General features: G+C 47.6%; 1 long non-coding RNA gene across 1 annotated transcript; it reads left to right on the top strand.

Annotated features, from left to right (window-relative positions):
* Positions 1-36454: 36454 nt before the first annotated feature.
* LOC144134830 (uncharacterized) lies at positions 36455-114266 on the top strand. Its single transcript, XR_013315271.1, has 3 exons — positions 36455-36484; positions 37680-37967; positions 114183-114266. It is a non-coding gene; the product is annotated as an uncharacterized LOC144134830 (long non-coding RNA).
* Positions 114267-144179: the final 29913 nt, after the last annotated feature.

Below are 144179 nucleotides of genomic sequence, written 5' to 3'. Positions count from 1 at the left end.
GACATCAAAGGAGCCTTTGACAACGTTAGCCACACGGCTGTAATGGAAGGACTCGACAACCTCCACTGCGGCGAGAAAATTCACAGCTACGTGAAGGCCTTTCTCTCCAACCGCACTGCAACGGTTGGGCTCGGAGACCTTCGTAGCGCTAAATTTTCGACCCCAAACAAAGGCACACCTCAAGGGTCCGTCATCTCGCCACTACTTTTCAACGTGGCCATGATCGGCCTCGCAAGACAACTCGAGAAGATCGAAGGCATACAGCACGCAATATACGCTGACGACGTCACGGTCTGGGTTACCACTGGGTCGCTCGGCCAGAAAGAAGAACGACTGCAAGCAGCGGCTACCTGCGTGGAAGAATATGCCAGTGCACGAGGCCTCGCCTGCTCCACCGAAAAATCAGAACTCCTGCGAGTCCACAAAGGGAAACACAAGGAAGGGTCCCTCAATGTCTCCCTCGAAGGACAGCTAATTCCCGAACGAGACAAGATACGCGTCTTGGGAATGTGGCTGCAGAGCAACCAGCGATGCGGCCATACGCTCGGCCTTCTCAAGCAATCGACCACTCAGGTCGCCAGAATGATCACGCGCGTGTCGCAGAAGCGGAGCGGCATGCGAGAGGGGGATACCCTGCGCCTGGTGGTTAGTCGCGTGGGTTACGCCCTCCCGTACTTCAACCTCAACAAAGGAGAAGTGGATACTGCAGACACCATACTCCGCAAAGCTTACAAGACAGCCCTGCATCTACCAATGAACACCTCCAACGAAAAACTATTGGCTCTTGGAATTCACAACACCTTCGAAGAGATCAAAGAAGCCCAACTGGTCACGCAGTTAGCTAGGCTCCAGCAGACTCCTACGGGGCGCTCGCTCCTTAGCCGACTGGGGCTAGGCGGAACTGCGGAATTCGAGAATCGTACTGCGAGCATACCGGACGCAATCCGCCAGACGCTAAAGGTTCGCTCCCTTCCCCGGAACATGGACCCCAACTTGCATGCGGCCCGTAGGGCAACCCGGGCGAGGTATGTACAACAAAATCTAGCTACAAAATCCACAACGGTATACACGGACGCGGCTCCGTATACAAGAAGCTCACATAACAGCACAGTGGCGGTAGTTATAGATTCGAACCTAAAGGAATTAGCTAGCGCCTCAGTGAGGGATTGCACGGTAACCGAAGGGGAGGAGCTGGCCGTAGCTCTAGCGGCGGTAGCCGGTTATCGAAGCAACATGTCCCTTACCATCCTTACAGATTCGAGAGAAGCGTGCCGTAACTACATGAACGGCCGCATAGGTCGCGCCGCGCTCCGGCTCCTCCAGAGCGCGACCCCACCAAAAGTCATACATGTCATTTACTGGGTGCCAGGACACAGCGACATAGCGGGGAACGAACGCGCCGACGAGGTAGCTCGAGGGTATACGAGCCGAGCTTCCTCCCAATCGGACGATCTACCCGATCGAGTCAGTCCTACGTACTCAGACATTCTCAACTACTATAAGGGGGTACGGATCCGCTATCCGCCGCCTCATCCTGATCTAAATCAACTAGAGGCAGTGTATTGGCGAAGATTGCAGACAGGAACATTCCCAAACCTGCATATCCTTAGCAAGATTTACCCGACGCAATATCGGGACACTTGCCCGTGGTGTGGCAGCAAACCATCGTTGTACCACATCACGTGGGAATGCAGTAAAAACGACAGCTTTCGCAAAGACCCGAGTGCGGAACAGTGGGAGAGCCGGCTCTCCAGCGGCGATCTGGGTTGCCAACAAGGTCTGATCCAGCACGCCCAACGAGCAGCGAAGCTCAGCGGAGCCCTGGAATAGGGGCACCGACCCTGTGAGAAGAAGGAAGATGGACCTCTTCTTTCTCGTCTGCCACTAGCACCTTTCTAGAGCAATAAAAGTCTTTCCTACCTACCTTGAAGGCTTCTGCTTGCGACGCTTCCCATTTAAATGGCACGTCTGCCTTCGTCAGTTGGGTCAGGGGCTCGGCGATGCGCGACAAGTTTTTCACAAATCGTCGGTAGTATGCGCACAGTCCGAGAAATCTGCGCACTGCTTTCTTATCGGCCGGCGGTGGAAACTGTTGAATAGCAGCTGTTTTCTGCGGGTCTGGGCTAACTCCTTCCTTGCTAACAATGTGGCCTAGAAACAGCAGCTCTTCGTAAGCAAAGTGGCATTTCTCTGCTTCCAAGGTTAGGCCAGACGACTTGATTACGTCTAGTACTGTTCGAAGTCTTTTGAGGTGCTCTTCAAAGTTCGGGGCGAAGACAACGACGTCATCTAAATATACCAGACAAAGTTGCCACTTCAGGCCTGCCAGCACTGTATCCATTACTCGCTGAAACGTCGCTGGTGCGGAACAGAGACCAAATGGCATCACCTTGAACTCAAACAGCCCATCCGGAGTTATGAATGCTGTCTTCTCGCGATCTCTTTCGTCGACCTAAATTTGCCAATAGCCGCTTTTGAGGTCCATCGACGAGAAATATTTGGCGTTGCAGAGGCGGTCCAGTGCGTCGTCGATGCGGGGGAGGGGGTAGACGTCCTTCTTTGTTATGTTGTTCAAGCGGCGGTAATCCACGCAGAATCGATGTGAGCCGTCTTTCTTTCTCACTAGAACAACCGGTGCCGCCCATGGGCTGTTTGAAGGCTGGATGACGTCGTCGCGAAGCATTTCTTCGACTTGGTCCCGGATGGCTTGTCATTCTCGCGGTGACGCACGGTAGGGGCTTTGACGGAGAGGTCGGACGTGTTGATCCGTTATAATGCGATGCTTGGCAATTGGCGTCTGTCGCACCTTCGGCGATGTCAAAAAACACTCACTGTAGCTTTGAAGCAGATTGCGGATCTGGTCTTCTCTGTTCCGGTGCAGGGCTGGGTTGATGTCGAAAGTGGGCGAGTTCTCTTAGTCAGGCGAACCTTCTGCGGAGGGGTCGGAGAGGGCGAAGAAGTCTCGTACGTCAGGTATTTCGTCGAAGAAAGCAATCGTCGTTCCTCTGTTAATGTGCCGGTATTCTTCGCTGAAGTTAGTCAGCAGTACTTCGGCCTGGCCATTGCGCAAATGTGCGATGCCTCTTGCAATGCTGATTCCTCGGTCTAGGAGCAACTGCATGTTGCCCTCGATGATGGCTTCATCGCTAATGAATTTCGTGACGCCTACGGTCAGGATAACGCTTGATCGGGGTGGGACGCTCACTTTTTTTTCCAGGACACTCAGGGCAACGCGATTTTCCCGAATTTTCATCGAAACGATGGCTTCGTCCGTCGAAAGCGTGATCAGCTTGGATCGCAGGTCGATGATCGCCTGATGCTCATTAAGGAAATCCATACCCACGATCACTTCGCGGGAGCATTGCGGTAGCACCACAAAGGTCGCAGGATAGCCACGTCCTTTGACAGTCACTCGCGCTGTGCATCGTCCTGATGGCATAATGAGGTGCCCCCTGCGGTGCGAATTTGTGGGCCGTCCGGAGCCGTTGTGACTTTTCTCAGCTGCGCAGCGAATGTTCCATTCATCATCGAGTAATCGGCTCCTGTGTCAACTAGAGCGGTAAGTTTCCGGCCGTCGACAGTCACCTTTAAGTCAGAGGTCCTGGCCCTTGAATTGCACGTCGCTCTTGGCGTCGGGTCACGGCTTCGTCGCGTATGCGAGTCGCGGATGGGGCGTGTGGTCGAAGCTCTTCTGGGTGGCGGCGTCGTTTTCAAGGCAGACTGCGTCGTGGTCGGGGTTCTCATTGTGTGCGTCGTCGGTGCAGCGAGTGCCGGTTCTTCATGCGGCGTCGCGGGTGCAGCGTCTTCATGGGGCGTGGTCGGTGGAGGATCTTCGGCGTTTCGCTCTTGAGCAAGCTCACCTCCAGAGGTTGCTGCCTTCAGTTTCCCCTACGGGGGATGGGAGACCTTCCTCGTACCGCGGCTGCCTAGCTGCGGCGTGGCGACGCAAAGCGCGAAGTTGACGGCGATAGTGAGCGCGAAAAGCTGTTCGGCGTGTACTCTTGTCGATGCAGGTACTCGTCGATTTCCTGCGGACGTTGCCCGAAGCGTGGTCGTGGGGCGTCAATGGCAAATCTTCGAAGACCGATACGTCGATATGGGCAGTGACGAAGAATATGGCCGGTCTCACCGCAATCGAAGCACAACGGCCGGTTGTCGGAAGTCCTCCAGGCGTCGCATTTCCTGGGGCTTGAGCGTCGGTCATAGGCTGGGTGGGCGGGGGCTGGGAGGCGGCGTTGTGGAACAAGTGGCTCATCTCGGGGAGGACGTGTGGGTTGTCGTTGGGGCTGAGCAGTCCTTACTGCAGCGGCGTAGGTCATGGCCTGGGGTTCTGTGGCCGTCGGGGTGCCAAGTGCCTGTTGCACTTCTTCCCGTACCACGTCCATCATATTCGCTGCTTGTGGCTGTGGGGAGGATGGCAGTAATCGGCGTAGCTCCTCTCGGACGATTTCGCGGATAACTTCCCGCAAGCTGTCGCTGGTGGTGGCGGGCGTGTCCGAACGGATTGCACAGGCAAAGGAAGGACGATTGTACTGCCGAGCTCGGACGTCGAGGGTCTTCTCAATCGTGCAGGCTTCTTGCATGAATTCCTCGGCTGTTTTTGGCGGCTGGCGGACGAGGCTTGCAAATAGTTGTTCTTTTACGCCGCGCATTAAAAACTGAACTTTCTTTTCCTCGGTCATCCCGGAGTCGGCGCAGCGAAATAGGCGCTTCGTCTCCTCGACGTAACCGCGGACGGGCTCATTCGGAATCTGGATCCTGGACTCGAGTAGTCGTGCGGCTCTTTCTTTCCTCACGACACTGGTGAATACCTTCAATAGTTCTCTCTTGAATAGCTCCATGTCGTAAGGGACGACTCGTAGTTTTCGTACCACGTGCGTGCGGAGCTATCCAATGAGAAGAACACGTGTCCAATTTTTGCCGCATCATCCCACTTGTTGAGTGACGCCACGCGCTCAAATTGATCCAACCATTCTTCAGGGTCTTCGCCTAGGGATCCATTGAAAGTTGGCGGCACCCGTGGCTGCTGCAGTATGATCGGTGCCGACATCTTCGGCGAGGTTGCGGTGCTCGTAGCAGCTTCTTTTCGCTATCTTGTGCGGTTCGGCAGTTTCCCGAACTCAGGCTCCTCTCCCTGGAGACGTCGGCTGGCTCGCTGAGCTGCTGGCTCGTCCTCGGGTGCGAAGCGCTCAGGGCTGGCTTCACGACTTGAAGGGGGCGTCCGGAACATGGAAGGCTACCCCGCAACTCCACCAGATGTCACGTAGTGGTGACGGCAGTCGAAGCAGCGATGAAGACGAACGAAAGGGTCTTCTAAAAGAACTGTTTATTGGGCTGACTTGCACCCAAAATGGACTGAATCACTCGGCGGCGGCGAAGCGACAAGCGTGCTCGGCGGTCGTCGAACAGAATGCCGGCCGCTGTCGGCCGTGCTCAATTTAAAGCTGATAGCGAACTTTCGAGATAAAGAGCGCAAAGTTACTAGAACATTCCGGAACAACGTAGAGTAAGCTCGGCCCGGCTGCGATCAATCGAGATAAATCTAGTCTCGTCTTGCGCAGCAAACAAAGCGATAAAGGAATGTGGCGGCAGATTTGAAAAACGAACACACTGCAAATATTCGCGGCAATATTTGTCACGGATCTCCCCGGAGAACACTAGGACCGAAAGAACGGACTACGCGACGGGTGTACCACCACAAACGCACAGTTAATACAGCCTACGTTACACACACACTTGAACACAATACTAACAAAACTAACACAAAACACAAATACTATAAATACACACGACCCTAGCACACTGCTATCAGCGTCTACTACTAGCGTTCGGCGTTCGTGCTCACGTTTGGTTCGGTGTGGCTGCGGCGTTGCATGGATCCAGTATCCGGCGTCGAGGCTGCGTTCGACGTGCTTGGGCTGGCGTCGTTGGCGGCGTTCGACGCGCTTGGGCTGGCGTTGCTGGCGGCGTCGTACAAGTTCCAGGTCCAAGCGCCCGTGGAGGTGATGCCGCTGTTGTTGACTTTGGGGGCACCACCCGGATGGGTGGCAACAGCGCTGGAGATACCCCTGGCCGTAGCAGGTGGTAGCGCCCTCCGTCGACTCCCCGGAACGGGCTCAGGCACGGCACGAAGTCCACGATCGGATGTCGTAGAACGCGAGCTCAGCGGAGCAGTAGCCGGCGCCGCTCCCTTCCAGCCGATGTGGCCCTGACCCGCCGTAGCCTCCGCTTCTCTGCTGTTCCCCCTCGGGCCTCGCTCTCACTAGCCCTTTTATAGCCTCGGTGTTAGTCCACGTATGCCTAGTCGTCGTCTTCTTCTCTTCTCCACCAATCATCTCTCTCCACCTCACCGAATGCTTCTCCACCAATCACCTCTCTCCACCTCAACGAATGCTTCTTCTTCCTCTTCTTTATTCTTCGGTTAATTCACGTCGTCTTGTTCACACCTTTTTTCTTTAAAATTTAATTTAGGCTCCTTAATATATGTGACATACGGTCGACAAGTGTTACGCCACACACTGCCATCTTTGTTAAACTCATTAGAAACTCAATAGACCCCTATCTTTCTTTTTAATGGGCTCATTGTGGATTCCTTTTTTGGTTTTGCTGTGGTATACACTGACGCCATGAATGCTTAATCAATTTTCTTTGCTTGTAAATAACTATTTATTTATAGTTACGAATTGCAAGGCTGCCAACTTTGTATGATATCATACTAAACGCTTTCTGCAATTTAATTCCTTGCAGTTGATTTTTTTACCCGTATGTATTTCTGTTATAGAATGTTCACTAATGATTTTTTTCGTTTATCCATTAATGTATGTTTGTGTTCTGTGTATTGTGTATAGTGTCATTTCTGTAGGGTGTACAGACCCCGTCAAGCCGAATTCATTTGGCTTTTTGTCTGTACTCCCGTCATCTGTACAGGCATAGATACAAATAAACTTGAATTGAACTGGAGGAAATGGATCGTCCTTTTGTTTCATGTAATTTATTACAGCACTAGTTTTCGCGCCAAGACTCAAGGTGCACGCTTAGAACGGACGACGAGCTCCAAATTCATCACTGCTATCTGAGCATGGAGTTTGTTAGCACACCTTAATTGAAACTGTAACTCTTGATGTAAAACAGTGCTTAATAGAACGACTTTAAGTAGACAAAGCATAATGTCGTCGATAGTAGCCATGGACACAGCTGTCAAAAGAAAGGAAACAATCAAATTTGTATTTGTAGATTCTGAGGGCTTCAGTGACAAGATTAATTATGCATTGCCAAACTTCCAGATCTCTTAATGATCGTCTAGCAGGCCATAATCATGCGTGCAAAAACTGTGCGGTTCTCACATTCTACATCGGTGTAAAGCCTGCGGTGAAGAAGAAAAATAAAAGAAAATGTGAAGTGAGGCTGCAAGAAACGGATTGAAACAGGAGCAAAGAAACGACACCGCTTCAGCTGGTCGAGGCATTCAACTTTAAAAGAAGCGCGAGTGAATGCATAAGCATCGCCGGTATTGTCCTGTGTAAAAATTAGTACGCTTATTTAGATACAGTGCGGTGATACACCTGCTTGCCTGCCCTTTTTTTGCATTCTTCTCGCGCGCATGTATGGAGTCGTTTCTCTGCCCTCGCCCCCCTTTTGCTATATATAATCACTGACATCCTCTGTAAATAAGTAAGAGCAAGTTGCGCAAGTCTCGTATCCCTACCTAGTGTGCTATTTGTTCTGCGTTTCGTCCATTTTTGGTCGCTATTTTGTTGCGCTGCCTTGGCTTTGAGCATTTCGAGTTTTTTTACACGCTCTAGTGCACCTTGTGTGTTTTCCTTCCCCTTCCCCACTGTCCTTTGTTCGTCTTGCTGATAGTGTTTCGTTGCGTGCGAAATAAACGTCAGTCTTCAGTGTCACAAAAATTGGCGCGTATTTAAGCAGTCAGCACAACGCTAGAGAAAACTTGCCTGCTCACAGCGTAGAATGTACGAGAACATCGGAGAAAATCCACCGACGACAGCCGAAGAAGGCGCTCCCTTGTCTATGTGTAGGTTTTGTCCTCTCCTGTTCGCCTAAGTGCGGTGGCTGGCAACTCCTCGTGTTCGCTGGAGAATTTCTCGCCGCCTGGTCGACGGCGAAGCGTGCGAGAACGAGCAAGGCGACTAAGAGGAGAAGGATGCGACAGTGTAAGGAAGCAGGCGCGGTTAGACTAGTCGGAGAGGATGCGGAAATGAAGGCGGAGCTCTCCTGCTAGTGGCGTTGCAGTGTGAGGGAACGAGGGATTAGGAAAATTGAAAGTAGACAGGAAAAAGAAAGAGGCATTTTAAATATCCACTACACTGCCTTAAGACAGAAGAGATACGAATGGTTCTTCCGTGCTTGCCATTGCTTCATTCCTTCTCTCGAGGCGCGGTTCATTCATTCGTAAGTCTTTATTGAAGAGGGTGACCTGAGGCCTAAGAAGGAAGTGGGAGGTTTAAGTGTGGGTTCATTTATTTATTTACTTATTTACCCTCAGGACTTACAAAAGTATTGTATAGGAGAGGGGCAGAAATACAAATGACACACTGAAATTTCATTAAGGACAGAAAAATATAATAAAGACAAGAGAATAAAGAGAAAATAAAGACAACAACAACAACGAAAAAAAGCAACCAAAAACGGCATGAATCCAAAGCACACGGGTAGGCTTCAAATATGCAATACATTGGCTGAACAGAATGCAGCATATAAAGTTAGATGCTTTCGCATCAACGTGTTGAAAAAAAATGAAGAAACAGTCATACAGAACATGATAAACGCTAAGAACGAGTAATGAAAAATGACTTCAAAATGTGTTAGTAAGTGAAGTACGAAAGCGGTGGTTGTCGGTGATAGCGACCAGGGCAGCAGGTAGTTGGCTCCAGTCACAGGATGTTTTTTGGTAGAAATGAATGTGCATACGCCATGGTGTTTTGGCGGGGTATGGCAACTATATAGCGATGATCGACACGTGCAGAAACATGAGCGGCATCTGTGATCAGGCGCGATCTGAGTTGGTCGGTATGATGGTAAATCTTATGGAAGAAGCAAATACGAGAAACCTTACGATGGACAGCGAGAGCGGCCAAATTTAGAATTTGTTTCATGTTAGTGACGCTTGCCGTGCGGTGGCAATTGTTGAGGATAAAACGAGGAGAGCGATTTTGTACTCTCCAAGGCTTTATTCAGTGATACAGGGTCCGGGTCCCATTTGGATAAAGCGTACTCAAGATTGGGTCGGACATAGGTAGTAAATAGCTGCTTTTTCAGTGAAGATGGATCGCATGCTTGGATGCATACCCAAGCATGCGATTGGCTTTGGATGTTATGTAGTTAATATGAATCTTCCAGGAAAGGTTAATCGTAATTTGTACTCCGAAATATTTATAATTTGAAACAGAGTCAAGTGGGGAATGATTAATAGAGTAGCTGGGGAGGAGGAGGAGGACGAGGAGGAGGAGGAGGAGGAGGAAAACTTTTATTTCTATTTACAGTGAGAGGTCGATGGGGCGAGCCGGAAGGGCCCGTCCCTTACAAACACTAGGAGGGAGCCCTAGTCCGGGATCCCTGTAGCTTCCGCAGCGGCTCGGGCTCTAGCTACCAATGCCTGTTGGGCATGGAGTTCGGAGCAGCCGCGCAGGGCAGCTTCCCAGGCCTCTCGAGTGGGGTGGAGGTGGGGTGGGTAGGCAGGATTGGAAGGGCATGCCCACACCATGTGGTAGGTGTCCGAAAACTCCTCCTCACCGTGTGGGCACGCGCCCTAGAAAGAAGAATTGAAGTGCTTAAGTACTGCCGGGCACAGTACAGTATTGGTATAGAGGCGGAGAAGCCAGCGCTCCTCCACCCTGGTGAGGCCTTTACAGGGAGGGGGATAGAGACCATGAAAATTTTGATAAAGAGAGGTGATCTCTTTAAAGGTGATGGCCGGATTGAAATTGAATTCCGGATCAGGCTGCGGATGAGGCGACGCCCGGTGAGTAAGCGCGCGGGCGGCAGCGTCGGCTGCCTCGTTCCCCTCAAGACCCGCATGAGCCGGAGCCCACACGATGGTACGATGGGTCGGAAACCCTGTGTAATCGCATGCGTGGAGAATTTTGAAAGCACGGTCTGGAATGTACCCTTGCTCAATATTGCGGCAGGCGCCCCTGGAGTCCGTAATAATGACTCGGGACTCTGGATCTGCGGCGGCCAGTGCAATGGCGATCTCTTCCGCAAATGTAATGTTTGGGGCACGGAAAGTAAGGCCCTGAACTGTAGTGTTTTGGTGGATGACGGCCGCCGTGTACCAACCCCCATGGTGGGGGCCGGCCGCATCCACATAGAAGACACCTGGCTTGTGGCCATATTGTTGAGAAATAGCCTCCGCCCGCGCGAGACGGCGAACATCATGGGTGTCTGCAGTCATGTTCTTCGGAAGGGGTCGCACCTGGAGTGCAAAGCGCCAGGCTTCAGGGATGCGGACCCGTTCTTCTGTATGTGTTGCGTAGGAAATGTGTAAGCGGGTTAGAAGGCGGCTCCCCGCAGGTGTTTTGCTTAGGCGCAAGTATTGATTGTTAAGATGAGCTTCTCGTAACTCCCCAAAGGTGTTGGTCATCCCCAGACCGAGGAGACGCTTGTTGGACGTCGTTATGGGGAGGTCGAGCGCTCTCTTATAAATCTTGCGGAGAACTACCTCTAAGGCATTCTCATCGCATTTGCGTAGGTGGAGGTAGGGAGCCGAATATAAAATCCGGCTGGTCACAAATGCATTGGCCAGCCGCAGGGCATCTTTGCATCGTAGGCCCCCCTTTTCATTGGACACCCGGCGGAGCATCCGACCCACCTGGTCCCCCACCTTACGTAACTTGTTTAGGGTAGTGTCTATCTTGCGCCTATGATGAATGAAAAGCCCCAGTACCCGGATCTCCGCGTGTTCAGGTATCGGTCCGCTAAGTAGGGAAAGGGCAATTTTGGTTGTGCACTTTGAGTTGGGGCGTATGTGCACAAATTCAGATTTGCTCGGGGAGCATTCAAGACCACAGCGACGAGCGTATTCGTCCACTATAGCTGCCGCTTGTTGCAGGTTGGTCTCGATGTCTCCAACCGATTGTTGTGTTGCCCAGAGGGTGATGTCGTCCGCATACAGAGCGTGCTGCACACCGGCGACCTCCGCCAGCTGGGTAGGGAGCTTCATCATGGCCAGATTAAATAGTAATGGCGAGAGGACAGCTCCCTGTGGGGTCCCTCGTGTACCAAGTTGATATGGGCCATATTCTGTGTCTTGTAGCCGGATATAGGATTGCCGATCTGTAAGGAATTGTTTGATATAATTGAAAGTATTGCGCTCACAATGTGTTTGCGACAAGTGGGATAGGATGATCTCGTGGGTCACATTGTCGAAAGCCCCCCGCAGGTCAAGTGCGACGACTACTTTATCATTGCTGGTGTGCTCGACGGGGTCGAGAATCTCCTTGTGAAGTTGCAACAGGACATCTTGTGCGGACCGGTGTGGGCGGAAACCGTACATGGTGTCTGCGAAAATGATTTGTTGTTCCAGGAAAGCCGACAATCTGTCGCGGACCATAGTCTCCATCAGCTTCCCCACACACGAAGTGAGGGAGATGGGCCGGAGGTTGTCGGTGTTAATGGCTTTACCTGGCTTGGGAATGAAAGTTACTAGTGCCGTTTTCCAATCTATGGGGAGTGGTGTGCCTCCAATCCAGATAGTGTTGAAGTAATCGAGGAGAGTTTCGTAGGCGGGATCTGGGAGGTTGGCAATAAGCTGTACCGTCACCTTGTCCCGGCCTGGTGCTGTACCTCGCTTCATTTTAGCCAGGGCCGCCTTTAGATCATGGAGCTGGAACGGTTGATCCAAATCCGCGTTCTCGGAACCTGCATACGAGTACGCCTGACCACGGGGATCCTGGTGTATACTGAAATATTGGTCGCGGAGCGCGTCGGCCAGTTTGGCCGTGTCTCCAGTGAAGTTATGTATAGCCCTTTGAAGCTGTTTTTGTGTCTCAGTACGGGTTTGTGCCGGATCAATAAGAGCGCGGAAGAGGCGCCACGTACTCCGACTCGACATTTGCCGAGCTGCAGTGTTGCATCGGTGCACCCAATTGGAGTCGGCGAGTTGGGCCGCGTATTGTGCCGCCTGTTGGGTGATATCCGCAATTCGAATTTTGAGTTTCCGATTGTGTTTTTGACGACGCCAGCGGCGGACTAGGCTGTGTCGTGCCTCCCAGAGGTGGAGGAGGTGGTTATCCACCGCCGGGCTCGCCTCTGAGAGTTGAACATTTTGCTCGACTGATTTCAAGTGGGATACTAGGTGTCGGGACCACGTTGAGTATCCTTGGTCCATTATCGATTGAGGATTGGTGTAACTGTTCCTAAATTTGGTCCAGTCGGGTAGTTTTGCATTGGCCTGTGGTCTTGTGAGTGGCTTGGTATGGATTGTAGTGGTAATTATGCATTGGTCACTACCGAGGGATTCCTCGGTGTTCCTCCAATCTGCATAGCGAATATTTTTCGTAAAGGTGAGGTCCGGACACGTATCGCGTGTAACGGAGTTACCTATACGAGTGGGTTGCGCGGGATCCGTGTGAAGAGTAAGGCCCAGTGTGGAAACAAGCTCCGCCAACTTGCGTCCGCGTTTCTCTTCACGTGTGTACCCCCATAAGGTGCTGGGAGCATTAAACTCCCCAACGATTATGAGGGGATCCCGATTCGCGACCTTCAAAGCCCGGCTGAAGATATCTGCGAATGTAACATTTGGTAGCTTTGGGGGACAGTAAATGTTGAGTATGTGCAATGGGGGGTCCTGTTTGCGTAGCGGAAGGATCGTCACCATTACATAGGAGAAAGTAGCGCTAAGATCCAGGTCAACCTGGGAGGCCGTGTAATTTTTATGTACGCAGAGGCAGCTATGCGCATCCTGCTGGTACACCGTGTAACTGGCAAGGGAGGCGCCATTTCCTGGCTCCTGAAGGGCCACCACAGCAGGTAATTCTGGGAACGTTGTAAGGAAAAGGCGTAGATCGGCTCGCTTTGTGCGTGCCTTGAATCCGCGACAGTTCCACTGTACAATTTGAATAGGGATCGAATTGCTTCGCGGATGCTTCCTATTTCTAGGGGCGCCCGCCATGATCAAGGGTAGAGTTGTGAGTTTGGAGAGAGGAGGCTTGAGAGCCAGTGGCTCCAAAGAGAGGAGCGTTCTCTATACTGAGGATGGCACAGGGGACCTCTTCTTCTTCTCCGGCGATTCGACGCCTAGACGCTTTGAGCTGCCGGCCTGCGGAGGTTTTGAGCGGGCCAGCGCGCTTGGGAGCGCGGGTGAGTTGAGCGAACTGAGCGGTTATGAGGTTCGGGATAGATGCCGCAAGGTGGCTAATTTTGTTGAGTGCCGCCGTAAGTGTGGCATTGATTTGCGTTTCCAATGCGGATATTCTGTTGTTAACTTGAGTTTCGAGCGCGCTCACTCTCGCCTCGAGTGCCGTGAGGGCATGCGCAGCCTGTCCTGAAGGGGTTGCGTCGCTTTCCATTGCCTCTGCTGCTGGTGAGGCAGAGGTGTGGTTGGGGGAATATTGGCGGGCCTCCGCTATTGCGAGGCGCTTTTGAAAATTTGCAACCTGCTCGCGGAGAGCAGATATTTCTTTTTGTTCGGCAGAGATTGGCCGTTGTTGGGATTGGGAAGGGGGAGCGAAGGGAGAAGCTGCCCTGCCGGCGCCGCTCACCTGGGAGTGTTGCTTGACACCGGTTGCCCACGTCTTGGAGCCGCCGTTTTGTGGAGGTCCGAGGGGCTTCGCTGCACCGGCTTGAGGCGGCGGTGGCGCAGCTGGAGGTTTCCCTTGGCTCCCAGTAGAGGAATTCACAGGCTGGTCCATGGCTTGGTCGGCAGCCTTGGCCTTCAGCTTGTCCGGGCGACGCTTGCCACGCTTGCGTCGGTTTCGCTTCGATTTACGCCCGCGCTCGGCCTGCGTGGGCTGGATAGCGCGATATTTAGCAGTACACGCTGGGCCCCCCGTGGCATGGGCCGCGCCGCACACTGAACACTTTGGGTTGCACTGGTGAGGGGCCCGCTCCCCCTCAACGAGTAGAGCCTGCTGTCCGCACAGGCCGCACCGGTCCAGCCTCTGGCCGGGGCAGGCGTCCACGCGGTGGCCGACCACACCGCAATGTCGGCAGGCTGGAATGGTTCGCTGGTAAGGCCTAACTTGTACAAGCTCCGAGTCGTAGTGCACGAAACGTGGCTTCTCTGTTCCGGCGAAAGTCAGTCTCGCTTTGTTGGAAGTCCCAAATTTTCGCACTTCCACGATGGTGCCGAAGCGCCATTGGAGCCTAGTACGGAGCGAGTCCGTAGTTCCAGAGTTACGTACGGTAATGACGCCGTAGCAGACGTCCTTGTCGTCTTGGCGCAGGTGCCCCACAAGGGAGACCTTCCCGTCGGGTCCATTAAGTTCAAATTCGCCGATGATACGGTCGGCTAGCTCAGGTTTCGCAGTGTGAACAATAATGAGGTTTTGTTCTCTTACCGGTATTATGGTAAGATCTGTTGCGGGTTGCGCGCCCAGGAGAGCCGTGAACGCCCGGCCGTAGCCGGTCTCCTGGAAAGTCTCGTACAACGAGACGCGGGCCCGGGGCTTGATGACGACGACGTAGTCGTCTGGAGCAGGCTTGGGAATAACAGGCGGTTTCCACTTCGTGAGCAGTCGCCGACTGCTGCCCGCCGCGCGCGGGGCGGGGTACTGCTGGTTTCCGGCGTGAACGCCGGCCGCGTCTACGGACGCCGGCTTTAAGGCTTGGTCTTGCGCTCGGCGCAGCACTGCGGCGTTCAACGCGGCGCTGCGAAATCTTGCCGAATCTGGGCCTCCGGTTGCCGCGTGGGTAACCGTTGCCGAAACTGGGCCTGCGGTTTCCGCTGGGGGAACCGTTGTCCAGTGCATGTTCTCGGGGTCGTAGCCTCGGCAGGAGATTTGCGTAGCAGCCATACTGGCGTCAGTGGCCAGAGGCCCCGATGTGCCGGGTACCGGGTCGGCCGTTAGGCCTAGCCGCGCCACCGGCCCGATCGGGCCATGTGTTGCCCGAAAAGGGGGTTTAACCGGGCCCACCTTGGAAAAAACTGGTGTCCAGATGTTCCCGACAGCTTTCGGTGCACGTTGGGGATGATCTTGCTAGGGTCAGGCAGAAACTTCCGCTGCTCCGGCTGAAAATCGCCGAAGCCGACGACCAGCACGTCTGACTCCCCGTGCGAACGCCGAGCTGGGGAGGATGATTGACTGCGGGAGATTCGCATTGTTTTTGCATTTCGCAGCGTTCAGTTCCATCTGCCAGACAGAGCACCAAGAAGCGGTAATATTTAAGTCAATCTGGTGTAATGTCGCATCAGAAGCTTTAGTTATTTTACGGCAGATTACACAGCCATTGGCGAAACGAAACAGAGCTAGAAACACAGTTGAGTAAGTCTTTAATATAAATAAGAAAAAGTAATGGCGCCAAGACGGATCCCTGAGGCACTCCTGATTGAACGGGTGCCTCAAGGGAGTCCGTCTCGTTAGCTCTGATATGCTGGGCGCGGTTAGAAAAAAAAAGCGAATATCCCGTTAAGTACTACAGAATCGATGTTAAGGCGGTTGAGTTTTAGTATAACAAGTTGATGATTATTGTTATCAAAAGCCTAAGAAAAAACTAGAAACGCACAATCAGTAATGAACCCTGAGTCTAAAAATGAATGAACATTATTGGTGAACATAAGTAGCTGTATGAATGAGTATAATTTGCGAAATTCATGCTGGGAGGGATAGAAAAAACTGGCTTGATTCGAGAAAGTTGAGGAGGTTGTTAAAAATTGTCTGCTAAAGTAATTTGCAGGGTATTGATGTCGAGGAAATGGGGCGATAGATGGTTAGTGTGAGTGGCCAGATTTGTAAATAGGAACAACTGTCCCTGTTTTGCAGTCTTTGTGTAGACAGCTTACGTTATGTGACTTGGTAAAAAAGGAGCTGAATAAAATAGAGCAGTATTCAGTAGTGTTCTGAAGAAGTTTTGATGTGATTTCATCGACACAACAAGACGATGATCGTTTCAGCTGACTAATGATCGTTCTGATTCCGGCGGGATCAAAAGCAAGGGGTCCATCGGGGAAAAATGAGCATGAGGGAAAACCGGGTGTCTTGCTGTTTTCAGAGCGTTTAGCAGCTTTTGGCTCTCTGATTGTATGTGGACTATCGGTTAGGGCTACATCTGATTTTAGCTTGGCGAAAGAGCCTTTTTTCTTGATGGATAGGCGTATTAGATAGGTGTTGTAACAGGGGGCGTTGGATGAGTGATGGATCGTTTTTAGTGGAATATTGAACGTCGGACTCCGTTACCAAGTCAAGCATGGCACTGAGTTTCGGTTTGCCGTCCCCACAGGGGTTCGTCCAGTCTTTGCATGCCTGAACGCGGACGGCAGGTGTGTAACAAGAGCGGAGTCTCGCCGTGCAATTGCAGGACCAAATGAGGTGACGTAAATCAACGTTGCAGTCATCAGGGCCAGTAGGGCAGCCAATCCTCTTTCGGTGCCATCGACTCAAGATGTCTGGTGAACACGAACTGCTGGTTCGCGCTTTGTGAGCAAGAGCGTGGCCCGGGCAAGGGAGGCCAGAAGGGATAGGAGGGGCAATGCCATGGACAAGGTATCGCCCCTCCGCTAATGTTTTATGCGCAGTCTCTTTACTTATTTATTTATTTATTACAAATACCTGCAGCGCCCGGAGGCATTATTGCAGGTGAGGGGACACAATGACTTCTGCTCGTTTCGCCGAAAGTACAAAGGATAACAAAAATAAAACTACAAATACAACTACAAAAATAAAACTACAAATACAACTACAAAAATACAAATACAACTACAAACCTTTTGCACATTCTCTAATGATATGAGCTGGCGCTATATGTTTAACAGTAGCAAACGCGTCTGACAGCGTCCCACATACACTAAATGCTGCGTGTAACATCGGCAATTTATACATAACGGCTGCGCTTCAAAACCTGCGCCCACTCGCTGCAAAGGAGATAGCCCGATAAGCATAATCATTCATCATCATCATAGGTTAAATCACCAGTAAGGGGTATTTCATCTCAGCAGAATTGGTCGACATTTGCGATGTTACTTATTTGTAAAATTAGATAGCTTATTGCAATAATTAGCAAAAAGAGCTAAAGGGAAAAAAGGAATAAACTAGCAACTCATGGCTCAAATTTGTAGTAGCTAGCTGCTCACAAATTAGTATAAATCTAGCTAAAATAGCTGAATTCTCAACCCCATCGAAGCAACGTTGCGATGAGTTGCGTTGCGAACGTACTAGTCTTAGCCCGCATTGTGGACAAGGGCCACCACCACGTATTGAACAGTGACGTTTATAGTGTGCAAAACTGCTCCTTCAACCAGACTCTACAACGAGCGGTGTCCCCAACAATGTTAGCTTTGAATCTTCGCACTTTAGAGAAGCGCTCATCTCGTTCTCTTTGAGAAGCGGCGAAGCTTATGTGTCAACATGCTATAAGGAACACACTCTCACCCCTAAAATTCAATGATTTATATGAGGTAAGGTGAATTATTATGAACACACATTCGGAAATTACATGAGATGCCTTTACACTTCTATTAAATAGCAGCAATAAGGTATCCTTTTTGTCTGGACCTTTGGCGGCTCGTTTTCGCATGTGTTATTGTATGTCTGCTACGCACCTCAATACACAGAAGGAATGTAACCAAAAAATATATCGCCATGAGCGGTACCTATTGCGAGCTACCCAAAATGGCCCACGGCAGGTGGTGAATGTCTGTAAAAAATCTATTAGTGGGTTTTGAGGAAAGGACATGGCGCAGTAACTGTCTCACTTCTCGGTGGACACCTCAGCCGCGCCGTGAGAAAGAGGAGGAAGGTGGGAGTGAAAGAAAGCGATAAAGAGGTAGGGGTGGTGCTGAAATACTTTTATTGCCTCGAAATAAGTCGCAGGGAGGTATGATTGGACCGACTCTCAAGGGGCCGGCCCTCACGAACACTAGGTGGAGGTTTCTAGTACGGGACCCCAGTGGCGTCGGCCGCCGCCCGGGCACGCTCAACCAGGGCCTCTTCGGTCTGTAGGCCATAGCAGCCGAGCAGGGTCGCCTTCCAGTCCTACCGGGTGGGGTTGAGGTAAGGTGACGTAGTGGAGAGCTCCGGAATCATTTCGAAAACCTGGGGATCTTCAACGTACTGCTGTGCACTGACATCGCACAGCACACGGGCGCCTTTTGCGTTTCGCCTCCATCGATACCAGGCCGCCGTGGTCTGATTCTGATACTTGTACTCCGGCTTAGTAGCCGAGCGCTCTAAACACAAAGCCACCGCGGCAAGTGATGATACTTTTAGCACAAGCATGTAGTGTCACAGCACTGAAACAACAGTAGACAGTTACTGCACTTTTCTGTTCCTCATAAAATTCGCAAAGGAATAAACAAATAACAGATTGCTCGTGAAACACAGGATCATTTCGGTATACTGCAGGATTAGGGCCTTTTAAGAGTCGTCCGCTGCGGCTTTCAGTGCGAAATTATGATTTCCTCTTTTCAGAGAGCAAACGAGTTGGATCCAACGCCCGATTTCCACGCCACTCGGACGGCAGCTCATTCATCATTTCCACAAACGTGGGCATATTTACCTGCTGGAACTAGACAGTCACGCATGCTGCTCATCGCTCAGCAGAAGCCCCTAGACTATCGCTACGACGGACGCGATCACCATGGCATGAAACTCGGCCAAGAAGACGACGGCGTAATTAAAAGCCTACACTCATCCCAAGGCCTTTACTCCGGGAGCAAGTACGTCAATAAAACAGTTCACAAAGGAGATAAAAGCGATAGCGAGATGCTAGGGGAGAAGGAGTACGATGAAGATATCGAGCGGTGGCGTCAAGACTACTGGAGGCGACGCCGTTATGACCGCGGTGAGTACGACGACAACGACAGGGAGGCCACCACGCAGGAGCACAAAAGGAGGCGCCAGCGTCAAACCCGTCGTAAGAGTAAAACAGTTGAAGACCACGGCAACGTTAGTGGAGGCGGTAAACGTCGACGAATTCAGCCGTACCGTCGGCGTGGCCAATATGTAACGGCCCCTGCACCCGAACGCGACAACAGGAGAGCTGGGCGTCGGGGGCGCAACGAGGATGAACGGCGAGTAGATAGGGACAAGTTCGCTGGCGAATACGCGAAAAGGTTGCCACGCGTTCGTAGTAATGGCCGGGAGCGCATATATAGCACGCGCAACATTGACAGCAGGGAGGAATACTACCCGTCAATCAGGCAAGGTTTGTCCATGACGACCATTCTAGGAAGCAGTGACAGCTACAGAAAAACGTACACGTCAGGTATGATCCATGACAATTTGCCTACAACAAATCGGGCTCTGGAAAAGAAGTCTCAACAAGGGCACAACAACCACTGGAAAGAAAGCGACGTGATTACTGAAGCGTTTGCCGATGAATTCCCTCGGAAGGAGCGCATCTCGAGGAGGCGTCGCACGGATGAAGACCAGGAAGAGAACCGAGACGCTGTACTTGACACTATTCGCGTGAGACACGAAACGGGGTCACGGAAGGCACCGTGGAATACAGAGGACGCCAGCACGGAGCATGACGAGACTCTGGAAACGAGCACCGAAGAAGACCCCGGAGGCAAGAGGGAAAGGACGAGAGAGGAGACGTCAGATGATTGGTACGGTGACGTTGGGGATGAATTTAATAGACTTGCACCCTTTGGCCGACTTACCAAGTGCTAGTGGGGTGATTTTTTTTTCAGGACTTAATATCCTCCAGTGACGGCAGTCATGTTTCAGTGACACCATTTTAAAAATAAATCAATAAGCTTTACTTTTTAATGGCAATGTGTCTGGTTCAGTGGTAAAAAAAACGCCAGCAGAGCAGCAGCCGATTCAGAGAGAACACACAACTAAGAAAACCGCTGTGGGCTAACTGCGAACTGTCTTTAGTTAAAAAATGCATGGAAATTTTTCGCATAGGCAGTCTTTCGCTACAGAGCACGAACTGAAACGGTACAATCTTGGTACTGAATATTCAAGATGGCAAGTTATTATTACAGCCATTAAAGCGATCTTGCTATTTCGAAGCCGCGATAATTTTGTGTGTGCCCACATTTTTACGGTTAGTCCCTAACACCAAACTTTAGAAAACCGCCTGCCCCAGATTTTAGCGCAACCATATCCTCGCGTCTATTTCTGACGTTTAATTTATGCCTTTGAAGGCGATTATTGTTGCACGAAAGACTCTGGCATGCATATTGACACGTAGTAGTGACGGCAGTCCGGCGTGCAAGAAGACAGCGAAGAGGGCTTCCAAACGAAACTCTTTATTAGGTTCAGTTGCGCCCACAAAGAACTGAATGACTCGGCGGCGGCGTAGCAACGAGCATGATCAGCGGTCGTCTAACAGAATGCCCGCCGCTATCGGTCGGGGTCAATTTAATGCTAATAGGAAACTTTCGAGATAAAGCGTGCAAAGTTACAAGAACATTCTGGACCAAAGTAGAATCACCTCCGCCTGGTTGCGATCAATCGAGACAAATATGGTCGCGTCTTGCATCCACAAATAAAGTAATAAAGCGGCGTGGCGGCAGCCTTGAAGAATAAATAACCAAGCAGTACACAGATTCGCGGCATTACTTCCCTCTCAGAAAAGCATCCACTCGATGCTTTAAAAAAAATGTGACTGAAAACAAATAAAGTGGGCAGTGTGCAATAAACACCTAGAATGGAAAGAGCGTCCTTTATCGCGCATAAGAGGGCTTTAGTCGGATGACATGAACAACTTCTGGTCGTACACGGCATCGCTGGGATGCAGTCACTTCCTCAGGCACGATTTCATAGTCCAGTTCAACTAGCCGACTAAGAACCTTACACGGGCGGAAATACCGGCAGAAATGATTTTAAGGCGAAAGCCATTAATGGCTCATGCTCCCGGCCGAGATCCTGTCCGTCTGTTACATCGCCAACCAGAAGTCACGACAACGTAAGTGACGTCCTACCGCCCGTCCGCTCAGTTCCGCAGCAGAGCGTGCTAACGACTACGCTACTTCCTGCCAACGCATATGCAGTTCTTGTCTAGGATGCTGAAGAGTGTTTGCGGAAAGGCGTCGAATCAGACAGATGCCTCCCAAACGCCCTAAAGTTCCTCCAGCATTTAAGATTCACAAGTAATTGTCTACCTAATTAACATCTTAACCACACATCAGAGACACAACCATCAGAACCGCGCTAAATGCTTTCGCCTCGCTGCACTTTTGGTCATGCAGTGGGCTTGGCAGCATCGCCCGGAGCACGATGCTAAACTTCGTGCTTTGCTTCGTACAGGTTTTGCTGGGACTGCTCGGAAACACCGGCGGCAATCCTTCACCCATCGACGGTTATGCCTGCAGGGTGACATCAGCAATACTGCTGCAGCACCTGCCTGATTGCTCGACAGACGGGCTGCATCTGACAAGACTACCGCACGTGGAGAACTGCGCTGTGACGTGCACGTTGGAGCGTCCGTACGGCACTACAGCGACCCCGGTGACATCATCTGAGCCCTATAAAATCCCGGTCCGTCCCTCGGCGCCTTCCAGTGGGCTTGGCAGCATCGCCCGCGAGCACGATGCTAAACTTCGTGCTTTGCTTCGTACAGGTTTTGCTGGGACTGCTCGGAAACACCGGCGGCAATCCTTCACCCAGCGACGGTTATGCCTGCAGGGTGACATCAGAAATACTGCTGCAGCACCTGCCTGATTGCTCGACAGACGCGCTGCATCTGACAAGACTACCGCACGTGGAGAACTGCGCTGTGACCAAGGTAGATGTACACTGGTAGCGAAGGCTCCATAGACGCCCATTGGTCCAAAAAATGGCGGCTCGTGGGCACTTCAGCGCCCCCTGGATTTTGGGGGGCAAACTACGCAAACGTGACGTAGAATGACGTCACGCATACGTATGCTTTTGGCGCGAATTATAAAGCGGTCTTTCTGTAGAATCCGCGTTTTCGAGCCCGTACCTCTCGAAGGTTGCTTCCTTTCAGCGCGCCCCAACCTTTGCCAGTCAAACGTGCTCGAGTTCCTGCTAGTTATGGCCTTGTTAATGTGCAATTGGGAACGCAATGAAAGTGACTGGTAAAGGAGGGGCAGCATACAAAGGCAGCAACACTTCCAGACACTGGCGAAGCACTGGCGGGTTAGCCGGGTATCGAAACAAGGCCTGCAAAGACGCGCTGTGATGCACCGCACACTCATGAATAGGGGGCAGGTCAAGAGTGTTGCAAAAATACAAAATTTGCCAGGTTTTAATAAAATGACTTACCTCTTTCATAAAACAAGGTGCTAATATATTTTTTCTTTTCTATTGGCAGATTACATTCCAATTTTGTAGCTTTATCATTTCTTTATGAGTGTTTTGCCCCCCATCCTCTGGTTGTGCTGCAGTCGCGCTAAACCACTTTTCAGCCCAGCCTTCGCCACCACTTTAAATCCGCCTTGCTGTGACGTGCACGTTGGAGCGTCCGTTCGGCACTGCAGCGACCCCAGTGACATCATCTGAGCCCTATAAAATCCCGGTCCGTCCCTCGGCGCCTTCCAGTGGGCTTGGCAGCATCGCCCGGAGCACGATGCTAAACTTCGTGCTTTGCTTCGTACAGGTTGGTGAAAAACGACCTTCTCATGATTCTCTCAGAAACAATTGTTTTTCTGGTGGTGCTGCCGAGCCCTGGCCTTGTTAGTCAATGCGTGACAGAATCGTTGCGCGTTATTTGTTTGCTGTTAAAACTCAGCGGCGACGTTGAGGAAAACCCTGGTCCAAATGCCGATAAAATAGAACAAATTCTTCTAACTGTCACATCCATAAAGGCTTCCCAGAATCTCTTAGAAACAGGTCTGCAAAGGATGCAAAGCCGGCTTTCCGAAAAAGAAACTAGTCTTGCCTCCCTTCAGCTGTACAATGAAAAGGTACAAAAATGCGAGGAAGCCTTGAGTGCAATGGGCAAACAGTTAGAACAAATGAACAGCAAACTTGATGATTTTGAAAACAGAAGTCGCAGGAACAATATAATCATTTTTGGCATAGAAGAACACGAAGGCGAAAATACTGAGGAACTTGGAAAACGGGTCAAGAATGACATATTCAAAGGCACTCTAGGCATTGATGTTAGATCTATCGAGCGTATCCACCGGCTAGGAAAAAGTAACGCAGTTTGGGCACGGGCTGTCATACTCAGATTATACGACTTCTCCGAAAAGCTAAAAATCCTTCAAAACTGCTTCAAACTGAAAGGTAGCGACTGGTCAATCACCGAGGACTATTCCGTACCGGTTCGTGAAGTACGCAAGAGGCTATGGCAATCATCCAAGATAAATCGAGACAACGGTGATAAGGTGGCTCTGATATTTAATAAACTAAAGATAAACGACGACCTGTACATGTGGGACAAAAGCGAAAATAAGTGAGTGCCGCTAAAGCATTCCGAGCGTGCACCAGCCAAAAGTGCCGCAGGTAGCAGCGACTGACGACAGGCTTCAGCACCATTTACACTACTATGTTTCAATGCCAGAAGTATAGTTAACAAAACCGATAAACTTGAAGAACTGTTGTTGCTGTACTCACCGGATGTAGTTGTAATAATAGAAACATGGCTACATTCTGATATACACGACTCAGAAATAGTTCCCAGCTCCTACGCCTTGATCCGCTCAGACCGCGATGGGCGAGGAGGCGGCGTAGCCATTGCAATAAAAGAGAACCTCGTTTTCCAGAAAGAATGTGGCATACCAAAGCATGAAAGTGTCTGGTGCACTGTTAACATTAAGGGTAACTTGGTACTAGTGGGCGGTATATACAGACGACCGAATGCACCAATTGATTACCTTCTTCAAATGCACGACTTCCTTCATAGCAAATTTAACGCTCGCGCAAAATTCATCGTCACAGGCGATTTCAGTTTGCCAGGTATCGACTGGACGAACTTAGCAGTAGGAAAAAACGAAATAAATAACTGCGAAAGGTTTTGGGTATAATGTTTAGTTTTTCGCTATCTCAAGTGGTAAATGAGCCAACGCGTGTCCAAGGAACCGCAATTTCCGTACTAGATCTAGCCTTTGTGTCTAGTTTTCTCTGTCCTGAAATTAGTGTGGAAAACGGGATTTCGGACCATAAATTGCTCTTTCTCACTTTTCCTCACCTGCGCCACCACGCTGATCGTAATCACTAACTTTTTCGTCACTATTAAAGACTACAGCAGGGCAGATGATGTAGGCATTATAGATCATCTAGAATCAATCCTCGACAGTTTTTCTTGTACAGATTCCCGCTGTGTAAATAACCTATGGCTACAAGTAAAAGCAGCGATAACAGAGTGTGAGGCAAAATTTGTACCTACAAGGATGAATCGAACAAAAAGGAAAACCCCGTGGATTACACGTAACATCATTCATCTGAAACGAAGACTACAGCGTATGCGCAGAAAAAAAGGAAATAGTTTTCAGATAAGTGAACTTGCGAGCAAACTAGGACTGGAAATTAAGAACGCGCGGGAAATGTTCTTCTCAACAACTTTATCTAATTTTATTACTCGAGATCCAGGAAAGTTCTGGCGGTATTTATCGAGCCCTGAGCCCCGTGTATCACAAATAGAAATAGACGGTAGAGTGGTTACAGACCCTCATATTATCGCAACTTCTTTCAATCAACATTTCCAGTCTTTTTTGCTCGTGAGTTTGCTACAAGCGCTATCATAAGTGAGCCACAATCACTGATGCCGGATATCGTGATTACCGAGACAGGTATAGTGAACTTGCTTTTGCAGATTGATGTCAAAAAGTGTCCTGGTCCAGACAACATATCAAATTTATTTCTGAAGCGATACGCGGAACAACTGGCCCCGTTTCTGCACAAAATTTTCACACTATCCCTAGAAACGGGCGCCATTCCGTCCGACTGGCTATGTGCAAAGGTTATTCCAATTCACAAAAACGGCAGCAGACTATCTGTAGATATGTATAGACCAATTTCATTAACTAGCTGCAGCTGCAAGCTATTAGAGCATATAATCAACAAATCCATAACAACGTTTTTGGAAGAAAATAACTTAATTTACAGCAGACAACACGGCTTCAGAAAAGGACTGTCAACAATCACTCAGCTATTAGAAATAACAAATGATTTTGCACAAGTGATCGATTCCCAGCTTCAAGCAGATGCCATTCTAATCGACTTTAGGAAGGCATTTGATCGTGTTCTACATTCTAAATTAATCGACAAGCTCTGTACTATTGGCATTAACTCAAAAGTAATAACCTGGATAAACTCTTACCTCACAGGTCGCACGCAATATGTTGAAATGAATAATGCACAATCCGAACGACTGAACGTTTTCTCCGGGGTCCCACAGGGATCCGTCTTGGGACCGATCCTTTTCCTAATATATATCAACGATATCCATGCCTGCGCTGAACCTGGAGTAACAATAAGGTTTTTCGCTGACGACTGCGTTCTGTACACTACGGTACGTAGACCGGACGACCAGTTAAAATTAAATTCTTCTGTAAATAACATTGCCAGGTGGTGCGAAACATGGGGAATGGAAATTAATATCAACAAAACGTCTTGCATCTCATTTACCCGTAAAAAAGTGCCTCTTGTATATTCCTACAATTTATCAGGATCTAACATAATGAGGGTGGATACGGTGAAATATTTAGGCGTTACATTTACCGATAAGCTAAGCTGGAACACGCATATATCCAACACGTGTGCAAAAGCATTCAAACAGCTGGGGTTCCTCCGTAGAAAACTGTCAGCAGCTCCTCCTCATGTAAAGTTAACAGCCTATAATACCCTCATAAGGCCCATCCTTGAATACGGCACCATCATTTGGAGCCCCCATCAGTCTTACCTCAGCGATCAACTCGAAAAAATTCAAAATAAGGCCCTCCGGTTTATTTATTCCTGCTACTCACGTCATTACAGCGTATCTTCCCTGCGAGCTAAAGCGCGTATCTCAACTCTTGCTTGTCGGCGACGCGTTGCTTCGATGAAGTTTCTTTTTATTCTTTACAATGATCGCATAAGACTTGATAAAAATCAGTACATCAAGGCACCTTATCATCGTTCGAAGCGATTAAACCATGAGAAGTGCATCAGACCCATCCCAACGCGATGTAACGCATATAAATTCTCATTTTTTCCGTTAGCCATTGAAGAATGAAATAATCTGCCTCACGCATTCATGAACGACGTCTCTCTTGACATCTTTTTGAAAAACGTAGTCTTTTTTTGAAAAACAGAATTTACAATAAAAAGAGCATCGTGTTGACCTGATTGTATCGCTTCGTGGTTTCGTCGTTCTCCTTTCCAGTGTTTTAAATGCATCGAAATGAACGTGTATAGCAATGCGCATGTCCTTTGACCGTTGATGGTCTCAGCCTACTTGCTATGGTCTTTTCTACTGCAGGCGCATGTTTTGTATCTCGTGTATGTTATACTGGATATGCTATTGTTTGTATAATTGTTCCATTATTTTGCCCACTCCTGTAAGAGCCTAACTAGGCTTACAGTATGCTTAAATAAATAAATAAGTAAAAAAATTGCCCCCGTGAATTTTTACTCAATCCGCGGCGGCGAATGGGCGTCCAAACCCAGACTCGGTCTCCTAGATTGTATTCGGCGTTGCATCTCCATTGGTTGTAGCGTCTGGCGTCGGTCCGCTGCTGGACTTTGATCCGAAATCGGGCAAGTCTTCTGGTTTCTTCTATGCGTTGAAGGTTGTTGTTGTTAGCCTCACACAGACGTTATCTTCTCGGTGACGTCAGGCGGCATGGGTTTTAGCGTGGTCATGGCCTCCCTGTCATGAACCAGCCTAAATGACGTCATTTGGGTGGTCTCCCCCCACCCCCTCTTCCAGGCCAGCGTTCCAGGGGGCAGGGAGTTCGAAGGGGTCTCCATTTACGGTGCAAATAAAAGTTGTCGTCCGTCCGTCCATTCATCCATCCAATCATCCGGTAGCTTGTCTGGCTTTAGCGCAGGATGGCTTGCTCAGTTCCGCCCTGAACGCTGTTCTCTGTCTGTGATCAGCACATCGGGGGCGCCGTGTCACAGAAGAATGCACTCCACAAAAAATTTGTCGACTTCTGCTGCTGTTTATTATAGGTTTTTATGGCGGACGGGCGTCTAGCCATGGCCAAAAACCGTCATAGCGAGATGTGTTTTTCGACGGCCTAAGGTGGGGTCAAAGACCCATTTTTCATGCATTTTCACACCATGTAAGACGAGCACCATGCCAGGGAAAAGCTTGTATCTATTGTATCACCGGTGGGTACCCGGCGGCACTGGGGATCGAACCTTACGCATGCAAGGCGGATGCTCAGCCACTTCGCCACCGCTGCGGTTCTGCTGCTGTTCCTTTCGCTAGGAATTTTTCCAAGGCGTAGTGCGTCAGGGAGTCGCTATTGTGATCCACTTATTTCTAGACGTTGACATTGGGAAAGGGCCAAGCAGGTCCATGCCGATCTGCTGGAAGGGCCTTGAGAGGGGTTCAATAGGGTTCACAAATCCTGCTGGCCGGGTGGCACCGGTCGTTGGTCGCTGATAATGTCTGCAGGTTTTCACATACTGCCGACATCGGCGGAAAGTCGGAACCAGTACTACTTGTATTGAATCAGCGGAGGGTGAGAGAAAACCCGAGATGTCCTGCTGTCGGCTCGTCGTGTGAAACCCGTAAAACTTCTTCGCGGTGAAAATCAGGTACAACAAGGAGGTAGGCTGTTTTGATCGCTGCGAACTTCTTCAGGAGGACATCATTCTGTACACAGAACGAAGACAATCCTCTCTTGAACGAGGCGGACGGTGAAGAAATCTTGCCTTCCAAGTACTCGATGAGGCGTTTTCAGTCTGGGTCCGAGCGTTGCTGCTGTGCAGAAGAGCTGGAGCTGATGGGACCCAGGAAGGCGTCCTCACCCTCGGCCGGCAGCATTACATCTACAGGGGCTCGTGACAGGCAGTCGGCTTCAGAGTGTTTGCGTCCGGACTTGTAAACAACGGCAACTTCAAACTCCTGAAGATGCACGAGAGGCGGGCGGCGGGGTCCTTCAACCTGGCAAGCCAGCACAGTGCGTGGTGATCGCTGACCGACCCGCCGCGATGGCTCAGTGGTTAGGGCGCTCGACTACTGAGCCGGAGTTCCCGGGCTCGAACCCGACCGCGGCGGCTGCGTTTTTATGGGGCAAAAACGCTAAGGCGCCCGTGTGCTGTGCGATGTCAGTGCACGTTAAAGATCCCCAGGTGGTCGAAATTATTCCGGAGCCCTCCACTACGGCAGCTATTTCTTCCTTTCTTCTTTCACTCCCTCCCTTATCCCTGCCCATACGGCGCGGTTCAGGTGTCCAACGATATATGAGACAGATACTGCGCCATTTCCTTTCGCCCCTCCCCCCCCCCCCAAAAAAAAAACAATTATATATATCGCTGACCACCATGAACGGTTGGCTGTACAGGTAAGGGAGGAATTCCGACGTAACCCAGATGATGCCAAGGCTCTTCTCAGTTGTCGAATTGTAAGGCTCGGCATTGGAAAGGGAGCGGCTAGCGTATGCCATGGCGTTCTCCAGCCCGTCGGTTTTCTGAACGAGGACGGCGCCTAATTGCACGCTTCTTGCGTCGGTATAAATTTCAGTCTCGCTGTTTTCATCAAAATGAGCGAGGATCTGAGGGGACTGTAAAAGGCGCCTAAGGTTCCTTGAAGGCTGCTACTTGCGGCGTTTCCCTTTTAAATGACACGTCTGCCTTTGTCAGTTTGGTCAGAGGTTCGGCGATGCACGAAAAGTTTTTCGCAAATCGTCGGTAAGACGCGCACAGTCCGAGCAATCTGCGCACTGCCTTATTATTGGCCGGCGGCGGAAACAGAGCAGTAGCAGTTGTTGTCTGCGGGTCTGGGACTACTCCTTCCTTGCTAGCGATGTGTCCCAGAAACAACAGCTCTTCAAAGGCAAATTGGCACTTTGCTTTCAAATTCAGACAAGATGACTTGATTGCCTCTAGTACTGTTCGAAGCCTCTTTAGGTGCTCTTCAATGTTCAACGCAAAGAAAACAACGTCATCTAAATATACCAGACAGTTATTAAGGCGGAAACTTGGGCTAGTTGGAAAGCATTTTAAATCTTTTTTGCTAGCGCTTAGTGAACACACGAGACAAAGAACACAACTACACAGGACAAACGCGCCTTCAACTGCGGCTTATTTGAGGAACATTCAATATAAGACTTCTCAAAATGCTGATACTCACGCGCAGTAGCAGCGCCATGCTTCAGGAACATTTATTTTTTTTTTGCATTTCGCATTTCGAACCTTCTTTATCATTGCACATAGGCTCGAAAATTTCACGTTCCGATTGCATTTTTATTGTACCTGGAATGCTTGTTTCATGAAGGATTGGTGTGCAAGGTACAGGGTCAGGGTCGAGGCTAGGGTATGGGGCCAGGATTTAAGGTTCTTAGTTCTGTTTTTTTAGCATACATTGACCAAAGCATTGCCGCGCGGATTAACACTGACAAAGTTGAACGCAATTTTAGATATGTTGACGACTACCTTGCAGTAATGAAACTAACACAGTCTGACAAACCGGAAGATGTGGTGAAAAATGTGCTCGATGTTTTTAATTCATGTAGCCTGGGTCTAACCTTTACAACATAAATCCCAAACGAAGATAGGCTACAGTTCCTTGATATATGCATTAGGTTTGAAAAGGCGCGTGTTTGCTAAATGTATACCAGCCGAGGGCAAACAAGAAATTCTCAGTTATCGATCGGCGCACTCTAAACTTGTGAAAAGCGGTATTGCCATGAATGCCTTCCGCGTTGCTCTCCATAAGTCGTGCGAGCATTGCATCACCGAAAGTGTGACACTGCAAATGTTTCGTTCAGAGAACGTAGGGTTTCTAGAGGAAACTGACATCTGTTGCGGAAAAGCTCCTAAAAGAAGTGAGAACTCGGAGGCAACAAAACTGTGAAAATCCGCAACGACGGACTCAACTTGTGGCTATGCCGTATGTGCACAACGTGTCGCACCGTCTAAAAAAAACTGGCGAAAAAGTGTGGCGTCGACCTTGTGTTGACTGCCCCGAAGAAACTTGTGTTCTTGTGCCCACTCGTGAACGGCGAGGCAAGGAAGCCAATCTGCACTACGAACCACCAAAAGAAGTTCGTACCGTGCAAAATCGGAGTTGTCTATAAAATGCCGATCACTTGTGGCAAAGCTTACATTGGGCAATCAGGACGATGCATAAATGAGCGACTGAAAGAGCACCGCTTGGCAACGGAATCCATGTAGTTCCCAGCAACGTTAGATCTTAACTAAGAAGTATAAAATATGGTGTACCCCAAGGGTCCTACTGGGTCCTATGTTATTCCTTCTCTATATTAACGACATTGTATTCATACCAAGCACGCCAGAAATCATTCTGTATGCGGACGACACTAGTGTTTTTTTTTCTAGACCTAATTTATAAACTGCAGTTACCTATAAACCTATGGCTGACGAATTTGTCACAGTGACTTGCAGCCAACCAACTAGCACTCAATGTTAATAAAACCAAAAATTTTGTATTCCTTTCTAGCTACAGACAAATTCACCTCGCTAATCCAAAAAGTTTTCAGTCTCGACCTTTATAGCGTGTTATGGATGTAAAATTCCTAGGCGTACAATTCCACGAAAATCTCCGCTGGACACTACCTATTCAACGCATTAAGCGTACTATAGCACAATGCATTGGAATGCGGAACAGGCTTCGCCCATTTCTAGCACTCCGGCTAAAGCGCCAGCTTTATTTAAGTGAAGTTCATTTCAGGTTGCATTATTGTTTGCTTATCTGGGGAGCCACAGGGAAAGTAAATCTTGAAAGCCTTTTTTTATTACAGAAGAAATCTATTCGCTTTATTGAAAATTTATAAAGATCTGACTCCACATCTTCCTACTTCAGCAAGGACCGAATACTACTTAAGCATAATATTATGAGCAACTGTATCAGGTGGCTTTCTTGGAACTCAGAGCCAATCAGCAACAACTTTTTTTATTAACGACTGGTCCAACACGATATGAGTTTAAACGCACAAATATACAGAAACCAAGAAACAGAACAAACTATCGTATGCAGTCTTTGAACTGGCGAATCCCAAACCTTTTGACCTCCCATCCCGAGTTAATATTATGGAGAAATCTTCCTCCCTCTTTGCCTTTCGCAAGTTGGCGAAAAGTTACTTTCTGGAAAATGCACTATAGTTTTTTTTTTCCGTTTCCATCTTTCTACTGATCGCACTTTTGTTTTATTTTCTATGTACACAAATAGTTTTTATACATATGTTGGATCTGTGTCTGCTCTTGCACTGCTGTGTTCTGTGATTTTTTTCTTTTGTTTTTCTAGGTATACAATTGGTTTCTATAGATACATTTATCTGCCTTCTCTTCCATTGTCCTTTTCTGTGACATTTTAGACGTGTTTTCTGATTAACAAGAATATAATTAATGTTTATATTAGAAAGTTGTGTTGTACAAATATTTACATTGTGATCATAAAATTGCTATGTAAGTGCATACAAGTGCTCCTTGCTTTTCTGTTCGAGTGCTGCTTAGGACCCAGTGAGGCGGATTGATTGTCGCCTTTTGCCCTCGGCACCAAGACACTGTGTTGTCTCAATTTCTTGAATAAATAAACAAATAACGGCGGGGGGGGGGGAATCTCGCTGCGTACTGCAAACGCTGTTTTATCGAACGATACCCTCTAGACCCTCACCCTGCACCTTGCTCACCAATATTTCAATAAATAAGCATTCTAGGTACAATAAAAACGCAATAGGAACGAGGAATTTTTCGAAGCTATGTGCAGTGATATAGATGGTTCGATATGCGTCAGCACCCCGCCTGTCAGTCTATAAAAAATAATGTTCCTGAAGCCTGGCGTTGCTACTGCACATGTGTGAGTATCAGCAATTCGAGATGTCTTATATTGAATGTTTTTTTAATAAACGGCAGTTGAAGACTAGCGTTTGTCCTGTGTAGTTGTGTTCTTTGTTTCGTGTGTTCACTAAGCGCTGGCAAAAAATGATTTTATACCAGACAGATACGCCACTTTAGGCCTGCCAGCACTGCGTCCATTACTCGCTGAAACGTTGCTTGTGTAGAACAGAGGCCAAATGGCATCACCTTGAGCTCAAAGACCTATCCGGAGTGATGAATGCGGTCTTCTCGCGATCTTTTTCATGGACATCAATTTGCCGGCAGCTGCTTTTCAGATCTATCGGTGAGAAATACGGGCGATACAGAGCTGGTCTGTGTCGTCTATGCGGGGAAGGAGGTAGACGTCCTTCTTCGTTATGTTGTTCAAGCGGCGTTAACCGACTGAGAATCTAAGTGCGCCGTTTTTTCACTGTAACAACCGGTGCCGCCCAGGGGCTCTTCAATGGCTGGATGACATCGTCGCGAAGCATTTCTTCCACTTGGTGCCGGATGGCTTGTCTTCCTCGCGGTTACACACGGTAGGAGCTCTGGCTTGCTAGTCGTTACAATACAATGCTTGGCAATCCGCATTTGTCGGACCTTCGGCGATTGGGAGAAGCACTAGCTGTAGCTTCGAAGCAGATTGCGTATTTGGTCTTGTCTGTTCCGGGGCAGGTCTTGGTTTATGTCGAAAAAGTTCTTGTGGTCTCCCTTAGGTGAATCTTCTGGGACTCGATCGGAGAGCGCGAAGGCGTCACGAACGTCGGGTAGTTGGCCGAAGAAAGCAATCGTCGTTCCTTTGTTAACGTGCCGGTATTATTCGTTGAAGTTCGTGACCAGTACTTTAGCTTCACCATAGCGGAAATTGTTTTTCAGCAGCACAGAGGACAAAGGACGAGCGAAGTGCACAGACACGGCGCTGTGCAGCGTCTGTGCATTTGTCTCGTCCTTTGTCCCCTGAGCTGCTGAAAAATAATGTCACATCAACTTGCCCAAGCTTCTGCAGCATTGCGTAAATGTGCAGTGTTTCTTTCAATGTCGATTCCTCGCTCCAGAAGCAACTCGGTGTTCCCCTCGATGGCAGTTTCTATGCTCTTGGCATCCGAGGCACCTACGGTGACCATGACGCTTTATCGGGGTGGGACGCTCACTTGTTCATCGACGATACTCAGGTCAACATGGTGCTCGATAGTTGTCGTCCGTCGAAAGCGTGATGAGCTTAGATCGATGTTCGCTGATAGCCTAATGTTCGTTTATAAAATCTATGTCCAATATTACGTCGCAAGAACAAGGCTGTAACACTACGAAATTCGAAGGATAGTTGTCTTTTGACAGTCATTCGCGCTGTGCTTCTTCCTGGTGGCGTATTGAGGCGTACTCCTGCGGTGTGAATTTGTGGATCATCCCAAGCTGTCGTGACTTTCCTGCGCAGCAAATGTTCCAATCATCTCTTGCTATTCTGCAAGATGGCAAGGGCTCTTCGCGGGCTTGTTGGTGTGATACTTGAAACATCATGAAAGGTTTTTTGTACAAAAAAGACGACACATAGAAAAACGACGACAGGACGAGCGCCTCACGATGGTCTCATGCAAAGCGTCAAGGCCTGTGTTCTTTATTTCATAGAAGAAATGTGATTTATGCTTTATGAGGGTTTAACGTCTGATTCAATAGTGCTGGTTACCAACAGGCCGACAGAACGTTCCCGCAGTGGGGTGAAAAATTTCAGGGTATTAAGGTGCCTCTTTTCCTATGTTTGTACGCAAGCAAATTGTATACGCCTTAGCGTACAGTGTGTTACGTTATGGTATTTGCTGCTTTAATTTCTGTTCCGCCTTTTGGCGAAAGAAGGTCAACATCATTCTGAAATCCATCCTTAAATCAGTTTTATATGGTAAGGCGCGAAATGAAGGTAGTAGCGTTTTTGAACTATTACACTTGCCTGACTTCTCTCACCTTTTTTCTGAATCAGTAGTTTTTAAGCATATTTGGATAAGCGATTTTTGTACACCATATATTCCGGTCAAAGATCTGCGAACTCGTGATCGTTTTCTCGTGCCTAGATTGCGAACCCGGTACGGCCAGCGTCTACGAAAACATTATGTTCCTTCTGTTCTCAACCGGTTACCTAAAGAAATGTTTCTTGCTAACTCCAAAAAAATAGTGAAAGCTTGCCTTTACAAATTACGTTCTTAGCTCCAGCACTCGGTTTTACTATGATTTTACATTTCTCTTCATTTTCTTTGTTTTCTCTCCGCTTGTGTGCATTTTTGCGTCCGCGCTTTTCGAATTCATTTTAGTTTTCTCACCCCCCTTTTTGTTTTTTGTTTGTGTGCTCGGTGCATGTGTTTTGTGCAGTCTGCTGCCGGGCGCTGCCTCTCAAGCCTTCTAAGGCTTTGGCAGGCCCGCATTTGTATTGGAATGAGGAAATAAAAAAATGTATTATTATTATTAACCCTAGCTCAAGATGGCACCCGATTTTTTTCACGGTATAACCGATGAAAGATTCTAGTGTGATATTTCGGAGGTTTCGAATGATGTCACGGGTTTTCCTTGAGTACGGGTACGATTGTCCGGCTCAAAGTTAGAGCGCCTGTTGCTAATGCCACACTTACACGTATACGTGAGAAGGACAGTATTGCGTGCTTCAGTGAGGATAATGAGCATGCTTAAACGCTTCCGTGAACGCCTGAGGCTGCGGTATGGCGCTGTGAAACGAAACCAGTGCCAAGTTTTTGGAAGCTAAAAGGGAATGAACTTCGCCTTCGGTGATGGAGGATGGGCACGGGGGCGCTGTGGGAGGAGAGTAACAATTTTGGTAAGTTGATGCCTGCTGATATTTTTCGGCTGACCAATTGCAAGCAGAAGCTTATGCATCGCGGGACAAACAAGGGATCGGGCATGCAGAAAAATGAGAATTAGAACACCCCACTTCATTGGTGCCATAGATGGAATCCAAACAGTTTTCGGTATGTACCCTAGACAACACTTGACACACACGGAAAACATGCTTCTCTAGTGCCAAAGCACTACTCCGCACTGTCCAAACCCACCACCAATCTTGTTCGAAGCTTCGCCTCGGTGGTGACCTTGATCAATCTGCAAAAATAAAATAAAATTGCCGCGACTGTGCTTAGAACCCGCGGCGGCGCGAACAAATCAGCTTCGCTGGCCAGTACACAAGAGCACTATGGTGTCGCCGCAGCCGGCCACACCTCGTGTTAAACTGCACATACTCTCGATAGTGATGATGATGATGATGATGATGATGATGAGGATCATACTCGGGTGCTGTGCATTGCATATCATCGTCTGCATTACCTTCCAACTGCGGCGCGAACAGAGCGTAACCTGTGTACGGTGTCGTCGCGAGATGAGCCGACAACCCACCGAAGCGAAACCATGAGCCAACCATGCTAAATACACGCTTTCGCATGTCTGCTCGGTTTAGCTACCGAAAAAAGGAAAACCATGAGCAAACCAGGCTACACATATGCTCTCGCGCGTCTACTCGGTTTAACTATGTTAAAATCCTACCAGATTTTTTAATTAGTGTCGCGCCATAGGAGGCTGCAATAAATTTTTGGGAGAGATTTCTTTAGATTGTCTTTATCAAAGATTCTAAGTAAAAGAAATCCCCTGGAAGAAGAATTGGAGCGTGTGCAGGGCTGTCAAGAAGAAGAAAGAAGAAATTTAAGACGCCCCGCTTTTTAACATGGAAGGTCGTCCGCTGTTTTCTAATGATGACACCTCGGCACCGCTGTCCCTGCAGGAGGTCGAGAGCGCGGAGAAGGCGCACGAGCATTCAGGCATCCACTCCAGGCCGCAGACCGTAAAGCATGCCTCCCCATGTTCGCCCCTTGAAAAGCAGCCGGCGACTAAACGTCGCAGTGCCATGAGACGTCGCAAACCTGTGCACCGCGAAGAACGAAGCCATTCGAAAAAGATCAACGCCGGAAAGCGCTCAAAACCTCCAAATGATCTCAAGGACTGCAAAAGGCATAAGAAATCTCGAGAAAACAAATCTGCTGCCTCTCTGCCGCCGGGGACAGGTCCAGCTGCAACGTCCCATGCAGCTGCTGATGACCATACCTCGCTACGTGATGGGGCTCTGGCACCTGGCTCTCAAGAGTATGCAGTAAAGCTGTCCGCACAGGCGCGCAACGACCGGCCACTCTTTGATGCACCAGAAGCTAGTAAGGACCAATATGTAGCGCGGGACACCTCAAAACACCATGCGGGCTTTCGAAATGACGGCACACACGTCTCGTTCTCGCAGAAGACCAAGAAGCGTAAGGCAGACACCGAATGTGACCTCGGGCCAGCGTCGCCGACTCAAGCAGTCCAACGTTCAAGTGCTGTCGGAACCGCGGTGTCCTCAAGCCAACTACCACCTGTAGAGGGGGATCCACAACTTATGTTTCATCTTCCAAGACGTCCAGGAATTGCCGAAGCAAATACAGGTACAATCTCGTCCTTCCTTTTCACAGTGTCATGAAGTAGCGCTGATGATCGAAGTTTGAGTACTTCGTAAGCACATCAGCCTTTTAAATACTTATTATTTTTATTAAGATGATCTGGTCATATGAAGAAGTCAGGATAAGCTGCTGCAAAAAGAACATTTTTTTAAACAAGGCCCTTAATAATCTCGCAGCGCTCTGAGGGTCCGCCGGTTGCCTTACGGAATAATATGTTCGAATAACTTGATGTTTAATTCATGCCCGCTGTGCCACATTTAAATTTAGCTGCACGAAATACGTGTTCACTTGTGACAACATTGAAATACAGAGCAATGTCGTCCAACTGGATATAGAACACTTGCATCCATAATTTCTTGGCGCTTGAATCGAGCATCCAGAGTCGTCCCCCTTCTCGCTTGGAGGATTGGTTTTGTTGGTCCAGAGTATTTAGGGTGCCAAATGGAGTCAGGCTGTGTGGGACGCCGTAATGCAGGGCTCCGGAGAATTTTCGACCCCCTGGGGCTTTTTAAGGTGCACTGACTCGCGCAGTTCACGGGGTTCTAGCATTTTACCCCCATGGAAACGCGACCACCGTGCCGGGAACCGCGATGTTTGCATTTCGACTCGCACATTATCAACAGCGCCAACTCTTTGGCCAATGCGTTTTTTGGCAGCGCTCCACCTAGTAAATTGGCGTTTTTGTAACACGTGATGGCTAAAGATACCAGTGAAGACACAACTACGACACTTACTGCGACATCTTTTATCGCGGAGAAACTCCTCCATGCACCAGCTGTAACAGTTGTCCTCTATAGTATACGAACCATGGTCTTAAAACTACGTCTCTTGTTTCATTGCTCCGTACCTGTCTCACCGTACTGAATTTTGAGAAACCCCTACTCAGTCCTGCCGCTCCTCGATAGCCGTGCTCTCCTACACCCGCCTCATGGTCATATGCGCCTCCGAACAGCTTAAGCTGCTTGAGAAGGCTATGCTTCAAAGAGCGGCCAGATCGGTCCAAGTCTGAGGACTGCTCCTGGGAGGCTATAAAAAAAACTATATTTTCAAGAAACTTCTCTTGTTCTCACGAATGTTTTATGTCGTTCATACACAATATCAAGCCTTGAAGTTTCCAAGAATGCTATTATCTATGTTTGCAACACCCTCGTTCCATCCTGCTGAATCTGTTGCGTCGCAGGCGCCCGGCCGTGTCCTACGGATAGCCTCGAGTCAGAGGAACCTTCGACGAAGCAGGCGACGAGAGCACGTCGCCTCGCCTCCGCCTTCTCCCCCGTACTGTCTCCGGTGCTGTCGAGTACGGCTCGAGAACTTGGAGCATCACTCCTGCGGAGCAATCCTTTGGTGTCTCTCATGAGGCGGGCATCCCGCGTTACGTGGACCGCGTCCACAGGCGAGTCCAGGTTGAGCCACTCTTCGAGAGAGCCTGACGACAACGAACACGGACGGGCTACCAGACATAGGAAAAGTGAGACGCATGTGATGTGTATTGCTCAAGTGGCTATCCAGAAAAGTTCCACTCTGACCGTGAATACATCGTGCTTAAATCAAGATTGTGGTATTGACATTAAAAACTTAACACAACAGAAGGAGATTACGTGGCTAAGCGTTATGTTTCTTACTGTGCACCCTTGTTGGGTTATGTGCAGTTAATATACGAAACTCTTCCCACTAATGTGTGCTGATTGCTGCTGTTTATGGTCAGATAAATAGCTGCCAGTTATGTCGCGCATAAACTTAAGGATACATTCCTAGCAGCGTTGTCACCCATCGTTCGCAGAAGTTTCTACCGAGCAATTATAATGTGAAACTGAGGGCCGATTCAAGTTAGCCTGTATCGATAGGCTGCCGTAACACTGCTTACGGCGCTTTTTTGAAGCTAGCCAAGGCGAGCGACAAAAATACAGGGGTCACTATGCCCAGCCGATTTCGCTACTAAATTTGAATGCGTATTAGAATTTTTTTTCGGCTAAACCACCATTCACTTCTGAACTGTCATGAAGCTTGCAGCGCACAACGAGACGAGGACGGTGAAAAAAAGAGAAACACGCGAGCGCTAACTTGCAACACTTTGTCGCGAGTACGACGACCCGCGAAATGGTTAAGAGAAAGCAGACGAACTCTCTGTTCGAATGTCGGATACGAGGCTAAACCCGACAGAGGGGAAACTACCTGGCGTCTACGGCTGCGGCCAGATAACGAATCCTCGGACAGAGGGGGTTGGAGAAGCTATCGCTGGTGTCTGCATCGACCGCACTTACGAGGGCTTCCGCGGGAAGGTCAGGGTCGAACCAAGCCACTCTCCCGTTTCCGCTTCCAGACGGGGCTGCCAGGGCATTTTCGCTCTCAGCGCAACACGAACGGGACAAAAGACGAAGGACTAGAAGTGCTAGTCCTTCGTCTTGTGTCCCGTTCGTGTTGCGCTGAGAGCGAAAATGAACACTTACCAACTCGCCCAAATTTCCGCCTTGCTGCCAGGGCAGGGTTTTCCTGGTCTTATATTAACCATTTACAAAAGGAAGGAAGGAAAGCTATTTGTCGCGATCGTGTCCACGTCCCCCCGCACTGGCCTCGCCCCCTCTGTCGGGCTGAAAAGCAAGTGCGATTTTTTTAACGATAGCTACATTACGGTAGCATTTCGAGCCTTCAGCGTGGCGACGCCGCCACCTGTGGCTGCGCTGCTACCCTGTGGCTGCACCGCCACCCTATGGCTGCGCCACCACGCTGTCACGTGGTTGGTCACGTGGTGCGGAGCAGCTGCCGGCGTATGGACGCCCACGCTGCCATGGACGCCCACGTGGTTCGTCACCTGATTGATCACGTGACCAGCCATGTGGAGCGGAGTAGCAGCTGCTGCCGGCGGCGCGGCGCGCCGGCGAAACCAAGCTGCAACTTCTGTGCGCGTGCGCCGTGTCAATTGGGACGAAGATGGAAAAGGGACGCCTCGCGAAACGGAGCGGCGAAAGACCGACTTTGCAATTCAACTGAACAAGTTCCACTCGGTAAGCTGTAGCTATCGCGTCACTCCAGTTTTAACTAGAGCTAAACCACCGCCATTTTTTATTTTTTGCCAAAACTCATTGGTGGCGAGCACCATATTACAATCCTTCTGCGTGAAAAAAAAATATGGGTGAGTATCCCCACTCTTTGCGGTATCTTAACCGTTCTCATGCGTCACACATGAGATGACCAAATGTATAGCCAAAAGGAAGCAAGTAACCACAAGAGAATTACATACTAAAATAGATCATGCAGGTGAAAATTTATGCACACAAGCACATACGTGGCAGTTTGGAGTTCTTACAAATGTTCACATATCCGTCTACTTATGAAAGAATCTTTTGAACATTCAGAAAGTTCTACAGTGTGCGGGTGCACTGTTCTAGGCAGTGACTGTTCCAGTTGACCACTCCCGCGGCCACAATACGCATTGGCCGCAATTAATTTGTACTAATTAAAGTCCCTTCTTGTCGATTGAATGTACTAGGGCCTCACTGTACCGCATAAATCACTTATCCGCATTTCGCAGACACCTCTATGGTGGGAGAGTCTCGCTCTCAGCGCATCGGGTCGTCATATAAAGGTTGCACCACTGAATGTTCGCATTCATGATACAAACACAGCACTGCCGGAAGCCTTCCTGAACGGCCAGTAGTAGGTGAAACCACCTCATCGGGGCGGCACTGCACTGCGACACGGTCTCGAGCGAGGCGTTGGCTGCGGCGACGTGTCTTTTCTCACACGACACTTTGTATCAAAGGATTCGTCGTTGGTATCCGAGTCTGTTCTAACAAGGTTGTCTCCGGCCGGGCATTGCGCTTCGGGAAAAGAGAGCTTGTCGGATCACCTCAATCTCAGAAGCTGCAGTTTTGTCACCGCGGTCATTGTCAGGTTTCAGCCGGCAAAGATTCACTACATCACGGCGTCGCCGACAGTTGTCAACTTCTCAGTAATTCTCCGCGGTTTGTCTCTCCAACAGGTATAGCCTATGGTACAGATGAATGAACTTCAATGTTCGTTCTCGCTTTGCAACCGGTTTCGGCACATAAACGAGGTGCCCTGGTTTGAGTTGCTGTCTCTGACGCGTGTTGTCACAACGCTGTTTGTTTATTGTGCCTTTTCTGCATTCAAGTACCAGCTTTCTTTCTGTGTCCCATCGACGCAGAAATTCTTCAAGGCCCCATGTTCTCTTGGTCTATCTGGAGGGCGAGCGTCGATTGGCAGCGCTAGCTCGCGCCGGTACAGCAGAAAGGAAGGGGGGTATCCAGTTGTGTCATGCACCGAGGAATTATACGTAAACGTCTCGAACGGGAGGAAGTGGTCCCACTCACTGTGTTCGGGGAAGGCGCACTGGCTTGATTTATGCTATGGTTCGGTTTAAGACGCTCGCAGAATCCATTCGTTTGCGGGTGGTAGGCAGTCGTCCAGGTGCGGTTCGTCTCAGTCAGACAGGTAGGCTACGAAGTGGTTCCTCCATTCGTGATAACAGACACCTTTAACATACCGCGTTACCTCACCGTTGCCGGAATACCGGGAGCCCGCGCGCAGCAAATGTGCATGCTGAAATCGTCTTGACGGCGCCTGAGGTGTCTAATGTGTTCCGTATCCCGTGCCGGAGAACTACTGCTACCAGGAAAGCCTTTGCTGCACTGGTGTCTGGCGTGGCGACGGCTTCCACCCACTTAATGTGGTAGTCGATCATGACGATCACCTGGTAATTTCCGTATGAATACGGTGTTAGCGGGCCCAGGAAATGCATTCCGGTGTGCTGGAACGGCTGCGAGTGGTAAACATGGGCTGTAGCAAACCAGATGCTCTGGTGGGCGGGGTTTTCCGCGTCGAACAGTCCGGACACGAAGAAAAGCACATTGTAATTTCAGAGAATATTTTTGTCCAAAGGTAGTGCTGCCAAATCTTGTCGAGGCTCATGTTCATAGCCAAGTGGACCTCCCGTTATGTCATCGCGACAGGACACTAGCATTTCGTGCCGAAGTGGCTGAGGCACAGCCAGAGCCAACCTTTTCTCTTGAAAGCACTTTGCTCTCCTGAACATCACCCAGTTTTCCGAACAAAAAGCTCTTGCGGCGCGACAGATTTTACTTGACCTTATACATGTGCAGGGGCAGCGACGGGCAAATTGAGCATAGGCTTCAACGGCTATAGGAGTCGTGCAGGTATATAAAGAGCCCATCGGGCTCCGGTGTTCTGCCGAAAAGTCGGAAACACTCTTCCTGTCGTCGATATTGGGGCGCAAGATTAGGCATCCGGGTCATGGGATCGTCCTGAGGATAAACGGCGACGTCCCATGGCGGATAGCGTCCGAGTCCAGGGATTGAAAGTTCAGACGAATGACAAGAATTCTGAACTGATTCAGAAACTCAAAGGCAGCACGAGCCAAACGCGCAGGCTTCTAAAAAGAATAACCAACAAGCAAGCTGGCATGAGGGAGGCCAATCGTTTTAGATTGGTGCTCTCTTTAGTGATTAGCAGAATCGTATACGTTACCCTATGCCTAAAGCTTCACAAGGCAGAGATTACAGGACTTTATATGTAACCGCATACCTAAAGCTTCACAAGGCAGAGAAGAAGCTGGGCATTTTCAGGGAGTTTTAGAATAGAGGACCCCAAGGCTTGGGGACCCCAAGGAAATAGCGGGCCCCAGCGCTACGAACAACTTCGCCGGTGAGTTTTAGAATAGGAATCTTCCCTACGCAGCGGCGCCAGGCTTGCATGGATGAATGCATGGATAAGGCCGAACACTTTAAATCGGGCGATGGTTCAAGCCACCTAGCCATGACTTGTGAAATTTTACTCTCTTCTTGATTTTAGCCACCAATCTAATAACTTTCGTTTGGTATACTTCTACCCGCTTAAAATATTCTTCACTGTCCTTAAACCCCAATGCCTTGGATAAATCAGCCCTGCTGCTTTCTACTGTGGGGCAGAACCTTTTGAAGAAAAGTATCAAGTGTTCAGCTGTTTCCTCAAACCTCCTTAAACTACAAAGAGCTTCCCCTACAATTATAGATATTTTCTTGGCAATTTCCTGCTTAAAGTTCTTGTATGTTCAAAGTGCCCATTTCGTCAGCATCCCTGTTATCCACATAGCCCACTCTGTTTTTTTAACTTTTTTTTCGTAACCGATTGCTGATTTGCCCTCTACTGCAGTCCAGGTGTTTGCTTTTCAAATTTCTAGTTCGGTTTCTCTATTTCGTATCAACATCCCTTATGTGCAGGTATCTGAAAACTCCTAGCCCACTGCTTTTCCCACATTTTTCTCAATCGCTTCTCAAATGCTATCTTACTACCTTCTGTGCTCTCGAACGACACCCATCCCATATAACCCTGTACCCCCTGATTTGGTGTATTGCCATGTGCTCCCAAAGCTAGCCTCCCTACGCCGCATTGTTTGATTTCTAACCTTGCTTGAACATCTGGTCTCATGCACAGGACCGTATTACCGAAAGTGAGGCTAGGAACCATCACCCCTTTCCAGATCCCTCTTACCACTTCATACCTATTGTATTTCCACAGTGCCCTATTTTTCATGACAGCTGCATTCCTACTAGCTTTATTCATTACATATTTTTCATGCTCTGTCAGATACTCAGCACCGTTATTCATCCAAACCCCAAGATACTTGTACTCATCCACTACTTCTAGCGTGAACTCCTGTATTCTATGCTCGCCGCCGTCATCATTAAATATCATGACTGCAGATTTTTCTTATTTAACTTAAAACCTAATCTATCTCCCTCTGTACCACATATGTCTCTCAACTTCTGCACGTCATTTCTGTTGTCAGCCATTAGCACTATACCATCCGCATATATTAGTCCCGGTAATGACTATAATCCATTCCCCTTGCTTGGAAAAAGAAAGGTTGCAGCCTAGTTCGCTCCTCTCTAGTTTGGTCTCCATCTCTTGCAGGTACAACATCAACAACAAAGGAGACAGAAGACATCCTTGCCTAAGCACCCGCTGTATCTCTATAGGCCCTGTTACGATTGTCCCATTTTATAAGCACTCTGTTACCTTTATATATATGTTTTCAAAGATTAATTACTCCATCTTTCGCATCCAATGTGCCTAGTATGTCCGACAAATACTCTTGAATAACAATGTCGTTGGCTCCCCTAATATCCAGAAATGCTAGCCATAGGGGGTCTGTGTTCCTTTTCAGCAATTTCTATACACTGCATCTATGAAAACAGATTGTCCTCCAACCTCCTTTGTTTCCGGAACCCATTTTGTAGCTTCCCTAGCCCCCACCCCTCGTTTTTCACCCAAACTGCAGTCTGTCCTTTATATTCTGCATCACCACCCTGTAAACCACATATGTCTCTGTTATGGGACGGTAGTTACTTATGTCAGCTTTGTCCCCCTTTCCCTCATATATCATGTTCATTCTACGCAATCGCCATTCATCGGGGACTTTGCCATCCACTATCATTTTATTCACTACCTGTATTAATGTTTGCTTGGATTTTGGTCCCAGCTTCTTTATTAACATAATCAGAATACCATCTGGTTCTATTGGTGTGCCACAAGGAACCTTCTTCTCTGCCCTTTCTCACTCTCCTTGCTCAAGTGAAGCAATTTCAGTAACCGGTTTATCCTTTGATAAATTATGTGCAACACTTATTTAAATTTTTCTGTCATCCTTGTTCATATGTGTTTCATTGCTTCATCCCCTTCTAGTCGAATACCCTGATCTGCAACAATAAACCTTTGCTCTATTCTTGTCGTATTACTCATTGTATTTAGATGTTTCCAGATTTTCTGAGTTGCTTTTCTATTCTTTTTATTTACTTTTTACATCAATTGGGCACTCTTTCTTCTAATTTTCTCATTATTCAAATAGGATGCTTCCTTTTGCATGATTTATGAATGTATCCCATTTTCCGGTGGCGCCGTTTATCTATTGCAGCGCCACTACGGCAAACCAAAGAGATACTCGTAAAAAAGATTTTAATAGATGCGTTTATTTCTTCATCACAAACAGTTACTATTGTAGACATACACTTTAACAGTAAAACTTATTACCAGTGAGTGCTTTTAAAACATCCTTTTTTAAGTCGATGCAAAATCGGTTAGCCAAGTCATCTCTATGGCGACCAAACGAAATGGGTACTCGTTAAGGCTTGCTGCTCTATAAATACGGAAGCAGTCTGAAAATCTGGCGCATTTCATCGCTAAAATTTTGTGGTGCGGGCTTCTGCAGAAAAAGGGAAAGATTCTGGGGCTTTTCTTTTTGCCGTGAACTTAATACACTGAGTAGCGGCGACAACGAATCGGTGGTGACGCGAGAGGCCCTGCTTCGACGGGCGCTGCCATGTTGCTTGAACGTAGAGCTACGTTGGGGCGCACGCCTCTTTGAATCTCCCGCGCTTTTTGACGTCAAACGACGCGTACTGGCGAAGCCTTGCAGCCCTGTAAACACGGACGCAATCTGAAAATATGGCGTGTTCTATCGCTGAAATTTTGTGGTTCAGGTAAGTTCAGACAAAGCGAAAGCTTTGTGCGCCTTTACTGGACCGTGAACGTGGGACTCAGTGTAGCGGCAACGACGGATCGGTAGTGAAGCGAGCGGTCCCCATTTTGATGCACACCGCCGTGTTTCCTACGATATCCGGTTTTAGGGGGCCACGCTATTTCGCAACTTTAGCGCTGACGTCTCCCGCTCACCCAAACACACAAGGGCCGGTAGCGTTCTGCGCATGCGCAGTAGCGCCTCGCTATTCTCCTATGCCGCAAAGCGATAGGGTGACCTTCAATACCATTTGTTGGGCGAGTTGGTGCTCACAATAATCCATCACAGCGCGACAGATGGGATAGAGAAGAGAGGATACAACACAGAGCGCTGACTCACAACTAAAACGTTTATTGGCCGCCAGCCGGTATAAACACTGCCCTGGTGGCCGGGAAGGATACAAGCACACTTGACTTGCGTGACATTCAAAATTGCCAGTACATCAGGCATGTGTCAACAGGTAAGAGTCATATGTCGGAAATATCACCGCTACAGCAGGCACAAAATCTGCATTCACAAGTTAGCTTTCACAATCAAGGTAACGGTTTTCCTTATCTGACAGTGCTACAGAGGGAGTACTAATACATTGGTCTGAGGTCCTAGCTATCAGGTGGGCTTCTATTATTTCTCTAGCTAGCGAGTCGCGGTTCTTTGCTATCACAGAGCATTTATTGTAGAGTGGAATACAGGCTTTTGAGTAGTCATCGTCCTCGTCATCTTTGAAGTGTCTGCAATGTTTTGCTACGTGGCCTGTGGGGCGTCATGAGAGACATTGTATTCGTACTCCTTCAATCTTTCGTTAACACATCGGCCAGTTTGGCCGATGTAACACTTGCCACATGACAAAGGCAGAGAATAAACAACTCCTTCCTGGCAAGGCACGAATTGTTTCACGTTCCTTATCAATCAGCTGCCTGGTTTTCTTTCCGCAGCATTTACTTTTCTGACCAGGCTAGACAGTCGCTTAGGCGGCGAGAAGACCACTTCAACGCCAGCATGTTTCCCAATTCTTTTCAAGTTGTGCGAGACTTGGTGCAGATATGGTACCACGGCGATCCTTTTCTTTTCCTCTTGTCTCGCGTCACCTATCCTTTAAAATTTGAGCTTTTTCTTCAGTTTTCCTGCTACGGAACCTAAAACATCTGCATGGTACCCAGCCTTTGTCAGGCGGAAAAGTTGGTTACAGAAGCTGTGCTCCAACTTGTGCACACAAGATTTCGTAACAGCGTTATAAAGCACAGAATAAGCGATGGCTCTCTTCACCAGCTTTGAATGAGCTGATGAAAAAGGCAAGATTGGCTTTGCAGCACGCGGCTCAAAAGCACAGCAAACATGAGATGAAGTGAAATGAAGCGAGAGATCTAAAACCCTAATAAAATTATTCACTGGTACTTCGTGTGTTAAAATCAATGGATTAAGGCGCTCTGAGAATACAGAAAAAACGTCATGCAATTGCTGCTCGAAATCGAGGTTGTCACAGTCTAAAAACACAAAGTAGTCGTCCACAAACCTAAAAACGCCACAAACACTGGACCTATCAAAACGCTCTATCAACATTCTGTCGCGTGCAGCTAGGAACACATCGCTAAGAAAAGGTGCTAAACACGAACCAATACAAATTCCCTCTTTTTGAATAAACACTTCGCCTTCCCATTCGGCAAACGTCGAGACAAGATAGACTGAAAGCAATTCAATTCGAGGAAGCCGCCAGTGAAAATTCCGCACTTATTTTTAAACGCTATGGCACCATGGTGGTCAATGAGGTCATTTACAGATGACAATTTCTGCTTGAGGCAAGGTGTAGTGCAGATCCTTTACACCAACTGAAAAACCACAGAGCTTCTTATTGTAGTTGACTTTCAAGAAATCGGTCATGTCGTCCGAGCGATTTATTTTGAAAGGATCATCAATTAACAAAACATCCAGTTTCTCCTGCAGAAATTTCGCTACATGCTGCTGCCATGTTCCAATTTCGGAGACTATTACGCGGAACGGCCACTCTGGTTTATGAGTTTTCGCTGTGAAAATCAATTCTAACAAGGATTTAGAGCTGCTGTTTATCTTACTTGACAGCGTATTAAATTTCAGCTTATTGACAAGTGGTTTGCCTTGCTCCTGACCTTGGCAATTGAGACATCATTGCGTTTGTCAAACACAGCAAGAACAGCTTCCGATGCTTTTGATATATACACATGCCTGTCCAGAACAACGAAACTTCCGTCCTTGTCAGCAAGAAGGAGCGAGAATGACTTATCGTTTAACTAGCTAATTGTCTTCTGCAGATGTAGCTTCTTCCCCGACGACCTATACCTTGTTAACACGTCTAAACCTTCAGAAATACATCGATCCACCTCAGTTTTGCCGGCCTGCTTAGCAACTTGCCTCACCATGGCCAGAAGTTCAGGTCTCGATCTCATTGGCTCCACTGCAAACTTGGGCCCCAAGCTCAGGAATTCCCTGACGTACCCAGGAAACGGGACGCTCTCAGTGGTGTAGACCTGTTGTGCGGTAGGTGCATCCTTCTTCGGCAACAGCGCACGAGGCCCAAAGAACTATGAACTTGCTTCACATTCTTAGGTGCCGCAATGTTGGTGACTGCACGTATGTTGTCTAGGCCTGGCATCACCGTCGTTCTGTGAATGATATATCCCAAATGCTTGCAGCTAAGAGGAATTTCTATGGTCGCAAGCGCAAGAAAGCTCAACTAAGTGTAGTGAAAACGCACTCTAGATCTCACAAATGATCGTCAGCGTTTTGGGCTGAGTGTGATGTCATCAAGATACGCACGGCATACTCCCCACAGTTGACTTGTCAAAACGTTCTTGATCATGCGTTGGAAAGTGGCTAGAGCATTGCAGAGGCCAAAAGGCAACACGTTGAACTCAGAGAGCCCTGATCCTGTCGAGAAGGCTGTTTTCTCCTTATCTCCTTCGCGTATGTGCACTTGCCAATGTGTCATTCAAGATAGCATGCGACGCAGACAACCTCTGAGCTCGAGGTGCAGAGTAACAGTGGCGTTTATTGGGCGCTTGCGCTTTTATATCAGCAACTCATCTGGCCGGCTTGCACGCCATGGTTGCCAATCTTGAGGACCCTGGTTGCCAGATCCCACACATCTTTCTCCCTCTAAAAACAGAAAAAAATACGAGCAGAATACAACAGCAGATCAATTCAAGCAATTTGATGAAAGACCTTTTGATATGCCAGGCGGGTGGGCCGTTTCCTTACCCGGGTGCTCCGGCGAAGCCCAGCGCCGTCCGGCTCGGAATTCGTGGTCTCCGGAGGACTATGTTTCCCTGGCGCAGGGTACCCTTGAGGTATGTGGGCAGCCGGGACTTGATCGCCACACGTGGGGCTCCGGTTGCCCTGAGACTCCTGTGGTGCCGCGCGGCCTGGAAGAGAAGCACAGTCGTTAGCACTGTCTTCCGTATAATCAGGAATGGTTTGCAGTGACGGGTCGAACTCTTCGTTCGTTCGGAGCAGATGTTGACGGTTGCTACGAAGCTGATTCCCGTCTTCCGTACGAACCATGTATGAGCGAGGGGCGACAGCTTTTTCTCCGAGGGCCTTTGTGGTCCACCCTCTCTTGTCGAGCAGCCTAGCGGTGTCATGCTCTCCGAGTGCTTCTAGTGGACGCCTCTAAGCGTGGGCTTGGGTGTGCTTTTTGACCTCTGGTGGCTGTTGTGTCGCTGACGAGAGTGGAGAGGACGGCCGTTGCATGGGTGGCCACATCTTCTAGTTCGCTTTTTGGTGGCTCATCGTTGTCGCATCGGATTTTTGAGAGAGCATCGGCCAGAGCAAGGTCTCTCCCTGGGACGTACTGCAGGGAAGTGTTGAATGGCATGAAACGCAGAAGTCAAGGAGCCTACCTCTTAACCTCCTGCCCATGAAAAGCTCGCACGGGGCTTTTCCGGCGTCGAGTGGTGCTGTCCTATAATTTAGAAGCCCGATCCAAAAGTCTTCATTCGCATATAGTGCCTTCTTGAGCAGAAGTTTCACAGCGTTCACCCCTTTCTCTGCCAAACCGCTTGAGCATGGAAAACCGTGACCAGAAACAACATGGGCAAATTCCCGCTGCCTTGCAAAAGCACGAAATGCCTGCGATGAAAACTGTGGTCCGCCGTCCGTGCAAACTTCAAGTGGGTTGCCGCGACGTGCAAATATCATTGCCAGCTTTTCTATTACACAGTGGCTAGTAGTTTGAGGAAGCGGCTCTCCTTCAGGGTAATTCGAATAGGCATCGTAGTCTGCAAGGTAGTTCTTTCCGGCATGCTCGAATAAGTCCACGCCTGCTCTAGCCCACAATAATGCTGGGCAATGCTTTGCATTAGTGGTTCACTTGGCTGCTTGTAAGCGAAACGGAGGCAGGTTGGGCAACTGGAAGCTTTCTCAGTTATTTCGGCTGCCATCCCAGGCCAATACATCCATACTCTAGGCCGTTGCTTTACATTTCCCGACGCCCGAGTGACCCTCGTGTAGGCGCTGCAACATTTCTTTTCGCAGGGACTTTGGAACGACAGCCCTAGACCCAAGCAACAGTATGCCTTCCACACATGATAGCTGAGCTTCGAAGGGAGCTAGCTGACCTATTACGCTGTGTCCATCTTGCAGGGCTTCAATGACTCGCCTTAGCTCGTCGTCTTCACTCGTTTCTTTTGCTATCCGCTTGGCTGTTGTGTCGCTGACGAGAGTGGAGAGGACGGCCGTTGCATGGGTGGCCACATCTTCTAGTTCGCTTTTTGGTGGCTCATCGCTGTCGCATCGGATTTTTGAGAGAGCATCGGCCAGAGCAAGGTCTCTCCCTGGGACGTACTGCAGGGAAATGTTGAACGGCATGAAACGCAGAAAGAACCGCTGCAGGCGACGAGGCATGTGTGACAGGTTCTTCTGGGCAATAGCTATCAGTGGTCGATGGTCAGTTTGCACAATTACGTCGACGCCAGTGATAAAATCGCGAAACCGTTCGCATGCGAACGTGACCGCCAGGGCCTATTTCTCAATCTGCGCGTTGCGTAGTGCCGAAGGTTTTGTGAAGAAATTTAGGCGGGCTTTTGCATTGCGTAGTGTCGAAGGTTTTTCTTTAGGAATTTTGGCGGGCTTTTACGTTGCGCAGTGCCGAAGGTTTTTGTGTAGGAATATTGGCGGGCTTTTACTTTGCGTAGTTGGTCGAACGATGGGCCGGCAAGCTATGGAAATAAAGGTCGACGGGGAGTTAGTGCCGTTGGTGCTATTTAGACGAAACCGAGTTCGGGAGCTTAGCCGAGGCAGATGTGGCTAGCTTGGCGTGCAAGCTATGTAAGCGTTTTGGAGGCCGTTCGGACGCTGAAAGGGGAATAGGCAGCTAGGATTAAGTAATTCAAAGGGGACCTGAAGGTGGAACGAGAGGAACGGATTAAGCTAGAAACTCAGGTCGCCGAGTTGCTTAAGAGGGAGCGGGCTAATGCCGACCTGTTTGAGCGAATTGTGGGCGATCTGAAAGAGGAGCGGGAAAAGCGAGCCCAGTTTGAAGAGCAGGTAGAAGCGCTCAGGTCACGGCCGGCAGGGTACCCCGGTTCGGAGCAGTGTCAGGTGGGGGACGAGGCTCGTCGATACTACAGTACTGTAGCGCAGCAGGCTTTGAGTGGGGAAGACAGAGAGGTAAAAACGGGCACGGTGACGCGCGACAGTAGCTTACGGCGGCGGGAGAGACCGGCAGTGAGATCCGGCGGGCAATCGTCGCAGTCAGGAAGCGAACGGTAAGAGCTTAGGAGGGTCCTGGTAGTCTGTGACTCGAACGTAGCGAGGGTTGAGGGAGGCGTTTTGACGACAGTGAAGGCGGAGAGGCAGATGGAGGCCCAGTCAGGGAAGTGCATAGTAGATGCAATGGGCAAAGCCCAGGAGGTTGTAGGGGACAACATGGATAGCGAACACCTTGTCGTTATCCATGCTCGTCTCAACATGTGCTGAAAGGAAGGAGCCAGAATCTCGAGAAGCGGTTAGAAGTGGGGATGCGCAGGCTTAGACAGTCCTCTGGGAGTGTGCCTGTGACCATATGCAGAATCCCAGAGGTCCAGAGGCAGTCTAGCGAAATGAAAAGGAGGGTAGTTGAGGCTAACTGTTTAATTAGGTTAATGAGTCGAGGACTAGGATACGGGGTAATGGAAGCTAACAGGTCCGCTCCTACCCTTGTGCACAGGATGGCATTCACTACAGTGGTGCCACTGGCAAGAGGGTGGGTAGTAGGATAGGTCGCCAGGCAACAGCTTTTTTGCGGGGGACATAGAGCTCTGAGGGAACCAGTGTAGAGAAGGAAGAACCAAGGACAAAGAGACGATGGAACCATAGGAGAAGAAATAGACACAAGCGCCATGGCCAAGTTAATTCACATAAAGGTTTCAATAACATGCAACGTGGCAGGAATAGACTGAAATGGGAGGAATTAGAAGAACAGTTAAGGCAGGAGGAATCAATGGTATATTGTTTAGTGTAAAGGCATCTTGGAGACATCGAGCAACAACCCTTTTGTCCAGACAGACTACGCATGGGAATATGGCAATAGAACAGAGAGCAGCAGAAAGGGGGCGGAATTTGGGCATTCATTCATAAAAGTCTGAATTTCAAAGGGTGAAACTGGGATGCAAGGAACATTTATGGCTAAAAGGAAGAGTGGCAGGGGAGCAAACAGAGTGGCAGGAGAGCAAACACTCCTTTGCTTTGTATACCTGTGGACAGGAGCTAATGCCACAGAGGAAAACAGGAAAATGTTAGAGTGTATTGTAAGGGACATTGATGAACTGGGATGACAGGGCGAGATAATTATATTAGACGACATGAATGCACACATAGAAGACCTGGATGGGTACACAGATTCGAAAGGAAGCATGCTGCTGGATATGTGTGGCATGATTAAGTTGTATGCAACAGTACCGAGAAGTGTGAAGGGCTCATAACATAGGAGGCAAGAAGTCTGCACTCGGCGATAGATTATGCACTAATGTCACAGAGGATGTATAATAGATTAGGGGTAATGAGCATAGTTGAACATGGTTCCAGGTTTCTAGGTAGTGACCACAATCGTATCAAGTTGAGTTTCAGAAAAGAAACCAATATAGGACTGAAGCGAGATGAACAATCAGAGGGGAATTTTTACTCACAAAAGAAATCGGAAGCCGCAGCCAAAGAAATTGAGAAATTAATTTTTCAGGATAAGGAAACAGAATGGACTTATACCAAATTAATTCGATTATTTAAGCTAGAGCTAGCTAAGGTGCGAGGCAAACCAAAAGGGAAAAGATGCAAACCCAAGAGTAGGTGAGATGAGGAAGTCAAGAAGGCGTTAGAGAAACGTCAGGAAGCATCCAGAGAACACAGATATTACAAGAAGAGGGAGAAACCAGAAGCTGAAGTAGAGAGAAAATGCGATACCTTCATAAAGTGCAGAAGGGAAGCATCCTATTTGATTAATGAGAAATGTAGAAGAACGGGTGCACAATGGGTGTCAAAATAAATACAAAGGATAGAAAAGCCGCCCAGAAATTCTGGAAACATCTAAATACAGTGAGAAATAAGAGTAGGCTAGAGCAAAGGTTTATTGTTACAAACCAGGGTATTCGATTAGAAGGGTATGAAGCAATAAAACACATAGGAACAAGGATGACAGAAAAATTTAAATAAGTGTTGCACATAAAATTATCAAAGGATAGACCGGTTACTGCATTAGCTTCACTTGAGCAAAGAGAGTGGGAAAGGGCAGAGAAGAAGGTTCCTATTGACACGTTAACAGGCCCAGGTGGTAATCCGATTGTGTTAACAAAAAAGCTAGGACCAAATTCCAAGCAAACATTAATACAGGTAGCGAATAAAATGATATGTGAATGAAAAACTCCCCGATGAATGGCAATTGCGTAGAATGAACATGATATATGAGGGAAGGGGAGCAAAGCGGACGTAATTATCTACCGTCCCATAACAGTGACATATGTGGTTGTTTACAGGGTGGTGATGCAGATTATAAAGGACAGAATGCAGGTTTGAGTGGAGAACGAGGGGGTGCTAGGGGAGCTACAAAATGGGTTCCGGAAACAAAGAAGGTTGGAGGACAATCTGTTTTCATTGACGCAGTACATAGTGATTGCTGAAAAGGAACACAGACCCCTATTGCTAGCATTTCTGGATATTAGGGGAGCCGACGACAACGTTATTCAAGAGTATTTGTAAGGCATACTGGGCACATAGGACGTGGAAGATGGAGTAATTTATCTTTTAAAAGATATATATATATATATATATATATATATATATATATATATATATATATATATATATATATATATATATATATATTAAGGAAGCCAACAGTCACGGAAACCAAGGGGCATAGGGGAATGTTTTTAATCTTTTTTTTTATTTGTAGTGCCAATCAATTGGTTTAAAGAAAATTACTTATAAAGCAACAGAAAAAACAACCATGCCGCCAGTGGGCTCAGTTGGTAAGAGCACCGGACGCGATATTCGGAGGTCGTGGGTTCGGATCCCACTGGCGGCATGGTTGTTTTTTCTGTTGCTTTATAAGTAATTTTCTTTAAACCGATTGATTGGCTCTACAAATAAAAAAAAAGATTAAAAACATTCCCCTATGCCCCTTGGTTTCCGTGACTATTGGCTTCCTTAATATGTTTGTCAAACGAGCCCCTCATTTCCTTTACCTTGTCTGCGCATATATATATATATATATATATATATATATATATATATATATATATATATATATATATAAAGGTAGCAGAGTGCTCATAAAATGGGGAAAAATGTATCAGGGCCTGCAGAGATACAGCGGAGGCTTAGGCAAGGTGTCCTCTGTCTCCTTTGTTCATGTTGTACCTGCAAGAGTTGGAGACCAAGCCAGAAAGGAGCGGACTAGGCTTCAACCTTTATTTTTTCAAGCAAGGGGAATGGATTATACAGTCATTACCGGGACTAATATATGCGGATGGTATAGTCCTAACGGCTGACAACAAAAATGACGTGCAGAAGTTGAGAGACATATGTGGTACAGAGGGAGATAGATTAGGTTACCGGGACTAATAAATGCGGATGGTATAGTCCTAATGGCTGACAACAAAAATGACGTGCAGGAGCTGAGAGACATATGTGGTACAGAGGGAGATAGATTAGGTTTTAAGTTTAATAAGAAAAATCTACAGTCATGATATTTATTGATGACGGCGGCGAGCATAGAATACAGGAGTTCACGCTAGAAGTAGTGGATGAGTACAAGTATCTTGGGGTTTGGATGAATAACGGTGCTGAGTATCTGACAGAGCATGAAAACTATGTAATGAATAAAGCTAGTAGGAATGCAGCTGTCATGAAAAATAGGCCACTGTGGAAATACAATAGGTATGAAGTGGTAAGAGGGATCTGGAAAGGGGTGAAGGTTCCTAGCCTCACTTTCGGTAATGTGGTCCTTGCATGAGACCAGATGTTCAAGCAAGGTTAGAAATCAAACAACTCGGCGTAGGCAGGCTAGCTTTGACAGAACATTTAATACACCAAATCGGGGGGTACAGGGTGATATGGGATGGGCGTCGTTCGAGAGCAGAGAAGGTAGCAGTAAGATGGCATTTGAGGAGCGATTGAGAAAAAGGGGGGAAAAGCAGTGGGCTAGGAAAGTTTACAGATACCTGTACATAAGGAATGTTGTCACGAAATGGAGAAAGCGAACTATTAAATTGACAAGAAAATATCTTGACAGCAGTTGAGGGGCAAATCAGCAATTATGGGTTAAAAAAAAGGTTAAAGAAACAGAGAGAGTTCTGTGGAAAACAGAGGTGCTTACGAAATCGGCACTGCGAGCATAGAGGATCTTTAAGCGGTAAATTGCCAAAGAAAATATCTATGATAATTGTAGAGGAAGCTCTATGTTGTTTGAGGCCAGGACGGGAGTTTTGCGGACTAAGACATATAGAGTCAGGTACCACGAGATAGACACGTTGTGCGTTACGTGCGGAGAGGAAGAAGAAACGGCTGACGACTTGATACTTTTCTGTAGAGGGCTCCACCCTCCAGTGGAAAGCAGCGGGGCTTATTTATCCAAGGCAGTGGGGTTTAAGGACAGTCAAGTATAGGTATATTTTAAGTGGGTAGAGGTAACCAAACGAAGGTTATCTGATTGGTGGCTAAAATCAAGACAAGAGCAAAATTTCACAAATCACGGCGAGGTGGCTCGAGCCAACGCGCTATTTAAAGGGTTCAACCTTATCCATCCATCCATCCACCGATGCACCCACCCACCCACCCTTCCGTCCGCCCGCCCGTCCGTCCGTCCGTCCGTCCGTCCATCCATCCATCCATCCATCCATCCATCCATCCATCCATCCATGCATGCATGCATGCATGCATGCATGCATGCATGCATGCATGCATAAATACATACATACATACATACATACATACACACGTACGTACATACATACATACATACATACATACATACATACATACATACATACATACATACATACATACATACATACATACATACATACATACATACATACATACATACATACATACATACATACATACATACATACATACATACATACATACATACATACATACATACATACATACATACATACATACATACATACATACATACATGCATACATGCATACATGCATACATGCATACATACATACATACATACATACATACATACATACATACATACATACATACATACATACATACATACATACATACATACATACATACATACATACATACATACATACATACATACATACATACATACATACATACATACATACATACATACATACATACATTGATTGATTGATTGATTGACTGATTCAATTTTATTTCTCAACATTCATACAAGGCATGCTTGTGAAAACATCTGGATCCCTAGCTGAAAGCTAGTTGGCATCCATGCAATTCAGTTTCAAAGAAAATTGCAGGCATAACTAAAATTAATTACATACATAAAAAACCTCATGAAATTTTAAATACATAAATGGGTACATAGAGCAACAATATTCAGAGCACCAAGCCTCTTTTACAAACGCATAAAAACACACAAAAATACATGAAAAGAAAAAACGCTGGCTTCACTCATTGTTTATAATATTTCTTCAATGACTCAGGAAGAGTTTTACTATGTTTGAGTTCACTTGGAAGCTTGTTCCACAGCTTAATACCAACATGGGCCATCCTTCTTTCTCCATAGACATTTTCCGTTTTCGGAAGAAGGAAATTTCTATGATTGGCGTTGCGAGTGTATAGTGGTGGGATACAGAATAGCGATGAGTGTAACGGGTAATTTTCTTTAAGGCATGTGTGTATTGTCAAGACAGTCCTGTATTCAAGTAATGATTGTAGTGGCAGTATATCCATCTGTTTAAAAAAAGGAGCAGTGTGGGCGTTGTATCCTGAATGTGAAATAAATCGAATTGCCCTTTTTTGCAAGACCCTAAGTGGTTCCAAATAAGATCGGTAGGTGTGGCCCCATGATTCAATGCAATATAACTGGGTTTGAAAAATTGAGAAATAAATAATTCTGAGTATGTCATTACCAAAATAATCTCGGCATTTGTACAGTGCAAAGCATGCTGCAGCTAACTTTTTACAAAGCGCCTGAATGTATGGCTTCCAATGTAGGTTCTCATCTAGAAATATTCCAAGATAAGTGATGTTATTGACAAGTGAAATAGGTGTTCCCAGCCATTGCACGGAAGGCAGGTTTTCATGTATGATTTTTCTGGAGCTCCTAAATATTATGCATTTTGTCTTATTAACATTTACAACAAGTTTATTTGAAATAAACCAGCTGCACAAAGTTTCCAATTCTCGGTTTGCGATGCTAATAAGTTCCGTTGTAGATTCATGAGCACATAGAAGAGCAGTGTCGTCAGCATACATAAAAACAGAGAAGTGTTGTGTGAAATGCGGCAGGTCATTAATATACAAGGAAAAAAAATCGGACCAAGGACTGAACCCTGAGGCACACCAGCCGTAACTGTTTCAAAATCAGATTTTACACCACTAAGTTGGATCATTTGCCGCCGATTATTGAGATAACTTCTGAAGAATTATAAACTGATACCTCTAAACCCGTAATGCACCAGCTTTTTCAGTAAAATTTCGTGATCAACAGTGTCAAATGCTTTGTTAATGTCCAAGAAAATTCCTAAGACTATTTTATTATCATTTAGGAAAGTGTTTATCGTGTCTGTTAGCGATATGATGGCCGTACCAGTTGATCTGTTTGGTCTAAAGCCGTGTTGTTGAGGAGATAGCAAGGCTTCTTTCTCGAGAAATATTTTCACTCTCTTTGCAACGAGTTTTTCAAAAAGTGTGTTTATGCAGCTTAATATGAAAATTGGGCGGTATTTCTCAACGTGGTTACGGTCACCATTTTTGTGAATCGGTACTATTCTAGCTAGCTTAAGCAGATCGGGATAGGTGGAGGTATAGAAGGCAAAGTTGAAGATTTTTTCAAGTGGCTCGCATAAGATATCAATGCATTCCTTCAGCGCAATAGGGGCAACGCCATCACATCCAGTAGATAATTTCGATGGAAAATAAGTAGCTGTATATACAATCTCATCCACTGTAATATCATGGTATGCAAAGGTAACTACAATGTTTTGCGGAGGAGGGAGGTACTCAGTGCAGGGGCAAGTATTTCCTATACTAGCACCAATAGTGGAAAAATATAAATTGAACGTTGTAACTAGATTTTCAATAGAGATCCCCAAGACTTCTATGTCAGGCATAAAAAAACGATTTGCTACGGGTTTAATAACAGAGTTAATGATCTGCCACGTAACTTTCGTACTGTGGGCATTTTTCAAAATTAGTTGGGAGTAATACTCTTTCTTGCGGGACCTTATGGCAGAAGTAACTAAGTTTCTTGCTCTCCGAAACTTTACTAAGTAATATGAATTACCTCGCTTTTGTTTACATTTGGTATGCCAGTGATCTTTTTCCTTAATAAGTTTCATAATAGCTTGTGCCATCCAGGGACCGATAGGCGGGCTATGGTGTCTTTTGATTTGAGGTGTAGAAGATTGCAAAACTGCCGTGGTTAGCCTGTCATTAAATTCTTGGTATAGGTCATTTACATCAGCTGAGTTGATCAAGCTAAAATCTACCACTTGAAGACATTCCCTCAACTGAATAACATCGATGCTGCTGTGGGGGTCAGATGTTTTACCCGGGGCAGCTTGTTCCAGAGGAAAAAATATCGCAACCGGATAATGATCTGTAAGGGATGCTTTATATATGGAGCTCAAACTAGATGATGTGTCGAAATTGCAGAGTATATGATCCAATGACGTCGAAGAAATGGGAGTCACACGTGTAGGGCATATAACTACATTACTGAATCCATATGACTGTAATAAGTTAGTATATACCACACTGTTATCACTTAAACAGTCAATATTTAAATCACCACAGATTAATACTTTGACTCTTAGATTAGATAAGTTCATGAGCAGCGATTCAAAATGGTCAAAGAAGAGTGATAGAGTGCTACTTGGAGCACGATATACGACAGCAATTGTAAGGTTCATACACTGAACAACCAAAAAATCAAAGCCAGCAGAATATGAATTTGTCAACCCAGGAAGAAGCGAGGAATGCAACGATGTTTTCACGTATAGGCCAACTCCACCGCCTCTTGTAGAAGTTTTTCTACTACAGGAAAAAAATTGAACCCTTGGATATTGTTGAATTCCCCTTCATGTAGCCAAGTTTCAGAAACGGCTACGTAGTCAAACGTAAATGAGTGCTCAGCCATTAGACAGCAGACATTATCTATATTCTTATTCATACATACATACATACATACATACATACATACATACATACATACATACATACATACATACATACATACATACATACATACATACATACATACATACATACATACATACATACATACATACATACATACATACATACATACATACATACATACATACATACATACATACATACATACATACATACATCCACCCACCCACCCACCCACCCACCGACCCATCCATCCATCCATCCATCCATCCAACGTATCTTGTCTTCGCGTCAGCTAGCACACGCGAAGTGTTAGCAAACGGTCGCCAATGCTCGTCATGCGACTGCATAAGTGCTGCTCCTAGCGCTAAGCTGGATACGTCCGCTGTTATCTTAGATTGCTTCGACGGGTCAAATATAGCAAGCACTGGTGCTGTCGATAATGTTTCGCACAGGTTCTTCCACTCCTTGTCGTGGCCAGTTGACCAATCGAACGTGCAATCGCGATTTTACAGGGCTCACAGATTCTTAGTCTTCTCAGACAGGTTAGAATGAACCTTCCGAAGTAGGTTAAAGCGCCCAGTACTTTCTGAACAACTTGTTAACACGCTGGAGGCGGCAAGTCGACCACACTTAATTAAGCTCTCGTCTGCCTTGATTCCGTCTTTCGAAATGACGTCGCCTAAGAATTTTACTTCATGCGTGCCGAAAACACACTTCTCACGGTTAAGCGTTCGTCCTGCTGAGTTTGCTGCCAGCAGTGATGCTCGCAGGCGTTTATCATGTTCCTCTTGCGTGGTGCCCCACACGAGTATGTCGTTGATGTAGACGTGGGTACCTTCTAGGCCGTCAAAAATGTAGGCCATCGATTTCTGGAACACTTTGCTCCAGGCGCATATCCCAAAAGGCAGCCTTAAAAAGCGATACTTTCCGAACGGCGGGGCAAAGGTGCAGATTTTTGAAGTTTTTTCCAAGGGAATTTGATGAAATCCCCAATTAGCATCTAGTTTGCCGAATATCTGCATTTTTGCAAGCTCAGCATTGATTTCGTCTCTGGATGGGAGCTGGTAGCGATCTCTTCACGTACCGGTTCACGTGCCTAGGGTCCACGCAAATGTGCAAACGGCCATCTTTTTTTCGGACAACAACAACAACAACAATAATAATAATAATAATAATAATAATAATAATAATAAAGTGTAGCTCCATCAGATCAAATACAATTTGATGGAGGAGGGGAGAAAAAAAGCTGGATTCCGCTTGACAGAGTCCTCACCTCCTGTTCAGGCGGCAGTGACAGGGACGAGAAACAATTTTTTATGCGTTGCATATTGCAATCACTCAATTCAGCCCTTTGGCGCGGCCGGGCAGCCACCAAACCACGTGACGTGACGTCACGACAGCCGGAGGAAAAGCTGGGCCCCAACTCGCGCGGTCGCGCGCGGCCGCAGCCACCACCTGACTCCCGCTCCTCCCGCTAGTTGCGCTGCGCCGGCGCGTGACGTCACGGAGGAAAAGCTGGGCCCCAACTCGCGCAGTCGCGCGCGGCCGCAGCCACTACCTGACTGCCGCTCCTCCCGCTAGGGGCGCTGCGCCGGCGCGTGACGTCACGGAGGAAAAGCTGGGCCCCAACTGGCGCGGTCGCGCGCGGCCGCAGCCACCACCTGACTCCCGCTCCTCCCGCTAGGGGCGCTGCGCTATGATTGGCGTCACGGCATATGTATAAAAGAGCTGCGCTCCTTCGCCGGGACGGTCTTATACCCCTGTCACACGGGCATTTAGAGGGCCCTCGAACCGATAGTCTATCGACTCAAAGGCGATCGAGCGCTGCTACACGGGCAGTTTCAATGGCGACCGAGTCAACGGAGCAGCACGGAACTCCATCGAGATATGCAACGCATTCTTGGCTTAACCAAGCTAAGCCTGGCCATTTCTTAGCATAACATTCAGCTTTAATATACAATAGTATACAGTCAAGAAAATAAACACCATAATGTGCGCATTCAAACAGAAATACAAGGAATTATAAGGAACGAAATAAAATAGGCGGCTAAGCATCAAACAACAAACAAGAGTAGAAGGTCCATCATACAAAACGGTTTATGTATTAGTGGTAACTGAGATGAACTAGAATATTTCGCAGAGAGGGGACAGTAATATCGTTAAAGCTAACGTTAGCTTCAATTAGCTTGATTAGTGCGAGCGGTAACTGATAATTAACCATTTGACGGCCATAGTTGGTTCTTGTAAATGGTAAAACACTGTTTATGGCGGTGCGGATAGGGCGAATCAGACTCATGCAAACGGGCCAGAGAGAAAATTGTGTCGATAAAACGTTTTTGCTCAACTTTGTATACGCGCAACAGTCTATAAGCATAAAGCTTTAGTATTTTAATGCTGCCGAGGGTAGTTATCAGATTCTGGATTGTGTGTCTGCGGGGTAAGTCATAGAATATACGAAGGATTTTTTTTTTGAAGCATCAATATCCTTTATAAATTAGAGTGTGTTGTTGTTGCCCAAACTAATTTACTGCAATTTAGGTGGCAGCAGAATAAATAGTTATATAAGGCAAATTTGACTTTTTCCGGTAAAATGTCTCTGTGACGCGATAGAAAGCCCACAACTTTACATTCCTTCAGCATGAGGTAATTAACATGGTAATCTCATTGCATGTTTTCTTGAAGATAAACACCCAATGATTTAAATGATTTTGCTGTTTCAATTAATTGTGATTTGTAAAACAAAGCTGTTTCTGTACCACAAGTTTTATTCTTCGGACGGAAAACTACAGCTTTAAATTTTGTCACGTTTATTGAGAGGGAATTCTGGTCTGAAATTTCTCCTCAGTGATCCTTCTCTCAACGGCAGAGTTGCGGTACGTGTTTTGTCTCAAGGGCTTTAAGCCGTTAGTGTCAATATCATGTCGGACTCTTTCCGTGCGCCCCAAGATTTGGCCAGTGCCATGGAAGAGACTCACCGCCTGATTACTGGAGATATTCCGAGGCCTGAAATGGGAACAGTTCGGGATAAGAGTTAATGAAAAATACATTAATATTCTACGATTCGCTGATAAAATTGCTGTGCTGAGCCACTCAGCAGATGAACTGCAAGGCATGATCAATGAGAATGAGAGGCAGAGCAGAACGGTGGGTCTAAAAATTAACATGCAGGAAACCAAAGTAATGTTCAAGAGTCTAGCAAGGGAACAGCAGTTCACAGTTGGTAGCGAGGTTATGGAATTGCTAAGAGAATACGTTTACTTAGGGCGGGTAGTGGCCGCTGACTGGATCAAGAGAGGGAAATAACCGGGAGAATAAAAATGGAGTGGAGCGCATATGGCAGGTTCTCTCAAATCATGAATGTCAATTTTCCAATATCCCTCAAAAGAAAAGTATACAACAGCTGTAACTTACCAGTAGTTACCTATGGGGCAGAAACGTGGAGGCTAACTTAAAAGCGTTCACCTCAATTTAAGGACAACGCAGCGAGCTACGAAAATAAAAAGTGATAGGTGTAACGTTAAGAAACCGGAAGCAGGTGGAGGGAGATATGCGGGTTATTGACATCCTAGTCGAAATCAAGAGGAATAAATGGGCCTGGGCAGGACATCTAATGCGAAGGCAAGATAACCACTCGTCTTTAAGGGTAACGGAATGGATTCCAAGGGCAGGAAAGCGTAGCAGAGGGCGGTAGAAAATTAGGCAGGCGGATGAAATTTAGGAGTCTGTGGGTATACGGTGAGTGCAGCTGGCAAAGCAGAGGGTTAATTCGAGAGACAAGGGAGTGGCTTTTGCTCTTAAGTGGGCGTAGTCACGCCGATGATGATGATTATGGAACAGATCGCCACAATCCCGGAGTAGCACTTTGAATGTTTGCGTTAGGCTGTGATCTAGGTTCTACCCGTAAGTAACCTCGCCTACGCTGCGTTTAGTGGCATTCTGAAATTGAGGCACTTGCGCTATGGCAGTGCCCTTTACGATAGTCATATTACTGGCTGTAGGGTTGGCGATACGGATGTGTGTGGTTTGGTTGATACCGAGAGAAGCAAAATGTTAAGTCCTAAGCCCCGACTACCTAGTTTCCCTGGTACTAAGAGGCGCCTGTTCTGTCTGTTGGTTGCCTGCACTGTCGCAACATGTTGCAAGCCGCTTGCACCGAAAATGGATCACTTGGCCGGACTGATTCCTCCTTTGGCGGAATAGGAACATGCGTGGCGCTGACAGTGCCAATTTTTCGACAGTAAACGTGAGGGCCTGCACGCTCTCTTCAAGTGACGCGAGCATTTGAGACGCATCTACTCCCGATGCTGTCTGCTGCGCGGGGTGGTTCTCATTACTCCCGCTCCAGCCTTACCCACCTGCCGGGCTGGCTGTTTTATCAGCGATGTGGTGAGATATGAATGACGAAGTTGCAATCAACTGTGGCAATGCATGTGCAAGTATGGTTGCCACTGCGGGCGTCATGGTGCTTACGTGGGTCCGGCGCTGCAGGTGCTGCAGGAACTCCATCGTTCTGAGTTTGCAGGCGGCCGTCCTCCCATATCTGGCGGTAGGCCTCGCTGCAGGCATCCTACCTTATCGGCTTCCGTCATCGATGGGTTGGCTCGGAAACAGAGCAGCAGGATGCTGGATACATATTGCTTTGGCGTTTCTCCTGCCTTTTGTCGCCTTCCCTGTAGCTGGATATGCGCCCAGTCTTGAGCGTGTCCGCGGTGCAGTCACACCGAAGAGCTTCCTGCAATTGCTGCCTTTGTCTAGGTGACGCGGGGCTGATTCTTCCCACAAGACGGCGCTGTACCACCACTGGGCATGAAAAATAAGTAATGAATAAAGCTAGTAGGAATGCAGCTGTCAAGAAAAAATAGGGCACTGTGGAATTACAATATTTATGAAGTGGTAAGAGGGATCTGGAAAGGGGTGATGGTTCCTAGCCTGACTTTCGGTAATGCGGTCCTGTGCATGAGATCAGATGTTCAAGCAAGGTTAGAAATCAAACAACGCTGCGTAGGGAGGCTAGCATTGGGAGCACATGGCAATAAACCAAATCAGTGGGTACAAGGTTATATGGCAGTAAGATGGCATTTGAGGAGCGATTGAGAAAAAGGGGGGAAAAGCAGTGGGCTAGGAAAGTTTTCAGATACCTGTACATAAGGAATGTTGTCCCGAAATGGAGACAGCGAACTATAAAATTGACAAGCAAATATCTTGAGAGCAGTTTAGGGGCAAATCAGCAATTATGAGTTAAGAAAAAGGATAAAGAAACAGAGAGAGTTCTGTGGAAAACAGAAGTGCTGACGAAATCGGCACTGGGAACATACAGGGTCTTTAAGCAGGAAATTTCCAAAGAAAATATCCATGATAATTGTAGGGGAAGCTCTTGGTTGTTTGAGACCAGGACGGGAGTTTTGCGGACTAAGACATATAGAGTCAGGTATCACGAGATGGACACGTTGTGTGTTGCGAGCGGAGAGGAGGAGGAAACGGCTGAACACTTGATACTTTTCTGTAAAGGGCTTCACCCTACAGTAGAAAGCAGCGGGGCTGATTTATCCAAGGCATTGGGGTTTAAGGACAGTGAAAGAGGAGAAGTAGATTTTAAGCGGATAGAAGTAGCCAAGTGAAGGTTATCTGATTGGTGGCTAAATTCAAGAAAAGAGTAAAATTTCATAAGTCACGGCTAGGCGGCTTGAGCCACCGCCCGATTTAAAGGGTTCAGCCGTATCCATCCATTCATCCATCCATCCATCCATTCAACCAACCAACCAACCAACCAACCAACCAACCAACCATCCATCCATCCATCCATCCATCCATCCATCCATCCATCCATCCATCCATCCATCCATCCATCCATCCATCCATCCATCCATCCATGCATCCATCCATCCATCCATCCATCCATCCATCCATCCATCCATCCATCCATCCATCCATCCATCCATCCATCCATCCATCCATCCATCCATCCATCCATCCATCCATCCATCCATCCATCCATCCATCCATCCATCCATCCATCCATCCATCCATCCATCCATCCGTCCGTCCATCCATCCGTCCGTCCGTCCGTCCGTCCGTCCGTCCGTCCGTCCGTCCGTCCAGCCTCTCCCGCGAACTCGAATATGAGATTATCTGCTTTCTGTGTTGCCGACCCAGCAGGTGCTCTGGCTTACCTCTCATATATGCTTGCCCAATTCTGTACGTCCTCGTCATTGTGTGATAATACATGTATGGGCTGACGCTGGCCCGGCGGTGCGACCAGATCTTGTTCGCTGCTCCTTGCGCTTCTCTCGAATGCGGAACGATGCGCCACACGATGGTGGCTTGTATAGGCGCCGAGCTGTGGCTCCCGTATTGCAGGTGTTGCGCGAACGTTCGGTGCCGCGTCGTGTACGTGCGCTTTGTTTTGACACGGCAAAAAAAGTGCGACACGACACGACACGACACGACAAGACAAGTGCGGCAAGACAGAGAAGGATAGAAACTGTTGTTGGCACGGAATAATTTTGGCCGACTTCGTGTTTCACTTGCTGGGATTGCATGAATGGGTGGAACAGCAACGAGGACGCTGCCCTGCGATCTTTCCAGGCTCGTTATAGAAATGCTTGCACTGCAAAGTTGTTTTTGTTCATCCACGCGAATGCTGAGAGCATTTTTAACTATGCCGTCTCTTAAATATAAAAAGTCGGCCGTTACGGGCACGCTCCCAGATTTGGGCCAAAGAGTGTACGGGTACTTTCAGTTATTGCTTGAACAATGTAATGCGCCGACGCTGTGAGATGATGCCCACCGTGTAGAAAACATAACTTCCGCCTACTGAGGTTCTTTGATGTGCAGAGAAACATTAGGGAGTTTTTGCATATCGCCTGCATCAAAAATATTGCTTCCGCTGCAAGGAATAGAACCTGCCCTCTTTTGCGGTTTTGCGAAACGCCTCCACCGCTTTGCGAACGACAACAGGGACCGAGAGGAAACGAAGTGTGCATTGGCGACGTTTTAATGGCTAGTGCAGCGCACTTTTAGCTACGCGACGCGAAAATGGATTGTGGAAATTGCCCTAGCATTCCGCCTGCCAAGCTCATATTTTACGCCGACACCAACGATGCTGAGCTGTTGTCTCCCTCAAGGATAGACTGGCGTGCACGCACAGAAGTAAAATACTTACGCGACTCTCGATTGTCTGGTGCTAGTCTAGAAAAATTGCAGTTAGCATGGCAAATCAACTTGTTAATCTCAATAATGTTGGTCCACGAAATTCCCCATTGAGCATTCTAGTGTCGGGCAGTACCAGGACCAATGCACAAGATAAAAACCTTAGCATCATGAATGTCGATGAAGACGAGCTTGCACTTGAGTGAGGAGGCGCCTACTTGTTTCATGGCGGAAGAAGGGCTTGTTCCTTTATCAGCTGACACGCATGATGTACTAGCCACTTGTGCGCGGTTTCTTTTGAGGGCTCCATGATGGATCAGCGTATTTTTTTTTCACAGGCCGTCCCCGAAGGCAGTGTGGTAGCGGCGGGTGCGGGCCGCTTGCTTGCCTGCTTGGCACACGTGGCTGAAGATTGTCATTCTAGGAGGGTATTCTTGAACTTTCCGGATTGGTAAGACATTTGGGACATCCGGAAAAAATACTGGGGCCCAGCATTCACCAATAGCATCGGTGTCTTGGGTGCATTTAAAAGCGCCTTGACACTGAACTCGGCGTAGTACGATTTTTTGTCGTATGCTAGGGAAGGTGCTTCGCGCAAACATGATTGCTCGGTTGCAATATCCTATCTGCGCTGGGGTTCCCTGGCAAAGACGTTCTAGGCAAGCAGTCTCCGACGGAGGTTTAAAAAGTGACACTTGGTCTGAACTCTGGTAGGCCGATGTGCAGTTGGGTACGAAGCAACTCTTACCCATAATCGCATCCAGTCGGCTCCTGGACCCGGCTGGACACCTCATGTGTGCCACAGTAACAACCAACACGTCACACCCACCATGTACATAGGCCGCGACGACCGTCCACAACGTCGGCCCGCCCTTCCGCGTGCGCTCGCGCAACACAACGATCATGGCGGCTGGGCCCAAACCACGACACAAAAAGCCAGTTCTAGCAAACTTTGTTTGCGCATGGTGCCTGCTACAACGTGGAAACCGAGAACTTAACGTCCACATATTGTGATGCATTCTGGCAGCTCAAAACACTGACAAGCACCACCTAAAACGGGACCGAAAGCCGAGCAAACCGCTTAGCCGCGTCCGCCGCTCCGCAAGTGAGTGGCCACTAGGGCGCCTCGAGTGCCGTTTCAGGGTGAAGACACCGCTTTCGGCGGGGGCATGTTGGCTCCCACTCCCGGTTGGCTGCATTGAGCAGAATTAGGCGACGTGCCGTTTCGAAGAGCAAACTGCGCCTTCCGCGTGCAATGTTTTGGTATTCTACCAAGACAGAGTGGTACAAGTGATTGTTTAAACAGCGAATTAGAGTTAGTTGCTCTAAAGTATACCATCTATTGCAGCTAATCTGCCGAAAAAGTCGGCGCCTTATGAACAGTCCTGGTGCTCATGAACGTGTTGGTTTTGTTCTGTCCCGTTCCTTTTGTGCTGTGTTCCTTCATATTAGCAATCTTACAACGTGCGTAGCATATTGCAGTTGGAATGAAGAAGATGAACCAGCCCCGAAGCCAACGACGACGAAGCGCTCGCGCCGCCGGTTGGATGCTCGTGCTGGATGGAACACTGCCGCTTGTGTCTGGTCTCCCGGCTCTCTGCCTCGTAGATTGCGTGTGCCAAGGTCTTCGTAGCCGGCTCTTCCATCGTGCCAATAAACCGCTCTACATTTGGTGGAGGTGCGGGGTATCGATCCCCGTACCTCTCGGTGCGACCACTGTCGAGAACCACATTGACACCGGAACCCATGCTCCTCTCCGTCAGCGCCCCTACCGTGTGTCGCCTCCCGAGCGCCGCGTCATAACTGAGCAAGTTGACGTCATGCTACAACGCGGCATTATTCAACCTTCCGCCAGTCCTCGGTCGTCCCCAGTCGTCCTGGTTAAAAAGAAGGATGGCTCGATACGATTTTGCGTGGACTATCGCCGGCTCAACAAAATTACGCGCAAAGACGTCTACCCGCTACCACGTATTGACGACGCCCTTGACTGCTTGCAAGGCGCCGAGTTCTTCTCCTCCCTGGATCTCCGTTCCGGCTATTGGCAAGTCCCGATGGCTGAGTCTGACCGTCCTAAAACGGCGTTCGTCACCCCTGACGGAGTCTATGAGTTCAACGTGATGCCATTCGGCCTCTGTAGCGCTCCCGCAACGTTTGAACGAATGATGGACAACACCTTGCGCGGCCTGAAGTGGACTGTTTGTCTCTGCGATTTAGATGATGTTGTCGTGTTTTCGCCCAATTTTCCGACGCATCTCAAGTGCTTGCGCCAGATACTGAGCTGCCTCACCAATGCTGGCCTTCAACTTAATCTAAAAAAATGTCACTTTGGTGCCCGGCAGCTGACAATACTCGGCCACCTCGTCTCCAAAGACGGCGTCCTGCCCGATCCTGACAAACTCCGTGCTGTCGCTGACTTCCCTAAACCGACTTCTACAAAACAAGTGCGCCGATTTGTGGGTCTCTGCTCCTATTTTCGGCGATTTGATCCCAATTTCGCCTCCATCGTCGCGCCCCTGACGAAACTTCTTAATGGTCCCGCCGACCTGTCTACGTGGGACTCGGCCTGCGACGACGCTTTTGCTGCGCTCCGTCGTTTTCTCACCTCATCACCTATCCTTCGACACTACGACCCCAGTGCCCCTACTGAAGTGCACACCGACGCAAGCGGAATCGGCCTCGGGGCTGTCCTTGCCCAGCGCAAGCCCGAATTTCCTGAATACGTCGTTGCGTACGCCAGCCGTGCCCTCACCAAGGCTGAGTCGAACTACACCGTGACGGAAAAGGGGTGTCTCGCCGTAGTGTGGGCTCTAACAAAATTCCGCCCATACTTATATGGCCGCCCGTTCACCGTCGTCACCGATCACGCTTTGTGCTGGTTGGCTTCACTCAAAGATCCCTCAGGGCGCCTAGGCCGCTGGGCCCTCCGTCTTCAGGAATTCGATATCACCGTAGTTTACCGATCGGGCCGCAAGCACTCCGACGCCGACGCCTTGTCCCGCCCCCCACTGCCCTCTCCTGCGCCCTCTTCGCCAATATCTGCATCCCTACTCGCAGCGCTCACTACCATGGACATGCCCCATCAACAACGCCAAGATCCATGGATTTCATCGTTGCTCGACGTACTTCGTGCACCCTCTACGGCCTCCTTCCCTCGAGCACTTCGTCGCCAGGCTTCCCATTTTGCCCTTCGCGACGGTCTTCTGTACGGCGCAACTATCGTCCAGATGGCCGCAAGTGGCTTCTCGTGATTCCCCGACATCTCCGCACTGAGATTTGTGAACACCACCATGCCGATCCTCAGAGCGCTCACGCTGGCTCGCTGAAAACGTACGAGCGACTACGCCAGAGGTGCTATTGGCGGGGCATGTACAACTTCGTTCGTCGCTACGTTCGCTCCTGCACGGCCTGTCAGCAGCGGAAGTCGACACCTCGCCCTTCGACTGCCCCGTTACAGCCAATACCGTGTCCGGCTCGCCCTTTCGATCGTGTGGGCATCGACCTATATGGGCCACTTCCCTTCACGACCGCTGGGAATCGCTGGATCATAGTCGCCGTGGACCACCTCACTCGGTATGCTGAGACCGCTGCCCTACCTGCGGCTACTGCTCGCGATGTAGCCTTCTTCCTTCTTCATCACTTTGTCCTGCGTCACGGCGCTCCTCGCGAACTTCTCAGTGACCGCGGCCGTGTTTTCTTGTCTGAAGTTCTTCACGAGCTTGTCGCTGCGTGCCACACAGTCCACCGCACCACTACTGCTTACCACCCTCAAACCAACGGCCTCACCGAATGCTTAATAATAATAATAATTGGTTTTTTGGGGAAAGGAAATGGCGCAGTATCTGTCTCATATATCGTTGGACACCTGAACCGCGCCGTAAGGAAGGGATAAGAGAGGGAGTGAAAGCTTCAACCGTACTCTTGGGGACATTATCGCCATGTACATTCACTCCGACAGCTCCAATTGGGATCAGGTTCTTCCGTTCGTCACCTATGCATATAACAGCGCATCTCAAGCAACCACCGGCTTTTCCTCATTCTTTCTTTTATTCGGACGCGAACCTTCTTGTATGTTGGATACAATCCTTCCCTACAACCCCAACAGCTCGGAATATGCTTCCCTCCCTGACATCACCCGTCATGCTGAGCAGTGCTGCCAGTTGGCTCGCTCCTTCACCGCCGAACGTCAAGGTCTCCGTACCCATGCTTCCGATCAAGACACGCCCGCGGTTCACTTCTCCACTGGCTCACTGGTCTGGCTCTCTGTTCCGAATACGTCCAAATTTTCGGCCAAGCACATCGGCCCTTACCGCATCTTGGAGCGTACGTCACCGGTCAACTGCATTATCGAACCGGTAACACCTTCTTCGGACCATCGCCGCCGTGGCCGCGACGTCGTTCACGTCAGCCGCTTGAAGCCGTATTATAGCCCCCTCGTAGTCTCCTCTCCTTGAGTCGCCAGGATGGCTCCCTCTCTCCGCCGGGGCATTTGGAATGAAGAAGATGAACCAGCCCCGAAGCCAACGACGACGAAGCGCTCGCGCCGCCGGTTGGATGCACGTGCTGCATGGAACACTGCCGCTTGTGTCTGGTCTCTCGGCTCTCTGCCTCGTAGGTTGCCTGTGCCAAGGTCTTCGTAGCCGGCGCTTCCATCGTGCCAATAAACCGCTCTACACAGTGCAGTGTCTTGACCCGGAAACTACATTTCTATTACTGTTCCTACAATCAGAATTGCTTAATTCGAGTTGCAGTTGCATATTCGCCAAAGACTGTCATTCAGACAGCTTCTCGTTCACCATGAAATCAATCCAAGAAGGTGCGTTTGAACGCGACAGCGTTAAGGAGCTCGTGTCGCAAAAAATCCGTCGTCTTCGTCGTCCTAGGCCGTGTGCGAAAAATGGCTCTTCTCTGTGGACACCTTAAACGCGCCATACGGGAACGGCTTTTCGTTCCCTTACTGCGCGGTACGGGTGTCCAGCGAGAATTGTGAGACGGGCGTCATTTCCTTCCCTTAAAAACAATTTTCATTTCAATTTGCTCTCCTTACGGCCCAATTCGGCAGGTGTCCGCCGACATATGAGACAGGCGTCCTTTCCTTAAAAAAAGTTATTTTGCTTTCCTTACCTTACGGCGCGGTTCTGGTGTCCACCAAGATATGTTTCCTTTCCTTAAATTGTCCAGGCAAGGAGTGGAACCGAAGGACTATGGAGTTCAGTGGATTTTTTGTCGATCCTGCTTTTTAAGACGAAGCTTAAGCCTCCTCCAAATTTTTATGACTGCTAATTTCAATAATTATTAGGTTGCAGAGATAAGTTGTGCGTTATACCTCTGTCCTCAGCAGAAATTGTTCTGGAAAGCAAGCGTTTCGCATGGCTTACATCGCGTGCTTTGGAGTTAACTGTTGGTTGAGCCGTCTGGTTTGACTTGCGATTGGCAATTTTTTCGGCGGGCGCTGTCACGAGCAAAGCGAGATAGCTGGCGCCCCTTATTAGTGTGGGCAGAACTTCCATGAACACAACAGCCCTTCATAGCTTTATCTCGTACTGCTGCATCACAAACACAACACGAGCTCACTTCAAGCAAAGGGGCGTGACCAAATGGGCGAAATTTCCTGTTTCCGCATCAGTTTTGCAAGTTTCATGCGTTCTCCGCCGCTTTTCTTCTCCCGATTAGAGGCGCCTCGGTTCACATCGCACCTTCTTCTGCACCACGCTGTCAGAAGTCGCATGTTCTGTCCACCAGACAAGAAGTACTTGCGCCGATGAAGGAGGCTAGGAAAGGTGAAAGGCGAGTATTAGAATATGCCATCCGCATCAAAATTTGCCGAGCGGCTTGTTCACAATTTGGCCACAAAGGCGTTTCCCAATAAGGCAGCCGTGTTATTTAGGCGGTCTTGCGGGTAAGCGAGTATGTGAAGCTCTCGTTGCAGCGTTTTGTTGAGTTTATTATTTGTTTCATCTTTATGCCACGAAGGCATTATAACCCTTCCCTTATCTGACCTGCTTTTCACCAGCCCACTACGAATATCTTGGTGCCAAATCTATGTTCTGTGCGTCAGTAAGCAAAGAAGTCGTGGCTGCGTAACGCCAACGATAGGCGACTTTTTCTCCAGTAATGTTTTTTCCTTCCTTTTTGTATCGCTTTTAAAGAAACCACCTCGGGAAAAAAGGCGCTTTTCATTGCCGTCACGCAGGCATTTCAATGAAGTTCGTCACGCGTGTTTCTAGGCAACCATGTTCTATAGATTATAGATTACTTTTTTCCTCTTTCGATGACAGCAGCATGGATGAGAGCTTGTCAGTCGTGTTCACTAGCCCGCATCTTCCTGCGCGCTTTCCCTCAAGCATGTGTTTCCAACTAGCTCAGACCCATTTCTTAATGAGAGGTCTAATGCCCTGCCCGACGACTATCGAGTGAGTCAGCAAGCTAGCGACTCTTAGCAACTGAAGCAGACGGTTCAGCGGAAGCGAGTAAAGCGGTGTGTGTTGCTCAGGCTCATTTTTGTTAGTTCAGCTTGGCGGGTACAGTGGGATTGAAAATAAGTACTTAACAGGGACTGATTTTGTGAAGTCTGTTTGTGAATCAGGCGCTATTAATGACTCTTCTTCATGTTTTGGAAGGAAAAAATTATATTGTGCACCTAAGCTTGTCCTCTAATAAAGCGACTTGGTCATACGGATTAGGAAGACGTCGCCGCATCACATCGTCAGCCTGCGTGTAGTCATCAACATCTAAATGGAAACGCAATCACCTGAATTATTTAGTTCCGGTACAAGCCTCTAAAGGAAGCAGTTCAGAAAATATGACCATTTGGTTTCAGACGTGTCCTCAGCTTCTCTTCCAGAGCAGGGAGGCAAAGGACCACTTGGAATAGAAATTTGGCATTGCTACGTGGAATATTTCACATACGGTGCAGCAACTAGACGAAGTCGCTTCAGTGAATGTTGGAATAGTGGGTGTTTACTATGCAGAAATATTATATTTGGCAGGTCATCCTCCACGCTGCTTGTATAGAAGAGAAACTTAGGGCCTTGCGAACAGTCGCTACGTTCAAAACAACAAAAGCAGCAGAATTCTATTGAATTCGGCGACCCTATACAGTCCATATTATCATTGTCAAGGAAGACAAAATAACCGCTGTCCTTTTTAAGTGCAGCCGTTGACTTCGGAAAAGAGCAGTTCGTCATGACGTTTCGATTGTCGTGCAGTCGGAGCTAGTGCATCATGCAGTCATTGCAATCATCATGCATGCACTCATCATGCACTCAGTGCATCATGCACTCTTAAGAGCCAAAGCACTACTGCGACGAGTGAAACAAATGTGTACTGCCTCTTTCTAGTTCAGTCGCATTATTACAGTCCCCACGCAGCCGCACAGAAACCGTGCCACACGCATAGCGAGCAGTGCGGGACCGGCGCGTGGGACCCAACATGTCACCGCGAGGGGGGAAAGGCGGCGCGGGGAGTTACAAAGGGTGTCCTCATCCTGAAAGCGGAGGTGAGCGAGCATCCAGGCACCCTAGTGGACACTGGAGGTACTATATAGGCTTTGCTATATAGGCTATATAGGCAAAGCCAATATAGTAACTTATGTGGATGGATGAAAGGTAGGAGCGTCCCCTTTGAGACGGGGTGATGGCATTTCCGCCATGCCCACTTTTTTATTCATTTTTGTTTCACAGTGTTGTGAGTGGGTGGGTTGGTGGGTGGACGGACGGGCGGACGGACGGACGGACGGACGGACGGACGGACGGATGGATGGATGGATGGGGGTGAACCCTTTAAATCGGGCGGTGTCTCAAGCCACCTTGCCATGACTCGTAAAGTTGAAGGTTAAGAGACTAGCATACGAATCATTTATAAAGAATAAATTGGAATATGCGTGCTTTGTATGGGATCCATATACTGTCACTAACATAAAAGCACTTGAGCGGATCGAAAAATTCATGTTTTCGCAATACAATCGAACTGCTTCAGTCTCTGCATTAATGTAGTCGAATGTAATACCAACCCTTCAGTACCGACGCAAGTTTCTTCGGTTGAAATTCTTATTTTTGTTATTTAACCATAAACTCGGTATAATTTCTTCACCGTATCTTATACCCCAGAACACCAGCCGAACTCGACACTTCCACCCGCTTTCTCTGAACATGTACTTTGCAAAGAGTAACTTATTTCAGCGCTCTTTCTTTCCGCAAACCATCAGTGATTGGAACAGCTTATTAGCTTCGTGTGTACGGTCTCTAGACCTGACAAGTGAACATTGTTAGCTTTTTTAGCTTGTTTTGTTGGCTTGTTTTTTGCCCTTCCATGTAATTTCCCGCTGCTCGTGTTCTGTTTGCATTTTTGTATTATTCCTCAATTTGTTATCTGTTTCTGTAATCCACTCCTGCTTGGGCCTCATGGCCTGCAGTATGGCATAAATAAATGAATAAATAAATGAATAAACAAATATATAAATAAATAAATAAATTTATTCCTGTCTTTATTTCAATCACTAATCTGATAACCTTCGCTTGGTAACATCTACCCGCTTAAAATATATTTTTCATTCACTGGCCTTAAACCCCCATGCTTTGAATAAATCAGCCCCGCTGATTTCCGCCGTAGGGTGAAGCACTTTACAGAAAATTATCATGGATGGATGGATGGAAGGTAGTAGCGTCCCCTTTGAAACGGTGTGTTCACAGTTGGCACCATGGTAAGCTTCTTTCCCCTTTATTTTTGTTTACCTGTGTTGTAAGTTTTAAATATTCGCCATTTTCTTTAAATACGTACGTCTTGCTACACTTCTAATCTTATGTAACCTCTCTGCATTGAGTCACCAATCTTCCCATTGCTTTTTGCTAATTTCCACCACAGATTTTTTTTACATGACCCTGGTTATCTGTAAAGGCTAGGACCTCAGGAAGATTGACTATACCTGCATCGACGTCGGGATGGATACCATATCACATATGAGTATGAGGTGTTCTATTGTTTCTACAGATTTGGCACAGACCGCACATGTGTCATCTCCTTCATTAAATTTATTTTGTAGTTGGTCGTTGTAAGACACACTGACCTAGCTTCAAAGAGTAGGGCACTGCCTCTTGAGTTATCATGAAACGCTTCCTTCCTGATCTGACTTTTCCAGTACCGACATAGTTCTACACTATGTTTCTTTTCCATTGAATTTTTCGAATTTTTACCTTCCGCGTTTTTAGCCTGCAATTTAATGCTTTTTCTTTCTCCGTCCTCGTGTCTGGCGTACTTACTAGTAAGCTTCCTAGTTTTTTTCGCCATTGTGAATCAACGTTCTTTCTGTAGAGGTATTTAAATTAGCTGCCCACCTGTTATCGTGCAATTTCCGCAGGCGGTCTTCTTATAGAATTTTACTCTGAGTTTCCCACGCTCAAGTACTAAAGCCCCTCAATAGACTAAATGTAACGACATCTCCTCCCTCCTTGTCCTATGCCGGCGCTTGTTCTTTCGGTTCCTCCCGGGCGCCGACGGTGGCGGCACCTAGGCCGGGGAATGCTAGCAGACGCTCCCAACGCTCGCATTTTTGGCGCGGAGCAGACCACGCGCCCGAATGAATTTTGTGTTGCGTTTTTTGCCTTGGCTTCGGTCTAAATGACATGATGGCATGGAAGATCTAAAAATCAGTTACTGAAATAACTGCCGCGGCCAACGCTGCGCTGCTTTATCGAAACTTTTTTTTCTGCGATCGCTTAGATTGCAGAGTATACGTTGGAAGTGGCTTGCGCGAGCGAGTTCGCGGCACTATAGTGAATATAATCAGCGCGTTGTGTTGCCGACGCTTGCGCTTTGACGCGCCGTGGACCGCGCACCCGAAGGAATTTTTTTTTGCATTTTCTGCCTCTGATTCGGCTGCATGGCATGGGGGATACAAAAATTACTTACCCAAATAACTGCCCCGACCAACGTTGCACTGCTTTATCGGAACTTTTGCTGCTGCGACCGCTTTGATCGCGGTGCACACGGTGGAAGTGGAGCGAGCTCGCGAGCTCGCGGCAGTATAGTGACCGTCTCGAAATCCTGATGGCGGTTTAATGCTCCTGTAATATATTCTCTCATAAGCGCGTTCGCTCGTGCAACGGGCTGTGCTGTTCATTGTGTAGGTGATTACTTGTCTCAATTTTAATTATTTTAGTGGAGGAAAGCTTGGAGATTATTTCGGAGTTAATGCACCTCTGACACCTCGCAGGCTACCGTTAAAATTTTCCGACTGACGGCAGCCACGTGATGTTTGCTTGTAAATAGGCGAATACGATGCCCTATAGTTGCGCATTGTTACAGGGTTGTGATCAGATTTTTGATGTAGGGATAGTAGTTTGGGTTGATTAACAGCAACCAAAAAAGGCATTTAAACTCTGTTTCGCGAGCAGCTACAGTGCCGCATGAGCCATTCGAATGTTGTTTGTTCATGTGATTATCAACTTGGATCAGCATATGCAGTAACTGCTTGTAAGAGAACATTGCCTTCCCTCTTGTAATATCTATGCCTAACGCGCAGTAGCCTAGACAGGCGCAGTTAATTAATCCCTTTCGGTTGAAGTAGCGTGCAAAAGAAAAAAAACTGAAATGCAGAAAAATCAACATCTCGAATTTACTCACTTCTCTCTGAAGCAAACACGCTGGTTCTTTTAATGTTGCTTGAAGTGAAAATTGAAAAAAAAACAAGGAGAAAAGACGAGAAAATAGAATGGGGTAAGTCTACCATATTTCTGCTGAAACATTGTCAATGCCTCGACACCAAACTTTTATAAACTCACCTGCTTTATAGTTGCTTTAAGCAACTATACCTTTCGGACAGAGAAATATGTTCTTGCAAGGTTTGTAAAGGTAACAAGCAAACATGCGATTACAAAGTAATGCGTCGCATGTTGTTAGGTTCCGAGCACTCCCATTCCTGGGTGTGTGCCGCTTTCGATGCACAAAAAGGCTTGGTACTGCATCTGGCGTTAATTTTTTCATACCGTAATTCCGAAGGACATGGCTCTCAAACTGGTTTTCAGTGAAGCGAACTTAAGACGAAAAAAGAAAGATTTCGTATGACACAACCTTACGAGGAACAATACAAAGCACGAAAAATATTAGAGCGCGTGAACTTTCTTAAGTTGAAAAACATGCACAAGTGCTACACGTCAGTAGGACCCACAAAAGGCCGCAAGAGCTTTGCCCAAATAGGACGTTGGAAATCATCAGCATCAGTGCGTGCACCCCTGCGTTGGGGATACATTTCATACCACCTATCCCCATTACAAAGTCCCACGCAGCGTGATTTTTGCACGAATTCGCGGCAGCGACTACGGCCTTGAATCCAAAACGTCTGCAACTAGATTTAACGGCGGTGCTCGCTTGCATTCTCAATTATTGTCCACGCAGATAGAGAATTCAGGCGATAGCTGCGTTACTGTGCCTAGGCACAGTAGCGCCCGATTTTGGTATGGAACCTGCCTGACAAATACGTTTAGCAATGCGCGCAACATGAAAGCTAGATTTGAATCGAGAGCAGCATGAACAGCGGGGACTCCCAAGCGATAACCACCCCTTTGGCGTCGATTTCGACAGCGATGGAGTCGAACTGCAACAAAAAAAAAATACGTCCAGCGATGCGCCCAACAGAAAAGATAGACCTGCACTGTGAGCAGCATGAACAGCGTAGGCTCAAACAGCAAGAACCGCCCTTTTACTATCGATTTCGGGAGCGAAGGAGTCCATCTGTAACGACACAAATACGACAAGCAATGCGCGAAACATAAAAGCTAGACGTATATTGCCAGCAGCATGTAAAGTTGGTATGAAACAGCTAAAACCGCCTCATTAGTTTGGGGTTCCTAAGCGGAGGAGTCCAACTGCGACAAAAATTCTTGCAGTACGCAAGGTGAAAGCGATACCTCCAGCGCGAACAATGTAAACATGGGAGCACAAACAAAATGAAGCGTAACTTTCGACTCGAGCCGCCGAACGAGTCTGAGTGCAACCACGTCGACACGCCACGAAATGCGCGCAACATCAAAACTGCACCTGCAGAATCTTGCAGAACTGGCACGGTGGTCACAAGAAAACAAAAAGCACAGCTTTCGTATGCTACGAGCGAACGAGTCCATCTACAACTATGCCAAACAGCATTTACTGCGAAGAATGCAGTCGCTCGTGCTTCGCACCAAATCGCCCGAAAAAAAAAACATGACTAACAACAGAAGAACGGTCACACATCTCGCAATGTCGCGGATCCAGCACATTATAGAAGTTTGCCCGGCCGATTCTGTGCAGCCAAACCTTTCGTCGAGCCGGTTTGCTTTCTCCGGACGGAAATACAAAAAATCTTTTCCCACTGCCTCCTCGGTTGTTGCATCCATACGCGCAACAGAAGCTCGGCATCGCCGCAACGCGTAGACGCCGTCAAAGATTGAAAAACACTCCCACCAAAACTGTTGCACAGAAAGGAAACGAAGCGCGATTCCTACCATCGACAATGGCGCCGGTGTCTGCTGCGGAGCGAAATGCGCGCGCTAACACGTGACCACGGCGCCTCGGCCAATGGGAGGCTCGATTATTGGGCGGCGCGCAAGGAGAGGAGGAAGTTGGAAATTTCAAAGGTTTGCGTTACTTTTTCTTCACTGAGGGGCTTTATCAAGTACTAATCCGCAGTGCCCCCGCGCCGCTGCGGTCGGCACTGTACTAGCAGGCGAACGTGATTTGTGCGCTTTCTGCGCCACGACTGGCGGTCAGTGTCCACACCTGAAATATTCTTACACCGTGGTCCTCGTGTACTCTGGCCTGGACCGTGTGCTGTGCGATGTAAGTGCACGTTAAAGATCCCCAGGTGGTCGAAATTATTCCGGAGCCTTCCCCTAAGGCACATCTTTTCCTTGCTTTCTTTTTTACTCCCTCCTTTATCCATTCCCTTACGGCGCGGTTCAGGTGTCCAAAGATATATAAGACAGATGCTGCGCCATTTCCTTTCCCCAAAAACCAATTATTATTCAGAAGGGTATATACTTGGGCTTATTGGTTCATTTCAAGGGTAGAATTCATAGCTAAAAAAAAAAAAGACAGGGACACAGAAACACGACACCAGAGAGCGCTACCTTCCAACAAAGATGTATTTCGTAAAAGAAGGGTGGTTTTTATATACTGACTTATGATAAAATTACTATCAAGCCTAACCTAGCAAAGCATATCACACAGATATAAGTGCTCCTTTGGCAACAGAACTACTGAAGGGCTACTCACACAGTCATCTTCCAACAAGGAAATCCATTCCGCTTCAATTATCTCTCGGGTTAATCGGTTTTTGCGCATTTTCAAGACCACACATTTTTTTAGGAGTAGTATACAATGACACACGGCAATGGGCTGACAAACCTTTCCCACGCATGTCACTAACGTGACGCCCATGTTCCCGAAGCCTATCATTCAGGCATCTGCCTGTTTGGCCTACATACTGTTTGCCACAGGAAAAAGGTATCTGGTAAACGACATTTTCAATGCAATCAACAAATTAATTTTTATGTTTCTTAATACAGCAAACCGCCTGTCTGGATTTTGTCAAATTTTTCGTGCACAAATAACATAACTTTTTAGGGGCTGAAAAAAACCACTCTGGCTCCCGAACGCTGCGCTACTTTTTTTTTTTAATTATGGGAAAGCCGATGAAAGTAAGGGATGACAGCAACTTTTTCTTTCTTAAGCGTAGCCTCTCGAATTTCTTGCGTTTTTTTCTGGAAGAATTTTTTAGAACGCCTTCCGCTAAAGAGACCAGAACATGGGAAGGGGAACCAGCGTTCTCCAACCGCTTGCACTGCGAGAAAAACTTTCATGCATGAAGTGCGGACAGGACTTCATTAGAGGATTAACGAAAGAAAGGCGATCAATGGATTGTTTTACATGTTTAAAGTGTCCTGAATGAAAAGGCAATAATGGTTTTTCGCCACGAGGTTTGAACATCCAGCATTTTCGATCATGATGCAGTATGATGTTGATGCCTAGTAATTTGATTACCCCCTTTTCAGGTAGTTCAAAGGTTAGTTCTAGAGGACGGAAATGGTTACGAAACGAAGTGCGGACATTAAGAACATCATCTTTGAAGGAACCGTCATTTCTGTTAAGTACAATAAGAAAATCATCAGCATATCTAAAAATTTTGATGACATTGGTATCTTTTACTATATCCGCAAAAGACCTGTCCAACTGGGCTAAAAACAAGTCGCTAAGGATGGGTGCTATGCAAGAACCTATACAAATGCCATGTTGTTGAAGATGTGTTTTTTCGTTCTTTTCTATGAATGTAGACTTAAGATAAAATTTTAAAAGTTCTATAGAACCATTTACCGAGATGCCAGATGCATTTTGAAAGGCAATAGGTCCGTACCGGTCAATACAATCTCCAACACAAGATAACAAAGCCTCATGTGGAATGGAAAAAATATAGATCTTTTATATCAAACGAAAAAAAACAGATAGGCCATGTTCCGCATGTGACTTAATAAAATATAAAACCTGCTCAGAATTTCGGACAAGGAATGGATCTTGAATGGATAACAAATTCAGGTTTTCTTGTAACCAAATGGCAACAGATTTTGCCATGTACCATTCTCTGATACAATAACTTTGAACGGAACATCAGTTTTATGGGTCTTTGCATTGAAGAGTACCTGAAGGAAATCTTTTTTACAATCGGTAATTCCTTTAAGAACAGACCCAAGGTTCAACCTAGTACGCAGTTTCTTCGCTTCAGCTTTTATCTTTGAAGTTTTTACATTTGGATAGCAGTTAAAGGCGGAGGAAACAGCTTCACATGCTTTCTTATGAAAGTGTCCAGAAGGAAATGCAGCAAATCCTGCTTCTTTGTCTGCGGGAAGGAGGCACAATGAATGATGTTCTAGGTAAGACTTAGCTCGATTTACGGGAAGTCTTGATGGATGCAACTTACATCGTCGTAAAGTGTCGACGCCTGCACAAACACGTCAGTCTGCCTCTTGCTTGGGGATGATACGAGAAATCTGGTGAACGAACGTGAGCCGCTCCGCTGAAGACGATTTTGGCTCCAGGGCTAACTTAACTCCCAACGACAGAACAGATTTCACATGATGAGGAATATCCAGTCCTTGCGGCGTATCGATAACACACTGAGGTGAACGTGGCTTAATGTCGAGCTGTCTTCGGAGGTAGTCCAGTTGTCGCTGCCAAATGAAGTCCGTAGTCTGGCTGACAAGCTCGTAGCGTCTTCCCTGCTGTGGATGGGTTTGACCTTCGGTGAAACAAAAGGTGGAGATATTCCCTGTATAGGCGAGCTACTCGAAACGACTCAGCCTTTAAAGTCTTGCACAATCTGACACCTTTACCACGTGATGGGATAAGCCCACCGAACAGACGCCTCACTTCATCCGGAAGCACATTGTTCCGGCAACAAAACGACAGTGTCCTAGCATGGCTAGTCTTGAGAGCAATGATAGTAACGACAGTCGAATGGTCCACAGAACACACAAAAGGGCCCGTTGTACTAGAAATATAATTTAGAAGGGTAGATACTTGGGCTTGTTGGTTCATTTCAAGGGTAGAATTCATAGTGCAAAAAAAAGACAGGGACACAGAAAGACGACACCACAGAGCGCTACCTTCCAACAAAGACTTATTTCGTAAAAGAAGGGTGGTTTTTATATACTGACTAATCATACAATTACTATCAATTGAATGACTTATCATACAATTACTATTTGCGCTATGAATTCTTGAACCATTTCCGTCCTCTAGAACTAACGTTTGAACTACCTGAAAAGGGGGTAATCAAATTCCTAGACATCAACATCATACTGCATCATGATCGGACATGCTGGATGTTCAAACCTCGAGGCGAAAAACCATTATTGCCTTTTCATTCAGCACACTCTAAACTCGTAAAACGATCCATCGTTCGCCTTTCTTTTGTTAATCCTCTAATGAAGTACTGTCCGCACCTCATGCATGAAAGTTTTTCTCAGCAGTGCAAGCGGCTGGAGAACGCTAGTTACCCTTCCCATGTTCTGGTCTCTGTAGCGGAAGGCGCTCTAAAAAAATTCTGCCAGAAAAAAAACACAAGAAATTCAAGAGGCTACGCTTAAGAAAGGAAAAGTTGCTGTCATTCCTCACTTTCATTGGCTTTCCCATAATCTTAAAAAAATAGCGCAGCGTTCGGGAGCCAGAGTGGTTTTTTCAGCCCCTGAAAAGTTACGTTTTTTCTGTACAAAAAATTTGACAAAATTCAAAAAGGCGGCTGGCTGTAATAAGAAACATAAAAATAAATTTGTTGATTGCATTGAAAATGTCGTTTACCAGATACCTCTTTCCTGTGGCAAACAGTATGTAGGCCAAACAGGCAGATGCCTGAATGATAGGCTTCGGAACATGGGCGTGACGTTAGTGATATGCGTGGGAAAGGTTTTTCAGCCCATTGCCGTGTGTGTCATTGTATACCACTCCTAAAAAAGTATGTGGTCTTGAGAATGCACAAAAACCGCTTAACACGAGAGATAATTGAAGCGGAATGGATTTCCTTGTTGGAAGATGACTGTGTGAGTAGCCCTTCAGTAGCTCTGTTGCCAAAGGAGCTCTTATATATGTCTGATATGCTTTGCTAGCTGTGGTTTGAAAGTAATTGCATGATAAGTCAGTATATAAAAACCACCCTTCTTTTACGAAATAAATCTTTGTTGGAAGTTAGTGCTCTGTGGTGTCGTCTTTCTGTGTCCCTGACTTTTTTTTTCGCTATGAATTCTACCCTCAATTATTATTATATATCTGGCCTGGAAGGAGGGAGGAAGGTCGCGCCTCGGCTTATGGTCGGCTGGAGATCGCATTATTCATCGTGACGAAAAATGTGCGGTTTCTGGGAACTCTTTTGGTCCGGTGCTCATTGACGCGAAAGTGTGTGTGGGATACACTGGTATCCCCTCCTCGTCCCCCGCACCAGCAGCGATCGTGACAACCACGCGCGCGCGCTGGCCACCAGGAATGTGGAGAGAAGGCAGCCCTGCGACTCTGCTCATTTCCGCCCTAGCACTGACGTGACGTCACGGCAGCGCGCTGCCTTCTGCGCAGAGGGTAGCATGCCTAAGCTTGACGGCAACGATTTGCTGCTAGGGAGGCAATGACCGAGGGGATAAAGTGGGGGAACACGTGGTGGGAGGGTACTCTCGCTGCCGGACCTGACCTAAGTGCCCCAAGGTGCCCCCTTCGCTGCCCGCCGGCCCCCGAACCCAACGCCAGTCGACGTCATCGACTTGGTGAGCTACTGAGCATCTATTTTACGGATAGAACATTCTTCCGCAGTATGCTTTGCCTCGAGTTAAGATAATAAACTATTTCCTAGCATGCCCTGCCGTTGCCTATTTCGTCCGGACCTGCTGCGGCTGCGAGTCTGCGCCACAGGTTGGGGAAACGTGTTGCGAACTTGAATATCGCCTGCGTGTAGCTGACACGGAAGTTCGCCTTCCCGGCCGGCTGGACGCAGAGTGACGCCATACGTGTTTTTTGCGATCTTAAATATTCCTTCAAAACGGTCATTAATGTTTTAGGGGCTTCACCGGATTCGCGGTCGCACCATTTTTTTAATTGGTTGTATGCGTCCCACGGGAGAATCGGAGTGTGCCTTTGCGCGGGCATGCCGTGCGCGACGTTTCTGTGCACAAGCCAGGCTCCTGTCTTCCATCGATACAGGCTCGGTACGCAACACCTGCACCATTGTGTCCCGAGTGCGAGGGCCTGCGAGTAGGATAAGAGATAACAGAGACAAACTTTCTCTTTGAACCTCGAATATGAGACTTAACCCCACGGAAGGGGAGCTGTTGCTGGCGTCTGCATCGGGACTCGCGTCCGAGTTGTTCCTCAAGGAGGCCTGGGTGAAGCCAAGACGCACTCTCGTTTCCTCTCCCAGACGGGACTGCCAGGGCACTGGTTTTCCTGGTCTTTTTAGAACCCGTTAACTCAAATGAAGTTGGGAGGAGGAATCTCCGCGTATCCTTCCCACGTCCCCTCGACTGGCATTACCACCTCAAAAATTGAATGAAGTTTTCCCCAGTGTTCCTTAACAGATTCCGAACGTGTATTTGTGAATTCGACCATCCATGTGGCCCCTAGAGGCGCAGGCAAGAAACGGAGAGTGGAGGTCCAACAGCTGACGGCCTTCACCAGGCTAATGAAAACATGTTAGCTTAACGCTCATAGAGGCGGAAAAACCGAAAACAAGCGAACGGGAAACCATATCTGCCCTCTTCCGCAGCACGTGCCAACGCGGTTGACACATAATTTCATAAATAATCGGGATGAAGCAATCGTAGCCACAGGATTGGCAGTTTTGAGATTCTCCTGTGGTCTCGAAAAAGTCACACAGGCAATGCTATTTTCGCCAGTTGTGGTGGTACGATTTCATGTCTTCTAGTATCTTATATCTCCTCCTAATGTTACTAAGGTGAGAAACTCCTGCGCAGCTGTTGTGCTCATACTCAGATTTGCTATTGCGTCGTTGACACGCGTAAACTGCAACAGCGGGGATCAGAGAGACTTCAAGCTAGTGCTTTCAAATTAAAGCTCTCGCTAAATGCGTGCAGGGAAGCAATTCGTAGTTCCCGGCCTGTTTTGCCGCATCTTTTCTCAACGGGTCAGTGGATTGGCTCAGTATTGGACCGCGCGCGTTATTGCGAGTTGCACGACCGTTCGCGTGTTCGGCGCCGCACGCTCGAGTGTAAATTTTTGCCCCTGTAATTGTATCGCGTGGACTGCGAGAAAGCGACTACCGGCCGATACGGCAATCGTTACACAAGTACCTTTATTCTAAATAAGGTCCGCGAAGGGCGCACGCCTAGGGGCCAAGTCCACACATACAGCGGCGAGACGCGCAATGGAAGGCATGCTTTGCTCACTCGCAAGGAGGTGCCGTTGGCATGGAAGAGCTCCCTCTAGATATGATGTGCGTCCACACGAATCATCCACATGCAAAGGAGTTTTAACGTTCATACCCAGCTGAACTTGTTTTTAAAATCTTATAAGCACTGAATAATAATTAAGCCACACAGCCTCAGCTGCAAGTCAGCCGAGAAGGCTGTCCGGAATTAAGTTCAATAGGTTTGCACATTGTTGTAACAAAGGCATATATGTTTCAGTGTCTCCATGATAGGAAAATTCTGTACATAATAATGTGCTTGCATCCAACATGCTTCTCTTGATATTACTTCGCTCACTAGTCTCACTTATTTAGTAGACTCCTTCCTAAGCCTTAGTAGGCAACAGCAGCAAACGCGGCAATGTTCGAGTTGTGCAGAAGAATAAAATAGTACGACCCGGGGGAAAAAATATAGGATCCATGCGAAATATCTCACAAGCATGTGTTATGGCTTGCCCTACAGTGGAACTTACATCAAATACAAAACTTAACCACACAAGGTTATTAAAGTAGCTTTTGGCTGCTGGGTACCCACATATTATTTGCACTTCCACTGGAGCTGCGCTCGAGTTGACGTACATATCAATATTTTCGAATTTGCAATGCTTACACCAGTGTTCTCCTGCTTCAAACGCAGCATCATTATAATGAGGTTGCACCGAGAAGGAATTTTGTTGTTCTTCCATGAGTAAGTGTACTGACACCGACTCTATGCATGGAATATTTTTATTATAAACCACAGAAGAATGACACACAAGTTTTCACTTCAAACAGTTGTGCCAAACACATCACCACCCTCTCCTGGTTTTCATCAGGGAGGGAACAGTGCCATTCAGTATCAATGTGTCATTCACACCAAACACCAGAGTAGTCAAAGAAACTACACTGGTGTTTACGGTAAGTGCAAAGTGACTTTTATTGTTTAAAAATGAGACTACCGTCTTATGGCACTCACCTGCCTCAGCCATTCCAACCACTACTTCACAGCAATCACACAGATTCACTTGCAAAACACTATCACCCTTATTAAAGCCCATTGTAGAAAATGCATACCAGTCTCCACAGCTGTATCTCCACAATACTGGTGAACATCCACGCACAGTGAAACCTCAAGTGAATGAATTACAGACCAGCAACACACAAACATTATTCATGTGCGTCCTTGCAGATCTCGAGCTACAGAGTGCATAGAGCAACTGGTTTGAAAGCAAAATTATGGGTGAAGACAGGCTCGGCAAAGTATCAGGCCGTGTAAACTGTGTGTTTTCATGGTCGATAAAAATTTAAAGTGCATACATATCCGAGAGCTGAACAAAGAGTTTGGCAAACGAAAGCGATGAAAAATTATATAATTTCATCATCACAATATTTCAAGTTTCAGAAAAGTAAAACAATAGACTATGTCCCCGCAGGCCCCGGATGAAGAGAATCTACTTCTGCCTCTCTAAGCTTCTCTCAACATGTATTTCGACGTATATAGCATGTAAACACCTGTTTACTGGTGGACTTCTGAGCTGGATGCCTATGTAAGCTACAGCTCCTAAGGCTCTCACTCGGGAACTAGTTTCTGGTGTGCGATAGCTGTGATGAATATACAAACGAAAAAGAAAGGCTAGGCAGCAGGCGGACTTTTTGCAAGTATCAACTAACACATACGCGTTGTCACGGTATACGTCTCCACGTACACGATCTAGGATTTGACTTCCGCCACCTCCGCTTTCCGAAATTTCTCTTAAGGGTTACCATTTCTGATTTAGTTAGCACAGGAAACCTCACGCCGCCGAGAGAGGCAACCGACACGATCGGTCACGCAAAAATTTGGTCGGACTGCTTTGGCGAAAATGCAATTTGAACGCTCTATCCCTGACCGAGTGTCTTCGAAAGCATATTTATCTTTGTGCGATCTCGTTGCACACTCACATCCCAATTTATTTCGCGGCCCATTCTCGACGCAGATAGCCGCATATTCTCAACTGAGAACACAACATACCGTCGACTCGACGTGTCCATTGTTGACTGCCACCAAGAAGTTATCGGCAACAACCGCGGCAGATAAAAAGCGCGACGAGCGGAGTCACCTCAGGTGAGCACGGCATTGCTGTCCCGCTAAACAATGGCAAAGACGCCTAGGTCCATACCTGCAGGAAACGACCCGCCGGCGCCTAACCTAACCGTGCTTCCTCAAAAGCATCGCACGCTCTGTGGGGCTGAAGTCGCTGAAATGCAGGCCTGAGTTTTTGCGAGAACTTTGTCGTCGGGTTCGGGAACGGGATCCATCGTAACGCATTAAGACGCCAGTGGAAACGTAAACAAAGCGACGGTAGCGAACCCCGATAGATGCCTTGAACGTGCGGTGGCGGTAGCTTTCATTTCGGCTGCTGCTAGACCGCACCGCTAGCAGCCAGAAATCACGGAGTCTGCGTTTACGTCACGTTTCACGTCACTCCGTCTTATGGCGTCATAAGAGTTCGTCGTGACGTCATAAGAGTTCTCGAGTTTGAATCGAAGCGGCGGGAAAAACTTTTTCAACTTAGAATCCAAACTTCTTTGGAAGAAATGCATCTTTCTCTCCCGGAAAAGTGGCAAGAAAGCCATGAAATGCCGAACTATCAGATTTTTCTAACAAAAAAAAATTGATAGAGTTCTCCTCACTGTACCTTTAATACAAAAATGCATGGAAGTAAAGCGTACAAAACACACCAACAGATTTGGTAGGCCAGCGGAAGCGGTTATTCCTATACATGACATACACTTGCATGACCACAATCAATACTGACAAGAACATATAGGAGAAAAAATTACTTAACTCCTTATAAGCTTAATTCCAGGCTATCCGAAGATTGGAGACTAGAAGCTGGCAAATTATTCCATTCTTCATTGGTATTAGGGAAAAAGGGGAATTTGTATAAGTTAGCGTTTGCAAAGTAATACGCGAAGGAGAGTGCATGAAAGTGGCGTGTTTAACGTAAGAGCTAGGATCTAGTGTGAGCTTGCGATTAAGCAATAGCAATAAGCATTTTAAACGAAGGAATTTTCTTCTTTCCTGGAGAGTTTTCATACCATTTTTGCCAGCATTTCAGATACCGAATCGGTGCGACCATATTTCGAATAGATAAAGCGTACTCGCCGTCACTGGATTTTTCAAGAGAATTTATAATCCACACCGTATGGGGTCCCACACAATTCAAGCATATTCCAGCTTAGGCCTTATATGTGCTGTGTAAGGGAGAAGTTTGACATGAACGGGATCATCTTTGAGCTTGTGCCTGAGCAGGCATAGTTTTGGAAAGGCTGAAGAGGAAATGTTATGAATATGTGTGTTCCAGCCGAGTCGATTATTTAATGTAACGCCGAAATATTTATATTCCTAACTTCATTTAGGCGGCGGTCCTGGATAGAGTAAGAGTACTGAGGTGGGTATTTTTTTTTTCTGTTATGCGATGGAAGACAGATTTTTCTGAGTTAAGCTGGCACCACTCTAGTATGTTAATTAGTTCAACATTATGTGCATTTTAGTCTGCAGGTACCATAATTATATAAAGATCATTTAAAATGCAAGCTTTCGGATGGGCTGTTTTCTGTTAGACGCCCTCCTCCAATAATTTTTAAGCCTTCTTCCTTTCACCGGCGTTATCCTTTGCCTCCCAAAAGCTGTAAATCACATTCCACGGCCAACTGTGCGTTTTTTTCGACAAATGTTTGGCACCGTGACGGCTACAATATGGGCTCCCAATCAGTCACTCACAGTGTATAGAACACTGAGAACAGGTGCAATTTGCATATCTTCAGAAGCGCAGAGGTCAATTTTCGGCGCACCAGCTCCTTGTTTTTGTACGTGGTTACTTTTCCCATGGTCGCTTTGAAAACCGCACTCCCGTGTTATCACTGCGAGCGTGCAATGCGCGTTTTCAGTGGAACAGACGACGCAGTCTTCAGCGCAAAAATTTCTAGTTTTTAGCTTTTCATGCGGTACTTTTTTTTTATTGGCAGTCATGAATATTCCGCGCCCGTACTAACAACGCGACACCGGTCATTTTCGACTCGTCTGCCTATTTTTTCAAGTTGGCCGCTTATCTTACACGACCGTGAACAAAATATCACTCGAAAGAAGTTGAACATTGTTGGGCCATAAAAAGCTTCGCGTCCCTGCAAAACTCAACTCGCAACCATGCGAAACTAACCACTAGGCAAAGCGCACAAGGCATGGGCACGCCCTTCGCCAACTGCGCACAGACCGGCTCGCGCCATGGCCCGAGCCAGGTAGGCGTGCTTTTCACAAGTACGCCATACTACGCCGGCCGGCGTGCTTAGCGAAACTGTATTAAATGCAGTGTAGTTTGGCGAAAATTAAACGTTTTTCACCTTGGCACTGTCCCAAATTGCAGGAGTGCCACATGCCGCGCCAGAATAGCCGGCAGGCCACGAACCGTGCGCGCCTCTTCACGAACTCCGTAGTTCAAGACGCTGGCCGGAGTGGCCAGCGTAAACTGCTTGTAATGCAGAATAGTTGGGCAAAAAAAACGCTTGAGGACTCTGCGGTAACCCGCATGAGAGGAATGCGAAAGCATTGACGCCCCCTCGTTTCTCTTTGCCCCTCTTTGCTTGACTTGTCCCTTCTCCTCCTCACATTTAATCCATTAAGCACTGATATAAATTCATCCAATTTCGCAATTACCGCAATTAATTGTCTTGCTTAATCAAGTTCAATGAATTAATGAACGAATGAATGAATGAAAGAATGAACTTTATTTCGATCATCACGGGGCCTCACAGTCGGGGCGCAGCAATTAGGAGGGGGTGCCTTTCAGCCGGCTTTCAGCACCGGAGACCGCGGAGAGAGTCTTGTAGTAAGCTGTCTCCGCCTGTCGAATGTTGAGTCTTTGCTGACCCGGGTCGTGGCTCCGGATCAGCTCTTTCCAGGTGGCATTGTCTGGGATGCTTTGACTTAGCCCCAGGAGAATCCTGACACTCCCAAATTAAGTTATTTTGCGATGTCATTTGTGGCAGCTACTGCAGAGCTCAGGCTCCCCAGTGTCTTCATCGTGTACTATAGAGTACGGAGAGAATCTGTTGACCTGAAGCCTACTCCAGGCCCTGCATTCATTTGGAGTGACTGACCTGAGAGTCTTCTCCAATCCAGTCTAGGTGTTTCGGTTATTTCTTTACACTTTTTGAGGCGGTCTTTGTTCCCACTCATGAGCACTTTCAGAGCAGCTCGGCCGTATAATTCTCGAGCGAGGCTGTGAGCAGCCTCATTACCCGGAATGCCCTCATGAGCAGGAACCCTTAAGAGGGAGACCTCTCTGCTTGAGGGTTACCTTCTTAGTAATTTGGCGGCTTGACTGGAGACCACCCTCTTACAGAAGTTGTGAACAGTTGCCTTACTGTCAGACAAGATGTTCTTGGCTTTGGTGCTGACGCACGCTAGGGCAATAGTTGGGAAGTGACTGTAGCATCGATTAATCAAGTTCCATCAATTGCCCATTTTGAGCTTTCAATCTTGGGCGCCACGCGTTGCCTCCCACACTTCCAGTTTTTCAAATTTGGCGCTGCACATTGCCGTGGCTTCGCCTACTTTTTGGACATTTTTGGCTCTAATTAACTAATCACTCTATCTACAATTTTTTTTTGGCGCAGCATCCTCACATCTTTCGCTGGAGCCATTCGTTTCGCGCTACCTCTTCCATGTGCCTCACAGCTGCGGCGGACACGACGTTGTCGACATAGCTTAGTGAAGCTTTCGGTTTAAAAACATTTCTCACCTTGCCGTCGTCAGAAACCGCACGAGTTTGGCGTTGAAGACCAAGGCAGACGCAAAAAACACACGTAGACCGTTAAAACAGGTGTAGGATCAATATTTTCAAATAAAGTTTTTTTCCTAAAACAATCTACAACTGGAATGATTTATACGAACATATTGTTCGAGCAGCTGTCTCGTCTTTCTTTACTGACTTGCCGCGTTTCGTGTCTAATTTATGACCCATTTTTGTGATGAAGGCGTCTGGGGCAGACTGGTCTTTTCCTTCGCGTTAGTTCTGATGTATATTATATCGTGCAGAGCGTGCGCATTAAATATATGTAACGGTATCCTATTATTTTCTTAGATGTATAAAGTGATGTGTTGTTTACCTGTCAGTGACCGGGGTGTTTATATCTATATATGTAAGGATTACTCCTGGTTTTCGTTTTTAAAAAGCGAAATTGTTACTGCTCCCCTTCGTAGCTTCTTCTAGGTGTGCGCATCTTTGGCCTAGAACCGAGGAGAAACCGCGTATAAGCTACGACGTCAATCAGCCGCCGCCGCCGCCGAAACCGGACGGTAGAAGCGCGGCCGGTGCGGTGCGGTCGGGTTTGAACCCGGAGTACCCAGAATTGAACCAACACCCCCTAGATTACTGAATGCCTCTGCACGCCGTAGTTACGTCACGAAGGTGAGGTCCCCCTGGTAGGCGGCTTCACTTCGCCCGAATACTATTTAAAAGCTGCCAATGTGGTTTTTCATGTGTCAAAATCCTGTGATGTTAAATTTACTGTTCCAACATTTATTAGCCTACAGGACATGAATGTTAATGATTTGTCTTGATTCTTCCGCACTGGTTTGTGAAAAATGCATCCGCAGAGCACCACTGCCTACAATCGAGCTCCCATTTTTTTCTCTGATATTTACATATACGATTCTTGAGATTTTTTTTTTCCTTTTCTGAGTTATTTTTCTTCATAAACGCTAGCGATCCGGAGAGTAGCAGATAAGGAAATAGCTGCATGATATCGTGACTCATCGTGGTTGGATGAGGAAAGCATTCTGTACTTGAAACTAATACCCAAGTCTGGTGTATGATATTTGCATCTAACTACAAAAACAAGTAAGAGGCATTATTATTCAAACCAACATAGTGTCATTTATTACCACACTCATTTTGAAATGAACACGGCATGCCATTATGTACAAAGAAATCATTCTTCAAACAAATTACAGTGTCAGCTACGAAGACACACATTGAAATGATCAAGATAATATGCAAATGTGTAAACACAAATAATTTTTAACGAAATTCAACGACTTTACCCGTCTCCGTTTCAGTGCAGCTTGTAGAAGTGATGAAGTCACTCGGATGGAAGTGCTTTTCGCAGAGCTGAAATCGGTCGGCATGTTAAAATTAAATCAACCACAGAAATACTCGGCAGTTTTCACAATTATGCTACACCAAAAGCACACTGGCAGCGGCAGTGGCACCGGCAAAGCACCGTTCTAAGAAGTGTTTTCTGCTATTGCAGATATGAAGCTGTGACCAGATCTGGCATTTCACTACCGAACATTGACGGTTCCGTGTACTGCTTGCTGCGGAACATAGCATCGCTACCTCATCACGGACGTCAGCGGACACGGCTCATCGGAGAGTGCTGTAAAAGAAGGCCAGCTCCCCTCGGCTCTCACACTGGCAGCGGCACCGGCAGAGCACAGTTCTTAGAAGTGTTTTCTGCTATTACAGATAGGAATTTCTGACCAGAGCTGGCATTTCACTACCGAATATCGACGTTTCCGTGTGCTGCTTGCTGCGGAATAGCATCGCTATCTCATCACGAACGGCAGCGGACATGCCTCATCGGACACTGCTATAAAAGAACGCCAGCTCCCATCGGCTGTCACACTGGCAGCGGCACCGACAGAACACCGTTCTAAGAAGCGTTTTCTGCTATTGCAGATATGAAGCTGTGACCAGATCTGGCATTTCACTACCGAACATTGACGGTTCCGTGTACTGCTTGCTGCGGAAGATAGCATCGCTACCTCATCACGGACGGCAGCGGACACGGCTCATCGGAGAGTGCTGTAAAAGAAGGCCAGCTCCCCTCGGCTCTCACACTGGCAGCGGCACCGCGAGAGCACCGTTCTAAGAAGTGCATTCTGCTAAGGCAGGTATGAAGCTGTGACCAGATCTGGCATTTCACTACCGAATATCGACGTTTCCGTGTGCTGCTTGCTGCGGAAGATAGCATTGCTACCTCATCACGAACGGCACGGACACGCCTCATCGGAAACTGCTATAAAAGAAGGCCAGCTCGCATCGGCTGTCACACTGGCAGCGGCACCGGCAGAGCACCGTTCTAAGAAGCATTTTCTGCTATTGCAGATATGAATCTGTGACCAGATCTGGCATTTCACTACCGAACGTCGACGTTTCGGTGTGCATCGCTACCTCATCCCGAACGGCAGCAGGCACGGCTCATCGAACAGTGCTATAAAAAAAGGCTAGCTTCCATCGGCTGTCACACTGGCAGCGGCACCGGCAGAGCACCGTTCTAAGTGTTTTCTGCTAATGCAGATATGAAGCTGTGACCATATCTGGTATTTCACTACAGAACACCGACCTTTTCGTGTGCTCCTTGCTGCGGAAGATAGCATCGCTACCTCAACACGAACGGCAGCGGACACGCCCCTTAGGACAGTGCTCTAAAAGAAGGCCAGCTCCCATCGGCTGTCACACTGGCAGCGGCACCGGGAGAACACCGTTCTAAGAAGTGTTTTCTGCTATTGCAGACATGAAGCTGTGACCAGATCTGGTATTTCACTACAGAACACCGACGTTTTCGTGTGGTGCTTGCTGCGGAAGATAGCATCGCTACCTCATCACGAACGGCAGCGGACACGCCTCATCGGACAGTGCTATAAAAGAAGGCCAGCTGCCATCGGGTGTCACACTGGCAGCGGCACTGACAGAACACTGTTCTGAGAAGTGTTTTCTGCTATTGCAGATATGAAGTTGTGACCAGATCTGCCATTTCACTACCGAAGAAAGACGTTTCCGTGGGCTGCTTGCTGCGGAAGATAGCATCGCTGCCTCATCACGAACGGCAGCGGACACGCCTCATCGGACAGTGCTATAAAAGAAGGCCAGCTCCCATCGGCTATCACACTGGCAGCGGCACCGGCAGTGCACCATCCTAAGAAGTGTTTTCTGCTATTGCAGATGTGAATCTGTGACCAGATCTGGCATTTCACTACCGAACATCGACGTTTCCGTGTGCTGCTTGCTGCGGAAGATAGCATCGCTACCTCATCACGAACGGCAGCGGACACGGCTCATCGGAGGGTGCTGTAAAAGAAGGCCAGCTCCCATCCGATGTCACACTGGCAGCGGCACCGGCAGAGCACCGTTCTAAGAAGTGTTTTCTGCTATTGCAGATATGAAGTTGTGACCAGATCTGGCCTTTCACTACCGAACATCGACGTTTCCATGTGCTGCTTGCTGCGGAAGATAGCATCGCTACCTCATCACGAACCACAGTGGACACGACTCGTGGGACAGTGCTATAAAAGAAGGCCAGCTCCCATCGGGTGTCACACTGGCAGCGGCACTGGCAGAACACCGTTCTAAGAAGTGTTTTCTGCTATTGCAGATACGAAGCTGTGACCAGATCTGGCATTTAACTACCGAACCACGACGTTTCCGTGTGCTGCTTGCTGCTGAAGATAGCATTGCTACCTAATCATGAACGGCAGCGTACACGCTTCATCGGACAGTGCTATAAAAGAAGGCTAGCTCCCATCGGCTGTCACACTGGCAGAGCACCGTTCTAAGAAATGTTTTCTGCTATAGCAGATATGAAGCTGTGACCCAATCTGGCATTTCACTACCGAACATGGACGTTTCCGTGTGCTGCTTGCTGCAGAAGATAGCATCACTACCTCATCAGGAATGGCAGCGGACACGCCTCATCGAACAGTGCTATAAAAGAAGGCTAGCTCCCATCGGCTGTCACACTGGCAGCGGCACCGGCAGAGCACCGTTCTAAGAAGTGTTTGGTGCTATTGCAGATATGAAGCTGTGACCCGATCTGCCATTTCACTACCTAACATCGACGTTTCCGTCTACTGCTTCCTGCGGAAGATAGCATCGCTACCTCATCACGAACGAAAGCGGACACGCCTCATCGAACAGTGCTATAAAAGAAGGCTAGCTCCCATCGGCTGTCACACTGGCAGCGGCAGCGGCACCAGAGAGCACCGTTCTAAGATGTGTTTTTTGCTATTGCAGGTTGGTTGCTAATCTCTGAGTACTTTTACCTGCAGTTTTTCTTTGCTGCTGCCGCTGCTGCCAAAGTGTGTTCACCAATGTCAATATGCCTCTTCATAAACAGTGTGGAGTATGTGGTGCAGAAACTGAGGAACTAGATTCCAATATAGAATGCAATGACTGTAAATCAGTGCATCACACGGGGAAACGTGCAGGGATTTTGGATAGTACTACAAAGTCGAAAGCGATACAGTACCGCAGTGCGTGGCGTTGCGCAACTTTGTGGCGCAGTGCGTGGCGTTCGGAGAAAAATCGAACTACACAACTTTATAATTCTAGCAGTACTTCAGATGAACAAAATGTTCGAGAACTTTTGAGAGCCATAAATGAAAAACTGGAGTACCTTATGCCTCTGAAGGAAACAGTGGATTGCGTTGAAGATTCCATCCAGTACATGAGTGACGAGTATGACGCGGTACTGTCACGGGTGGAAAAGAATGAACGTGAGGTCAAGGAACTAAAGTGCAAGGTAGATAAGATTGAGAGGCAAGATGCTTAAATAGCCTAGCTGAAAATGAAATGGATAGTCTTGACTGGTGGAACCGAAAACCTAACCTTGATTTTCGTGGAATCAAACAAACGCAGAATGAGAATGTGCTTGTCGAGATAAATACGCTGGCTACCATAATCAAACTGTCGCGGCATTTGGAACGTGTCATAGTGGCCGCTCATCGCCACCCCTCCAAGCCAGATAAGATACTTGGCATAATCTGTCGCTTCACCAAGCAATCGGTCCGAGACCAATGGTGGCAACATCGCAAAGTGCTGTCTGAAAGAAATGAAGGTTTCTTCATATCGCAAAATCTGACAAAGAGGACACGTGCCTTGTTGAGCAAAACTAAACTCTGGGCAAAGGCAAAGAACTACAAGTATGTTTGGCACTCAAACAACAAGGGGCTTGTCCGGGGGACTGATGGCGTGAACGCAGTGATCATTTCCTGCGCTAGTGACCGTGAAAAACTTCCGCAGAAAAAATAGACCAACACGAAGTCAAAATGGCACCTAATCAGTCCTACGTACTACCACATTTGTTTTTCAGTAACTTAGGTTTCATGTTTTCAAATAGTTTCAAATGTTGTCACCTCAACACACGGTCATTAACTAACAAGCAACAAGATCTTGAACTATTTTTTGAAGAGACAGAACAATTATTTTATGTTATTATGCTCACAGAAACTTGTTGTGTGGATGACGTGAATATCCTTCGGCTACCAATGTACACCACGTTTTACCTCAATCGATCAACTAGTCGTGGTGGTCGGATATGTATCTTGGTTAAAGAGCAGTTTTCATTGGAAATGCTTAATCACTTCCCATTAATAACGCACGACTGTGAAACTTTATCATTGAAGCTAAATAACATTGTTATTTCTGTTTGCTATCGTCCGCTAAATGGCTCACCAACGTCATTCCTTGATTTCCTAGACACTTTTCTTACCTTTTTAAACCACAAACTGAACTTAGTTTATGGGGGAGACATCAACATCAATATAATGAAAAAAGATCCGATACAACTTAGGCTAAATAGACTATATTAAAGATGAATGCATGTTGGAATACTATCAGTGTTCCTACGAGAGTGACTGAACATTCAACATCCCTAACTGATGTATTCAGTACAAATTTGCGTTCTGAGGCACTTAAAGCTGGTACCTTCGCATCGAGCTTGAGTGACCACTTGCCGATCTACATGTGTTTCACGGGACATGCATAGAAAAATAATGCACCCCCAAACCAAACAATTCAGCTTATAATAGAGCATAGTCTTTCTGTTTTTCGTGAGAAAATAGCAGACATTTCTTGGGCACCTGTATATTTTCTGAAAGACGCAAATTTGGCGTATGACGCTTTTTGCAAGCTATTAAAAGTTAGTTACGAAGCAAGTTCTCCGATCAAGTGCTGTAAACGAAAAAAGAAAATACGTAAACCATGGATAACTGCAGAGCTTTCTACAGGGATGCGTAGAAAAAATGTCATATTAAACGAATCTATAAGGACTAAAGACACAGTGCTATTTCAGTACTTCAAGACAATTAGGAATCGTTTAGACAAAGGTATAAAAAAGGCAAGAGGAGATTACTATATTCGTGCCTTTAACACATTAATTCCTAGCACGGCTCAGTTGTGGAAGAAACTGAATTCATTGTCGAATTAACATGCCCATGGGGAACAAATACGCCGTTTGAAAATAAATGACGTTGAGGTACAGGGTAAAGAACTTGCTGACTCATTTAATGAACATTTCGTCAAAATAGGAAGTAACACTACACCAGGCGCTGATTTTGAAGGCATATTATACAATTCGAGATCTACATTTTTATGTCGAGTAGATGAGGAAGGGATAGTTAACATAATTCTTAGATTAAAGAATAGTAGTGCTAAGGATATTGATGGCTCTCAAATAGAACCCATTAAATATGTGGCAGATGTCTCCTTGTAATACCTATATCTTTATTCTGTTCTTAAAAACAGAAATCTTTCCCCAAAGAATGCAGATAGCACGAGTCACAGCAATTTTTAAAAAAGGGGTTTGAAATGGCTTAGGAAATTCTCGACCCATATCAATACTACCGGTATTTTCAAAACCTTTGGAGAAAGTGATCCTAAAATGATCAACAAATTTCGAGAAAAAGCATAGCTTTTTCTCTCATTATAAATACAGCTTTTATAAAGGTTCAGGCACACAGCTCGCTTTACTAGAACAAAAAGAACACAACTTAAATCACGTTGAAAGAGGCAGACGTATTAGGGATATTCATTGATCTCTCTAAAGTGTTTGACTCTCAATCATCACATCTCCATTAAGAAACTTCAACGCTACGGGTTTCTTGGAAAAGCGGCTTTTATTATAAGCTCCTATTTGGAAAACCGGAAACAAATCATCGTCATAAACGACTACCTCTCTAACTCATTATGCATCTTGTCTTGTGTCCCGCAGGGAAGTATATTAGTACTTTTTATTTAACATGTACGTAAATGATATTTTGCATATTGATACAACCGCTAAATTTATCATGTATGCGGATGATACCAGCATACTACTAACAGGTAGCACTGGCGATGAAATTTTCGATGCTGCAAATGTATTGTTGGCAAAATTGGATGAGTGGACGGGTAAAAATAGTCAACAAATTAATGCAAGCAAAACAAAAGTTGCTTTCTTTCAAAGTAAAAACAAACGATTAGCTACAGGAAAGACTATCTATTTGAACACTATTCCTCTAGAAAATACTTCCACTATTAAGACGTTAGGGGTTATTTTCCAGGAAAATATGTCATGGGATGCTCACGTAGACATTATGCTAATCAAGCTGGCTCAGGTAATAGGGTTAGTATACGGCAATCGTTATGCACTGCCACCAAAGGTTCTTATGTTAATCTAAAGTGCCTTGTTTTCATCTCGACTTACTTATTGTAATTTAGTTTGGGCTACAACAACGTATAGAAATTTGCAGATGCATCACAAATTACAGAAAATATATTTGAGAGTAACGGAAAATCTGCCTTTTTATTCACATACATATCACTTGTTCAGCAAATACAACATGCTACTGAATATTTTGACTATGTTCTCTGTAGGGCTTTCAAGAATGAAAAGGCAAATAATGGTACACGTCTACATCATCTAGCCAGATTACAAGTAAATACTGCTACACGTCAGACACGCCACACACAACATTGGAAAGTGTTAACCTTTAAAACATTTGGCCAACAAACTTTACAAAACAATTTGCCCAGACTGTTAAACAGATTGCATTGTGCACATATTCAGTAGGAAAAGATGACATTTAAAGAACTTCGCAAGTATTTTCTTACACAGTAAAAGTTTCTCTGCCATTTATATGTTTTCATTGTCGCGTTTCTCATTCTAGGTTTGCTTATTTCTTTGAATGTTGTTCAAACAACAATGAATATAATTTATTCATTACCTAACTCATCACCCTTCTATTTCTGCTTACTGTTATTTAAACTAACGAAAGACCTCTTGCTTGCTCCTTTTTTTGATTGTTTTGTTTGCTTGTTTGTTGATACAAAAAATAAAATGAATCATGCATTCTTGTGCATAAAGTTGCGTTTCTTTTATGTAGTTATTTATCTGCAGTTTCTTAGTTCCTGCAGTTTCTTCCTGTTTTGTATGTAATGTGCCATGCCTTGCTGTAAATTGTATAGGGGGCTGGCGGCCTTGTCAAGCTGCCCTATGAGACAGCTTTTACTACCGGTCTCTGGTGTCATATCATATGGCGCAAATAAAAGATTATTACTAATATTATTAGCTGCAGAACCATGACAGCTAAGTGAACGGAAATAAAATGCAGGCTTCCTTATCACTGTGTAATTCGTTGGCTCAAAATCCTTACGCGGCACGGCGCGAGTCCACGCAGTCCACACGTGGCTTGCGCACAATGTAGCCAGAGCACGATACGCGTTATCGGCTACAGAGCTGCAGAGTTTTGAAGCCTGAAATGTCCACGTCTCTTGTGCAGTAAATATTATGAGGTGGTAGTATTCAAGCCACGCAGCAACAAAAATATATTCTTTGGAAAAGTTGTAGCGAAAAGAGTACGTTTATTAAACTGGAGTGCTTAAAAAGCTATTGAGGTAGCGCCCTAAAATGCGATTGGCCCACAATTGTCGACAGCCGCGAGCCAAGACAAGCCATGCTGGTGTATCGTAGGCTGCGGCCGGCCTGGCGCGATCCGCCGCCGATCTCGCCGTGATGACGTCAGCCAGTGGAAAGGAGGAAACGCAGATGCATTCAGTACCTAGAGGGCGTTGTTCGACTCCGACCGCGGCGGCCGCGTTTCGATGGAGGCGAAATGGAAGAGGCGTCCGTGTGCTGTGCGATGTCAGAAAGCGTTAAAGGTCCAGGTGATCGAAATTATTCTGGAGCCTCCCACTATGGCAACCCTTTTCTCCCTTTCTTCTTTCACTCCCACCTTCCTTCCTTCCCTTACGGCGCGGTTCGGGTGCACACCGAGTTATGCGAGACAGTTACTGCATCATTTCCTTTCCTCAAAAACCAATTTTCATTTTTCCCCTGTTTCGATAGGCCGTCGGCGTTCTCTGTGGTAATTGGCGTCGGCATTGGCTACGTTCTACACTCCGATGATATTGAGGAAAGGAAGGGAGCTCAACCAAGCCACCACACCCTAGTATCTAGGGAGAGAGAGCGAGCGAGAGAACTTTATTTGCCACTTGAGGGTTGGTAGTTAGGGCAGGTGGGCTGAGTGTTGCCCCCAGGTGGGGGCGACGTCTTGAGCCCACGAGACGAGTGGGAGCTGTGTCTTCTTGTCTGGTGTTGCAAAAAGTTGGTTCCAACCCTCCTAGGAGGGAGCTGGCAGTAAAGTTTGCGGGGGCGGGTTACCCTCGCATCCCCAGAGGTTGTGCGCCTGAGTGGCAAACACTCCGTTGTCGCAATTAGGACAGACGGGGTCATATTCCCCGTCAGTGATGAGGTACAGTCGAGAATGACTGAGAATCGAATTGGTCTGCAGAATGCGAAGCATGGTGGCTTGCGCTCGGTCGAGGTCGGGGTGGGGAGGCGGGAACAGGCGTCTTGTCTCCTTGAAGAAGTTGGTGATCTCCGCATAGGATAGGGGTTCTTTGGCGAGAGCATCCGGGTTCGAGGCGTCGACTGCCCGGTTGGTTAGGTGTCGGGCTAAATGGTCGACCCCTTCGTTCCCTGAGTTCCCTGCGTGCGCGGGTACCCACACTAAGCTTACAGTGCGGTCGAGAGTGCAGTTGCGGGGGATGTGTGCGGCAGGTAGACAAATTGAGCTCGTCGGGAAATTTTGAATTGCTCATCTAGGGGGTGTTGGCTTAACTGGCTCCCTGGTTCAGTGGACGCCTCAATCGTGCTTTGAGGTACGTGGCGGTGGTGGAAGAGAGAGATGTGGGCTGCATGCATTATCGCTGACAACGTTGTTGCAGACACGCGGCACTGCAGCAATAGGCCGCAGCGTTCATTGGGTGACCAACCTCTCGCGATCAAATATTTACTGCCAGCATGACAGGGTGTGCGCGCCGCCTATCCAGTGTGTGGATGGGTGGATGGGTGGATGTATGGATGGAAACAACTTTTATTAGACGAAAAAAAAATCTTCCAGGGTATAGTTCTCTACTGGTCCAGGAGTCCACGGGCTTGTGCTTCACATAAAGCCCGTTTCACCAGCCATTTCTGGCCGGCAGGCTGAGCCCAGGAAGAATGAGTGGAATTCGGGATGAGAGGGTACTGCCTGTGGGGAAGGGCATTCCCAAAGGTAATGGAAAAGTGTGGATCTGGGCACGCCACAGGTGTTAAAATGAGGAGGAAAGGTTGGGTGAAAGCCTAAGAGACGGTAGGGTGAAATAAAGCAGCCCGTCTATAATTGTCGCAATGTGGCGCTGAATAAGGGCGACAAGGTACAGTAGTGTGGTCGTAATATAACGCGGCTGAGTTTGTAGAATGGGGTGATTTATGATATATATAAAGGACCAATGGGGCCTTTTGTGCAGGGTTGGGTGCCTGATCGTCCGGGGTATGGGAGGAGAGTCCTTGGGCCAGCGCATGAACGCGCTCATTACCGGGGATCGAGGCATGCCCAGGGATCCACGACAGAGTAACCGTTCGGTCAACAGAAGTGGCTTATATATAGTGGAGGGTTCGACGGAAACCCGTCTGGCGAAACGTCGATGCTTTTAGGTTCTTCTTATAAGACTTTGGCGAGTGTCCGTTTCTGGATATGAAGAGAAAGAAGTGGCTGTGGCAAGAATACGGTGCGTGGCCAGCGTCGCACGTCCTTTAGGTAGTGGCGATATGCGGCCTGGGAATCTGTGCAAATTTCGGTTGTTTTTGTCACTGTTGGAGTGGGCCAGCGCAAGTGCGATGGCGGCTCCTTCCGCCTCTGCAGGTGAATTAGTTCGGATAGTGGCGGCGGCCCCTACTGCGCCACTTTCATAGGCTGCGACTACCATGAAAAATCATATTTTAGAATTTTCTGCAGCGTCGACATAAAGGTTATCAGAGCGGTTGCTGTATGTCTTGGTGTAATAGCCCACTCGAGCCTGCCGCCTACCCTGATGGAGGCTAACGCTCATATTGCGCGGTTGTGGGTTCTTATATATGTGATTCGACGTGCGCAGAAAAATCATATAAGATGTAGGGCTTGTTGGGGTGGGAATGGGTAGACTGAGACGAAGCTGTCGCAGTAGGTGTTGTCCTGTTTCCGCGTGACTCAGGCGGACTAATTGGTTGGCGCGTTGTGCCTCTATTAATTCGATCTTGGTATTGTGGGTATCAGTGGACAGGCGACGCTTCGGGCTAACCGTACGTGGAAGACGTAGGGCGGAGGTGACAGCCGTGCGTATTGGATGTTTGCCTGTTGTGTTTGGCGCTGAGTGATTATGTGGTTTGGGAGGAGGTATTTAATGCGGTTAATGATTAATGCATTTGACATATTGAGGGTCTCGCGTTCAGGCAGCCCATGATTGCATGCTCCCACCTGCCTGATTAGTGCAGCGACCTGTTTGGTCTGCCTTTGCAAGAGCTGTAGGGTGGCGGTTGCATCGAGTGTTTTGTTAATGAGAAGGCCGAGAATCTGCACCTGAGATACAACGGGCACTGGATTCCCATACATGTGCAGTTCAATGGGGGGTCACTGGGGAGGGTATTTAACTGCAAGAGTTCCGATTTATTTGGTGAGCAACGGAGGCCTGTGTTTGCGAAATGAGTGGTGGTGATGTCTATGGCAGATTGCAGGATATCCTGGGCTGTTCCAAGAACTCCTCCCGTTGTCCAGAGGGTTATATCATCTGCGTATATGGTTGTGTCGAGGCCTGGGATAGCAGCAAGAGCCTTTGCCAGTGGTGCTAGGTGATAGGACAGCCCCTTGTGGGGTCCCCCGCTAGGCAGGGGGAAAGGCTGGGAGGCGACATCCCCAAGGTGGAGTTCTGCCGTGCGTCCCACAAGGAAGGCCCGAACATATTGCCATATGCGGGTGCCGCAGCCCGTGGTGGCTAATGTCGTCAGGATATGTCCATGGCTTATTGTGTCGAAAGCCTTATTAATATCCAGGACCAGTATGGCTCGTGTAGCGGCTGTACAGCGCCCCAGTGCAAAAAATGTTTTTAAGGGCGAGAAGCACGTCTTGCGTCGAGATGTTTGGACAGAAGCAAAATTGATCGTTGGAGAGAAAGCCTTCTAGGAACGCTTGCAGGCGATTGAGAATGACATGCTCGAAGAGCTTGCCAACATAGCTCGTTAAGAAGATGGGGCGCAAATTTTGATGGGTGAGGGGTTTGCCCGGTTTGGGTATAAATCGCATGCTGGCATGGGTCCAGGCCGATGGGAGCGTCCTAGCATGGCAGTGATTATTAAATAGCTCCGTGAGTTCCTTGAGCGAGACTTCGTCCAGATTGTATAGTGCCTTGTACGTTATGCCATCCGGGCCCGGCGCCGTAGAGCGGTGAATACTAAAGAGTGCGGCCGACTTCGCCGATGATGAAGGTGATTTCTGCATCAACTTCCGGGTTAGGTTGGGGTAGATTGGGTGGATCTGCTGACTGAAGGAGTGCAGGTATATAAATGTCCCGTATTTGGCCAATTACGTCTGTGCCCTTTTGTAGGTTCAGTTGTAATAGATGTTGTGTGTTTACTTGTGTCCGAGAGTTATTGGTGTTTGGATCTAAAAGAGTGCGTAGGAGGGACCACGCACGTTTAGTGCTTAATATACCCTTGAGGTCGTTACAAAAGTTTGCCCAGATTGCGCGGGCGTATTCTTCTGCCTCACGAGTGAGAGCGGCCATGCGCAGTCTCAATTTACAGTTGTGTCGCTGGTGACGCCAGCGCTTGAGAAGTCTCTCTTGGGCCTCCCATAGATGAGCCAGATGCGGATCAACCTGCGGTGCCGTAGAGATGATTTTAGTGCGTTTGCTGTTCGCCTGGATAGCCTCCACCAGATGGTCCGTTCAGTCGGTGACAGTACGGTGTTTGGTAGAATCAGCTGCCAATTATGGGCACAATTTATCCCAGTCAGTGAGAAGCTGTGAACGAGGGTTGAATATCTTGGAATCGGAAGCAATTGTAGTGGAGGCTGGAAAGTGGTCAGTCCCAAGGCTGTGGTGGAGCTCCGTGTGAGATTTATCGAATATGTTGGGTGTGGCCCTTGTGAGATCGGGTTTGGTGTCGCTGGTGACACTTGTGCCAATGCCAGTGGGTACGGTGGGGTTTGTGATCAGGCCAAGGTTGTAATCAGCCATTGCAGCAGAAATAAGGTTACTTTTGGGGGCATCCGATGTGTATCCCCAGTGCGTGTGACGTGCATTAAAATCACCCACCTCAAGGAGCTCTGAGGAACGAAAGGATCCCAGGTTGCCCTGAATGACTCTGCTTTTATCTTTGAGATTGCTGTATATGTTAAGAGTAGTGAGGTCATATGTGTGCCCGGGTGATCTGAGCTCCATCGCAGTATACTGAGTGCCCTTGCTGTCGGGCATGTTTTTCGGTGTACGGTCTAGCACCGGCATGGATGCGAGTGTCAGGATTGCCGTACGTAGCGTAAGGGCTGCCGTATGATAACCGCGGATATGAATGCGGTTTGTTTCCGTCTCTTGCAGAGCGATGACGTGGAGGGGATTAAAGGAGTTTGCGATATAAGCTGTTAGTTGTGCTTGTTTTCGGCGTATGCTGCGACGGTTCCATTGCCATATAATTTTATCTATTGGTGTAGTGGCATGGCGTCACCGCAGACCTTTTCGCGTGCTATTGTTAATAATTAATAATTGGTTTTTTGGGGAAAGGAAATGGCGCAGTATCTGTCTCATATATCTTTGGACACCTGAACCGCGCCGTAAGGGAAGGGATATAGGAGGGAGTGAAAGACCAAAGGAAGAATAGGTGCCGTAGTGGAGGGCTCCGGAATAATTTCGACCACCTGGGGATCTTTAACGTGCACTGACATCGCACAGCACACGGGCGCCTTAGCGTTTTTCCTCCATAAAAACGCAGCCGCCGCGGTCGGGTTCGAACCCGGGAACTCCGGATCAGTAGTCGAGCGCCCTAACCACTGAGCCACCGCGGCGGGGCGCGTGCTATTGTTCTGTGCCATGTTGCTGGTCTGGAGATACTGGATGAGGACAGGACGCGGGTTGAATTGCTTGTTGCTTACGAGGCCATTCCTGATGAGGAATAAGTTCGAAAAGCTTGATGATGCCGGCTTCATGTTTTTCCAAGCGTGTGTTGATCGTAGATTCTATCCTGTCAGTCATGGAGTGTATCAGTTGCGCCTTGGCTTGTATGAGCTGTAGGTGCATCGTTCCGAGTTGTTCAGCAGCTATGGTGTTGATTATGCTATCTATTTTCTGAGCGAAATTCAGCGGAACGTCTGTATTGCTTCACCGCCTCTTGACGTGCGATGGGGGTGTCAGGGGTTGGATAAGGGGGGCTAGTGGAGGCTGCTTGCACGGACCACTCACACTTTTTTGCAGGGTCGGCTCCTTTCTCGGGTGTAGCGTTCCGCAGTGACTGCGTCTCTTGGGTCTGCTGGATGCTGGCTGCAGATTCACTGGCTTTCGAGATAGAGGCCCTTGGCTCGTTGACGTCCGTCTTGATGCCACAGGGCTCCAAAGCTTTATGTCTGGCGTCATCAAGAATTTCTTCCCGTGTGAAAGTTTTCATTTGAGCTTGAAGATCATAACTTGCCAACTTTATGAGATATTCTGTAAAAGCAGACCTGTAAGACCAGAAATACATAATAAAGTATTTGCCTAGTATAGCATGTTTATTATGGCTATATTGGCAAAGAAATTTCTCAAGTTCTTCCAGAAATATGTTTAAGTTACCTCAGGGAGGTGTTTACAGCGGCGATGAGAAGAAATGCAAACGGATCGGAGCCTAGGTGCTCCGCTTTTCGCATTTCTTTCATCATGCTTTTACTTAGACTCCCGCTTAAAGACGCATGTGTGCGTGATGCATTGTAGACCAAGGCGGAGCGTGTAGGCGCCGCGTTGTTCGTGTTTCTTTCCATTTCAATGGCACACGGTTGAGATCAGATATTCTTCATTGTCTGTAGAACATGCGCAGTTATAGCTTTGAAATGGTCGCAAACCCAGTTGTTCTCGACGGAAAAAGAATTCCACCCACTTTTTTTTACTTTCTCTAAGCAAACAAATTGACATAAATCTCTTAATCAAGAATTGGGAGCATTCGTCTTTTCTTACATTCATTTCGGTAAGAACCTGAAATGGTGCGTAAGATTGTCTATGAAAGACTCGCGAATTGATGGACTGAAAGTCTTTTAATTTGAAGAGGAACACACAAGGCCGCTTTTGGGGGAATTGTGGATAGAACGCTAGTCACATTACCAGGTCTGAGTCAGTGTAGTCCATTTGCTATGAATGGACCCGATCAAACGGGTTTTAGTCAGCACCCGCACACCGCCCTGATGTTGGCCTCAGGGCAAACCCGTAAGAGCTTCTGAGCTGAACAACCTACTCAGTAGCTTCCATGCACCAATCCTGTGTGCCTCTGTGTACTTCAAGTCGTTTCCAAATCAAGGAACGTACCACGCCTGTCGTCCTGTTTTCGTGCAAGGCATGCCTTACACCTTCCCAAGACGTTTTAATCAATAATGTTTATGGTGCCTCTGCATTCGCCCCATATACTCTGGCGAAATGGCGATGGCTCGACATCACCGCGGCGACGTGCTCGCACTATGGGCGCCACTGCCGAGCAGACCTTACCCATTTACCCTGGCAATGTGCTGCATTTGAAACCGAGAAATTTGCCATACAGTCCCTCCAACATATATATTGCCACGGACCTGGCTCGAGCTACCTGCGCGCTAAGCCGTGACGAGGACGAAGTGGTCGCGTTCGCGTGAGGCGCGCTCGGGCTGGCTCTGTTCTGGGCGATTAAAAACCTCGGCCGTTCTGCGGTCCCCCTCTACGTCTACGACTGTTCTCCGTCTAGCCTGTGACATCTGGTGGAGGTCGCTTGGGTATTCTCGGCTGATGCTCCATCCTTCCTCGGAGAGCCGAAGCGCAAGCCCGGTGCCTCTTGTGCGAACCCCCGTCCATCGTGTCAGCCGCAGGCTCCGCGGCTTGTCTCCAGAATTCGGACTCCAGCCTCAAGAGAGCGCACCCATGGCTACGACCACGGCAGCAAGGTCAGACAGCGCCCCGTTCATACCTGCTTCTTTTGTGAGCCTGCAAAATCCCCGGATCCCGAAGCCCTTTCACGGCGGATACTCGGAGGACGCCCAAGACTGGCTTGATCAGTTCGAGCGCGTTGCGCGTTTCAACGGCTGGGACGACAGTGCTAAGATCCGGAACGTTTACTTCAGCTTAGAAGACGCCGCTCGGATCTGGTACGAAAACCGCGAGACGAGTCTAACGACGTGGCAGGACTTTCGTCGCCAGCTGTTGGAGACTTACACCAGCAGCGATCGCCGTGAACAGGCCGAGCGTGAATTAACCGCTCGCATTCAGCTACCAAACGAGAACGCAGCGATGTACGTGGAGGAAGTGACGCGCCTCTGCAACCGAGCGGACCCGACCATGACGGAAGAGAAAAAGCTCAGACACCTGATGAGAGGCGTGAAAGAGCAATTGTTCTGCGGTCTTGTGCGAAGCCCGCCCAGAACAGTCGCCGAGTTCCTCTCCGAGGCTGCGCTCATGGAGAGGGCACTCCAGCAACGGTACAATTTCTACGACCGGCAGCTAAACCCTATCTCGGTTCTACACCCCCTGGATGCTGCTTCGGGGGCCAATACAAGCTCCCTTCGGGACATCGTGCGTTCTGTGGTCCGTGAGGAGCTGCAGAAACTTCAGGGGATTTTTTCTGTGGACTCTCTGACTAGCGCCATTCGGGAGGAAGTTCAGCAGGCGCTCAGATCGCCCGTCGCTCCAGTAGAGCCGCCACCACAGCCAGCTGCTTGGCCGCCAGCGACGTATGCGGACGTGCTGCGCCGTCCTGCGCCGGTTCCCTGCGCGCCACCGTATGCCCCTTCGGTAGTCGCAGTACACGCCGAGCAGCCGGTTCCCTACTGGCAAGCTCGAGGACAGGCGCCGAGGAAGACTGATATTTGGCGTGCGCCAGACCGACGTCCCCTGTGTTACCATTGTGGCGAGGCCGGTCACATCTTCCGGCGGTGTCCATATCGGCCTCTGGGATTGCGAGGCTTGTCTGCAGGTAGTCCCCGTCCGCGGCATGCCGAACAGCCTCAGGAGTTTGACGAATACGTCACCCGCCGGCGTGGTTCACCACCTCCTCCGCGCCGAACGTCCCGATCGCCCTCACCTCGCCATCCGTCGCCTCATCAGTCCGGTTATGGACCTGGTGCACAGCGTGGGTCCTCGAGCCCGCACCGGGAAAACTAGAACAGGCGACCTTTGGAGGCGAGGCCGCCGAACGCCGTATTGCCGAAAAGCTTCCACCGACGCGCCGACTGACCCTTCCCCAATCGACGACCACGATACCGATGACGACGACGACGACGACGACGAAGACGGCGCCGACGACTGGGTCTGGTAAGACCAAGGTCTCCCTTGACATACCCGTGCTGATTGACTCTAAGGAGGTTAGCGCACTAGTGGATACGGGTGCGGACTACTCGATAATGAGCGGTAGGATGGCTAAGGTGCTGAAGAAAGTTATGATGCCGTGGGCAGGGTCACAGATACGTACGGCTGGTGGCCACGTGGTTACGCCGCTCGGAATGTGTACGGCAAGAATTACGGTGCGCGGATGCACGTTCGTGGCAACGTTCCTCATTTTGCCTGAATGCTCACGAGACGTCATTCTCGGTCTCGACTTTCTTCGAGAAAATGGTGCGACTATAGACCTTCGAAATCGATTGGTTACATTTTCAACTGAACTCGCTGCCACCAAACCCGCCCCCGAGAATTGCAGAGCCGCACTGCGTATTTCCGACGATGCCGTAACGGTGCCTCCACGGGCGAGTATTCTGGCTAGGGTCACTTGCGACGCGCCACATTGCGGACAACGTGTTGTTGAGCCAAATGTCTCTCTTTTGCTCACCATGGGTGTTTGCGTAGCAAGAGGGCTCGCCTTTCTATCTGACGGTCGCACTGAAGTCCTCGTGACCAATTTCAGTAATGAACACCGCCATTTATTTGGTGGCACAGCCATCGCCCACGTCGACCCCGTCCAAGAGGTGGCTGAGTGTTTCGCATGCCTAGAATACACGCCTGGTGAAGTTGACGAAGAGGCAGTACGCGCCGTTTACATAAACGAGGGCCTCCCGCCCGCAGAAAGGCAGCAATTGCAAGAATTGTTGCTGCAGTTTAAGGACTGCTTTACCTCGTCGTCTAAGGTACGTGAGACGCCCATCACTAAGCATCGGATAGTCACGCACGATGGCGCGCGCCCAATACATCAACAACCTTATCGCGTATCTCCCCGAGAGCGGGAGGCCATCCAAACGCAAGTGAAGGAGATGCTCAATGACGGCATAATCCAGCCATCGAATAGTCCCTGGTCGTCTCCTGTCGTTCTCGTAAAAAAAGGATGGCACGCTGCGCTTCTGTGTGGATTACAGAATACTTAACAGCGTAACAAAAAAAGATGTCTATCCGCTACCTCGTATAGATGATTCCCTCGACAGACTGCGCCAAGCAAAATACTTTTCTTCGGTAGATCAGCGCAGCGGATATTGGCAAATAGAAGTTGATGAGAGGGACCAGGAGAAAACCGCCTTTGTCACCCCGGACGGCCTCTATGAATTTCGTGTGCTCCCCTTCGGACTCTGCTGTGCTCCAGCAACGTTCCAGCGAATGATGGATACCGTGCTCACCGGCCTTAAATGGCAAACATGTCTAGTATGCCTGGATGATGTAATCATTTTTTCAACAACGTTTTCGGAACATTTGCAGCGGCTCAGAGTGGTGTTAGAAGCCGTCCGATCAGCTCATCTTACTCTAAAGCCGCAAAAATGCCATTTTGGATTTACTGAATTGAAGTTTCTCGGGCATGTCGTCAGCTCCGAGGGCATCCGGCCAGACCCTGACAAAATTTCTGCCGTCGCGGACTTCCCGGTTCCCACTGATAAAAAAGCCGTCCGACGATTTCTATGCCTTTGTTCGTACTACCGACGTTTCATAAAAAACTTTGCTAAGCTGGCCAGTCCTCTGACGCGCTTGACACGAGATGAGGAGCCATTTTTGTGGGGTGCCGAGCAGCAAACTGCTTTTGACGATCTACGACGTCGGCTACAATCACCACCAGTACTAGCCCATTTTGACGATGATGCCGCCACTGAAATTCACACGGACGCCAGCAACGTCGGTCTTGGAGCGGTTCTCGTCCAGCGTCCGAACGGTGTCGAAAAAGTAATCGCTTATGCTAGCCGTGAACTTTCCCGTGCAGAGTGTAACTACTCTACAACTGAGAAGGAATGTTTGGCCGTAGTATGGGCCATCACAAAGTTCCGCCCCTATCTGTATGGCAGGCAGTTCAAGGTTATTACTGACCACCACTCATTGTGCTGGTTGACAAAATTGAAGGACCCATGTGGCCGCCTAGCACGTTGTGCATTACGCTTACAGGAATTTGACTTCACGATCATCTACAAGTCTGGTCGCAAGCACACCGACGCTGACAGCTTGTCGCGTTCACCCGTGCAACCTTACGAAGGTAACGCAGAAGACGAAGCATTCCTTGGTGCAGTCACGTCGTCCGACATCATCGCACAACAGCGTGCGGACGACGAGTTGAAGCTGCTCATGGAGCATCTAGAAGGTCACCATCCCTCGATACCCTCCCACCTGGCTCGTAGGCTGCCATCCCTATGTCTTCGAGGCGGAGTGTTGTATAAGAAAAACTCCGCCTCCAGTGGTAAGAGTTACCTTCTGGTTATACCAGCCGCCCTCCGCCACGAGATCCTCCTCGCCTGCCACGACGAGCCGACCTCTGGGCACCTTGTATTCACGCGCACACTTGCCAGAGTGCGGCAGAACTACTATTGGCCCATCCTTGCCTCATGTGTGAAGCGATATATTCGGACCTGCCGTGAGTGCCAGCGTAGGAAGACGCCGCCTCTGAAACCGCCTGGCATGTTGCAACCTATCATGCCTCCTAACATACCCTTTGAACAAGTCGGCATGGACCTCCTCGGACCATTTCCCTTGTCGTCGGGAGGAAACAGATGGATAGCTGTTGCAACCGATTACCTGACGCGTTACGCCGAAACGCAGGCTCTCCCTCAAGAAACAGCGTTCGAAGTTGCGCACTTCTTTATGCGTGCAATAGTGCTTCGACACGGCGCTCCGTCCGTCGTCATCACAGACCGAGGGAAGGCATTTACAGCTCAGCTTGTCCACGACATCTTTGAGCTGAGTCACACCAGCCATCGAACAACGACAGCATACCATCCCCAAACAAATGGGCTCACAGAACGCCTGAATAAAACACTGGCCGACATGATTTCCATGTACGTGGATGTGGAGCACAGAACCTGGGACCAAATACTCCCCTACATCACATTCGCGTACAACACTGCGACTCAAGAAACAACCCGCTTTACACCATTCCGTCTAGTCTACGGCAAAGAAGTGCGGATGATGCTGGACGCCATGCTCCCGTGTGTGGATGATGACTTGACACCAGATGCGGGCTCCTTTGTCGAACAAGCCGAGCAAGCTCGCCAGCTTGCTCGTTTGCACATTACAGCTCAACAAGACACGGACTCCAGACGTTACAACCGGCGCCACAGGGAGGTTACCTACAACATCGGTGACCGTGTGTGGGTGTGGACCCCTGTCCGCCAAAAGGGATTGTCCGAAAAACTGCTGCACCGATATTTCGGACCTTATGAGGTGCTCCGTCGTGTTGGAAACGTGGATTATGAGGTTGTTCCACGTGGAACTGTGGCTACCAATCGTCGGCAACCACCGACTGACATTGTGCATGTAATGCGACTTAAGCCATACTTCTCGCGTGAGAGCGATGACGCTCCACTTTAAACTGTGTTCGGGTTCTGCGTTTTAATTTGTTTCTTTTTGTTCGTTTCTTTTTTAAACATTGTCTTCCTGCTTTTCGTGTTCGTTTTCTGCTTTGTACATACCCTCGCATCGGGACGATGCTCTTCTTTGATGTCACAGGCCAGACGGAGAACAGTCGTAGACGTAGAGGGGGACCGCAGAACGGCCGAGGTTTTTAATCGCCCAGAACAGAGCCAGCCCGAGCGCGCCTCACGCGAACGCGACCACTTCGTCCTCGTCACGGCTTAGCGCGCAGGTAGCTCGAGCCAGGTCCGTGGCAATATGTATAGAGATTACCGTACCGCGCGGCTCCCCAATACCGACGCACAGCTCCTGCTTACTGCATATGAAATTTGCAAATTGTCTAGATTTTTTCACAGCCTTCCGATATTAAGAAGAAATAATTCGAAGAAAATACTGCTGTCACATTCAGGTGCCCATTCCCCCTTTATTCCAGTCGCACAGTATATCTAGGCTCCCAGACATGTGGAACTGATTTCAACAGTTCACCCTCAAAGTTAATACTGAATAACAGGGCCCCTTCCACCTTTTCCGCTAATATTCTTCCGTAGCGTACCTACACATAGCGGCAGTTTTCTCTTTTGCAGCAGTTTTGATAAGGCACGGTAATCTTTTCACGCGTTTGTTACATTCTCCATTTCATACGTGTCTTGCGACTCTTGCCTGCTAGACTACTATTTTTTTCTGCCTCTTCTCTTTCGATTCCATTTTGTTAAACCGGACATGGATTGGGGGCTTGCAATTTTTTTTTGCTTCCATTCTCTGCACCACCTCCATTTCCTCCACTCTCTCCTCGGGAAGGTCAGTCTTAGAGGCTAATTGGCCTACGACGGAGTGCGTCTTAAGGTTCAGTAGCCTTTACACCATGAATCTCTAGATTGTTTTCACGTGAGTATGCTTTAACCTGTCAACATCCAGCTCCAATAGCAAGCTGAACGTCATTGATCCGCTAGTTTAAGATGGAAATGTACAGCGCAAATAAAGACGAAGACACAAGGAAGACGGATGGAACAGACGAGTGCTGACTTGCAACAGTTTATTTTCGAAACTCGGAGCTGTATTTATAGCTGAAAAAACCAGGCAATTATCACACATGCGCAGTAGGTGACCCATTGTTATGTTGGCGCAAATATAACAGCTCCTTACTAGTAAGTGCAATAGATGGCTTGGCCACACAGGACCCACCCAACCGGCCTATCATTTCAGCTTCTATTTTCTCTCACAGTGAGTTGGCAACGGTTTTCGGCGATAACAGAGCAATGATTTTTATCTTTACCGTTTTCCTCACATTTCCTACAGCGTGCGTCCAGAAACCCTCCTCGCCGTTCAGACACATTATTGAAATAATCTCGGAGGTGGTCGTTCAATCATACACCGCTTTTTCCTACATAGCTCTTCCCACATTTCCACAAGTCAGCGCTCGTGTGTCCCATGTGTCTTCCTTGTGTCCTCGTCTTTATTTGCGCTGCACATTTCCATCATGAATCACCAACATGTCCAGACTGCCATTTTAGCGATAATTCAACCTGGAGTTCTGTTGCACCCTTATTTAGTTACTTGATTTTCAGCTTATTGTTTTCAAGTGATTTACCTACTTCATCATAATTAGTGCTGGGGAGTTCCAGTGCTGCTCCCACTTGTTGAATCGTTTGAGTTCGATTCCAAGTTATTACAGCCGTTGCTTAGTGTTTTAATAGTTGTTCCTTGTTCTTTTGTGAAGCTCCCGGCACCGGAGTATGTCATCCAATATAGCCATGACTTGTTCGCGTAATCTGGAAAGACAAACCACCAAGTCTGCTGCCATTTTCTTTAGAACCAGACGGACTCGATTTATGCAACCGAGCTTTACTTGAAACGCACGTGCTTCAGGCCCATGTCTGCACCTCGTCATTTGGTCCTTGAAAGCTCTCTGTCTTATTCCGGAGCATTTTCTAAACTTGATAATTATGATCACACCCGGAACACCTCAAATACAGGTGTTGGGACACATTGTTCTTGATTGGGCGAGGACTTCTCTGAGCCTCGAGGTGCAGGCTGCCCTGAAGCGGGTTCCCCGTGACGAAGCGGTGGTGTTGCAATAAGAAATTTATTAGTTGGATTTGTCTTCTTTCCCTGAACTCTGCCTTGAAATGTAACGCCCCTGTTTCGCCAGTGTTGCAAGGAGTAATTTATTACATGTTTGTTTTACAGCCAGTCTTCTGGCGCGCTCAACGACGCCCACTTACGACCGGGCCCAGATGGGATGGTTTACCAGAGGAGGAGCCTGCATTCCGGTCTTGTTGGCTGCCCTCCTGGCTACAGCTTTCACTCTTATGGGCGCGCTGTTCTTCCTGCTTGCGTCGAAAAGGGGCCACAGTCGGGTCTCCGGTGCGCTTTTGGCCCACCGACCTTCGCGGTTCCAACTGGAGCAACTCTGCTCGACAAAGGCCTGCTTGCTGGCCGTGGACTCCCTGGTGGACGCCATGGTCGACCGAGACGGCGACGCATGCGCCGAGTTCAGCCAACATGTATGCGGGGGCTGGCGCAAGGACAACCCGAACCGCAGCAGCTTCGAAGAAGAAGTCCTGGAACGTTCATATGAACGCTTGCATGAGGCCATGATGGAATCCCGCGGTGCCAACAAGAGACATGCCAGCACGACGCAGGAAGCCAGCATGGCAGCGCTCTACAGGTACAGGAAGGGCTCATCCGCAGTGCATGGCGCTTTGTGCAGCGTGCTGTTTAGTGTATGCATGCTGAATAAAGGAAAACTTCCGCAGCGCTAAAAAAGACGAACACACAGGAGACAAGGACAGAGTAGGCGCTGGACTCCAACTGGTTCTATTTCTTCGAAACAAGAAAGAACGAGAAGTTTCTGCGCATTCTTCAAAACTCGCAATGTAAACACCCCCAAACACCTTCGCACAGCCGGCAAGCATATGAACCAAGCTTTAGACAGCCTCTATATAATCATATTTACCAGACAACTTTCGCTACTAAAACAGGGACACTGAGGTGTCACTGACGCAAGCCGAACCCAGCCTTTTGATAAACGAAGCTTTGAGTAACTCACGCATGAGTGTGTGCTTGCTTCTGCCTAAAACTCTTATTTGTGGCAGTTTTGGCTCAGAGTTAGGTTTGAAATCACAAAATCGGCAGAAGATCGGCAAGATCGGATAGAACTAAATTAAGATTGTTCCTTATAGAACGCTTGTACCCTCCTGCCCGATCATTCACACATCGGCCGGTTTGGCCGACGCAAACCTCCCCACACGTTATATGTTTGACCAAGACACACAGACCGTGAAAGAAATCGCATAGGAATCATGTCGCCGTCAGATCGCGCGCAAGCAACCACAGGCTACCCGTCGAGTTAATCTTTCTTTTTCCATAATCTACACCAATATACGCAGTTTCCTTCCAAAGCGCGAAGCCCTGTCTAATCTCCTGTCATCTTCAGGCAGCAACATATTAATCTTAACTGTAAACGTGGCTGACAAGCGACGTGACAGATAATAAAATTCTGGATGAATTGCCAAATTTCAATGTTTACCGCAATGATCGTCAAGGCACACGCGGAGGAGGTGTTCTTATTGCCATTAACAACCAAATATCTTGTTCTCATGTTAACATTAGTTCAGATCTAGAAATATTGTGGTTAAAATGTTGCGCTCCACCGGAAACAGTTCTACTTGGCGTCTGCTACAGGGCCCCCAACAGCAACCCAGGATTCGCGCTTAACCTGAACGATGCACTAGTCCAAATTACTAAAAAACACCCTGGTGCGCAAATTGTTCTCTTAGGCGATTTTAACTACCCTGGCATCGATTGGCAAAACGTAGGACCACTAACCGCCGGTAACCCTGAAGCAAGAGAATTCGTAGATGTATGCTTAAACTTTAACCTGACGCAAATGGTGCTCGAACCGACGCGCGTCGCTCACGGATCTTCAAATATTCTGGACTTACTACTGACCAACAACCCTGAAAGCTTATCATCGATTACTTACCTGCGTGAAATCAGTGATCATAAGGTTATTCATGCCATATTCAAGTTCTCCCCCACATCCCGCCAAACGTTCAAGAAAACCATCCGTATGTACGACAAAGGCAATTACGAAGAAATCATCAACGAGCTAGAAACATTCCTGCCTTATTTTCAATCCACATTTCATCACCGGTCTGTCAATGATAACAGGTCGATTTTTAAAAAGAAGATCGAAGATCTGACAAACAAATTTATTCCCTCTATCAGCTTTCGAGCAAACCGCCAAAAACCGTGGTTTTCACACAACCTTAAGAGATTAGAAAGAAGAAAAAAACGACTTTATAGTGCAGCGAAACGGAGCCCAGACGCAGATGCATGGGATAGGTACTATCAGGCCGAGTACACGTATTACAATGCAATTCGCTGCGCCAAACAAGAATTTTTCCAAACTGATCTACCAAAAATCCTGACGAATAACCCCAGGAGGATTTGGGAAATAATAAATCCGCAAGCAACTCGCATCATCGCTCTAACGAATGCCGAAGACGAGGATGCCAGTGATACTGAATGTGCCGAAATATTTAATCGCGCGTTTGTATCTGTTTTCACAAACGAAACTGCCTCACCATTGCCCACTCCGCCTACTCTAACACTGCCAGCAATGTCTCCCATAGAAATCACAGCGCAGGGTATCGAAAACCTTATCGACAGAATTAAATTTTCGTCAGCCGCTGGAGTGGACGAAATGAACTCAAAAGTACTGAAAAACACAAAACACATTTCTGCCATTTATCTCTCATTACTGTTTCTGCAATCGCTGTCGACAGGAACTCTACCGGACGACTGGAAGGTGGGGAGGGTCATCCCGGCCCACAAATCAGGTCAAAAAGATTCTCCGCTAAATTATCGTCCCATCTCTTTAACCAGCGTGCCTTGCAAAATCATGGAACATGTCATCTATTCCCATATCATAAACGTTCTAGATTCAAACAGCTTCGTTGATCCGGCTCAACACGGGTTTCGTAGGGGGCTCTCCTGCGAAACCCAACTGGCAATCTTCACTCACGACGTGCATACTAACCTTGACCGCAACCTGCAGACCGATGCGTTATTTTTAGATTTTGCGAAGGCATTTGACAAGGTACCTCACCAGCGCCTAATACTAAAACTCGCCCTTTTAAATTTACACCCTAATATCCTGCAATGGATTAAAGAATTTCTAGCTAACCGATCTCAGTTCGTTTCTATTAACAACCACCGCTCAAGCGCTCTCCCTGTTAAATCTGGCGTCCCTCAGGGATCTGTGCTCGGCCCACTCTTGTTTCTAATATATATTAATGATCTAGCTTCACATGTGTCATGTAAAATTCGTATCTTCGCTGATGACTGCGTAATCTATCGCACTGTCACTAACATTTCTGATCAAATGGCCCTTCAAAACGACCTTAACAGCGTCCATAAATGGTGTGACCTCTGGCTAATGACGCTAAATGCTAACAAATGCAAACTCATTTCCTTTCATCGACAACACAACCCTCTTATGTTTTCCTATGCAGTTGCTAACTCGTTTATAGAAAGCGTCCAATCGTTTAGGTATCTTGGTGTCACCCTCTGCAGCGATCTTTCTTGGCGAACACACATTACCACAATCATATCATCTGCTAACAGATCTCTAGGATTCATGAAACGTCATCTTCGTCATGCGCCGCAACACGTGAAGCTTCTCGCTTATAAAACCCTCATCAGACCCAAACTTGAGTACGCCAGCCCCATCTGGAGCCCACACCATGCATACCTAACAAATGCACTCGAATCAGTTCAGAACCGCGCCATTCGTTTCATTCACTCTGCATATTCATATACCACCAGCGTTTCAGCTCTGAAGAAGAATACCGCTCTTGAAAGCCTTGCAGACCGCCGCCGCATTGCCAGCCTCTATTTGCTCCACAAGTTTTTCCATAGTTCTCTAAATCAACCACCCTACATTACTCATCCGAACCGCATATCTCACCGCACTGCCCATCCGTTTCAGATCGCCCGCCCTGTGTCGCGTACTGCAACTTTTTCAGGTTCATTTTTCCTCCGAACTGTTGTGGACTGGAATGGCCTCCCCACCGATATCGCTGCCATCACACACCTGTCTGCATTTTCAGATACGCTAAGCAATTATTTCAAAGAAATGACTTGTACTTGTTGATAGAGATATTAACCCACCCCTTATGTAATACCCCCTGAAGGGGGTCTTTAAGGTGAATAAAGTGAAAGTGAAGTGAAGTGACCCCGGCGGCACACTCGTCGTATGCCTTATTATGCTTTTTCGAGCAGCTGTTGGTGTTTTTTCCTTCTATCGCTCATCACTTGACCTCACATGTTAGTTTCCGAGGGGCAGAGAAACCCTTTCTGATGCCGTGTTTGCTGGCGATCTTCTTCAAATTATGCGCTACCTTTTGAATGTAAGGTGCGAACACTAGTCTGGTCGCGATGTCCCCACCAAGTTGGCTTTTCTACTTGCGGGCCCATCCCTTCATACTTTGTATCAGAGACTCTGTTACTGTCGCCGTCATGTGCTCAGAATAGCCCAGCGATCGGCGCCTCATGAGCTGGTTATTTAAGCTCTCCTTCATCATGTGGCAGCAGAATCTCTGCAAAGCACATTCTAGCACTTGATTCGCGAGTGCTCGCTTGATTGTCTTAAAATGCGTCGAATCGTAAGGAAGTAAATCATTAAAAACTCAGGGCCGATAGCACCAGAAGATACCTCTGTGTAAACTTAATGTCTAGTTCTAAAAACGGCAGGCAGTCATGCTCCAACAGTTACGACTTAAATGTTGAACCCTTCCAGCTACGTTGAAAATCTGTTAGGACTTGTTCTACGGATTCAACATAAAGCCCATCGCTGTGTTTTTTTTTTAGAATTACAAAAAAGTCATCAACATATCTACAGACTTTCATAACTCTCTCAAGGTCAAAAGCTAAAAGCAGGGACCGGTCAATAGACGCAATAAAAAAGCTGCATAGAACGGGAGCGACACAGAACCTTATGCATATGCACTGGCGTTGCAACTATAACTGATTGTTAAAAGCGACAAAAGAGGAATGCAGGTAAAGTCCAATAGGGACAGCACCCGTGCTGTTCCTGTATTCAGTGTGCTCGTATTTTTTTTTTCGCTGTGGAACATTTCCTTTAATTAGTATGCAGCAACTAGCCTAGCAGTTGGTTTTGCTTAGTATACATTCGACCCACTAAGTGGACGTTAATTTTATATAAGTCTGCGTTGAAATTTCGTCCTGCTGCCTCGACTTAAATAATAAATACAATGAAACCAGCAAAAGGGAGTACACAGGACAGCGCTGGAATAACTACTGATCTTTTTTGAAAGATGGCCTTCCCAGGTAATCAAAGAAACGCGCACGTATGAGGCGCCCAAAACAGCTGCGTGGGCCGCAAGCTAAAACGCGCTCAACCTTCAGGCAGGCAATGAGTAGACCAAAATTCTGGTTCTTTAATTTTTTACGCGCCAACACCGGTTTTCTGGAGCTTAAAAATCTTTTCTTTGTAAGCGACAGAGGCGGTGCAGTGACACTCGTGTCGCCTAAGTGAAAAGCTTCCAGTATCTATCTTTCATCTCAGTTTCTTCGTTTTCTTAGTACAGAAATCTTGTCTAAAGCTGGGATGCGGTTCCTACCCTGTCTCCAGTGACGCGGGAAGTTTATTCAGATCCGACACATTTTTCAGAGAATTAGTGTATTCGCAAGGCCGGTCATTCACACATCTGCCGGTATGACACCTGTACAGACAGCCGCAGAGGAGGGGTTTGTTGTACACAAAACGTGTGGTACATCCAGAAAGCTTGTTGGTATGCTTGACAGTCCAGACGTTAGGCGCTGGCCTTCCTTCGGTTGCCCTTCGTTATTGTATAGCATAGACGAGGCAACATACTGGGTGCAGAGAATATCGGAGTCACGCCGCCATTGCCACACTTCAGATTATGCAAGATACCATCAAATAGGACACAACTTCCAGTTTCTTCTTTCCCATCCCAGCTTTTTCCGAACCCCGGCGTTCTGTTCTTCAGTTTCTTTAGCACAAACTCTTCCACTTCACGTAGCAAGTCAGCCGGATAACCGGCGTCACTTAGGCTAAGGATATGCTGACTAAAGCTGTCATTCACTGCATGAAGGCAACTTTTCTGTAGGGCGTTGCTCAAGCAAAGACTGGCTATGCCTCTCTTGACTAGATTAGAGAGCGAGGCAGCATATGGCAAAAGTGCTTTCTTACTTCTGGCTGAGTAGCTCCAGCAGATGTGACCTGCAATAAATGTTAGCTTTAAGCCTAAGAACCCAAAACCATTGTCACTTGGCATTTCATGGGTAAAATTTAGAGCCCTCAGAAAAGTAAGAAAGACATCCAGCACAATGCTGACAACGATTGGAAGCTAATAACCAGATTCGAGCTTCAGTGTGATTAGAAAGTCATCAACATGCCTACATACACGAAGAATGCGCTCGTCTCTCAGGGTACGCCGAAAGGATTTGGCAAATTTTGCCAACAAAACTTGGCGCCTCATCGGACCTACAATTGCACCAATGCAAATACCATTTTTCTACACATACTTCTTTCCCTCAAAGTCTACAAAGGTGGACAAGAAATAAAATGCTAAAAGCTCAATGAAAGAGCCCAACATTTAGTCAACTCGTGTTTTTAAACGGTGTGGCACATGTCTGTTCTCTTACCTTCCGCACAGTACAAAACAGTTCATAATGAGGTATAGGATAAAAAAATAACAAATACTCCATGTCGACAGAGAACCCCTAGGTCGCACCAGTAAAGCCTTGCTTGAGCTCCACTGCAACATTGGCTGAGTTAAGGGCTGCGTAAGATGCTGGTTTCATTATGTTTGATCCATAGCAACTGGCCCGCATGGTTGCCATGTTGGAGTTAATAATTACTGCACCCGAAGGGTAAAAACACCACTAGGGGTGGCTCTTCGTGCTGCTCTTGAAAGGGGCGTTAAAATGGTTTTTAACACTTTTTTTCCTTCAAAAGAATTGGGAGTCAACATATATTCCCCAAGAGAAATTTTCGTTCTAGCCGTGTGAGCGGGAGGTTAGCGTTCCTCCTTCCTTTCCCCGTGCCTTTTACCGTCCTTGAGAGCTGTGCACATTCTAGAGAGCAGCTCTTGGGCGACCGGTCCTGGCTTCCCCATCGTAACCGGTTGTCCAGGCGAAACGCCACCTAGAAGGTGGCTGCGGCAGGAACATCCCGGGGGACGGCTACCATCGTAGCCACCTGCCAGCCGTGAAGAGTTGCGCTCAAGTTGGAATTACTGTAATTTAGCGTCTGTAAATTTTTAAATCTAGGTTTGTACCGTTGTGTCAACGTTCAAAAAACGCCACTTCCATATCAAAGCTTGCTTCTCGGTTGTGCAGTTTGTTGCTGGAATGCACCTCGTTCAAGTAAAGGGCCCGTCCAGAAGGCATAGCTCGATCGAGAACAGCCCATGCAAAAAGTGCAGAAAGTAAGGTTAGATCATATTTGTCTAAAGCACTGCAGGAGATTCCATTGATAGACTTGCACTCTAGCGCAGCAGAATCCATACAAGGACTTCACATGCACAAGGGCCTTCTTTCAAGCAAAGCTTCTGCCACAAGATTTAATTTGCGCTGCTGCACACCGCTCGAGTGCTCTAGACAAGTATGATCGGATCTGTACTGCTACAAGACCGCGTGCTATTCTGGAAAATATTTTCTGAAAGCAGTTTTTTCACACACTTAAAACATCTTCATCATAATCGTTATCATGAGCCTAATTACGACCTCTGCACACCAAAGAACTGACCTATATCTTTCATCCCGATCCTGTGCCAGCTGTGGCCACCTGATTCTTGCAGACTTCATGATCTCACCCGCCCACCTTACTTTCTCCCGCCCACTGCTACGCTTGCCTTCGGTCGGGAACCAGTCGGTTACCATTTAACGACCGTCGGTTCTCTTGCCTCCACATTACATGCCCTGCCACACGCCCGTTTCTTCTGGACTGCGACTGAGATAACCTGCTTTTTCCCTGACGCACTGTGCTGTCTTACTGTCGCTTAACGTTGGAGCTGCCATTTTTCTTGCAGTAGCTCACTGCTTTGTCCTGAACATTAGTTTAACCGTCGAAGTTTCTGCCCCACAAGTGAGTACCGGTAGGATACAGCTTTTAAATACAGAGCTGGGCAATGCTCTCATTTTTACTTTTCTCCTCTCACCCTCACTTTTGAATCTGTGGCAATCTCTCACCCTCGCCCTCATTTTGAAAATTTAAGCACTCCCTCGCCCTAACCTACTTATTGTCGACCGTCGCTCATCCTCACTAATAGTTCCTTTATAACTTGAGATATTTTTTATAGTCGGGAAGTTCTGACGATATTACCGAGCAATAAACATATAAGACAAGTCCTCAAGACACTATTGGACGATTGGCTAGATGCTTATAACGGTGCGTGCGTGCCCGTGTGTGTCAGTATTGTTTGAGCAAATGCTTAAGACAAAACCGTGAGAGTTACTAGTTGAGCCCCAAAATATCACTCTGCCTTTACTTCCGGCACGAACTGCATGCTTACATGTGCTCTGCACTTGTATCATTTCATTGTTATATATACGCACTGCTAAAATGAGTCAGCGCGGTATGCTGCATGTCGGCAAAAAACTAATATACGCCAAGAATATTCAGAAAACAATGCCGTAGCATTTACCACGACAATTAAAATAAGGGCTTAGCACAGAATAGACCCAGAAGAAGGAAACCTTGTTTGTCGCTTAAGTATCATTCGACGATGACATTGCGATTGCTTTGGGTTTTATAGCTGAATTTCAGTGCTACAAATGGCCATTAATTTTGCGCGGCTTGCTGCACGCTCGTCTGATGGTAAAAGAAAGCAGCGCGAAAAAACAAGGACGAACAGAAGTGGACAGGACAGGGCGCTGACTACCACAACATTTATTCAGAAAGATGAGCAGCTTATATAACGCAGTCCAACACCCACGTGACCAAGAAAATAGCAAACGCGTTCAACTATCTAATACAAAAAAAAAACGAAGTACACAATATCAAAGTGATACATATCTAGGTAACGCAAAGTCAGCCAAGAACCGATAAAACCGAGACAGGTTTTATCGGTTCTATGTTTTTATGTTCGGTTTTATGTTCACTGACCAACAAGCCCAAACAGCTGCTTTAGTTCGTCTGATGGCGCTTTCAAGTGAACGGATGGAAGACGATGAAGACCTCGTTTTCAATCCACAGCGCGAGAGACTGGCAATTGAACACCGCGTCTAGGTGACGAAGAACACGACATTGCAAGCACATTGATAGTTTTCAGAATTCACGCTTGGCGCTAATATCCTGTCGTAACCGCCCATGGAAATTTAATAAAAATAATAATAATAATTGGTTTTTGGGGAAAGGAAATGGCGCAGTATCTGTCTCATATATCGTTGGACACCTGAACCGCGCCGTAAGGGAAGGGTAAAGGAGGGAGTGAAAGGAGAAAGGAAGAGAGAGGTGCTGTAGTGGAGGTCTCCGGAATAATTTCGACCACCTGGGGATCTCTAACGTGCACTGACATCGCACAGCACACGGGCGCCTTAGCGTTTTTCCTCCATAAGAACGCAGCCGCCGCGGTCGGGTTCGAACCCGGGAACTCCGGATCTATGGAAATTTCCTTGTTTATGCCACTACACATTGACCAATCCCCCCATACGGGTATGTGCCATGTTTCAAGCGGAAAAAGAAGAAAAAGACCAAGAAGCTCGAGAGCCTGGCAGCTTGAACAGGCCATTATGGTCATCGAGCAGGCAGGATGTTAAGACTTCCTCCAAATGATTGCTCACCGGAGGGAAGTGCATGAACGGACCGACTTTAAACCGGACGGGATGGTCCGATCCTGCCGTGACTCAGAGGCTGACGGAGATCCCGCTTGGTGCTCACTCCGGCCTCTGAGAGCGGAAGGCAGATATCTCGCTTGGTAGCACGTTCTCGCCTGATTGCGCTTTGTCGTTTGAGTGTTAAGACTGTTGAATAGTCGCAGGCTGACGGGGATACCGCTTGGTGTGGACTCCGGCTTGCATGAAGGTTCGAGTTTCTAGCTCCTACTTGGAGTACCTGCCGACCACTTTGTAATATAACTGTAAATAAACAGGTACCGTTGAAGAAAGTGTTTTCCTCTGCGCCCATCACAACATGTCAGCGGGTCAGCAATCAAGCGGGAACATCATCAATGAAGAACAGTAACATCGCTCCATCATCTAACCTCATTCATTTTCAGGCGAATTTTGTCGAGCTAGAGGTGCTTTCAATATCACAATCATTCAAGCATTGTTGTGGAAACACAAAAAGTTCCCATTCACAAGACCGAATGGCGAGAAGTATTGTATAGACAGCGGTGGCGTCGCCGTGGCGCAAACATGATCCCAACGCGAGACGTTCCATCCGAGCCGCAATGGGTCGAACGCGAGAAAGTGATCCAATCATCATCTTGCATCTTAAGCGCGTCGGTTCGAGCAGACGTGGCTATATTTATTATCATGACGTTACAATGTTTGCCGCGTGTCGGCACACATTTCCTCATGAACGCGCACTGCTACTTTTTATGTCACGCAGTCCGCTGGCTCGGTTATTCCTGAGTATTTTCTTTCCATAAGCGCACGGAAAAAAGTTTGCTGCGGTTCAACTACTGCTAAGCCTGGTTAGAGAGCGAAAGCTGTGGTACATCGGGCAACTAGACGCGGCTTGGTGTCTGTAACGCCTAGTGCGTTCCGCATACTGGATAGGAAGTGCGCCCTTCCTGCCACCCTGGCAGGTGGCAGTTAAATCAACGGTATATCGCGAGAGGTTGGTCACCCAGTGAACGCTGCGGCCTATAGGGGACACAACCTGGGCCAGAGGGCGCTGCGGACGCCAGCGAACAGCGCCCTCTCCGAGCAATTCCTCCTAGTTTATCGGCCTAGACGACGAGCTTCGTCGCTGACTTGTGTGCGTTTGCCTCTCCCGCACGTGAAGGAAACTCGTTTTGCGCGCGCGCGCTCGTTTTTTCTGGCTCGCGCTTCGGCGCCGTTGGGAGAGGAGTTTGCTTCGCGCACGCTGTGCTCTCTCCGCTCGTGCATGGACGCCGTTGTGAGAGAAGAGCGCGCCCGCTCAGAGGGATGTCCTCGCAGTTTGACACTGCTGCGAAAATTTTGCTTGCGCTCTCGTGCTTTAGAGAGGGAGCAGCTCGTGGGCGCGGCGTCAAGCAAACAGTCCAAAAGGGCGCTGTTTTCGTCATGCCCTAGTTTTGTGCCCAGAGCGAATAACCACGGGGCGTACGAAGTGAAAACTGAAAGTAAAGCCTACCTTCAATTTCAGGACATACACTGTGCTGTGCCCTGGACCGCCTCGGTTCTCGCCCACTAACAGAGCAAAAGATCCTCGATCCGTGGCCACAGCAGTCGACTGCCCTCAAGGCATACAAGGCACTCTTTGCCTACTTGAGAGCGACTGGATTGAGTGACAAATTGTGACAGCGTTGTGCGTGTGTGTGTGTTATGCCTTTTTCCCCTTCTCTCTTCTTCCTTTTAGTCCCCTAATTCCTCTTCCCCAGTGCAGGGTAGCCAACCGGAACCCCTTTCTGGTTAACATCACTGCCTTTCCCTTCTCCTCTTTATCTAAAGCCTACCTTCGAACTAAACTGCGGCACGAATGCGTTTCGCGTTTTTTTTTTCTTTGTGTCTTGAAACTGTGCTAGCCCGGCTCGATCTGCTTTCTTCCGCCGTGCGTGCTGGTGACATGTTTCTGCTGCCTTTTTCTTTTCCCTTTCCGCGGTGTTTCAATGGCTTTGGCGCTTAGCTGCTCACCCGTGTCGCAGGTCGAATCGCGCCGCGTTTAGGTTTGTGCGAAATATGAAAGCGCATTTCACGATGTCGGTGCACAATAATGAATCCCATTCTGTTGAGCTTTGAGAGTTTGAGCATGGGCGTGCGGCTGATACGAACAATATGGTCACGCATTGCCGTTCCTACCGGTGTCGCGCTTGCCTAGCCGCTCCTGCCGCATGGTCGTATATACAGCTGATGGCGTATTTACCATACAGAAATCTAAAAATAATATTTGTTAATTCGGAGCCCTTAAGAAATAGCTTTGCGCACAATCTACGTACAGCCTTAGGACGTTAATCTCACTAACCACTGGCACGACTCAGTTCTGATGCGCATCGACGGGGCACGTAACACTATTGGGCGGCCACCCGGGGCCTACAGGCCGTGGTCTGTAATCTGCAGAACCACACTGCTGCCGCGTGTATACGACAGGGGCACAAGTTTAGTTCACGTGTGGGATCGTGTGGACAATCTTCGCCTTCGAAGTTATAACCGCTGCCAGTTTACATGGTGTCGGCCGAGAAAGTGCACATATATTAAGTGCCCGCTAGCTCTGTCTCCGGTTGCCGCAGGAGATGGATCATTAGTACTATTTTTTAATCAATACTGCAGCGCCCGATACTGCACCGGTACTTCGCATTGAACGATGCCTGCCACCTGGGTAATTTTTGTCGACAGCACACACGGCAGTAAGCAAATCCGTCCTTTCAGGGAAGTCCACAAGTCAAGCAAGACGCTTCCCCAGCTTTAGGCAACCACGATGCCGCGTGCCACTTCGATCATCGCGTAAAAACGGCCCACCGATGGACATAAACGGCGCACTGTGCAGTCGTCAGGCTGTACACGCATCCGATGCGCCCGCGAGGAGACGGACGCGAGCAGCACGCAGAGGGAGAAAGCGGGTGCAGCTCGCGAACACGGCCAGTCGAAGCGCCGCGGCGCCGTCATGCCCGATCGACGCTTCAGAATTCTGTTGCTACGGGAGGAGCACGGCGCTGTCGCCGCGCGGCAAACTTAAGGTTGGGGCACCTATTCAGCGGGCCGCCGGCGTTCGTAGTCGGGCCAGGGCGGCTCCTAGCGGGGCGGCGGTGGCGAACTCTGACGTCATATCGGCGCGCTTTGCTACTTCTCTCGGGTTTCGCGCATGCGCACTATCGGCCTCCAAGCATCACGGCGAAATGCTCGACTGGGTAGCGTAGTGCTGCTCTCGCTTCAAAGCCTCGACGACAAACTCTACCCATGATTCATATACCTGACGAAGCCGTAACCCAACGCCGAGGATGGCGTCGCAATTCAAGACCCCGGACATGCGACTTAGAAGTGGCTATCGACGGCGGGAAAGTTACCGCTCTAGTCGACACAGGAGCCGATTTTCCGGTGATGAATGGAACATTCGCCGCGCAACTGAGGAACGTCACGTCCACCTGGGACGGCCCACAAGTACGCATCGTAGGAAGTCACCTCAATACGCCATTGGGGCGATCCACAGCCCCAGTGACCGTCAAGGTACAAACATATTCTGCGACCTGCGTAGTGCTACCGAAATGTTTCCGCGACGTGATCCAGGGCATCGATTTCTTTAGTGAAGATCAGGCGATCATCGACCTGCGGTCCAAGCTCATCACGCTCTCGACGGACGAAGCCATTCCTTCAATGACGATCATGGAGCAGCAATTTGCTCTGAGTGTCCTGGATGAACAAGTGAACACTCCACTCCGCTAATGCGTCATGGTCACTGTAGGTGCCAGGGAAGCTACAACTTCGAAGCTATCATCGATTGGAATTAGGAATTGCTTCTAAGCGAGGATTCGGCATCGCAAGGGGCGTCGCACATTTCCGGAACGGACAAGCTGAAATGGTACAGAGGAAGTTCAGCTATGAATATCGACACTTCAGCAGATATACGACGACTGCCATCTTAGACTAGCTATCCGGCGTTCGCGAAGCCTTCTCTCTACCTGATTGAATTACAGAAGATTTATCTAGAGAAGATGGTCTTCGACAATAACTCAGACCTGCCCGCGAACAGACAACACCAGATCCAGAGTCCGCTTCGAAGCTACAGTGAGTGCTTCTCGTCGTCGCGAAATGGACGATAAAAGTTCTTCGCCAAATATTGCATTGTAACCGACGAACACACCCGAAACCTCCGCCGGAGCCCCTACCGTGTCGCCACGAGAACGCGAAGCTATTCGGGACCAAGTGAAAGAAATGCCTCGCGCGACGTCATTCAGCCATTGAAGATCCCCTGGGCGGCGATGGTTGTTCTGGCGATGAAGAAAGACGGCATACTTCGGTTCTGAGTCGTTTACCGCCGCTTGATTGACATAACGAATACGGATGTCTGCCCCCTTGCCCGCATCGACGATACCCTCGATTAGCTCTGCAACGCCAAGTAATTATCTTCGATAGAGCTCTACAGCGCCTACTAGAAGCCGTGAAAGAGACCGAGACAAGACCGGTTTGATCACACCGGATGTCCGCTTTGAGTTCAAGGTGATGCCATTCGAAATCTGTTCATCCCCAGCTATGCTCCAACAGATTATGGATGCAGTACTGGCAGGTTTGAAGTGGCATATTTGTCTAGTATACTTAGCTGACCTCGTTGGTTTCGCCTTGAACTTTTATGGCCACCTGATAAGGCTTAAAACAGTGCTAGATGCGATCAAATGCTCTGAACTAACATTGAAAGCAGACAAGTGTTGTTTTGCCTACGAAGAGCAGTTGTTTCTAAATCACATCATAACTCAGGATGGAGTGCGCCCAGATCCGCAGAAAACAGCTGCAATCGCAGTTTTCATCGCCGGTCAAAAAAAAGCTGTGAGCAGATTCCTCACCGTGCGCATACTACCGACGATTTGTGAAGAGGTTTTCCCGCATCGCCGAACCCCTGACCCAACTGACAAAGGCAGACGTGCGATTTAAATGGGAAGCGCCGCAGTCAAGAGCCTTCAGGGAAGTTGAGCGTCGTTTACCGTCCCATTCGCTGCCTGGGCACCTTGATAAAAACGCCGAAACTGAAATTCACACCGATGAAAGCAGCCTGGGCCTAGGCGCTGTCTTCGCGCAGAAAAGCGACGGACTGAAGAACGTAGTCGCGTACGCTAGCCGTTCCCTGTCCAAGGCCGGGACTAACTATTCGACGACTGAGAAGGAGTCGGCTCGGCTACGTCGGCTCGGCTACGTGGAAATTCCACCGGTACTTGTACGGCAGGCCCTTCTAAGTTGGGACTGTCCATCACGCACTGTGCTGGGTCACCAACTTAAAGAACCCGTCTCGTTGCCTCCCTGAATGGAGCTTAAGACTCCAAGGATTCGACGTCACCGTCGGTTATCTGTCCGGACGCAAGCACTCTGACTCCGATTGCCCGTCACGAAACCCTGTATATGCACATGTGTTGTACGATGAAGTCGAACCCTTCCTAGAACCCATCAACTCCAGCTCTTTTGCACAGCAGGAACGCTCGGACCCAGACCTTCAACACCCCATCGAGTATCTGGAAGGCAAGTCTTCTTCACCCCCAGCAGCATTCAAGCGTGGTTTGTCCTATTTGAGTCTGCCAGTTGGCATACCAGTGAGGAACTTCGCCCCCAGCAAGACCGCTTACCTGCATGTCGCTCCGAACAGCTTACTAGAAGAAATTATGCAGGATTCGCACGACGAACACACAGCTGGGCATCTTGGCTGTTCTGACACTCTTGCGCCGCATTGAAGGCAAAAAAAATGGCCCAGCTTCACTGACTTAACGTCGCGAACGCTGATGTTGACAGTGAAGCTGTCTAGCGTTCCCTGATCGCAAGGCTAAGCTTAATAGAACTTCTTAAAGCCACCAGATCGTTTGGCTGAGCGGTTATTCATCCATGGCAAGCTCTCTTCCTTTTCCGATCACTAAAGCATATTTTTTCCCCGACCTATATTGCAGGGCGAATTTTTTTTAAACCCTCTTGACAAGCTTTTTATCAAGCAAATGGTTTCGTTATACCTCGCACAGGCTTCTGGATTCACCCGACGACGCCATGCCGGTTAGCGCGCCAATTTTCGCTGGGGTTCTTTAACCTGCACTGACATGGCAAAGTACACGGGCCTATATAATTTTGCGTCCAACGAAATTCGATTGCCGCGGCCGGGATCGAACCCGCGTCTTTCGGGCCAGCAGCCGAGCACCATAATCACTGAACCACCGCGGCGGCTACCGTTTTGTTTACCCTGTATGAATGATTGATCATGCTTTGCAACGCATCCCTTGAGTTACTTAGCAAGACAATGACATCAAGCGAATCTCAGAGTACGTTCACCAATAACTCTTATTTTTGTCTATTTCATTTTTATTTACAAAATATCTGCGTCTCCTGGGGGCATTACCGAAAAGGCACATTTGGAACGACGTTGTAATTGTGCACAATAATAAAGAACAAAGTGCTATATCGGAGTGCTAATCAGGAACCCAGTGTCCGGGGTTCATTTTCAGTTGGTCACGTCATGAGTGAACCTTGTTCTCGTATCGTATCATGTGGGCCGTGTTAAGTCGAGGCTTACTAGAGCCTTAGCGAGTACAAACACGTGCGTGAGCCTGCGCGACTGAGTTTTTTTCCGTTCGGGCTCCGTGAACTCTTGGCACATTGTTAAAATCGGGCTTGCTTTTCAGGAGCTGCGTCGGATTCATCAAGCGGGAGCACAAGACAGGCACCGTGGACGTTCTCGATGCCCTAAACATCAGCTTCGACTCGTTGGTGGCGCTCACGACCGGCCGCAATCTGTTCCAGTTCGTCGCCTCCACCAGCCTACGCACCGGGCTTGCTTCGGTGGTCAGCGTAACAGTGAATGGGTCTCAGCTCGTCTTGGACGCTGGAAGCAGCCTCGAACTCTTGCTTCCCCACGGCCTTCTCAAGCACTATGTAGAGGAGACGCTGAGGGACCTTCGCGTCGTCGGTGGCGAAGGCATCGTTGCGGTGTTGCTGGCTATTGACGGTACTGTCACGTCCTGGCTTCAACAAGTAAGCAAACGGCAGCGGCTGGTTCGGGCTGTCCAGTTAAAGCAAAAGTGGCCGAATTCCTAAAAACATCGGCTCCACTATTGACGCCTAAAAGATTATGGCCACGCATGGAGAATAACTTCGTCCATGCTTGCCGTATTCAAATGTTCGGACCAGGGATGGGCAAATGCCCCCAGTTTTGTCTTTTCTAGCTCTCTCACTCTTACCATTAAATCATTGGCTCGCATTCACCCCCGCCCTCAGTTCGTGAAATTCTCTGGTATCTCCTCGCCATTACCTTCACCTCGTGAAACTATTTTGCCCTCCCTCGCTGCCACACTCGGCATTTTAACATTCGCGATTTTTTTTTCTTGCTCCTAATAAAGTGGTGCCTTGTTAATATGTACTGTCATGGGCAATATGGGCAGGAACACGGGAGCGCGGGCCCGATAGCCACGAACCCTACATGTAGCGATACGTGGCGACAGCTTTCAGAAACAAAGTGGAAAGGGAGGTGCGTTTTACCATTTCTCGGAAGCAGGCGACGCTGCGCAACACTTTCCACAGTTTTGCGAAAAGTGACCACAATGCATCGCTACTACGAGCGTTTAGGCTATTTGCTTAGTGCTCCCGTCTTCTTGCTCATTTTTCCCATTTTTCTAAGCACAAATGACTATAGAGCAAGTTGTCCGCAATAACGAACCATGAGGAAAAAAACGATATTCGAAAACAGAAATTCTGAGGGTACTTAAGTCTGTTTACGTGGAGGAATGCGTAGAGGAAAGCATGTTTTTAGAGGAAGGTGGCAGTGGTTTTTTTATTAAAATAATAGTAAAAAGGAAGGATATGATTTTTGCTAGCCCCGGCATCCGCCATCGACACTGAAGCACCTGAGCTGGGGCAGCGGAAATAAAGCATAGCAGGCAGAATGCAGAAATGAAATGAAATAGTTGGGACATGAAGCGAGGACAGGGGAGGAGTAATATGTACCAACTATTTACACAATAAAAAAGTGTCCAGGTTGTGCGCGTGATTAGTTCATTTTAGAGTAATTAAAATCACACGCGCACAGCACTGTGTTGGCTACAACTGGAGTGGAACGTCCAGTTATTAATCGTTCAAGGTAGAACTCGCGGAGCGTTCGGTCACTGCGTGTAACCACCTGACGGAGAACAGACGGGACGTCAAGCCCGGGTGTTCGAGGAATGCACACAGGCTCAAACACACGGGCTTGACGTCCCATCTGTTCTCCGTCAGGTAGTTAAACGCAGTGACCGAACGCTCCGCGAGTTTTTAGAGGAAAGACAAGCTTTTTGAGAAAAGGAAAGGGCGCAGTAGCTCTCAGATCTCGACATTTCGGTGGACACGTCAACCGCGTTTTCCTATAACGAGGAACGCGCCATCCGCACGTCTTGGGGCGTCAGTGGAGAGAAGCTCTCTAACACAGCAGCATCCTTCACCTTGAAATGGTAGGCAAAACAGCGCTGACGGACGGGACGGAAGAAGGCGAGACAGACACATGCGCTGACTAACAACCAAATGGTTTATTGCGAAAGAGGGGGCAATATAAAGCATAGAAGGGAAGAAGAAATGCGGTGCAAAACATGATATGGCATACATTCGGGATATCATCATTGATTAAGAAAAGCGATCTCCTGTGGGAAAAGAGCCACCGATGGTTGGCTTACACATGAGTTGCCTAATGCATGAATGTGAAAGGCCTCCGGTATCAGGCGCGAGGTATGATCGTTATATTTGGCGATGATAGTTGTTTGGTTCAAAAACGCCTCACATTCTTCGCAATCTGCGAAATGAATGACCATATTATTTCGGCGTGACTTGTTTTCAATGTCTTTTGCGTGTTCGCGTAGCCGATCGTTGACGCACTGTCCGGTCTCTCCGATGTAGAAACGGCCGCATGACAGTGGGACCTTGTACACCACACCACAGCAACAGTTGTCAAATTTCTTTCTGTGTTTCTTCTGACAAGACATCTTTCCACTCTCCTGATTCACTCTCCTGCACAGGCCTCCCAATTTGTTCCTGGCAGAGAAAAGGAGCCTTACGCCGGCTTTGTTCACAATCTTTTTCAGGTTATGCGAAACTTGGTGAACATACGGAATACATGTTATGTGCTTAGTGTCCAGTTTGCGCGTCTCCTTCTGAATTCTGCATTCTTTTAATATCGACTCTGCTATGCTAGATAAGATCTTCGTCGGGTATCCCGCAGCGGTAAGCCTAGTAACCTGCGCGTCAAAGCTGGCCTGGGTCTTATGTGCACATGATCTAAACAGAGCGGCTTTCATGCATGTTTTCGCTATCCCGCGCTTGACTATCTTAGAGTGGGCCGACCGGAAGGGGAGCAGGCTTTTCTGGGAGCGCGGGGAGTATATCCAACACACATGGTCACACGATAGCACAAGTTCCAGATCCAAAAACCTTAGTTTGTTGTTAGTAGGTAGCTCTGTGGTCAATTGTAGGTTGTTAAGTTCAGTACTGAACACGTCAAAAATCTGAGCAACAGTTTGTTGCGCGTTACTTTTGCGATAAAATACTACAAAGTCATCTACATAACGCACAACCTTAACAACGGTGCCGTCTTCTTAGTATTTTATCGCAAAAGTAACGCCCAATAAACTGTTGCTCAGATTTTTGACGTGTTCAGTACTGAACTTAACAACCTACAATTGACCACAGAGCTACCTACTAACAAAAAACTAAGGTTTTTGGACCTAGAAATTGTGCTATCGTGTGACCATGTGTGTTGGATATACTCCCCGCGCTCCCAGAAAAGCCTGCTCCCCTTCCGGTCGGCACACTCTAAGATAGTCAAGCGCGGGATAGCGAAAACATGCATGAAAGCCGCTCTGTTTAGATCATGTGCACATAAGACCCAGGCCAGCTTTGACGCGCAGGTTACTAGGCTTACCGCTGCGGGATACCCGACGAAGATCTTATCTAGCATAGCAGAGTCGATATTAAAAGAATGCAGAATTCAGAAGGAGACGCGCAAACTGGACACTAAGCACATAACATGTATTCCGTATGTTCACCAAGTTTCGCATAACCTGAAAAAGATTGTGAACAAAGCCGGCGTAAGGCTCCTTTTCTCTGCCAGGAACAAATTGGGAGGCCTGTGCAGGAGAGTGAATCAGGAGAGTGGAAAGATGTCTTGTCAGAAGAAACACAGAAAGAAATTTGACAACTGTTGCTGTGGTGTGGTGTACAAGGTCCCACTGTCATGCGGCCGTTTCTACATCGGAGAGACCGGACAGTGCGTCAACGATCGGCTACGCGAACACGCGAAAGACATTAGAGAGTTTTAGTTTCACTTACGTAGAGGGTTCACGTACGCAAACGTGAGAAGTCTACGTAGCCTGCACGTAGGTCGTTTGAAACCCTTATAGTTACACGTACGCGAAGCACGCTGCGCGTTACGCCTAGCGCCATGTACTAAGAAACACAGACACTGGCTGTAGCCTAAATCATCCAAGACAAGTCTTTAAGCCAAGCCATTCATAGCGAGACCGTTGCTATGACGACGACAAACGCTACTTCGTCAGGCTTAACAGCTGAAAAATCGCTCTTCTGTCTGAAAAGCAAAAGCTATTTGTCGCTTGAAACCTTATGCGAGGGTAACAATGGGCAAATCGAAGGCGAATACAAGAGTTTAGAACACGATATCGCCTCGAGGGAATAGCGACGAAGCTGTTATCGCTGTGAAGCGGCGGGCAGGGCGCCGCCATGTTTGTCAACGCTACGTACGCAAGCAACGCAAAGACCGCAACGTAAAAATCCGAATCTCACGTACGTACGTGAGACTCACGCATACCCGTTGCGTTCTGCGCATGCGCACTGGTCACACGTAAGAGCTCTACGTACGAGAAGCCTCTACGTACGTGAAACTAAAACTCTCTATTAGAGAGTTTTAGTTTCACGTACGTAGAGGGTTCACGTACGCAAACGTGAGAAGTCTACGTAGCCTGCACGCAGGTGGTTTGAAACCCTTATAGTTACACGTACGCGAAACACGCCGCGCGTTACGCCTAGCGCCATCTACTAAGAAACACAGACACTGGCTGTAGCCAAAATCATCCAAGACAAGTCATTAAGCGAAGCCATTCATAGCGAGACCGTTGCTATGACGACGACCAACGCTACTTCGTCAGGCTTAGCAGCTGAAAAATCGCCCTTCTGTCTGAAAAACAAAAGCTATTTGTCGCTTGAAACCTTATGCGAGGGTAAGAATGGGCAAATCGAAGGCGAATACAGCAGTTTAGAACACCATATCGCCTCGAGGGATTAGCGACGAAGCTGTTATCGCCGTGAAGCGGCGGGCAGGGTGCCGCCATGTTTGTCAACGCTCCGTACGCATGCAACGCAAAGACCGCAACGTAAAAATCCGAATCTCACGTACGCACGTGAGACTCGCTCATACCCATTGCGTTCTGCGCATGCGCACTGATCACCCTTAAGAGCTCTACGTACGTGAAACTAAAGCTCTCTATTGAAAACAAGTCACGCCGAAATAATATGGTCATTCATTTCGCAGATTGCGAAGAATGTGAGGCGTTTTTGAACCAAACAACTATCATCCCCAAATATAACGATCATACCTCGCGCCTGATATCGGAGGCCTTTCACATTCATGCATTAGGCAACTCATGTGTAAGCCAACCATCGGTGGCTCTATTCCCACAGGAGATCGCTTTTCTTAATCAGTGATGATATCCCGAATGTATGCCATATCATGTTTTGCACCGCATTTCTTCTTCCCGTCTATGCTTTATATTGCCCCCTCTTTCGCAATAAACCATTTGGTTGTTAGTCAGCGCATGTGTCTGTCTCGGCTTCTTCCGTCCCGTCCGTCAGCGCTGTTTTGCCTACCATTTCAACATGAACCAACCAGCCCGACTCAGCCCTCTCCTCGATCCTTCACCTCTTCAGCCTCTGGTCATGGCCCTCAATCCTAGGTCACGGCAATCCACACAAACACATCCCTTTACACTACCGCAGTGGAATTGGGTTTCAAGGTCGCAGAAGCGAGGCCATGTACTTTCGCCTTTGCCTTGAGACCTTTGAGTTCCTCGTGGCCCTGGCCCCCTTCAGGAGCGCGGAGCCAACACCAAACTCACTAACTATAACACTTTCCAGAGGGACTCACAAACCTGTATCCTAGTCCACAAAGACTACACTGCACAAGAGGTCACCCTCCCATCAACCCCCGAATACTCCTATGTTATGGTCATGGTCTTACCTCTGCGGGGCAAACAACAGCCCTAGGTGTGCTTAGCGGTGTTCCCAAAAGCGACGGCTGCGTAGCAGACGATGACTGTAATTTCCCTTACTCCAAGAGACGAAGCAGTCGATAACGCCGGCCGTGGTCTAAGCTGAGCGCCGAGGTTCTCTAGCGAGGAAAATTAGCACACGCGTTTCGAATTGGGCGCAGCATTTATTACGACACGTCACCAGCGGACGCTTCGCTGACGCCATACTTCCGGCGCTCCTGGTGCGCTCGGTTTCGGTCGCGTGCGGGAAAAACCGTCGGATTCCTTCGCGCTGCAGGGTTCGAAATTTGAGGTTTTCTTCGTTTCAGGAACTCATATGACATAGTCTTGTTCACGGCATCAAACTTCCCATTTGGGTCTAACCACCCAGCTACGATAATCAAAACGTTAATTAGTAGGCATTTGCTAATTACCTGCATAATTATATGGGTTTTGCAGCATATTGTGTCCGCTGGGGCAGAGAGAGTGATCCTAAACCTATTTTTTTGCTGTACTGAACCCACTATTTTCAGGAATTTTTTAAAGTGTTCGCTGAAACACGCATACTGGCCCCCAAAACTTGAAGGCGCAACTTTTTCTAAGCTCTTTACAGAAGCAATGCGCGTGGCTGGACGCGACCCACTACTCATTGTAGGTGATTTGAACGCTCCATGTCGGCAAGGGGGCTACCTTAGGGAGGAACCCCGATGCATAAAATTGGCGGAACTTATTTCGATTCTCGGTCTTACCCTCCATACCGTTCCGGCCAACCCCACTCACATGGGGCATGGGCAACTCAGTAACCCTAATGAGTGCCCAGCTTTGGCACTTCCCCGCAATATTGGGCACGCTGACTGGCTCAATACTCAGGAAACCCTCCTTGGCAGTGACCACTGTATCATTAGTACGACCATTTACACGCGGCTTCTTAAACGCCGCACTACACGAGCACATATTCCCGATTGAAATTACGAGCTGGGTTGGGTGCCTCCTCTCGCCTGGCGCATCCTACAAAATTGCTGCTGGTCCAGCGACCCTCGAAATTGCAATCTCACCTAGACTCCCGGCCACCAGGCATCCCAGGGCAATGACTTAGCCGGTCAGGTGGCCCGCGCGCTTTCTTCCCGAGCACAGACACTTGCTCTAGGAGCCTACTCTGAGCCCAAGCAATCTTTAATTACATCCATAGACATCACTGCATATTATAAGGACAGTCATCGTCGCTCTCCGGAGAGCAGACGAACGGCTCCTTCTGGAAATTTTCACGAATACAATGCTGTGCCCGGCAGTATTGAAGCACTTCAATTCCCAATTTGATGGTGGCTGCAGCCTGTGCGGACCGACGTTCTAGGACGTTTTCCACATGGTCTAGGGCTGTCCTTCCAATCCCTACTCTTCCCAATCCTTCATCTCTCACCCTTCTAGAGAGGCCGGGGGGGGGGGGGGGGGGGGCGGCTCTGCTCAGCTGACATGACGCATGCAGTCCCGACGTACCTTGGTCGCCAGGGCGCGAGCAGCGTTAGGCACCATTGGGGCTGCGTAATAGAGCTCCACTTAGATTTATGAGAACCTGGGCCATGAGGCCTGGGCCCAAACACCTTCTTTTACAGATTCAATAAATGTTTGTCACCACCACCGCCATAAATCATGCAAATGTAGGTGCATATATCATCGGTCCGAACCCCTGTCGCAAGTCTTAGAAATTCTAGACCGCAATTGAATTGCATATGCTATTGGTCCGAACCTCTGTCGCCATTAGCTAGCATCCGACCTCCAGCTTGGCGAAAACATGTAAGCTATATGGAAGAAGAAATGCTATGACACCACCCAGAATGCTGTACAACGAACGGTAGCTTAAAATTTCGGTGAATGTATTCGGGAATACTGCCCCCACATTCAGGTCAACCAGTGGTGACATCGTTGGGATTTCGTCTGCACCTGCGATTTCTGTTGCTCAAAACGAGCGTCGTCGCTTCGGCGGACGCGGTTCTGCGCCGCGCGTCTCTTCACGTCATTAATTAGTGATGATGGCATCGGTTTTCATTTCGTTATTTTCAACTTTACTAAGAAACACATTTTTCTTAATTACACCACTTAATTTCTCAACTGGTTTTACTAATTAATGGTGTGAAGAAATCATGCATCACCACATATAGCACAATTAAGTTACTCATTATCATTAAACTGTCAAACATTCCTTCGTCTGGAGTTACGTCAGAAACTAACACTTGATAGAACCCAAGCCAAAAACTAAAAAGATGTTACTGAAAGTTTCTAATAATACCATCTGGTAGAATTGAGCCTTATCTTATAATGTGTAGCGCAAAAAAGAGAATCTCAGTTACAGACTGCATGATAGCTATCTACAGAGGTTTAGCAATACTTGTAGTTTGTTAATAATACAGACGATCGATGTGCGCAAAACATTAGAGAAAGCACGTACACGGGAGAAACACAATGACTAGTGCAACTCCTTGTGTTTCTCCCGTGTAAGTGGTTCGTCTAATGTTGGGCGCACATCTATCATCTGTATAATCACCATACACCAACTAGGCCCAACTGAAGTGTTATTGTAGTTTGTTCATGGCTCTAAAATTCTTTTTGAGGAGAACAAGAATTCTTCATATGTTCGTTTAAAAGCTCAGATTGGCTGGCAGAAGACAATACATGATTCGTGTAGGTTAAGTAGTTTGGCTACTTGATAGTTCATGCCCTGTTTGCCATAGCTAGTTCTAAATTTTTTAATCTTTCTTTTAGGGTTTCTAATTTCATATCTCAAGGAAGTATGTGGATGTGATCAGTATACAATTGTTTGTTGTATACCTGTTGCATTAGCCTTAAATTGTATGCTTTTATAACTGAAGGATGTTATATTTGGAGAAAAGAGGTTGCGTGTCTAGGTGTTTTATTGGGCCTTTGTAGTTTTCTAGGAATGGAAGTACGCGCTTCTACAGAATTAGTATTCTTTCATAATTACCTTTGGTGGTAGTACCCCACACAAGCATGCCATGCGGCAATTTGGAATAAAACAACGTAATAAATTGATTTTTCAACTTTAAAGGTAAGCTATAGGAAACTTTGCTTAGGCATCCAACGGAACGCGCGAGTTCCAAAATAAGATGACTGACATGATAACTCCAAGACAAATGTTCGTGAAGCCATACTCCAAGGAACTCATGCACCTGTACTTTTTCCAGGTAATGGTCCTATAACATTACCTAAATATCAATTAAATTTTTGTTGACGGGCCTGGATACTATGTATTTAGTTTTTTGTGCATTAAGCCGTAAATTATTTTTTTCAGCCATCACGACAATTTCCCCATATAGGCATTAACCTCCTCTCTTATTTCCTGAATGTTTCCAGCTGTAAAAAATATGTTTGTGTCATCAGCAAATAGTGTGATACTAGGTGTGTGTTTTGGCTCAGTGATGCCATTAATATATATATTTGAAATAGAATTGGTCCCATTATTGAACCTTGCGGGACACCTCCTTTCGTGAATAATTTTTGGAACCTCACTTTGTTAAAAGAAAACGTACTGTTGCGTCAGTGTCAAGAAACTCCGGAAGAGATCGAAGCTAATACCCCTAATCCCATATCTGCTCAATTTTCTAAGCATGATATTATGATTCAGCGAATCAAATGCTTTTCGCTAATCGAGAAATATACCCAAGGTATACAGCTTCCTATCAAGGTTATCAATAATTTGATTTTTCACATTTATAAGTGCATTTTCTGTTTTATTATTTTGAAACCCATATTGAGATGACGAGAGTATGGTATATTTATTAAGGTATCCTATAAGGCGCTTATGAATGCACTTTTCATAAATTTTTGAAAATGTGGCCAGGACACAGGTGGGACGACTATTTGAGATATCATTAATAGGACCACCTTTATGGACAAGAATTACGTTGGCCACGTTCAATTTCTGCGGAAATATTGCAGTCAGAAATGATAACTTTATTAAAAACGCAAGTATTGGAGTAATAATTGACGACACTTCTTTTACCGGCGCTACCTTATTATCGTCACATCCATTAGCAGCTTCGGCATTTAATCCTTTTATTAACATGTCGACTTCACCCGGGCTGACATCAAAGAGTACAAGAGAATTCGTTTGACAAGTTTCATCATGTACAGTAATCTTCAACCTGGTCTGTTTCAGGTATTGCTGCATTCACAAAGTATTTATTTACGGCATCAGCTAGCGCCTGCCCCTCTAAATTGATGGTATTCATTTTTATCTGTTCAGGCGTGCTGCCAGCCTTGTTTCTTCCTCTCAAGTAATTGATATCTTTCCATATTTTTTTTCGGGTCTGACTTTATTCTGGAGAATAGTGATTCACAGTAATATTTTTTTTGTTTTCTTTAGGTCACTATTTAATTTGTTCCGAAACCTCTTAACTCAAGAATTAAAGCATCATCCTTGCTCGAGAGAAATTTATAAAACATTGTGTTCTTTTGTTTTATTCTTTGAGGAAGCCCTACAGTGATCCAAGGCTTAAGAATTTTCTGTTTCCGCCTTTTGCCCTTAGAAACGGAAAAGCAGCATTATAGCAGCATATAAAAATGTCTAGAAAAAGGACGTACGCTTTATTTGCTTTTTTTTATATACACTGGAGACCAATCTGCGTGTATGATCAGTGTTCTAGATTTCCTCATTGATGATTCGCATATACTCCGATGTTCAGAATAACGATTGCTATCATTGACTTCCTGAAATAGACGTCAGGTGCCAATGTATATTGGCTGATGATCACTTAGATCACTTGTCTGAACCCCTGCTGTACAGTCCAAGTCAATAAGATTTGTTATTGCAACATCTATACTTGTGGAAGAGCTCAAAGTAATACGGGTATGTCTGCAAATGGCATTTTCACAGCCATACGACATGATGACATTTCTCAGGTCCCAGGCCGGTAATTGATCTTTGAGCAAGTCAATGTTCACGCCCCCATTACGAAAAATGGTTTTTTATGTCATTAAAATGCTCGAGTAGTTCTAGACACGAAAGGAAGTGTCGCTTAAGTCCTGTTGGAGGTGTATAAATTACAGCAAGAAGGAAATGGTCTGTTTCAACCGCAAAACATTCTGTATCAACGTCGCTGCGGGTGAGAGTATCAACTAATGGAAAAGAATAATGACGCTGGAGATAAAAAGCCGCTCCTTCACCTCTGGCTCTGTCTGGCCGGTCAAGTCTAATTGGCGTATAGCTGCGGAATTGCGGAGAGAGATCCTTTACTGTAAGCTAGGTTTCGTTCAATAAGTGTGCGTCAAAGTTTATCTGGGAAGACTTCAAGTAGTCATCTAATTCTTCATGTTTCTTATGCTCCGGACATTTTGGTGTAGTACTACAAAATGGGAATTCGTCACGGATATCTGTAGTCTGCGTATGTGGCTGTATTTCTTAAGCGGGTGGGACATGCTCTGTTTACAAAAGCTTTGGTCCGCTTGGTTACGAGGTAAGGGTTGACGTCATCAACGCTCATGATTTTGATGACGTCAGATGTTTCATCATTCCTGGCAAGAATCTTACCATTGTTCGCCCAGACATACTTTCATTTCGCAGCTTTTCTCTTGGCAACGGCTGCTCCAAGAAGCTGCTTGTTTTGTCGAGTCAAGTATTCATTAACGTAGACTGTGTTCTTCGTTCCTTTGTGACCAAGCTCGGTGGTAACGATCTTCTTTTTTTTAGCTCTCGTGAGCAAAGCGTTTCGCTTTGAGCGTGACACAAAACGGACAGTAATGTTCTGTTCATGTTCTCGCTTAGTATTCACCCTGTGGCAGATGTCGATATAAGAGTCGGCAACCTCCTCACCCACAATCTCCGCTATCCGTTTGACAACTTTAACCAAGTGAAGTTCTTTGGGGACACTCATGATTTCTGAGTTGTTTCCTCGGTGGTACTCTAGTTCTTCAATTCTCCCCTCTAGCCACTGATTTTCAGCTTTCAGGTTTTCGTACTCTTCTCTTGGCGCTTGAATTTCAGCTCGGAGTACTTTAAAGTCATTTCCTACCTATTTCACCTCATCACAAGTATCACTGCAATAAGTTATGCTCTTTTCAAGGGCTCTAAATTCAGCGCGCACTTTTCTGCGGAAGTCTGAGATCATCGTAGTTAACTCTTTCTTATGACGGATGTGCTTAGATTTTACCAACCCAATGACACAATGGCAGCACACTGTCAAGTACACTGTCCGCCAGCAGTGCAGAAAGGACAAAACAGACACAAGGTAATAAATAGGTGGGCTCCCTCACCTGCGAGTATTTAAGGTGCGATTTTAGGCGTCCCGTCGCTCAGTGCACTGCCGCCGTACTGTGAAGATCAGCGGCTGCTGGCGTACATGTAGGTAGCAGGCAGTCCCAGTGTTCTTTTCGGCGCAGTCACTATCGTCGTTCGGTTAGATAGATGGCTGGTAGCAATGCTTCCTTGGATGGTGCGCGGTACCCCATGCGTGTTCACAGCCTCTGATAGGGGAGAAATTCCTGCATCTAAACACAGGCGGGTTCCTGCGAAGATTTAAGGTTTAGGCGTCCCGTCGCTGAGTGCACTTCCGCCGTACTGGCACCTCCGATAGTGCGCTGCGGGAGGTAACATGCTACAAATATCTAGGCCTATGGATTCCCAATAATCTTTTCTGGAACAAACATATTGATACCGTCAAGGCAGATGCTCTTCGTAAAATATTTTTAATGAGGCGTGCACTACGGTTCGCTACTCCTGGATTACGTTTCATTGCATATAACACTATTTTGCGGCCCATTTTAGAATATTCCGTAATGATCTGGGACCCATATGCCAAGATCATTATTCCAAGTTAGAAAGGGTTAAAAAAAGCAGCAAGATTTATCTATGATTCCTATGGCCATACCTCTATCCCTAATCTTCTTGAAAAAAGTGGCTTACAATCCGTTACTGATAGAAATGGTAATTGTCGCTTGAAATTCTTTTTCTACTTAATTAATGGGCGCTACAACGTGGACATCTCGAAAATTGTTAGTTACTCTAGTGTTTATGCTACACGCCAGCGACATTCTCTTTCTGTAAAACTTTTATCCGCAAGTACGAACTCCTACAAATATTCCCATTTTCCTACAACTTTGTTACCGAATGGAACAACCTTGCTGGCCATATAGTAGAACAGAAACCTCTGTTTCGTTTTGAGGCGCTGCTGAAATAAGGGACGAATTTTTGAGTGTTCGTTTTCTCAGTAATATGTGCTTTTTACACAAAGTGCTTGATTATAACCTGTTATATGCTTGGCCCGATGACTATATTGTATGTATTGTAATGTTGTGATAATGATACAGTGTGATGTAGTAATTTCGCGGCTGGTGACGCCTTGTCTGCTGTATTTTTTGCTTTTGTGAATTGGTGTTATAAAAATTTATGTACGCATCTGTGATGGTCTTGTTTTTCAAGGCTGCAGGATTTATAAATAAATAAAAAATTCTCTGCTGACATTGCCTTGCTAGGTCACTCAGGAGATAAACTGCAAAGCATGGTAAATGAGCTAGACAGGCGGATCAGAACGGTGGTTCTAAAAATTAACACGCAGAAAACTAATATCCAACAGTGTCGCAAGAAAACAGCAGCTCAGAATTGGTAGCGAGGTGCTCGAAGGGGTAAGCAGTGACCACTGATCCGAGTCATGAGAGAGAAATAACGAAGAATAAGAATGGGGTTGAGCGCAGGGCAGGTTCTTTCAGATCATGAATATTTATTTTTATCTATTTAATATTACGTACTACCAGTCCTTTCCAGGACAAAGGTAGGAGTGGAGTCAATGTATGCATAGTGAGAAAATATAAAAATAACTGATACAAACAAACCCATTACAAAATATGCTTGCTAGGTGCTAGACAAATAATCCATAAAGCAGAGAGGAAAATTTACCACGAGATACCACAGACACCACGTCAGCAGGTAGCTCATTGCAGTCGTGTGCGGTCAGAGAAAAAAAGGAATATTTCGAGCAATCTTTAGCAGCAATGAATTCTTTGACACGTCGAGGGTGTTCATTACGAGTTGTGCGAGATTTATGCTCTGTGGTTTATGAATCCCAACAGTTTTATTCAT

This window comes from Amblyomma americanum, chromosome 5 (assembly GCF_052857255.1).
Source record: "Amblyomma americanum isolate KBUSLIRL-KWMA chromosome 5, ASM5285725v1, whole genome shotgun sequence".
In the NCBI taxonomy this organism is placed as follows: domain Eukaryota; kingdom Metazoa; phylum Arthropoda; class Arachnida; order Ixodida; family Ixodidae; genus Amblyomma; species Amblyomma americanum.
The sequence above is the reverse complement of the archived record's forward strand: the minus strand, read 5'-3'. Positions and strand labels throughout refer to the sequence as shown.